The sequence below is a fragment of the Aricia agestis genome, chromosome 15 (genome assembly GCF_905147365.1).
Source record: "Aricia agestis chromosome 15, ilAriAges1.1, whole genome shotgun sequence".
NCBI lineage: Eukaryota > Metazoa > Arthropoda > Insecta > Lepidoptera > Lycaenidae > Aricia > Aricia agestis.
Window position 1 is genome coordinate 11,164,160 of NC_056420.1, and position 144,179 is coordinate 11,308,338.

At 36.8% G+C, this 144,179-nt stretch overlaps 7 protein-coding genes, 24 non-coding genes and 2 pseudogenes across 33 annotated transcripts in view; 24 read left to right on the forward strand and 9 right to left on the reverse strand.

The window, feature by feature from the left end:
* Positions 1-1,621: 1,621 nt before the first annotated feature.
* On the reverse strand, positions 1,622-2,820 carry LOC121734400 (ubiquitin-conjugating enzyme E2 J2). Its single transcript, XM_042125010.1, has one exon. The coding sequence runs from the start codon at positions 2,682-2,684 to the stop codon at positions 2,001-2,003; it is 684 nt and encodes a 227-aa protein (XP_041980944.1). The 5' UTR covers positions 2,685-2,820; the 3' UTR covers positions 1,622-2,000.
* Positions 2,821-5,035: 2,215 nt separating this feature from the next.
* Positions 5,036-43,864, reverse strand: LOC121734399 (centrosomal protein of 120 kDa-like). The gene is made up of 20 exons (XM_042125009.1): positions 43,747-43,864; positions 43,386-43,533; positions 42,906-43,038; positions 42,392-42,502; positions 42,064-42,154; positions 40,895-41,043; positions 35,824-35,906; positions 35,051-35,190; positions 33,456-33,658; positions 32,891-33,042; positions 31,918-32,064; positions 29,866-29,930; positions 24,454-24,563; positions 16,405-16,587; positions 15,662-15,838; positions 14,723-14,809; positions 9,165-9,313; positions 7,226-7,356; positions 6,269-6,320; positions 5,036-5,222 (listed from the first exon to the last, which is right to left on the reverse strand). Exons 1-20 carry the CDS (start codon positions 43,796-43,798, stop codon positions 5,084-5,086), a joined length of 2,502 nt encoding a protein of 833 aa, XP_041980943.1. The 5' UTR covers positions 43,799-43,864; the 3' UTR covers positions 5,036-5,083.
* LOC121734557 lies at positions 6,801-6,962 on the reverse strand. Its single transcript, XR_006036751.1, has one exon. It is a non-coding gene; the product is annotated as a U1 spliceosomal RNA (small nuclear RNA).
* Positions 7,433-7,551, reverse strand: LOC121734550. Its single transcript, XR_006036747.1, has one exon. It is a non-coding gene; the product is annotated as a 5S ribosomal RNA (ribosomal RNA).
* Positions 7,623-7,744, reverse strand: LOC121734556 (annotated as a pseudogene).
* Positions 30,047-30,165, reverse strand: LOC121734545. Its single transcript, XR_006036742.1, has one exon. It is a non-coding gene; the product is annotated as a 5S ribosomal RNA (ribosomal RNA).
* LOC121734520 lies at positions 30,237-30,355 on the reverse strand. Its single transcript, XR_006036720.1, has one exon. It is a non-coding gene; the product is annotated as a 5S ribosomal RNA (ribosomal RNA).
* A 2,216-nt stretch (positions 43,865-46,080) lies between the features above and the next one.
* LOC121734510 lies at positions 46,081-90,998 on the forward strand. 2 transcript variants are annotated; one of them, XM_042125134.1, is made up of 15 exons: positions 46,081-46,198; positions 67,388-68,072; positions 68,387-68,568; positions 70,365-70,482; positions 72,104-72,341; positions 74,778-75,002; positions 76,919-77,112; positions 80,337-81,066; positions 81,930-82,047; positions 83,603-83,803; positions 84,883-84,995; positions 86,912-87,005; positions 88,384-88,861; positions 89,821-90,314; positions 90,793-90,998. In XM_042125134.1, the coding sequence occupies exons 2-15, from the start codon at positions 67,440-67,442 to the stop codon at positions 90,923-90,925; spliced, it is 3,951 nt and encodes a 1,316-aa protein (XP_041981068.1). In that variant the 5' UTR covers positions 46,081-46,198; positions 67,388-67,439; the 3' UTR covers positions 90,926-90,998. The 2 variants fall into 2 exon arrangements, with proteins under 2 accessions (XP_041981068.1, XP_041981067.1); XM_042125133.1 differs by lacking the exon at positions 46,081-46,198 and adding an exon at positions 46,217-46,727.
* On the forward strand, positions 51,736-51,853 carry LOC121734553 (annotated as a pseudogene).
* LOC121734519 lies at positions 56,027-56,145 on the forward strand. Its single transcript, XR_006036719.1, has one exon. It is a non-coding gene; the product is annotated as a 5S ribosomal RNA (ribosomal RNA).
* On the forward strand, positions 56,437-56,555 carry LOC121734522. The gene has a single exon (XR_006036721.1). It is a non-coding gene; the product is annotated as a 5S ribosomal RNA (ribosomal RNA).
* Positions 56,636-56,754, forward strand: LOC121734531. The gene has a single exon (XR_006036730.1). It is a non-coding gene; the product is annotated as a 5S ribosomal RNA (ribosomal RNA).
* LOC121734558 lies at positions 75,404-75,565 on the forward strand. Its single transcript, XR_006036752.1, has one exon. It is a non-coding gene; the product is annotated as a U1 spliceosomal RNA (small nuclear RNA).
* Positions 76,436-76,551, forward strand: LOC121734561. Its single transcript, XR_006036754.1, has one exon. It is a non-coding gene; the product is annotated as a U5 spliceosomal RNA (small nuclear RNA).
* LOC121734523 lies at positions 78,578-78,696 on the forward strand. Its single transcript, XR_006036722.1, has one exon. It is a non-coding gene; the product is annotated as a 5S ribosomal RNA (ribosomal RNA).
* Positions 78,985-79,103, forward strand: LOC121734524. Its single transcript, XR_006036723.1, has one exon. It is a non-coding gene; the product is annotated as a 5S ribosomal RNA (ribosomal RNA).
* Positions 79,181-79,299, forward strand: LOC121734525. Its single transcript, XR_006036724.1, has one exon. It is a non-coding gene; the product is annotated as a 5S ribosomal RNA (ribosomal RNA).
* LOC121734526 lies at positions 79,374-79,492 on the forward strand. Its single transcript, XR_006036725.1, has one exon. It is a non-coding gene; the product is annotated as a 5S ribosomal RNA (ribosomal RNA).
* Positions 79,781-79,899, forward strand: LOC121734547. Its single transcript, XR_006036744.1, has one exon. It is a non-coding gene; the product is annotated as a 5S ribosomal RNA (ribosomal RNA).
* Positions 79,977-80,095, forward strand: LOC121734527. Its single transcript, XR_006036726.1, has one exon. It is a non-coding gene; the product is annotated as a 5S ribosomal RNA (ribosomal RNA).
* LOC121734543 lies at positions 80,170-80,288 on the forward strand. Its single transcript, XR_006036740.1, has one exon. It is a non-coding gene; the product is annotated as a 5S ribosomal RNA (ribosomal RNA).
* Positions 81,726-81,844, forward strand: LOC121734549. Its single transcript, XR_006036746.1, has one exon. It is a non-coding gene; the product is annotated as a 5S ribosomal RNA (ribosomal RNA).
* On the forward strand, positions 84,493-84,611 carry LOC121734528. The gene has a single exon (XR_006036727.1). It is a non-coding gene; the product is annotated as a 5S ribosomal RNA (ribosomal RNA).
* On the forward strand, positions 87,054-87,172 carry LOC121734529. Its single transcript, XR_006036728.1, has one exon. It is a non-coding gene; the product is annotated as a 5S ribosomal RNA (ribosomal RNA).
* On the forward strand, positions 87,247-87,365 carry LOC121734530. Its single transcript, XR_006036729.1, has one exon. It is a non-coding gene; the product is annotated as a 5S ribosomal RNA (ribosomal RNA).
* LOC121734532 lies at positions 87,440-87,558 on the forward strand. The gene has a single exon (XR_006036731.1). It is a non-coding gene; the product is annotated as a 5S ribosomal RNA (ribosomal RNA).
* On the forward strand, positions 87,987-88,105 carry LOC121734533. Its single transcript, XR_006036732.1, has one exon. It is a non-coding gene; the product is annotated as a 5S ribosomal RNA (ribosomal RNA).
* Positions 88,180-88,298, forward strand: LOC121734534. Its single transcript, XR_006036733.1, has one exon. It is a non-coding gene; the product is annotated as a 5S ribosomal RNA (ribosomal RNA).
* Positions 89,473-89,634, forward strand: LOC121734559. The gene has a single exon (XR_006036753.1). It is a non-coding gene; the product is annotated as a U1 spliceosomal RNA (small nuclear RNA).
* Positions 90,999-95,091: 4,093 nt separating the features above from the next.
* LOC121734511 (aldehyde dehydrogenase, mitochondrial) lies at positions 95,092-110,448 on the reverse strand. The gene is made up of 11 exons (XM_042125135.1): positions 110,298-110,448; positions 109,268-109,416; positions 107,533-107,629; positions 105,460-105,628; positions 105,024-105,172; positions 103,937-104,039; positions 101,496-101,672; positions 100,502-100,620; positions 99,486-99,650; positions 96,301-96,435; positions 95,092-95,376 (listed from the first exon to the last, which is right to left on the reverse strand). Exons 1-11 carry the CDS (start codon positions 110,394-110,396, stop codon positions 95,206-95,208), a joined length of 1,533 nt encoding a protein of 510 aa, XP_041981069.1. The 5' UTR covers positions 110,397-110,448; the 3' UTR covers positions 95,092-95,205.
* Positions 110,449-115,188: 4,740 nt separating this feature from the next.
* Positions 115,189-121,965, forward strand: LOC121734512 (dolichol kinase). 2 transcript variants are annotated; one of them, XM_042125137.1, is made up of 10 exons: positions 115,189-115,358; positions 115,498-115,748; positions 115,941-116,158; positions 117,993-118,181; positions 118,614-118,823; positions 118,914-118,988; positions 120,063-120,237; positions 120,865-120,942; positions 121,217-121,375; positions 121,724-121,965. In XM_042125137.1, the coding sequence occupies exons 1-9, from the start codon at positions 115,264-115,266 to the stop codon at positions 121,363-121,365; spliced, it is 1,440 nt and encodes a 479-aa protein (XP_041981071.1). In that variant the 5' UTR covers positions 115,189-115,263; the 3' UTR covers positions 121,366-121,375; positions 121,724-121,965. The 2 variants fall into 2 exon arrangements, with proteins under 2 accessions (XP_041981071.1, XP_041981070.1); XM_042125136.1 differs by having other exon boundaries at positions 121,217-121,965.
* Positions 121,966-123,549: 1,584 nt separating this feature from the next.
* On the reverse strand, positions 123,550-126,427 carry LOC121734139 (NAD-dependent protein deacetylase Sirt6). Its single transcript, XM_042124564.1, has 6 exons — positions 126,133-126,427; positions 125,909-126,036; positions 125,357-125,599; positions 124,777-124,950; positions 124,178-124,301; positions 123,550-123,925 (listed from the first exon to the last, which is right to left on the reverse strand). Exons 1-6 carry the CDS (start codon positions 126,196-126,198, stop codon positions 123,596-123,598), a joined length of 1,065 nt encoding a protein of 354 aa, XP_041980498.1. The 5' UTR covers positions 126,199-126,427; the 3' UTR covers positions 123,550-123,595.
* A 1,540-nt stretch (positions 126,428-127,967) lies between these two features.
* Positions 127,968-144,179, forward strand: part of LOC121734159 (nuclear cap-binding protein subunit 1) — a 25,089-nt gene continuing 8,877 nt past the window's right edge. The window contains exons 1-6 of the mRNA XM_042124596.1: positions 127,968-128,104; positions 128,186-128,967; positions 129,131-129,549; positions 130,321-130,458; positions 130,634-130,737; positions 142,559-142,803. Of these exons, the coding sequence (XP_041980530.1) occupies positions 128,065-128,104; positions 128,186-128,967; positions 129,131-129,549; positions 130,321-130,458; positions 130,634-130,737; positions 142,559-142,803 (1,728 nt within the window). The 5' untranslated portion in view covers positions 127,968-128,064. The remainder of the gene's footprint in view (positions 128,105-128,185; positions 128,968-129,130; positions 129,550-130,320; positions 130,459-130,633; positions 130,738-142,558; positions 142,804-144,179) is intronic.

Sequence of the window (144,179 nt, forward strand, 5' to 3'; positions counted from 1 at the left end):
TACAGAAACCAAATAGCCTAAGAATTAAGATACATAAATTGCATTGTATGAACCTATTATAAATTATTGTTATAATTTTTTAACTTTCATTAATTAGTTAAATAATACATAATAGTAACAAGTTAAAATAATTTTAATTAACACAACTTATCCCTTTAGCTTTGTTGGTGATAGAATAATAAATATATTAAATTAGTACCTACAAGAGATTGTCTATAGGCAATGATGTTCTACTTATACAGATCTGTTACGTCCATAGGTACTATTTTCCGGCTTAAATCTCTTCCGAACAATTTTCAAATTCAAAATTGCAAACATAGACAAATTTCTGTCTCTTTCTTCGCCTGAGCTATGACGAAAATTTGATTTTTTCCAGATTGTTCGAAAAAAAATATTGAAAATGTAAATAATCGAGGTATTTATTGCAATCAAGACATGTGGTAAGAGATTCCATGTGTTTTGTTTTTTTTTGAGTCATAATTGGTACATTTTCGAAACGCGCACGACGTCATTTTAAATTTATGTAGGTAAGACAAGACGCGGCACGTTCGTGACTGCGCTCGATGCAGACTAAACAACAGACGGCCCAATTGGGCCGTATTTGAATCTTCACAACGCGTGCGGTAGTAACATATCTGCTTTGAGTATTTCATCATTGTCTATAGGTAACTATAAAATACCCACTTTGTAAAGGCGTAGACAGTATTAGAACCAATAGGAAATGAAACCAAGTAAGCTATTCATATTTGGAATTTAAAATGATACCTAACCAAGCAAAAAATCAATAAGTATTTAATAATATTAATAAATGTAATTGATTGTACTGTCGGTACTTGGTGGAAATTAATTTTACACACAAATATTACGTGCACTCTTTCCACTATTATATTCATTAATTATTACACGTAATATTGTGTTTTATTTGTGTTCAATAACAAATGCTGGTACGGTTTGCCAAATTATAATTTTAATATTTAGACTGTGACTTGCTAGTTACAATAAAAATCACATAGAATTTTAAATACAAAATCTAAGCACTTTCTATTTGCAATCTAATTTTTTAAAAATCTTTATAGCTGTTGCCTAGTTAGTAAACTCAATATGTAGTTCCTATTTTACCATGCTCATTCATAAGCTAAGTAATATAAGGATAACAATAGATTTCCACGAATCCACAGTTGAGGGATTATTAGCAAGGCAGTGAGTTTAATAGTGGTATATAGTTCTTGCAATCTACGAGTGCGCGGCGCCCTAAGTTGTGTGAGTGACTATATCTATACACGCGTACATGGCTCGTTCGCTACTGACTGCTCCGTCAGGTACGCACAGTAAGGAAAATGTCTATTCACAATTACAACTACAAATAAAGACTACAAGGCGTAGATTGCAAGAACTGTACCAGATCTATCTAAAACTTTATAATAACTTATGCCAGCAAAAACTTAAAAGAAAAAAAAGCATGAAGATTGTTAATTGAATATAAATTTCACTAATAGGTCTTACACAAAGATTTACAAGAGTGTATTTAATAGAAATCGCTATGAAAAAGCTTTGAGTTATAGATACTGGCAAAACATTACGGACTCTAAACAAGGGGCCAAGTCTGATTTAAATAAGGCAATAAAATGCAAATTATTTTTTTATTAAGCTTTTGTGAAAGTTAAACAACTTGGTCCCGTAATAATCTTATAGTTTGTAGACTGTAGCAATGAAGAACTACAATAATTCTTGCTAATATTTCAATGCAAAACTTATTAGTATTTTTACCAATATGCACAATGTAAGTCTTACATCACAACTGACCTCAACACAAATTGACTTCATTATTTATACAATAATAAAATATTTTGTTTAAATATCAAGTTTTGCACACTGTCAATAATACACAACAAAACACTCTAGCTAGCTCTAATGCTTTCAAATAAAATTAATAAACTAAGTGTATTTACATAGTAAATTACAAAATATATACATATCGTAGTGTACAATTTTTTATTATCTTAGTCATTAGATATTGACGCTAAAACATACTTCACCATGTAAGCAAGAAATACAAAGCCAACAACTAGTAACAAGTTAGTCAACACAGTGTACAAGTTGGACTGTTCGGTAACTTCAGCATCACTGGGGTTACTGGGATTATCCGACTGCAGCAGAGCCTCCTGTCGCTCCTTTAGCTGCTTCTCAATTTCCTCCACATACTCCGGAAACAGCTCACAAAACATCTTGTTTTTTAGGTTTATTTCGAGTGACTCAGCTGCAAAACATCTTTTTTGGTAGTCCGAGGTTTGTATTGATCCAAATGTCGGTGTTTTTTCCAGCATGAAACTGAGTAGTCCAGTTAAAATGGTGGATATAGACCACGCCGGATTCCATGTGTCCGGATGAAAGTCTGTAATACTGAGGCACAGTCTAGTGTTCGTTCTGAATCGGCCATTCGGCGTGATCATGAATATCGACGGAGGTTTGAAGGGGAACTCCCTCGGGAAAATGATCTTGCCGTGGTAGTATCCTCCCTCGTAGGGACTCTTCTCTGGACCTTTGACCACATAATGCCACTCCAATATGTTCGAAGGCACTGGTTCTGCGGTCACATAGGGAACGGGGTCTTTTTTCAGCCTCAAGTAATCCTGCTTCAACCTACTTGTGGCTCCTGTTACTTTTGTCTTAGCCATTGTTTTCATGGAGTAGAAACATCAATATGTAACTTTCTGTGTGTGTTGATTCTTTGAGTTTTTCAGAATATCTTTATAATTATTTAATTATAACAATAACTACGAGAAAAACAATAAAAAGCAATTATTTTTCTAGTGATTGATTGATGACACGAACAGAAAATGCAATTTCAATTGTCAATGTCAAATTGTCAGCAGTCAGGTGTCATTTTCCTGTCATTGCAATAATTTTTTCTATTTATAACAATGCTTCAAACATAAAGTAATAGGACGATAATCTTATAGGCTATAGCGTTTTCACCATCTTGAACTGCCCCGGGGCAGGCCGCAGGGCAGGCAGGGTGCGGCGGGCCGCACACGGCCGCGGGCTACGGGTTGGAGATAGGCGATAGCGGCCCTAGACGGTCAATAGTATTACGCAATACGTGATCGGTGATATTGACAATCAAATTGTTCGTCTAGGGGCCAGCTTAAAGTACGCTATATCAGCTGCATGAGCCCGGCTAATAGAAACATTGGGGTCAGACACAGAAATGGATTTTTCATACGTGGGAGAGCCATGCTTCGGCACGAATGGGCCGGCTCGACCGGATAAATACCACGTTCTCACAGAAAACCGGCGTGAAACAGCGCTTGCGCTATGTTTCGCCTAGTGAGTGAGTTTACCGGAGGCCCAATCCCCTAACCCCTACCCTATTCCCTTCCCTACCCTCAACTATTCCCTTCCCTTCCCTACCCTCCCTATTACCCTATTCCCTCTTAAAAGGCCGGCAACGCACTTGCAGCTCCTCTGATGCTGCGAGTGTCCATGGGCGACGGAAGTTGCTTTCCATCAGGTGACCCGTTTGCTCGTTTGCCCCCTTATTTAATAAAAAAAAAAAAAAAAGACCACGGAGCTAATACTAAGGGATATTAGATTATCATATATATTGGATCCGAGATCATTGAGTCAATGATATTATAATAATAATAATAATAATAAAAATTTTATTCAAACATAAATACAATACACTGCACACACTAAAGCAAAAAAAAAAAGCAAACAATAACCCAAAAGAAAAAATAAAACAAACAACAACTACAAAAAAAAATATATGGCATCATTAAGCAGTGCATTGTATAATGCCGAAAAGGATACCCACTCAGGTGTATTACCACGGCGCAGAACACTGCACCGCGGTACCTGATCTTCCGTGGTTCCTATACATATTACGCCTGACGCACGACAGATTCAACATAAAGATTAGATAATGTAATATAGACATATGACTCATTTCTTCCTTGATCATAGATTTTTGACATTTGCTGAGAGATTGGATCCAATACGGTCATAGAAATAGGTGTTGCTAGTTATTTAATATAAAAAAGAGTTTTTAATTTCTTGTTCGTTAATATGTTTCAAATAATGTAATGTAATTATTTTTCTAATTATATACTTGGATAATCTTGCTGAAATAACAAAAAACAAGCCATATTAAAAATGACAAATCTAGTAGCCCTGACGTCAATACCTGTCAGCGTTAGCGCTCTCCATTGGCTATTGAAACCACATATGATGTTAAATAGGATCAATGAAATATGATAATGTAATATGCAGATATGATCAAATGATCATATATATTGGATCCTATATATGATCATAGAAATGATAATATATAAATGATAATGTAATACCCCCCTAAGTTAATACATTTGATAATTGTGCATTCTGAATTTAACACGTATATTTCTTTTAAATCTCTCTTATATAAAAAACAGTCAACGGCAACGTTGCCTGTTCATGGTCCGCAGTCGGGTTTTCAATATTGACGTCAAAGAGAATATAATCACTAGTAACCAAACAAAGCTAAGCAAACCTTGTACTTATTCGCTGTGTTAAGTTAATTTTTTATTATTAATTCCATGTATAGGTCTACCAGAATCTGATGGCAAAAAGTGAGAAAATAAATTGACTCTAGCAATACCCGGGACGACGATCTCCGCTTAGTTGCAGGCCCATGTTGGATGCGAGTAGCAGGAGATCGGTAAATATTATAATAAAGTACTCTGTGATCGGTAATCTGGGCATTCATTGGTTCATAGAGAGAGGCCTATGTCCAGCAGTGGACGACTATAGCACAGAGTACTTTATTATATATAGAAATATAAGGACTATAGGCTGATAATATGATGATGATGATGATGAATACCCGGGTAATTGGAATAAAACATTTTGATCCTTTTTTTTCCTATAGCGGCTGATAATGTGTGTTAAACATGCAAATATAAAAATTTATCCAATGATCAAGGATATTTTTTGAAAATCTGCTGTCAAAAATTGCCATCAGATTGTTATTAGGCTCTAATTAACACGCAATACGTAATTTCAAAATCTTTATTATACAGCTAGCAGAACTTTTAGGCTGATATCAAGTGCCATAGCTCATCAGTATACTCCTGATGTCATGGTTCAGCTGTTTAATGGTGGCTTCATCGGGACTGTCGTCTTGCACCAACTTATCTCTCTCTGCTATAAGTTCTTCCAGTCTGCTCTTACTAGTTGTAAGTCTGCAACAATCCAAAAATAATAAATTGCAAGTCCCAAAGGAAGAGTCCTAAATCTCAAAATACTTTTAGAGATTTAGGATTCTTCCTTTTGACTGCATTCAAAAATAACACTCTTTATCTTTATAAAGAGTGTTATAAATTGAGTGTTACTTTTTTGAATGCAGCCAAAAATTCTTAATGACAGTTTGTGAAAACTTTAGGTCCTCCCACGCCAAAAAATCATACCTTCCCTTTCATATACATACATAAAACAGGAGAGATAGTCGTGGTCTTAACGTAGAAATAACTTCAATTAAAGTAATGCTAAGCGTTGGGCTTATTGTTAAATGTGTTTTATGTTAATAACGATTTTTAGGGTTCCGTAGTCAACAAGGAACCAACCGTAGTTAAAAAGATACCGTCTGTCCGTCCGTCCGTCTGTCTGTCCGCGGTTTTGCTCAGAGACTATAGAACCTACAAAGCTGTAATTTGGCATGAATGCACATGTTAATGATGCCGACAAAATGGTACATGAAATCTTAAAAAAATAACTATTTTTTTTATGGTACCTTCACTACACATCAAGCGGGGATGAAATTTTTTTTCGCGACCACCCCATCATGTGGGGTGTCGTTAGATAGGTTTTTAAAATATTAATATGAGTATTTATAGATCATTTTTCGATTTAGGGATCCGTTTGTGAAATATTAAGTTTTAAAGTGGAAAAAATCATTAGAGTCCAGTGTCCTTCCTTCCTTCTACCAACTAAGCCTTCTGGAAATGTGAAAAAATTGAGTAATAGTCGATCAACTAAAAAAAATGTATTCGGCGAAACTTTTCGTTCAGAAAATTCCTTTGAAAGTAACCGAGATGATGTTGTTAATAGTGTAAAACACGTTATAAATGTACATTCATTGACCATACATTTTTTTTTAACTAGCGGTACTACGGAACCCTATATTGCGCGTGGCCCGACACGCACTTGGCCGGTTTTTTAGTTTAGATTTGGCTTTTAACTAGTAAAACATTCGTTGAACATACATAAATTTAAAAAGATAGCAACTTACTTGGTGTCATACGTTTCCAGATTATCATCAATGTCAATAGGATAAGCTGCTCCTGGAATTAAAAACGATCCCTCAATAATTAAGCATTAAAAGTTCGTATTCATGTAAATGTAGCGCTGCCTAGTGCCTACTATAGGTCTACGGTCTACCAGAATCTGATGGCAAAAAGTGTTAAATTATTTGACTGTAGGCAATGTCGAGGTAATTGGAATAAAACATTTTGATCCGTTTATTATAGCGGCTTATTCTGTGTGTGAAACATGCAAATATAATGGATCAAGGATATCTTTTGAAAATTTGCCATCAGATCCTGGTAGACTTATAATACTTTATACTGTTTGTTTGTACCATCGAGGAAATTGATTCCCACGCAGTCGACAGACCAACGTCATTTGGTCGGATCATGTCAATTTAAATAATTGTGATCTGTCGGCACTCGGCTGGCTAATGGGTTCGACGAAACGTAACCAAACTAGAAGGTCGGCTATCTGCCTAGAAATTAACTTCTCGGATAGTACATAGTGATTACTGAAGGGGACGGCGCGTACGCAGTCCCCACTACCAAAAATTACGCGTCCGAGTTATCCGCATTAGGGATAATCGCAGAGGTCAACCCAACCGCAGTGCAATGGAAGAGCCTCGCTCTGGGGGAACCGCCTTCTTGATCACGGTATCCCCTACGCCAGGTAAGTATGATTTCACTAGCGCGGCCCGCGGTAGTCATTCTACGCGTCGCGTTTTCGATAGCGCGATGTAGAAATGCGCCGTAATCTAAGAGCGACATCTATGTGGAACGCGACGATATAAAAAAACTTGCATGTAACATAATATGCCACACGTATTATAACATGTATGATGCATGAATTATGTGTTAGGCCAATTGGGTTCTTTCTTTCTTTTTGTATTTTTGTATGTTTGTAGTCTGTACATACGGACAATTTTTATATTGAAACTTACCGGTCACAGAGTGTGCGTCTATTTCTGAAGTTTTTGTCATGATGTCTAAATACGATTCGTCGTTTATTCTCAGTGCAGAACTCAAATTTTTGTTCATTAGGTTTTCATCTTGATCTTTAGTAATATTTAATCTGAAAAATATAATTTTGAATTAGGTATAAATATGTATTTATTTTTTTGTAAATTTTATGAATTATGGAGTCAAAAAGCCAACATCACGCAGTATTCCCAGGCGGTCACCCATCCAAGTACTAACCGCGCTCGACGTTGCTTAACTTCGGTGATCGGACGAGAACCGGTGTATTCAACGTGGTATGGACGTTGGCGAACGCTGAGCGCAAACGACTCTACTGATGTCGATGTTATGCATTGAGCAACATAAAATATACCAACAAAAAGCCAACATCACGCGGTATTCCCAGGCGGTCACCCATCCAAGTACTAACCGCGCCCGACGTTGCTTAACTTCGGTGATTGGACGAGATTGAGAGATGTATTCAACGTGGTATGGACGTTGACGAACACTGAGCGCAAACGACTCTACTAATATCGATGTTATGCTAGCAACATAAAATATACCAACAAAAAGCCAACATCAATCAACCAGATGACTACCACATATACATTGCCTAGAGTTCGACAAGGCTGTTTATGAACGTGGCGGGAAAAGGAACTGACGCTTCTATCATACAAAAACGTCATTTTCGACAGTTCTCCTTTACCAGCAGCGCACATTGACTGACATTGCCACATTCAATTAAAGCCTTGTCGACCTGTACTAATGTTATATATGGACTCTGTTAAAACATTTGTGTATTATCATTATCCCACAAAAAATTACTTACCGGTTTTACCACAGAAAACCTAAACATCTATAATCAAACAGTTGTTTTAAGACCATTATGTACTGATTTTTTTCCTAATCAACTGTTCAACAGGTGTTTAAATCTTTTGTAGTAAGACCGAATGTGTTGAGTGAGAAGTTACCCTGTACTGTACCATCGAGGAAATTGATTCATAGGCAGTTGACGGACCTACGTCAATTGGTCAGATGATGTCAATTCAATGTTATTTTGCTTGTTTGCTATTCTGTCAGCTGGGTTTGACGTATCGCGACCAAATTAGGTATTTGGTCGTGATACGTCATTTTGGTCATTATTAGGTAGGTCTACCATCTATGAATTAACTTCCCTGATAGTACGAATTTCGCTATTTGTTCTTTCTGCGATTGCCACAACACGTCGTGCGCGTTTTCATAAGAGCCGTAACACGATTTTCGCGTTGTGAATTTTTTGCTGTGAATACTGTGATCACAACGCGTTGTGAGCTATTTTTCCGCTCACTGAGAGTTTTCGATCTTTGAGCGTAACATGACGTATAACGGTCAAATTAACTTGACGCATCTACGCAGTTACGGCGTAACGGTTACGCTAATGCTCCTGCTCCACCTGCGTTAGCGTTAATGCCAAACTGCACATCGCTTAATGCATTAACATTGCGCGTTGGCTACAATTAGGCATTAACGCTACAAAATTTTAAGCATTAACGTTCCAAACGCATGGTTCAAATTGAAGCAATTCTAAAAATTTCAACGCTTTTTTTTTGGATCACTCCGTTGTCGTATTATTTTGCATCAAAAGAAAGCAAACACGTCGTTCCTCTACGCAATCGTCGTGCGGAACGAGCCGGCGTAAATGTAGCCAATATCCTCTACTCTCTAGCGCTTCCCTTTAATGTGTTCAAAAAAACCGACACCCGAGCTATCGCTTAACGTCTAACGTCATTAGTAATGCCGCTAGTAAGTTAACACGTTAAAACGTTGGCTACATTTGCGTACCGTCCCGATTAACGCGCTAATTAACGCGCAAACACGCAGATGGAGCAGGGACATAACGCAGGTGGAGCAGGAGCATTATAAAGAATTTAAATCAGCTCCTACCCGCTAGCGCGACTCGCTCGTAGCTCCCGCAGTAACCGCGCTCGCGTGTCCAGCTTCACCAGGTGCAGCTCCCGCACCGCCCGCCCCCACTGCTCCTTGAAGAACGCCTTCGATTGGATAGCACTCTCCAGCTTCTCTTCCATGCAACGCTAAAAATAATTCAAGACGTGAGTGGATGAATAGGGTAAGTAACATGAAAAAACTTCCCGTTTTTTTGTTTTAATGGAGGCTTTAGGGCCGGAAAAAATATTTGAAATAGAAAAAGTATGGATTATATGTGTAGCCAGATATATTAGCTTGGTTATGAAGTAGATGAGTCACAAGTTTTATTAAAATAATTAGGGAAAAAATGAGTTATTTTCCGTATGTTACGAAATGTTACTTGTTCGATCATCTTCCACTCACGTCTTCAATAATTGTTATTGACAGAGTGAACACAGACAATATACTACACCTCGCGGCTCGGTGGATGAGCCGTGAGGTGAGCGCGTTGGTAGCTCAAGCCGATTAAACGATAATGATGATTAAACTACAATTTAATAACGAGTTTGATAGATGACGTATGGGACTCATGTCAAAATCTTCACTTATTTACAGTTAAGTTATACGGCTGCCTTCACATTAAGTCGCGAGTAGTGCGGCAACCGCGCAGCTTAATGTGAAGGCAGCCTTAATATCCGTCCCTAGGGGCGGCGGTTAAAGGTCACAGCACTGAGCACACATATAAACTCGGATAGGGATCGGCACCGTATCGCCTCGAGCCGTTCAATATTGTTTGTATGAAACTCCCTACTGCAACGCACACTAAGCGGAACCGTAACGTAATCGCCTCACCTCGGAAGGGGACAGCGGTCGGCGAGCCGTAAGCGAGGCGTCGCCTAGCCGTAGCCGAGTTGACGTTCAGGCCCTACTGATACGCTTTGTTAATACGTGCATACGTTAGGTTGACGCCTGGTTGACGGCGCACAGTGGATCGAATCGACAATTTCGGGGACATAGGGACCAATTTTTGTTTTTCAATTTTTTTTTGTGCCAATGGATAGAGCTAATTAATCTTAACAAATGTTATTCTTTGCAATTTTTTCTTAGGGTTATTATTTAAGTAGAAAAAAACATATTTTTAAATTTCTTGTATGGAAAAAAATATATAATCCCAAATTTTTGTCAAGTCCTGATAGATCCCGCGCTCAAACCTTTTTTTTTATATATTTTGGCTACATTGCTAGTATTATGTACCATAAATGTGTGCCTAAAGTTGCCACTCTGCCAGAAATAGCCGAAGAAAATTACAAAAGATTTAATTAGTAACTAATGACTTCTTAAAATTCCTTAAACTATTCTAGGCATATTTCATGCAAAATAATTATTATGCTAGTAAAACAATACTTATAATTACTTAAAATTAGAAAAAAAAACTAGAAATATCGATTCCCCATATGACCCTCAATTCTTTCGACCTGAAGAATCTACATAACCTGGAAGAACAATTAATTCTACAGAACCCTGTCCAACTAAATCAAATATCTTCTTCACTGTACCATACAACGTTGCCCCTATACACGTTAGTATTTGGTATAGTTACAATTTCCCTTATTCTTATCATCCGACGTCGCCGCTTGCGTCGACAAAAGGACAGTGGTCTAAACGAGGGTGTCACTCCAACCAGCCAAGCTGATCAACCAGTCTACGCAGTTCCTGTAAAGAATCAAGAATCTCTGCCAGCAACTTTCTCGCTCAAAGTCCTCAAATAGTTGCTTCTCTGGGGGTGGAGGAATTACGCACGGACCCCTAAAGGAGAATGCTGATGCAGCCGCACGTGCCCGGTCAACGCCATCGCCTTCGAGGTAACACATCAGCAGTTTCAGCATAACCGCGTTTTCGTAATTATTCATGTTCTATCAAAAATTGTCATTCCATTCCGGTCTAGGATCGATCGCGGAACAATTATTGTAAATGAAATATAAGTTAGTTTAATAAATTTCTTAGATAATTTCTGGTTTTTTTTGGAAGCCCGGGCTGCCGAATTCGTAATTAATTTGAATTGTGTATTTTCTAACAATCGCTTACCTAATGATAATGAATCGAACAACATTCAAAATAAAGAGCTTAAGTAATTGCATAAGGGCTTATACCCTCATTAGCCAATCATTAATAGTTATAATTATCTTTGTTAGGTGTGGAAAATTATAAAAGGATCGTAATTGATATTTCAAAATTAGTTATTGTTTAAACGTGCTACTACATACATCGTATTTTCACAGTGTTTAATTTTCTTTATTTTGGTATAATGGACGGTTTTGTGAATAATATAGATTTATTTATGGTATTAAGAGACCAATTGAAAAGTTTGTCAGATAGTAAAAAACTATTTGATTTTCTACAATCGAAAATAAATGTCACTGAAGAGAATAGTGCCGTGCTTAGAAAGTTCTGTACGCGTTTTTGTTCTAATATATGTGCCAGATGGGAAAAATGCAACCGAACATTAGCTAAATTTATTAAAAAAAATGGCGATTGGTTAGAATCGTCAATAAATTGGCCCCAAGAAATCAATTTTGATGTTATCAATACTGAACCAATAGAACTCGAGGTTTATGATAATACTGAGAATCTACCACCAGCACTTTCTACTTCAGACGCTTCCACATCTACGTTTACTCCGAGGAAACCTTTTGAAGATTTATGTGATCGACAAAAACGGAGACGTTTAGATGAAATAAATAAAAATCTTTCATTTTCTCCGGAAGAAATGTCTGCCATATCAACAAGGAGTTTAAAAAATAGTGGAAACGAAGATATTTCAAAAATAATGAACCATTTACTCAATCATCCAGAAGATTTAAATAAAGTCAAGGCATGCTTAAACAACGATAAGGTTAAGAGTGATACGTATTCACCTGATAAGGCACTAGCTTTATTAGTTTCGCTAAAGTTATCAAAGTGGCAATATATAAACTTAAGAGAGTCTGCGAGTGAAAATGGTTCAGAGTTATATCCATCGTACTACAAATTGCAACAAGCTAAATTGAATTGTTATCCAGATAAAAAAGATTTATGTATTACTGAGGACGGGGCTTCAATGAAACTGCAAGCTTTACTCAACTTGACTGTATCAAGACTTTTGGATGCAATATCCATGGATTTGGACGCAACAATAAATTTAGAGCTTGTAAGTAAATGGGGTTTTGACGGAGCTTCTGGTCAAAGTGTGTACAAGCAAAAAGTAAACAAAGAATTTGAAGACTCCAGTATTTTTATGGCCAGTCTAGTACCAGTTAGGCTACAACAATCCGATGGAACTATTGTTTGGGAAAACGAAAGACCATCGTCCACGTTTTACTGTCGTCCATTAATGTTTCAATTTACGAAAGAAACCCAGTCCATTGTTATGTCAATTAAAAACAGAATAACAGAAGAAATAAAAGCGCTTCAGCCATCAAAACTGAATCAAATTGAAGTGTCTCACCAGTTACTTTTGACGATGATTGACGGAAAGATAACGTCATATTTATCAGAGACGTCGACAGCCGTTTGCGATATTTGCAAAGCAAAGCCATCGGAAATGAACAATATTGAACTGCTTGACCAAAAACACAAGAATGAAGAAATTCACCAGTACGGACTATCATCTTTACACTGCTGGATAAGGTGTATGGAGTGCCTTCTTCACATAGGTAACAATAATTATTCTTATTTATCATACCTTAGCTATTAATTACTTTACAGCCGCAAGTCATTGTTCTTTTACAAAATATTCATTTTCAATATTAGTAATGTCCCATTTTTCTTATGCAGCCTATCGTATGGATTTTAAAAAATGGAGTGGCAGGGGCGAAGATCAACAAAAAATTAAGCTTAGAAAGTTCGAAATTCAGCGAGCATTTAGAGAAGATTGCGGATTACTAATAGACCAGGTGAAACAAGGAGAGGGAACAACTAATGATGGCAATACTGCCCGAAGATTTTTCAGGGACGCAAACACTGCAGCCCGTATTACTGGTATAAGCAAGGAATTAATAGAAAGGTTACATGTAATACTCCAGACTGTAGCATCTGGAGAGTGCGTCAACCTTTCTAAATTCTCCTTATTCTGTAGAGAGACTGCAGAACTCTACATAAATTTATATCCCTGGTATTATATGCCTTCTAGTTTACATAAGCTGCTTATACATGGCGCTGATATTATCCAGCATTTTGCTACCATACCTATCGGCAATCTGTCAGAAGAAGCAGCAGAAGCTCGTAACAAAGATTTCCGGAAATTCAGAGAGAGTTATTCCAGAAAATTAAGTAGAAAAGCCACAAATGAGGATATTTTACATAATCTTTTAATATCATCAGATCCAAATATCACAAGTTTTAGACCAAGACTATCAAAGCATAACAAAATAGCTCTCTCTTCACGGGCTAAAGAGCTTCTGTTAAATTTGCCGACAGAATCTGAGATAGAGTTCATTGACGTTAATGAATTACAGGATAATCATTCTGATAGTGAGTAAGCTTTTTGAGTTTTGTAAATTAAATGCAATATTTATTTAGAATAATTTTATTACTTTTATTATAGTATGTATGGTATCGTAATTTTTATGTATACTCACTATTTTTTATTTTTCAATTTTATTATTAATAGGGAATATGTATGTAACGCTTAAATGGAGAAAATATTATTATTTGTAATCTTTATTGTTAAAAAACCATATTAATGCTATTTTTTTATGTTTTTTTCGATACTTAATAATAAAATTTAAGTATTAAAAATTGTTTTTTTTTTAAATTCCTTCGCAAATTTTTAAAACACTACGCTATTAGCAAAACAAAACGAGATAGTATTATATTCCATGCCACACTAATAATAGCTAATGAGGGTATAATTAAAAGCCCTTATGCAAGGCTACTTAAGCTATTTATTTTGAATATTGTTCTGTTCATTGTCATTAAGCGATTGTTAGAAAATACACAATACAAAAGATTATTTACTATTGTCAAACGGATTAGTTACTTGAAGTTAATGACCGATCACAATATTTACATGGAATCGATTTTTCTTTTTTTTTTCTAATTTTAAGTAATTATAAGTATTGTTTTACTAGCATAATAATTATTTTGCATGAAATATGCCTAGAATAGTTTAAGGAATTTTAAGAAGTCATTAGTTACTAATTAAATCTTTTGTAATTTTCTTCGGCTATTTCTGGCAGAGTGGCAACTTTAGGCACACATTTATGGTACATAATACTAGCAATGTAGCCAAAATATATAAAAAAAAAGGTTTGAGCGCGGGATCTATCAGGACTTGACAAAAATTTGGGATTATATATTTTTTTCCATACAAGAAATTTAAAAATATGTTTTTTTCTACTTAAATAATAACCCTAAGAAAAAATTGCAAAGAATAACATTTGTTAAGATTAATTAGCTCTATCCATTGGCACAAAAAAAAATTGGTCCCTATGTCCCCGAAATTGTCGATTCGATCCACTGTGCGGCGTGGCGAAGGCGATTCGGTGACGATCCCTTTCCGAGTTGATGTGTGCTGTGACCATAAAGTCTTAACATACCAATTCCTGCACCAAACTCGCCGTTTGCTCTTTACTCAATCCCGAAACACGTCTCTCTGCATCCTTCTCTGCCTCCTTTAAGCTGCTCTGAAAATTATTTATTTTTGATTAATTGATAATATTATATATGATAATTACGATAATTACTACAGACAAAATTATAAAATAAATAAGAGAAGATATTATAAACAACATAATTATTTTTGTTTTTACGTTCTTAAATAATCTTATGGGGACCGCCTTTTTGTTTTTTGTTGTTGTTTTTTTGGCTTGTTTGTTGTTGAATTGGAAGGGTTGGCTTTTTGTTGTTATATTTTATCTACGAATAATAAAAACTATAGTTTGTGCGTTTTAAGATGATATGGGTGACAGTTTTCATATTCCTTGCTACGGGTTTTTTTACAAGAAAACAAAAAAAAATCAAAATGTAATAAATTATATTCCATCTACAAAAACAAATGTTTCCTATAATTGTAAATGAATAAAAATTAAAAGTTGCTAAATGCTAACTTATTAATATAAAATTATAAATATTAACTGCGAAATAGGAGTATAAAATTATTGTTACGAAAACATTTGAAAAAAGTGAGATGCATGAAACGGAACTTATGTCAATAGAGATTGACTTATGCCATCTTAAATCGCCGGCACCCAACCGGCACCACTGAAATGTCAGTACGAAATTGATAATTTCGATTGCAATTCCTTTACGAAGTGATTCGATATTTTAAATTATCGATTAATTTTTGTTACGTAACTTCCCTACTATTGTCAATTATAATGTGTCACGCATATCATCATAAAAATCACAAACTATAAGGAAGAGTAAAGTGTTTCGCAAGTCGGTTGAAGTTTGCGAGTTACGTTTCCTTAGTTTTTATTATTCGTAGTATTTTATAAGATTCATATTATAGACCTCGACAATTTCCTTATTCATACCTGTAACCCATCAATCTGCTTCTCCAACTGTTGCACTCTCATCTGCAACTCCTCTATAGTCATGTCCTTGAGTCTAAGGCGGTGGTTCATATCGTCCTGCATTTTCAGCGAGGCTTCGCGAAGCTCCTGGTATTTCGCCGTGAAGTGAGCTTCTAAGGTCTTCTTCGCTTCTAGTAGCTACGGTATAAAATTAGGGTATTAAATTGTATAATGTCATAGAGTAATAAATATACTGGTCTCTGGTAATGTGATAAAAGGGAACCATTGAAATCATGCCGCTAACAGATTAGGTATCACTTTCCATCTTACTGAGTTAAAAAAGTATACCTTTCTGTCAGTGTATTTATAATAAATATAGAATTATTATGTGTAGTTTATGGGTTGCTACTTGTTAGATAGACAGGCAGACTGAGAAGAGGGACAAACAGCGCAAACTAAGCCAATACTAATCATTATTTATGTCGATACTGACAATCCCTTATTTTATGTGTTGCAAAGTTAGTTTTTAACACAGTTCCTAGAGTTCCTGCACAATCTCTTAGTATAGGTCGACTCCAACTAGTATCACCGGTGACCGAGACACAATAGAAAATCTGTTGTGTCTCGTTTTTTCACGAACGGGTTAAACCAAAACTAAAATTTAATATTGACTAGACAAGTGTTGCCATCTATTGTTCCTTTTTGATCCCTTTAATACTTTTGATGCCTTTGCATATTGCTTATTATTTAAAAATTCAACAAACCTTCTTCTCCCTCTCCGCGTTCTTATGTCCCTTCTGTCGGAAGTCCTCAGTTGCTTCACTCAGCTCGGCAGCGAGGTCCTGACACCGCTCTACGCTGGTTCGCAGCTGTCTTTCTAGTTCCACACGACGTTTGTTCCACTCCAATGACAGTAGTTCTAAATGGTAGTCCTCTTTGCGTTTCAGCTGAAACAGTATTAGGATGACATAACCATAAGTTATTATGAAAAAGCTACTTCAGGATCTTACACACTCTACGGCAACGCAATGAGTAGAGTGACTGCAGCGCAGTTACTGCATAATACAACCACAATGCTACAGCGTTTCTCGGTTCCCGACCCAAAATTATAAAGTTGGAAAACTTATTGGAATGGGTACTTAGAATATTCTAAATAAAGTTTTGAACACCGTTATTCCTAAAATGTGTATTTCTCCTAAAATATTACTGATCTTTATACACATATAATGTATATGCAGTGGCCGGTGACGGATTAACCCTCAATCAAATTAAGCAATTGCCTAGGGCATCACGTCTGAGGGGGCACCAAGTACCTACAAAAAAACCGTCCTTAGGGCATCACGTCTCACTACTCCACTTCTTAAGTACTATACATGTCACCATCTAATTTTACAAAAAAAAAAAATGTGCCTGAAGTTCCGAACGTTCAAGTGAACGAATTAGCTACAAAACAAAAACAAATTATCTTGAGTATCAAAATATAATATGTATCATAGTGAGATAAGGGGACACTTTTAGAGGGTGCAAATGTTATTTCTAATTGAAAAAATAGTCACCCCTAAAACCCACCCTTATAATTCCAAGTCGATTTTCTTCCACCCCACAGTGATTGAAAATTGTAAAAAAATTCATGCTAGTACACTTATAGATCCTACATACGATGGTAATATTTTTAACTTGCGGACTCACCCCTAAAACCCACCCTTAAAATTCAAAGTCGATTTTCTCCCACACCACAGTGATTGAAAATTCTAAAAAAATTCATGCTACTATACTTATAGATCCTACATACGATGGTAATATTTTAAACTTGCGGACTCACCCCCAAAACTTACCCTTAAAATTCAAAGTCGATTTTCTCCCACACCACAGTGATTGAAAATTCTAAAAAAATACATGCTAGTATACTTATAGATCCTACATACGATGGTAATATTTTTAACTTGCGGACTCACCCCTAAAAGCCACCCTTAAAATTCAAAGTCGATTTTCTCCCACACCACAGTGATTGAAAATTCTAAAAAAATTCATGCTACTATACTTATAGATCCTACATACGATGGTAATATTTTAAACTTGCGGACTCACCCCCAAAACTTACCCTTAAAATTCAAAGTCGATTTTCTCCCACACCACAGTGATTGAAAATTCTTAAAAAATACATGCTAGTATACTTATAGATCCTACATACGATGGTAATATTTTTAACTTGCGGACTCACCCCTAAAAGCCACCCTTAAAATTCAAAGTCGATTTTCTCCCACACCACAGTGATTGAAAATTCTAAAAAAATTCATGCTACTATACTTATAGATCCTACATACGATGGTAATATTTTAAACTTGCGGACTCACCCCCAAAACTTACCCTTAAAATTCAAAGTCGATTTTCTCCCACACCACAGTGATTGAAAATTCTTAAAAAATTCATGCTAGTATACTTATAGATCCTACATACGATGGTAATATTTTCAACTTGCGGACTCACCCCTAAAATTTACCCTTAAAATTCAAAGTCGATTTTCTCCCACACCACAGTGATTGAAAATTCTGAAAAAAATCATGCTAGTATACTTATAGATCCTACATACGATGGTAATATTTTCAACTTGCGGACTCACCCCTAAAATTTACCCTTAAAATTCAAAGTCGATTTTCTCCCACACCACAGTGATTGAAAATTCTGAAAAAAATCATGCTAGTATACTTATAGATCCTACATACGATGGTAATATTTTCAACTTGCGGACTCACCCCTAAAATTTACCCTTAAAATTCAAAGTCGATTTTCTCCCACACCACAGTGATTGAAAATTCTGAAAAAAATCATGCTAGTATACTTATAGATCCTACATAAGATGGTAATATTTTCAACTTGCGGACTCACCCCTAAAACTTACCCTTAAAATTCAAAGTCGATTTTCTCCCATACCACAGTGATTGAAAATTCTAAAAAATTCATGCTAGTATACTTATAGATCCTACATACGATGGTAATATTTTCAACTTGCGGACTCACCCCTAAAACTTACCCTTAAAATTCAAAGTCGATTTTCTCCCACACCACAGTGATTGATAATTCTAAAAAAAATTCATGCTAGTATATTTTAAGATCCTACACACGATGGTAATATTTTAAACTTGCGGACTCACCCCTAAAACCCACCCTTAAAATTCAAAGTCGATTTTCTCCCACACCACAGTGATTGAAAATTCCAAAAAAAAATCATGCTAGTATACTTATAGATCCTACATACGATGGTAATATTTTCAACTTGCGGACTCACCCCTAAAATTTACCCTTAAAATTCAAAGTCGATTTTCTCCCACACCACAGTGATTGAAAATTCTGAAAAAAATCATGCTAGTATACTTATAGATCCTACATACGATGGTAATATTTTCAACTTGCGGACTCACCCCTAAAATTTACCCTTAAAATTCAAAGTCGATTTTCTCCCACACCACAGTGATTGAAAATTCTGAAAAAAATCATGCTAGTATACTTATAGATCCTACATACGATGGTAATATTTTCAACTTGCGGACTCACCCCTAAAACCCACCCTTAAAATTCAAAGTCGATTTTCTCCTACACCACAGTGATTGAAAATTCTAAAAAAATTCATGCTACTATACTTATAGATCCTACATACGATGGTAATATTTTCAACTTGCGGACTCACCCCTAAAACTTACCCTTAAAATTCAAAGTCGATTTTCTCCCACACCACAGTGATTGAAAATTCTAAAAAAATTCATGCTAGTACACTTATAGATTCTACATACGATGGTAATATTTTCAACTTGCGGACTCACCCCTAAAACTTACCCTTAAAATTCAAAGTCGATTTTCTCCCACACCACAGTGATTGATAATTCTAAAAAAAATCATGCTAGTATATTTTAAGATCCTACACACGATGGTAATATTTTAAACTTGCGGACTCACCCCTAAAACCCACCCTTAAAATTCAAAGTCGATTTTCTCCCACACCACAGTGATTGAAAATTCTAAAAAAATTCATGCTAGTATATTTTAAGATCCTACACACGATGGTAATATTTTAAACTTGCGGACTCACCCCTAAAACCCACCCTTAAAATTCAAAGTCGATTTTCTCCAACAACACAGTGATTGAAAATTCTGAAAAAAATCATGCTAGTATACTTATAGATCCTACATACGATGGTAATATTTTCAACTTGCGGACTCACCCCTAAAATTTACCCTTAAAATTCAAAGTCGATTTTCTCCCACACCACAGTGATTGAAAATTCTGAAAAAAATCATGCTAGTATACTTATAGATCCTACATACGATGGTAATATTTTCAACTTGCGGACTCACCCCTAAAATTTACCCTTAAAATTCAAAGTCGATTTTCTTCCACACCACAGTGATTGAAAATTCTGAAAAAAATCATGCTAGTATACTTATAGATCCTACATAAGATGGTAATATTTTCAACTTGCGGACTCACCCCTAAAACTTACCCTTAAAATTCAAAGTCGATTTTCTCCCATACCACAGTGATTGAAAATTCTAAAAAATTCATGCTAGTATACTTATAGATCCTACATACGATGGTAATATTTTCAACTTGCGGACTCACCCCTAAAACTTACCCTTAAAATTCAAAGTCGATTTTCTCCCACACCACAGTGATTGATAATTCTAAAAAAATTCATGCTAGTATATTTTAAGATCCTACACACGATGGTAATATTTTAAACTTGCGGACTCACCCCTAAAACCCACCCTTAAAATTCAAAGTCGATTTTCTCCCACACCACAGTGATTGAAAATTCTAAAAAAATTCATGCTAGTATACTTATAGATCCTACATACGATGGTAATATTTTCAACTTGCGGACTCACCCCTAAAATTTACCCTTAAAATTCAAAGTCGATTTTCTCCCACACCACAGTGATTGAAAATTCTGAAAAAAATCATGCTAGTATACTTATAGATCCTACATACGATGGTAATATTTTCAACTTGCGGACTCACCCCTAAAATTTACCCTTAAAATTCAAAGTCGATTTTCTCCCACACCACAGTGATTGAAAATTCTGAAAAAAATCATGCTAGTATACTTATAGATCCTACATACGATGGTAATATTTTCAACTTGCGGACTCACCCCTAAAACCCAGCCTTAAAATTCAAAGTCGATTTTCTCCTACACCACAGTGATTGAAAATTCTAAAAAAATTCATGCTACTATACTTATAGATCCTACATACGATGGTAATATTTTCAACTTGCGGACTCACCCCTAAAACTTACCCTTAAAATTCAAAGTCGATTTTCTCCCACACCACAGTGATTGAAAATTCTAAAAAAATTCATGCTAGTACACTTATATATTCTACATACGATGGTAATATTTTCAACTTGCGGACTCACCCCTAAAACTTACCCTTAAAATTCAAAGTCGATTTTCTCCCACACCACAGTGATTGATAATTCTAAAAAAATTCATGCTAGTATATTTTAAGATCCTACACACGATGGTAATATTTTAAACTTGCGGACTCACCCCTAAAACCCACCCTTAAAATTCAAAGTCGATTTTCTCCCACACCACAGTGATTGAAAATTCTAAAAAAAATCATGCTAGTATATTTTAAGATCCTACACACGATGGTAATATTTTAAACTTGCGGACTCACCCCTAAAACCCACCCTTAAAATTCAAAGTCGATTTTCTCCAACAACACAGTGATTGGAAATTCTAAAAAAATTCATGCTAGTATACGTCTTGTAGATTCTACATAGGATGGTAACATGTGCAATGCATTAATGAATTAGCTGCAGACAAAGTCGTGGGTAACAGCTATCTGTAATTTTATACGTGGGAGAGCCATGCTTCGGCACGGATGAGCCGGCTCGACCGGAGAAATACCACGTTCTCATAGAAAACCGGCGTGAAACAGCGCTTGTGCTGTGTTTCGCCGAGTGAGTAAGTTTACCGGAGGCCCAATCCCCTACCCTATTCCCTTCCCTACCCTCCCCTATTCCCTTCCCTCCCTTAAAAACCGGTAACGCACTTGCAGCTCTTCTGATGCTGCGAGTGTCCATGGGCGACGGAAGTTGCTTTCCATCAGGTGACCCGTTTGCTCGTTTCCCCCTTATTTTAAAAAAATATATATACTTTTTGTTATTATATATATAAATGCGAAATTTACTTTGTCTATCTGTCTGTTTGTCTCGCTTTCACGTCAAAACTTATGAACCGATTGTATTGAAATTTTTTACACAGAATGTCTAAAGCAGTGGTTCTTAACCTTTTAGCCATTTCACCAAATAGCAAAAATAGGCTGTGGCGCTTCCCACAATTCGCCTAACAATCCTACATCGCGCTATTGAAGTTTCGGAGAACGACAACTGGCAAGATATATTATACAACGTCTGAAATGACGTCAGTGGGCTTCGGACTGACCGAGCATACCACCTAGCTCGGTCGGAAGATCTTCCTTTGTGGCCTCCACGTCCAACAAGGCCAAAAATTGTGTTTTTTGTATGGGAGCCCCCCCATAAATTTTAATTTTATTCTAATATTATTATTATTAATTACTGAAGTAGACATACAATCAAGGCCTTTGTGAAAATATAATGTGCCTACCTGTTGCCATTACTGATATAAGGCAAAAAAGGCCGAATAAATCACGTTTGTTGTATGGGGGCAACCCTTAAATATTAAGGTTATTTTATTTTTAGTATTTGTTGTTATAGCGGCAATCGAATTAAGTACATAATCTGTGAACATTTTAGAAGTCTACCTATAGCGGTTCTTAAGTTACAGCCTGGAGACAGACAGACGGACGGACGGAAGAACAGACAGACAGACATCGAAGTCTTAGTAATAGGTTCCGTTTTTACACTTTGGGTACGGAACCCTAAAAATGTCAAAAACATCACAATATGATTGAAGGACGGCCGACGGCCGTCGGCCCCTTGTACCTATATTATGAAAACTATTAGGAAGTGCCATCGAACTAACACGCTGTGCCGCTTGGTTCGGGCCGTTTTCGAATTTTTGAATTTCGAATTTATGATTTGAATTCAAAATTTATGGAACTTTCCACGACTACATTCAAGCTCGACCATCTGTGACGTAACGCTTTGAGATATTTCGAGACATTGTGGTGTTTTACTTGGTTTAATTTATTAAAAATGGATAAACCAACAGCAAAAAAAAATGTCTCTCGCAGAAGTAATAGCTACACTAGTTACCGTACCGTATGTAGGGTCTATAAGTATACTAGCATGAATTTTTATAGAATTTTTAACCACTGTGTTGTGGGAGAAAATCGACTTTGAATTTTAAGGGTGGGTTTTAGGGGTGAGTCCGCAAGTTTAAAATATTACCATCGTGTGTAGGATCTTAAAATATACTAGCATGAATTTTTTTAGAATTATCAATCACTGTGGTGTGGGAGAAAATTGACTTTGAATTTTAAGGGTAAGTTTTAGGGGTGAGTCTGCAAGTTGAAAATATTACCATCGTATGTAGAATCTATAAGTGTACTAGCATGAATTTTTTTAGAATTTTCAATCACTGTGGTGTGGGAGAAAATCGACTTTGAATTTTAAGGGTAAGTTTTAGGGGTGAGTCCGCAAGTTGAAAATATTACCATCATATGTAGGATCTATAAGTATAGTAGCATGAATTTTTTTAGAATTTTCAATCACTGTGGTGTAGGAGAAAATCGACTTTGAATTTTAAGGGTGGGTTTTAGGGGTGAGTCCGCAAGTTGAAAATATTACCATCGTATGTAGGATCTATAAGTATAGTAGCATGAATTTTTTTAGAATTTTCAATCACTGTGGTGTGGGAGAAAATCGACTTTGAATTTTAAGGGTGGGTTTTAGGGGTGAGTCCGCAAGTTAAAAATATTACCATCGTATGTAGGATCTATAAGTGTACTAGCATGAATTTTTTTACAATTTTCAATCACTGTGGGGTGGAAGAAAATCGACTTGGAATTATAAGGGTGGGTTTTAGGGGTGACTATTTTTTGAATTAGAAATAACATTTGCACCCTCTAAAAGTGTCCCCTTATCTCACTATGATACATATTATATTTTGATACTCAAGATAATTTGTTTTTGTTTTGTAGCTAATTCGTTCACTTGAACGTTCGGAACTTCAGGCACATAAAAAAAACTAATGTTTTTAGGCGATAAAGGTTGAAAGACCGATTCTAGTTTATTTATGGATAGGGCCCACAGGCATGGATTGCTTAGGGCATTAAGTAGTCTTAATCCGTCACTGTGTATATGAATAAAAATAACAAACAAATTATAAAAACAACAAAGTATGATGCCAGCGCCAGACATAGCTTCACTTGTTTGAACACTTATTTGATTGCTATGTGTGGCACGAGACTTTGAATATGTGTTCAAAATTTGAACAAAGATTTGCACTTTGCCATGCGGTGTCGGTTTTTTAGCGCAAAGCATGTCTGGCAGGTATGAACTATGAACAATATGTGTCCAAATGTGCAGGGCCCCCGCTACCATATGTGCAATGTGCGCAATACACACGGGCGCCATCCTGTAGGGGCGCCAAATTGCCATCTTTAGGGGCGCCAAAATCAAGGTCCCAAAAATTTGCTTAAAGGGGCGCCAAAATCCTTTTTTTGCACACAGGCGCCAGTAGCCCTTACGGGGGCCCTGCAAATGTGTTTTCAAAGTTTTGCAAAATCTTCAAATAAGTGTTCAAACAAGTGAAGCTATGTCTGGCGCCGGCATGAAAATATGTAGGGTAAAAGACTCTACATTATCTGACTATTTTGGATACCTGACACTTGAACAGTTCCTGTTGTTTCTCTTTCCAATCTTCCAGTTCTGCGACGTATTTTTGCATCAACGCAACGCGTTCCTCTTGAGGTAAAGTAGTTTTTACTTCCACTGCAAATAAATAGAACATAATTATAGACGTTTTAGATTAGAAATACAATTAGTAGAGGAGGGGAGGGTGCTATTATTGTAGTCACTCGAGCGTCATGGATACCTAGTAGGTTTTGTACATTAGGTAAAGCTGATAAAAAAATAAGGAGAGCGTTTTTTATTTTTAGCGGTGGGTTCAGAAACTGCAGCCATTTTAACGTTTTGAAAAAGAAAATATATTCTGAAAATTGTTTATTTACGTAAATTATAAATATATTTTAGACAACAAGGACTAAATCATTTAGTTTAGACACAAAATATATATTAGTAGTACCAACAGAATTCCCACTCATGAAACCCGTTTAAAAAAATAACAACTCATGATATGATACTATAAAGTTCAAATTCCAACCGCGCAGTGCTAGGTGCCTACAATGGGGAAGTTCACTAGAAACTTTTCCGCCAGGCGGCGCTGTGTGTTTGTTACATTGGTGCCAAACGTCAAAAAAGCACTCGACGAGATTATCGTGTTTTTATAGCGGTTATACTGTCAAGACACTTTTTTGTCGTAAATACAAGTTATTCAATATGTATTCTACCTGGAGAATAGCAGAATTGAAAAGAGAACTGAAAAATAGGGGTGCCTCGCAACAAGGAAAGAAAGCCGAGCTGGTTGCAAGGTAAGTTCAATTATTTGTTTGTTACCGTTCCCCAGCCTTGAACAAACTTGCTGTGTTACGCTAGTTTTTATTACACACCTAAACTTTATAAAGAAAGCCAGCAGAATACGTTTAAAGTATTTAAAACTTATAATAATAATATAACCTCACATTTATGAATGAAGGACTAAACATTTATTCTTTATTGCAGATTAGAGGCATACGATCGTAATTTTAATTTTGAGAACATAGCTAGTAGACAAAACAGCCCAGAGCCACAGATGGAGTTACCACATGAAGGAGAATATCGAGATGTGAATAGTAACACATTACTGCCTTCTCTGACCAGACAACATATACATTTATATTTTTCAAGGTAAGATAGAATATTATGTACTTAGTCAAAATATAGGTAATACGAAAAGAAGATTATTTTTACTTGTTTCTGAACTGAGCAATAGTAGCTTCACTCAGGCTTAATGTCGTATATTTCTAGCTTTATATTACTACTTGATTCTAAATTTGCCAAAGATATAGATGACTGACTGACTTATTGAATATTATGTATTTCAGATTTAATAAGAAGACTGATGATGGATTTAGCATGTATGAAAATAGATATCTTTTGGTCTTACGATCATGTATTGTTGGAGAATGGACTTATGTTAAAGGTTTGTGTAAAGCATCCATGAAGAAACTTCAATATGAAGTCAACATAAAACTTCAACATAATGGCACAATAGAAGAGTGTGCATGTGAATGTGCCGTAGGAAGTGGCAAGGAAGCCCACTGCAAACATGTAGCTGTGGTTATGTTTGCTGTAGAGCACATGTACAGAGAAAAAATTGTGTTGTTGGATGTAGTATGCACTCAAAAGTTGCAGACATTCCATCAACCAAGGAAACTATTTACTGCATCTCCATTGAAAGCAGACAGATTGCCATCAAAGCGAAGGCTATCAAATATTATTTTTCACCCTTATGAAATGGATATTTGTAAAGAAGAATACAATGCTAAAGTGAGAAATATATGTATTGCAGATACTAGTAGTTCAATGCCACTTAAACAAAGGTATGGGCCTGCAAATCCTTTCGCTATTATTAATGACCACATTTATGTTAAAGACCCAAGGGAGACATTGTTGGAAAGTCTCCTATTGAAAAATGTCAGTTGTGAAAAAATAAAACAGATAGAATTAATGACAAGAGGACAGTCCACTAATAAAATGTGGCATGAAAAAAGACAAGACCGAATTACTGCCAGCAATTTCCACACGGTGTGCCATCTTACTGCCCACAGGCAAAGATCTTTCGCAGAACAAATGTTGACACCAAAAACACATTTTACATCACGTGCTACAAATCATGGCATAATAAATGAGCCTGTTGCTTTAAATATGTATATGGAGCTATATGGACTTGAAGTTCAAAACTGTGGCTTATTTTTGTCTGAAAAATATCCATTTTTGGGAGCTTCTCCAGATGGCCTATTAGGAGATGAAACTATCATTGAAGTCAAATGTCCCTATGCAAGCAGGAACCAAGAAATAAATGATAGAACAGTGCCTTATTTATGTAATTTAAATGGAGAATTAGGTCTTAAGAAGACATGTATATATTATTACCAAATTCAGGGACAATTATTAGTCACTAATAAAAAATTTTGTAATTTGATTATATATACATTTAAAGATATAAAGGTTATTTTTATAAGTAGAGATGAAGAATTCATAAAAAATATGCTCAAAGTGTTGATAAATTTCTATGACAATTACTTCAAAGATGCAGTATTTAATAAGTATATTTATAGAAATTATAAATAAAACATTATGTAAATCAACATTTTTTGTTTATTTACAATACCTTCCCTAAAGTTACATAGCATTATACACACAAAGAAAATTCTAGAAAGTAGTGGTACATAATAAGGATTTAAATCCGATTTTAATATCCTAAAAGTCTTACTTAGACCTATTAACCGTTCAATATGAACTCGTTGACTAGCTAAAAGTCTATCCCGTTTTACTGTTATGCCTCGTAATTGAGACTTCCCTTTTAAAAATGTGGGAATGTTTATACCAATATCTTTTGCTGCAAATATATCTTGCACATTGAATCCACGATCTGCCATAATACTGTCATTGGGTTCACATTTTTCAAGTAAATCACTTCTTTCAATCATTTGTCTGTCTGAAGTTGAGCCACCATAACCCTCAGAGCAGTAGCTAAACAAGCCCCCAGGAGTAGCACCTACCAGAAATTTTATAGTATTTTTGTTTTTATATGAACTAAATGTAGCTTGCTGAGATGTTGGGTTCTTCGGTTTTGTAATTGGTATTTCAGTTCCATCTATTATCAATCTTGTATTTGCGTAGCATTTCTTAAACTGTTGGGGCATATAATAGTCAACTAACTTTCTTTCAGGCCAAATATCAATAAGTGACCACATGTCATAATATGTAAAATTAAGCCAGGTTACAAATATATTTGACACTAATGTTTTACTTATACCAAAAAATTTTGATAGTTCGTAATCACATTTATTTCTTCTTAATTTAATTAGCATTAATAAGAATTGATCTTCTACTGATATATTAATGACTTGACTTCCCTTGTACTTCAAATTGTATGCCATAGGGCACAATGTACTTAATACTAATCTAAATTTTTTTTCGTTTTCTAAACCAGTATAAAAATGGATTGCCTGATTGTCAATCAGCAAGTCCTCAAGTACAAATATCCTGCAGAAAGTTGATGTTTGTGTTGATTGATGTTCTGTATTTTTAATAGATTCTACAGAAGGATTAATGTCTTCACCGTCTTCATCACGCATACATGAAATTACAACCTCATGAGCATAATCTTGGTCCGTTGAAATTTCAGTACAAGCATTGTCTAATAAGGGCTCATCTATTGTAGTTGATACGACAGTACTGGGTATTAAGCAACGCTTAGTATTTCTTCTTTTCAAACGTTCAGCTCGCAAAGAAGAACCGCCGGGGTCTGACGAAGTGTTCCAAGAAAATATCGTGGGTATGGCAGATTTCTTCAGAAATTTACGTTGAAGTGGAAAACCTACAAAAAAAAGCCAAATACTTACAAAATGTAAAATGGTTATGATCACTTACAATGCAATATTTAAAGAATAATAATATTATCCACATGACGACCACGAAACAAGACATTTGATACTGTATACCTATTTTATTATGTACACACCTGTTTCTTTAGAAATCGTTTCAAAATCAGTATCTTTGAAATGCTTACTGCATAACCTAGAATAATCGGATACCTTGAAGTTTACTCTTCTCAAAGCTCTTTCCCATTTTCTTCTTAGGGTGGGATTAGAAGGAAATTTGTGCGAACCTATTTCATTACATTGAAAAGCCACACACCGACCCATTATTAAAATAAAATAAAATTTCTTCGAAATATGACAGTTTTGAACGGAGTTTGACGTTTACCCTGTAACAAACTATTGGCGCCCTCTACAATGAACTATTTGACAGTTTTCTTCCCCATTATATTTGCCTACATGTACGCTCTCTTTCTATCGCGTAAGAGGCACCCTTTCTGACGAAATCAAGATTGTCACCTTTTAGAAAATAAAATAATCTTCTTTTAATTACTATATAGCTACTAATAGCATACTTTTTATACTATTAATCAAATTTTAGTAACCCAACGTACATTTTATAATAGTTTTATTTACGATTATAGTGTAGGAGCTGGTCAGGATTTTTTTACAACTTAAACATAGTAACTTGTATTTATTTAAGTGTAGTATGCGGTTTGTTTGTAACAAATTGGTTTATTTGCTATGTTTGTGTATTTTTTTTATCTTTTTTTGTATTTTAAAGTCTTAAATTACTTTATTGAAATATTTCTTTGACTTTTTTTAATTGTTTATATTTATCAGATTAATAACGCTTACGTCGCAGCGGTTAAATCAGTACGTACTACGTAGATATATGCGACAAAAAAATCTTGCGCGCGCGTCACCGCTCGCTTGTGAGTCCCTTGTGATCTGCCCCTTTAAAGGGGTACTTACAGTTCGATACCTAAACGCGCGAGTGGGACAGGCCTGGTTTAAAGCAAAATAAAATATCTGCGAAACTTAGTTATGAAAATATGAAGCTTTATTTTTTTATATTTTAAAATGTCCCTACAGGCTTATCTAACCTTTGAATCGTCAGTGCTTTATATGGAAGCTTCTTTGGGGTATACTAAACATCCCCTTTCCTAATCTGACAGATCCGACGACATTTCAATATTTAAAAAAAATAAGTACCCACCACGTGAGAAATCTGATTTCTATGCCATGATAACTAGACACATATCGGAAGCCTAGGCAAGCTTAATCTGACACGCTCGAGCTACTCCCAAAATCCCCTCTTCCCCTCCCCAACTAAATATGATGTCGCAAAATTAATGACATTCAACAGTTTTTTTTATTGGTTTATGTTTTGGAATTAGCATTTCAAAAGCATAAATAAACTCTAACAAATAAACCTCCAAAATTTTACAGTGGGCTATTATTATCAGCAGTAGGATTGAATAAACAAGAAAATACATAATAGCATAATATGTTTATCATACTGCAGTTTGGGATAGCGCGCATCACAAACTTTTTGTAAATATTTAAAAATTGACGGATATACTGACCGCTTTCATCATTTCCAACACACTTTGTTGAGTTGGTTGTGCTTCTCGTCAATTTGACCGGTTCTCTAAAACAAGATAAAATTTATCGAATAAGCATAGAGATTTTTTTTTACAAAAACTTTACGATGTGTCGTAATCGTCATCTCGTATCTACATCAAAATACCGCGATACAAAGCAAAAAGCCAACATCACGCGGTATTCCCAGGCGGTCACCCATCCAAGTACTAACCGCGCCCGACGTTGCTTAACTTCGGTGACCGGACGAGAACCGGTGTATTCAACGTGGTATGGACGTTGGCGAACGCTGAGCGCAAACGACTCTACTGATGTCGATGTTATACACTAAGCAACATAAAATATACCAACAAAAAGCCAACATCACGCGGTATTCCCAGGCGGTCACCCATCCAAGTACTAACCGCGCCCGACGTTGCTTAACTTCGGTGATCGGACGAGAACCGGTGTATTCAACGTGGTATGGACGTTGGCGAACACTGAGCGCAAACGACTCTACTAAATATGTCGATGTTATACATAGAGTATAACATCGACATATTTAGTAGAGTAACTGCAAAACTCTGGAATGAACTGTCACCAGCAGTTTTTCCGGACCGATACGACCTGCAAACCTTCAAGGAAAGAGCGTATACCCTCTTAAAAGGCCGGCAACGCACCTGCAGGTCTTCTGATGTTGCGAGTGTCCATGGGCGACGGTAGTTGCTTACCATCAGGTGACCCGTTTGCTCGTTTGCCCCCTTATTTAATAAAGAAAAAACAAAAAAACATAAAATACACCAAAAAAAAGCCAACAATGATAAAATTGCAACGGGCACATTAAAAAAAATATAAAATTTATCTGTTTGCTATGTGGTATTTAGGTGGACCTATCACACAGAGAGCGGTCACGCGCTTAAAGCTAAGTACTCACATGCAGTTTTGCTCGATAGTTTTACTCCAAATCGAGCAATAATTACTGTAACCGCAAAACTCACAGCTCGAAGGCTCGCATCGAACCGGCTCGATGGAAATAAATAAATCGATTTAGAACAAAACTATCGAGCAATACTGAATGTGTGGACGAAATCCCAAGCCGCAGGTTTTGCTCGATGTTATTGCTCGATCGAGCAAAACCGTAAGTGAGTACTTGACATAAGCGTTCAAGCGGTGAGTTTTGCGTTCTTTGTGTTGCGTTATATCGAAATACTCATACAGGGGGCGTCTGACCGCGTTAGAATGCCTTCTGTGTAACAACATAAAGAACGCAGAAACCACTTGAACTTTAACCGCGTGAACTCTTTCTGTCTGATAGGTCCCTTAGGCTGCGTTTCCACTGAAGCGGAGCGGAACTTAGCGGTGCCGAATTGACCAATCACCATGCTCGAAATCTTCGCTGTCATTCCGCTGAATTCTATGAGATTAAATTGTCAACGTGCGGCACGTGCCGACTGGACGTCAAAAAAGAGTGCTGCTGTCATGAATCACACGTCTCTTTTTACCACGCAGTGTTACTGATAGTGACATCTCTCTTGCTCAGGCCTTTGTTTCTCTATTCCGCTAGGTATATTAACTTTATATATCAGACTGAGAGTGTTGTAAGTTACAGCAATATTATATTTAAAAAAAATAACTATCTCGAAACTGTCAACATGCATTAGGCTTATATTATCTGGGCAGTTTCGTCTATTACGGCCGTTCCCAATATTTGATATATCTCTGGTTTTGCCCTACTAGAGATAGGAATAGCTCACATGAGACATCAGAGACATATATTTTATGTCAATTCAATGTTAGCTGCGATCGGTTGTTTGTCAAACCAGAGATAGATTGAATATTGGGAACAGCCGTTAGACGGTTTTGTTTCGGATATTTGTATTGCAATACTCCGTCACTTGAGACACGAGAGTGACAGACAAAGACAAAACAGACTACATCTACACAAATCAAATGAAGATGTACATAGTACAAAACATAGCACACATGCAAATAAATATTTGCTAGTTAGTATAACTACTTTTTGTTATAGGTTAGCAGTATGCCTTATTGCCACTTACTCAACAACTACAGGTTCAACTTGTATCTCCACATTTACTGGTCTGGGGACTTCTAACTTCCTGCTTGTAGTAAACGACTCGTACATCTTGCGTATCATGTCGGCTATCTCGCTCGTTTGTATCGCGTCGCCCGCAGCGTTCGTATATCTGTAATTGTGATTTTAACAGAAATTATTATTTCTTTGCAAATTTTTTTTTACGAAATAATTAAATTCGGGGCAAACGAGCAAACGGGTCACCTGATGGAAAGCAACTTCCGTCGCCCATGGACACTCGCAGCATCAGAAGAGCTGCAGGTGCGTTGCCGGCCTTTTAAGAGGGAATAGGGTAGGGATGGGAAGGGAATAGGGGAGGGTAGGGAAAGGAATAGGATAGGGGATTGGGCCTCCGGTAAACTCACTCAGCGAAACACAGCGCAAGCGCTGTTTCACACCGGTTTTCTGTGAGAACATGGTATTTCTCCGGTCTAGCCGACCCATTCGTGCCGAAGCATAGCTCTCTCACGTCTAACTAATTAAATGTAATATTATGTACACAGTACTTCCTCTTTACTAAACTTATTATTATTTACACAGTTTGTCTTCTTTACTACAAGATTCACGAAAGAAAAGGCATTGATCATACTGAATAAAAAAGCTATGATACGACATTAACCAATAGCAACGCCGCCCTGACGCAAAGGCGCAATGTCGATTCAGGCGACTTCGCAAGGTGGCATCAGGCATGCTAATAGCATATAACTCTGTAAATACCTCGATCGTGGGAATCGCAGACACAATAGCTTTTCAATTGTTATGCGGCACCCGGGTGCCGCTTAGGGATTGATGGGTTAATAATTATTGTTAGTTTTTAAGTTAAGTAGGTCTATAAGGCACTATCATAACTGCAAAAAATATAGATCTATCATAACTTAAAAGTACCCATCATTATTGGCTAGTATACTCGTGTAGACGGTCATGTTATCGCAACAAACCTGTTAGTGTTAGTATCAGATAATATATTCGTGTTGGCAGTCATGTTGTCGGCGGCTGGCAGGTGCGTGTGGCTGCCGCTTGTCCGCACGTCCGCAGCGCCGCGGTCGCTCCGCAGCTGCGTCGCACTCCGAGCTGACTTCACTGTACACTTCTGAAAAGTTTTCCAAGTTACTTTTATAATCCTTCTCGTTTATTGTACTGAACGAGAAATGTATCTTTTGCTACATGAGAATGAAAACATACTCTCATTATAAGTGAATTTTTAACTTTTTTATTCAATAGGGACCGTGCAGGAACGTGTCAAATAAATAATCAACTTTTCAGTTTCGAATTAGCGAAAGTAGTTCGCAGCATAATCGTTGCGCATAACTATTCTTTAGAGTATTCTATTATATTCGGTTTGGATTCGGTTTAACATTAAATGTAATTATTACAAAAATGTCACATAGCACCATAAGCAAAATAACTATCTAATATATTTTATTTATCTATCTTTTCAACTTCGCGTTTTTTCACGGTTCACAAAAACAATTATATAACTATGTATACAAAATTACAACATACCTGTGCAACCGCTTTCCCGGCCATATACTGTAAACTCAAGTCCACATCTATATACGGCCGGCGACTGCTCTCCGAGCCGCTGTGGACGCGCATTAGAAAACATCTCTCGTGTATCGTCAACGTCTTGTCTCGGTCACAGAACTTTGTGAAGTCGGTGACGTCATCGCTCGGTATTAGCTTACGGAGGTCCAAGCTGCAGATTCCTGAAAAATATAAATAAGGGTTGTTCAAATTACTTTTCATTGAATGACACCCTTTAATTGAATAACTAAAGGACAACTCGTCAATACGTTGCAATCGAATGGAAGATTAAACCAGATGACTGCGACATATATAAAACGATGGGCTCAAAGAAGCAACACGTATGACGTCATACGTGTACAGTCTCATAAAGGCTCCTACATCCTACAATCTTACAAAACTTCCACCGTTTGAACCGATGGTTGGTGTGCTTCTTCCCAAGACATTGCCTTGGCTCATAAGCTTGACAATAGTCTTACAGAAAATAGAAGCGCCATTTGCCTGTCATGCGTGTTGTCATCCGCATGCGGGTCTAAATATATTCCTTGTAATACTGTTGTTTCCTAATAATGTTTTTATATTCTGTTATAATATTATATTTATTTTTCAACACTTTTAATTATTTTAATAATATTTAGTTTAATTCATGGATGTATCATCTTATTATACATAATCAAAGTTCAATGTTTGTAATATTATTGTTGTTTTAACTTATAGAACTGTCATATTATGTCACTGTCAAAATATTTTGAAGTCTTGTCGTTATCTACTTCGTCTACTTTTTGTTTTGTGTATACTATGCAGTTTTATATATATATATATATTTTTTTTTACTTTTTTTTTTATGTACTTAATTAAAATTTTATTTTCTGTAAATATAATGCAATAGGTTTTATTCACAATTATAATAATATTAGAAATTGGAATAGATATTTATAATGTCCTGGATTAATAAATTTTAATTAATGTAATAATAATTGTTAGTAAGATTGAAATGAATTTAATTGTTTTTTTTTTTTTTATTTAATTATTACTTCTTAGTTATATTTTATGATTGGTGAAATATGTTTACTTAAAGTTGATTGTATATTATTGTTTTTAAATAGTGATTTGAGTTATTCATAATATTATTTAAGACTTGTGTCACTAAAAGGTTGGAACGGCTGTGAGGTCATGGAATGGGTCAAGCGGAAGTCCGGCGTTGGTTACCTGCTGGGTGTGCCAACACTGCCGAGCTTGGTCCAATTTGCGGCTAATAATTCAACGATTTTATATATATATAATGATATTTTTATGATAATAATTCAACGATTTTATATTTTTTATTCTTATTTCTTTAATTTATAATTTATGTATTTCTATAGTTTTAGCTGCAAATAAACGTTTATTCTATTCTATTCTAAATACGGGTGACAACATATCTATGAAATTATAGGATGTTGGCAACTTTCATGCGAACCGTATCCGCGCGCGGGCGATGACACGCATGATAGGAAACAGGTTCTTTCTAAATTCTTGTCACATGCTTATAATATACTACTAGAGCCTAAACTCTAAAGTCTAAACCAACACACCTATATCACTGTCCTGTGTCCGTACTGTAACGACCAAGTGCGGGCAGTCGGCTAAGTACCGCGCGAGATGCGGCAGCGACGACCGCAGCCGCAGCGACGTGCGGACATTCACCGCAGCGGCTGATCGCTTCACGGATACGCTGAAACACATAGATATATTATTAGTTATTACGGAACGAAAAGTTTTGCAGTTCCAGTATTTAAATAGAGCTTATTTCCAGTCAGGAGAAGAATAAATAATTATCCACAGAGACCTATACCCTGACCTTACTATAGTTGTAGTATATCATAAGATGATAGTAGAACGAGGGCCTGTTTCACCACTTTCTAATAAAGTGCCTAATAGGCTATTCACAACTTTTTTGACAGATTCTCCATACTTGATCTGTCAAGTTAATTGGTGGATAGACTTATCAGGAAGTGGTGAAACAGGCCCTGAATGATGTAATTTATCATCCTCTTTAGGGCTGCCATACATAACAGCGAATCGTAATGTCATTTTTATTATGAGTTTTGTCGCAGATATTTGCAATGCGATGCGAATTCGCAGTTATGTATGGGAGCCCGTAGACAGATCACAGCTTGGTCAATTTTAACATTACACAGATGTTTAGACATAGTGCAAATAATCCTTAAAATTATATTTTACTTTAAATTCTGTTTTATCTCTTGAATAAAGTATGGCTACATGTATATTAGTGATCGAAGGCTACATGTTATATATTTTTATTCCTATTAATTACTATCAGAGCAGTTAAATCTAAAAGATATACCTGTCAGTTGTGATATTGTGTGTAAAAACTGTATAAGACACTGCAACTTGAGTATCACTCTGTCTTTCACTTGATGGCAGCAACTAGAAAATAGAAATGTCATATTATAGATTATTACAATTAAGAATATTATAAAAGTGCGGTTGTTTTTTATCTTGACCCAATTCAAGTATTTTTATAGATGGAGTAACATCTCTCATTGCGACTTATCTAAATATATTGCGTTCACGTTTACACATAAGACAGAAGCAGGAAGCTTGATTGTAATATTACTAAATGAGCAAAATAGCAATATATTTTTTTTATTTTTTTTTTTAATTTTTTATTCCATTATTTTGCAACATTATGTCCTTATCCTAAAAACCGCCAAACTATTATTATATTTGACCGACTCGATATTTGATGAAAATGACATTTTCAAAAAATCATTCCTAGCTAGATCGATCGCCCCCGAAACCCCCTATATACTAAATTTCATAAAAATCGTTGGAGCCGAGATTCCGAGATTCCAATGGGGAAGGCCGGTCGAAACTTTTAGTAGATGCCGCCACCATAACTTTTACCTGTCAATGATCGTGTCAAGCAACAACAACAATTTAATTTAGTAGTTTTGCATAATTTCTGTATTAAATAAATTAAAATCATTATGTATTCGTCTTGGCGTGTAAGTGAACTAAAAGCTGAGCTAACGAAAAGAGGCGCATCGCTTAGAGGAAGAAAGGCAGAATTAGTCGAAAGGTATAACCTCAAAATATTTGATTTGCATTTTTTTTCAATAAAATTAGGTACTTATAGCCAAAAAATGAAAAAAATGTGTAGCTTTTTACAAATATTTTTAAGTTACGTAACAATATTAAGTAAATATTTAATTTGGAGCTTAAATTGTAACTTCTGTTGTTGTTATTTATTCTTATCTATTTCACCTTGTAGATTGGAACTTTACGACCGGAACTTTAATTTTGGAAGTGCAGAGAATCAGTCCGATGACGATGCAATGGAAGTTCCTGATGTTAGGACATATCGGGACATAAATGCGACTTCATTGTTACCTCATTTAACCCAAACTCACATACGACAGTATTTTTGCTTGTAAGTACGCATAACCCATGTACATAAGTACTTACAAATGTTTTTTATTACAATTCAATCAAATATTATACTTAATATACTTACTTTATACAATTTTTTAGTGATGACAAGAAAATTAAAGAAGCTAAGGCATTGTATGAGTCCCGATACCTTGTTTTGGCAAGAGTGTCAAATGTGGGGGAAAATACCTTCATCAAAGGATATTGCAAGAAAACTATGAAGCAGCTGCAGTATGAAGTGAATTTAAAGCTTCACAAAAGTGGAATACCACAGGAATCGAACTGTGAGTGCCCGGCGGGAAGTGGGACAGAAGCAAAATGCAAGCATGTTGCTGTACTGCTTCATGGAGTGGAACATATGGTGCATAATAAAATATTACTTTTACACCAAGTCTGCACCCAAAAACTTCAAGACTTTCACATGCCCAAAACACGTTTTACTTCTTCTCCCATAGCAGCTCACCAATTACCTAGAAATAAGGCAAAAAAAAGATTTTGTCCTTTCCCCATACAAAAAGTAGATAAAAATAGTTACAATAACAAAATAAGAAATCTGGTTTTAAATTTTCAAAATTCAAAAATGCCTATTAAACAGTTATATGAACCAGCGAACCCTTATGCAGTTATATCTGACCATAGATATACTGAATTTGATCCTGAAGAAGAACTATTAAAAAAACTTAATTTAAATGATATTAATGATGAAACCATAGTTGAAATTGAAGAAACAACAAGGGGACAAAAAAATTGTCCTAAATGGCTTACTGAAAGAAAGTATCGAATTACAGCAAGTAATTTTCACACAGTGTGTCATTTAAAAGATACTTCAAAAAAAAGTTACTGCCACCAAATATTAAATCAACAATTATTTACGTCTAGGGCCACGACACATGGCATTTTAAATGAAGCCATTGCACTTAATCAATATATGGCTGTTTATGATTTAAATGTAATTCCTTGTGGACTTTTCATTAGTAAAGACAAGCCATATTTAGGTGCTAGCCCCGACGGACTGTTAGGAGAAGAGACAATTATAGAGGTAAAATGCCCATTTTCCTCAAGGAATGAATTCATTACACCTGTTACTGTACCATATCTTGTAAAGGACCCTCAAAGTCAAATGCTCACATTAAAGCAGTCTAGCCCATATTACTACCAAATACAAGGCCAGCTTTATTGTACAGGTAGATTGTATTGTAATTTAATTGTTTATACTTATAAATCTTTAGAAGTAATTCATATTTCAAGAAATGACGAGTTCATTAACTCTATGTTAACAAAAGTCGATGATTTTTATAATAACTATTTTAAGGCTGCGATTTTTAATCAATTTTTATATAATGATTATGATTTAATAAAAAAACGTATTTAATTATCTTGATTATTCGAATCATAATATTCGTGACGTGGGTGGATTTTTTTTATTATTTAAAATCATTTTCCAGGTTAAAGCCATAATTTATGCAAAAAACAAACATTTCTTAATTTGTTTACCCACTACATCTTCAGTCAGTGAACCATCTACCTCATTGTGTTCGAACTGAAAACAAGTTTTGTTTCTACTAACTATACACATTTACTAGTTTAGTTATTAGTTTAGTCACAAATTGCCAAGTTTAGTTATTAGAAACAAAAACTTATTATTTAGCTATATCTATAATATATTATGTTAATTATAAAGCATCAATGTGATGAAAATGGACTAAAGCATTCTGTTATAACATAATAATAATAATATATAGCCTTTATTTCAGAATTACAGCAATGTTTATAAATACTTTGTTAGTTTTGGTAGTAGTTATCTGTTATAACATAAGATCACATAAATAAAAAAATACATTGATTTTTTACTTTTTATTATCAACAATACATTCCCTAAAATTACATAACATAAAACAAATAAAAAATATTTCTGATGCTAAAGGCACATAAAAAGAGTTTAATGATGTTTGTAAAATTTTGTATGTTTTTGTTAATCCTATCAATCTCTCAATGTGCACACGTTGCCTTGCAAGCTTCTGGTCACGTTTTAGCAAAACCCCTGGTATTTGTGATTTGCCTTTTAAAAAAGTAGGTATGTTAATAGAAATGTTTTTTATTGCAAATAGGTCTTGAACATTAAAACCCCTGTCTGCCATAATACAGTCTCCTTCTTGACACTTATCTATTAAAGGACTTCTCTCTATCATTTGACGGTCACTTGTTGCTCCACCATACCCTTGAGAACAATAGCAAAACAAACCACCTGGGGTTGAGCCTACTAAAAATTTAATAGTATTTTTGTTTTTGTATGAGCTGTAGGTAGCTCTTTGAGACAGGTGATTGCTTGGTTTGTTGATAGGTATTTCAGTAGCATCAATAATTATTCTTGTGCTACTATTTTCTTTTTTAAATAATTTTGGCATATAATAGTTCACTAAATCCCTTTCTGGCCAAATATCAATTAGGGACCACATATCATGCACAAAATGTATCCACGTTACAATTATATTAGAGACTTCTGTTTTGCTTATGTTGAACATAGTCCCTATTTCTATGTCTGGTTTATTTCTCCTTAATTTTATAAGTAACATTAAAAATTGATCTTCAATGGACACACCCACTACCTGACTCCATCTATATTTCAAATTATTAGCCATAGGCAATAGCGTGTTTAAGACCAAAATAAATTTTGAATAGTTCTCTAGACCAGTGTAAAACATAACTAATGAATCATCACTTTCTAATAAATCAGTACAAAATATTCTTAAGCTTACACTTGTTTGTGTGCCAAGAGACCTATAGGTACTACTATGAGTAGTACCGCTTTCAATTTCTGAAAAGTTGTTTGTTGCTTCTATTTCTTCTGTTGCTTCAACTTCTATACATATATCATCACACTCAGAATGAAGACTTTCAATTATATTATATTCTTGACCAGATAAACCCGAACTACACTCAGTGGAATCTGTTGTAACAGCAGTTTGATGCACTTCAAACAAGTTTTTTCTAATATTTCTATTAATAAGGCGTTGATCTCGTTGTTGAGCTTCTGCTGAGAGTGTTTTATTACTCCACGGAAAGATCGATGGTATAGCCGTCTTCTTCAGGTATCTGTGTTGATTTTTGAGACCTAAAATTATAATTTTATGTTATAAAAACATGTAAGTACATAATATATTGACTGGTGACAGCGAGTTACCCAATTTTTGTAGAATCATCCATATCTAAACAAACTAGGTACGTCTACTTATATATATATGATTTACATACAAAATATAGTTATAATAATAACATACCTGTATAAATACTTATGTTTTGGAAGTCGGAATCATGGAAATGTTTACGACATAATTTTGAATTTCTTTGGGGCTTAAAGTTTTTCCTTCTTATAGCTTTCAGCCACACCTTAGCCATACTAGGATCTTTTGGGAAATTGTGGGCACCTATTTCTTTACAAAACGGGACTTCACACATCTTAGGCATGTTATTTATTTAAAATAATTGAAAATTCCTTGAAATTTCCATACAATAAAACAAAAACAAGGTAAAAGCTATTACAGCGCCACTTTGACAGTTGCCAACCCCATTATAATTATATATATATATATATATATATATATATATATATATATATATATATATATATATATATATATATATATATATATATATATATAGACAAGAATTGCTCGTTTAAAGATATAATAAGATAAGATAATAAACTTTTTAATTATCTAGTAATTACAGTAACATATTTTTATTCTATATTATTAGATTAATTATTGTATAATAATAAAAATTGAAATTATTATTATTTAGTGAAGTAATATATATATATATATATATATATATATATATATATATATATATATATATATATATATATATATATATATATATATATATATATATATATATATATATATATATATATATATATAAAAATTGAAATTATTATTATTTAGTGAAGTTTATATATTTTATAAGTCAAGAATACATACCAAATCTATATTTTCAACTGATCCTATAACAATGCCAAGAATAAAATAATCATTTCCATCTCCAATTTGAATTAGACCTTCATCACATATGAGTTTTGGTTGGAGTTCTGGTGTTGACACTGTTCTTTTGCTCTCTCCTATGTATTCCTCTGTATTATAAGAAAACAGTCAAGTTCTATCATGGAAAATGGTGACAAACAGAAATAAAATCATAAATCATATAAGCCGACTGTGGCTGTCTTTATAAGTACTAACACATACTTGGAAGAGCCATGCTTCGGCAGGAATGGGCCGGCTCGACCGGAGAAATACCACGTTCTCACAGAAAACCGGCATGAAACAGCACTTGTGCTGTGTTTCGCCGAGTGATTACCCTATTCCCTCTTAAAAGGCCGGCAACGCACCTGCAGCTCTTCTGATGCTGCGAGTGTCCATGGGCGACGGAAGTTGCTTTCCATCAGGTGACCCGTTTGCTCGTTTGCCCCTGTTTTTCATTAAAAAAAATACTTATAAAGATCCATAATAATAATAATACTTCCCACACCAGTTTCATTGACGGTGGCCAGTTTCATTGAAACCAGACCTATAGTTACGCAGGTGTAGTTTTATAGAGCCAAAGTGTGTGCGCATTACACAAGAGCACTCTCTCTTCCTTTCACTCTCATAACCCAGTGTGACAGAAGACCGACACGACTGGCGAGAGATCAGGCGCAGGACCGATTTTTTACATGCCCATCCAACGCATGGATCATCTTACTTGTCAGACAATCAACAACCAGGTGATCAGCCTGCATTGTCCTACCCAAACTTGGAAATAACATGTTTCCAACGCGGGATTCGAACCCACAACCTCCAGAGTTGAGAGCCACGCTCTAACCACTAAACCACGGAGGCGTTAATAAAGATCCATACTAATACATAATATTTTAAATGTGATAGTAGGTCTCTGGTCTATCTGTCTGTTAAGTGTTATCTCATCACGCCGCTGAACCGAATTTGCTGAAATTTCGTATAGAGATACTTTGAATCCTGGGAAAGGACATAGTATACTTTATATCCCGGAAAATGTACGGTTCCCGCGCGATACACGAATTTTAGCGCAACGGAGTTGCGGGTGTCATGTAGGATTTTATACAATTCTTCTTTACTGTGGTAATAAAAAGTCTTACCATATGTTAGCAGCATAGGCCTCGATGATACATGATCATGTACAGATGGATATGCTGTCTCATTACAATGAAACAAACGGAGATCATTACGCTGAAAGTTAAAGAAATGCAAATTATTTTTATGTGTTATGCTTATATGGTTTATTGTTTATCCTAAATGGATATTCAAAACTTCAAAGCTGGCTATGTGGTTGCATTGAATAATTCTAAATTATCACATATGAATTGGAATAATCACTGAACTTTTCTTAATAACAAAAGTATAGAAAACTGCATAAGTATACTAGTGGTCAAACTTGTTGGTTTATTTTTTAATTTTTAAACTTACTGGTGTAGGGGTGTTTATTCTGTCCTCTACAGACAAACTCATGAGAAGCTGAGGATGACAACATTTACCCTCTGATTTGACTCCAAGCAGCCTGTGCCATGTGTGCTTTATCTGTAATTCATGTTTTTTTTTATATTTTACCCTTATAGTTTATACAATAAAACTCATTTACTACTATAGCTACTTAATAGAGATTTTAGACATAAAGTTCACATCATTATATTTTATTTGCCAAAAACTTAAGAAGCTTCTTGACTATGCACTGGTGGCCATTTACAACTTTAAAGTCTTGGTATCATTTAAAAGACTTTACTGTAGGTTATCCCAGGCATGTAGAGGTAATACAACTTATGACTGAAGTAACATAGTGGGCGTCTATGTTACTTTCTGTCATACAATAAATAGATATTTATGGTATCTGGCTGACACAATATGGAATATGATACAAGCATAGTTCAATGGAGAAATTTCTCTTCATCCTGTAACAGCTCTTTAAATAGTCATCTTTACTCACATCTACATTCCTTGAAGCTGGACATGGCTGGGCTCCTAACAAACTCAGTAACAAATATCCCACTTTCTCCTTCTTGCCTTCAGTGTGGTGAGTGAAGACCTCCACTTTTACTGGCACATTTTGAACTCTTAAACTGAAATTAATAATTATAAAATGAACAGGGCATACAGAAAATTTATTGCAGTGTCACAGTAGAGTCTAAAGAGAGCCTATAGTGGTTTGTCTCTTGCACACGAAAATTGTTTCTACGCCAACATTAAGCAAGAGAATAGCAGCTATAGGTCAGAGCCTGAATGAGTATGTATCCAATATAAACAAACTATACAAAAAATATTTGTAGAAGTTTAATCGTACTACTCGACCAAGCCAACTAGACGAATGTCAAAGCTTGCTCTCTCGCACTTATGCACGTCGCTAGCAATGCCTAAGTGCGAGATAGCATGATTTGACAGTCGTTTAGTTGGCTTGGTCGAGTAGTACCTTCGAAATCTACGTTTGTCTGCTTCCCACACAAGTTCTGCATCAAATACCGGCGCATGTCCAGGCACTACAGGATCAGTTTCTAGAATATATCCGTTCAGAGAGCCACTCACGACGAAGGGCGATTTCAAGAACCCGAAACCAAGTCCTAGAAAAATAAGAGATATATATTATAATCGATATAAATAAAAATGTATTTTCAATTGTGTTATATAACTCGATAATGCTGAACCGATTCTGATAATTTTAGTTTTAAAATAATCCTTGAAGTCCAGGGAAGGTTTTTAAGTGACACAAAGTTCACCGGGACAGCTAGTATCACTATAAAAGTGATCTAACATTTTTTTTATTAAGAGCTTACCTTCTTTAACATTTAAAACTATTTGGATTGTTGGACCTTTTAGTTCGTCCATAAGTATATCATTATATTAAACAATATACATGTAAAGCAAATAAAATAAAATGGTAAACACAATACAAACAAATTCAAAATTTCAAACCAGTCCAATTTCAAACAAAATTTCAAAACAAAGTTGACAGTTCACAATTGACATTTGACATTAGATTTTGACAGTTGACTGATTTCACACCATTTTCGCACAATGACGGTTGAAAAAAAAAAAAGAATACGTCACATCCGCCTTATATTGCCATAAGTTTTAAAGGTTTTTGGCCATAAATTATGACTGAATCGCAAATGGTCATATTTTGCGATTGGATAATATGAAATATGAATACGAATATGCCATATTACTAATTGGCCTCATTAGGCTGAGGCTTGAAATGAACGCGGCGCTGCCATTATACAGGGTGTAACAAAAATAAGTGATAATATTTTAGGGTATGTACGTGTTCCTTGTAGAGAGTTCACTGTGAAAGTAGCAGCGCTGAAAGACCAAAATTTTTTTTCACTTTTGTATGGGAAAACTCGTGACGCTCGGGCTTTTGCCCATACAAAAGATAATTTTTTTTTTCATCTTTCAGCGCTGCCACTTTCACAGTGAACTCTCTACAAGTAACAGGTACACACCCTAAAGTATTATCACTCATTTTTGTTATACCCTGTATAAAACCGAAATGGTCCCAATTTTTAGGGTTCCGTACCCAAAGGGTAAAAACGGGACTCGTACTAAGACTTCATTTTCTGTCCGTCTGTCTAGCTGCCTGTCTGTCTGTCTGTCTGTCAGTCGCCATCTCATGAACCGCTACAAGCCTACAGCTAGACTTCTGAAATTTTCACACATTGTGTATAATTACTGTTGCCGCTATAACAAAAAAAAATATATATATTAATATTAAAGAGGGGCTCCCATACAATAAACGTGATTTTTTTTGGCCTTTTTTGCTCGATATCAATAATGGCAACAGGTAGGCACTTGAAATTTTTACAAAAGCCTTAAATATACTTATGTGTACTTTCATAATTATTAATATTATTTACATAAAATGAAAATTTATTTTTGGCCTATTTTTGCTCTATAACGGTACGGAACCCTTCATGCGCGAGTCCGAATCGCACTTGGCAGATTATTCAGGATTTTAACGGCACAAATTTTTCGGCCCATATTATTTTATTTTTATAATAATTTATGTTACGATGTTATGATGCAGCTTGCAGCGTTTTTGAAAATATGCTGGACTGGAAGTTGGAACCGAAAAAAATTATAACAGAGCCAAAGAAAATGTAAACTTCGTAACAAACAGACCGAGAAAATATTTAGGTATTAGCTGTAGAGGAAGGTATTTTAGTTTTTACCCTGTGTTTTAAGTCCGTACTCCGCCGTGTATTTCACATTGTATATTACTCACTATTTAGTATTTATTACTAAATAACTAGCTAAAAGCCGAGCTTTGTGACTTTTCACGTCGTCACACCTCGTCTGACTGATGGTAACACATCTATACATTTATAAATTATAATAATATATGTACTTAAATATAAAATTACTATGTTAAAGCACAAACCAATAGGCGTGATAGTTTCACCGTAAAATGTACCACAAAATGTAAAATATGTACTTTGTGAGCATTAAAGTGTTTTATTATTATTATTACAGGTTGTGGGATACACTAGAGCAGAGGGCTAACTTCGCTGGCCATGACTGGATAAGAGCCGAGCTTTGTGTGGGCTCGCGTCGTCATACCTTGGTCCTTGACTAACTGATGATAAGTAATACAATCTACAATCTACATAATATACATAAATAAAAATTACTATATTTATTTATTTAATATTAGAAAAAAAAACTTATAAAAAATCCAGAAATATATCGATGCAATAAAAAAAATAGATCATATTAGAAAACCAACAGCTTAGAATTTTACTTAAATAGGTAGCTAAAGAATAGAAAAAAGAAAAAGCCAATGACAGGTTCTCACCATTAAATCAGCATTAAAAGGAAGTGACTAACAAGCAAACGTGATTTTTTAACACTTACAAACAAAAATCTGTGTAATTTTAAATCATAAATAAATAAAAAATAGTTTTTCCGTAAAGTGTACCACAAAATGATGTTGTGGCCTGTGGGATATACTATCTGATAAATATCTGCACATTTGTGTGCAAAAATGCAGATATTTTCATATTATTTGTAATTATGGCAATATTAAACTGACGTCACGGTCCTACTTCCGGGAAGACTTGTCGACTGTCTTTTTCTCTCTCATAAAAAATGTAAACAAACAAAAAGTTTAAGTCAAAATACTACAAAATTAAAATAATTTACAAATAATCTAGTGAAGAAGTTCTTAAAAGAATATAAGTTGAGAAGAATCAACAAAGATACTGATGAGAAAACGTCTAATATAAAACGGTAGAGGGTAGTTATTTTTTAATCACATTATTCAAATCAGATTTTCGTTCTGCCCTTTTACATTTGTTCGTTAACTTTTTGCCAAACAATTTGCGAATTATGTGTGCTCAGTTAGTTTGTGCGCGGTAGAAACTCCAATCTCTTTACTCTTTATAATCAGTTCGCATTGCACATTGCTGTGAATCAGACAACACGAGAAAGAAACGCGACTCGCGGCTCGACCGGCGCGGCGCGGCGCGTCGCAGGCGGCTGAAGTGGATCATCGGAGCGCGACGAAAAGTAATTTGTACAAAAAACTAAATTCAACTCGCTATTGCTGTGTTCGTGATGTTTTGTCTGACCGCACAATATATCGGCGGTCATTGTTGCTAGACTTTTTTTTATTCCGATTAGCAATGTGCCGGTAACGTTCAGTGTTCGAAAAACTTCGATTTAGAAGTTTGTAGAAAAGTGATTTTATAGAATTGCAGTGAAAACAAACTCTAAAAGTGGATATTCCTGAAATGGGAGTTTTTAAATGGCTGCGCCGGTAAGTACTTACCTACGTTTTCGCATTTGATACAAATTACGAATTACTTTTTAAAACTTGTTACAAAGTTACTTTTACCTACCTTCCTGCTTTTGTTCTATCTAGTATTTGAAAGTTTATAGAGACTTGTGAATTTTTATCGAAAGTAGGAACCTACTGTGCAGTGGCATAGCCAGCGTCGGTTAGGGGCACACCGTGTGCCCCTATCAAAACTTTTTTCATTAGTAAGTTAAGTTTTTTTATTTACTTTTGAGACCATGTAGTCCGCTGTCTCTATCAAAAGCTAACTAGACAGCTATGAGCTAGGTACCTTGTTTTAACTTCTACATAATAAATTAATGAACCTTTTTAGAAATACGAGCCATCAGAGCCAAGTTCATTTCTTTGCGTGTGTTTATTACAGTAAAATTTTCGTCAATCTTAATTCGTAATGTACCTACTTTTTTTGTACCAACTAAAGAAACAGTTCACAGTCGCATGATCTAGACAAGCAGGTCAATCGTCATTCATCAATCGTTAGAAGGGTCAAAAGTTGATGAGCATTATCGATAGTCGATACCATTTTTGCCGAAATCGAGCGATTCACGACGCCTCGGTAAGACGCCTTTCGCGAGCGGGACACCTTGAAACTCGAAGCAGGCGCGGCATGCACCGCCGCGGGCTGTCGGGAATGCGCAACGCATTTGACACCGGAAAAAAAAACAGCCTCCAGGGTTAGGTTAGGTTATGCTAGCCTCCTAACCTAATCTAACCCAGAAGCGATCTGTCCGCCGCGCCACTGCTGAGTACGGAACGGCATCAGTGCAGCGCGTACTGGTTTTAACAATTATGAAATGATATAAATAAGCTCCCCTGATTCCTTTTAGCTATAACTTTTCTCAACTTTAAATGGTGATATGAGGCTTTACTGGCCCCCATAATAACAAATGACATCCAAGAAAAGAGCTTTCATGAGATACCTCTGACAGTAATAATTATAGGTGGTTTGTACACTTCCTAATTCCTATACATTTTAGACGCCTCCGTGGTCTAGTGGTATAGAGCGCGGCTCTTGACTCGGAGGTCGTGGGTTGGATTCCCGCGTTGGAAACATGTTATTTCCAAGTTTGGTTAGGACAATGCAGGCTGATCACCTGATTGTCTGACAAGTAAGATGATCCATGCGTCGCATGGGCATGTAAAAAGTCGGTCCTGCGCCCGATCTCTCGCCGGTCGTATCGGTCTTCCGTCCCAGAGTGCTCTTGTGTACTGCGCACACACTTGGGCACTATAAAATTACTCCTGCGTATCTGACCTGGTTTCAATGAAACCACCGTCACCGAAACCGGTGTGGGAGCTATTATTATTATTATACATTTTTGCCCATCCTCATCCATCCATCGTTATATATTTTAGGCAAATTTTAAAAAAAGATACACAATTTCACAAAACAAGCAACATTGGGCAGCTATTTTTAGATGTAAGTAATTGCTATGACAAGAAGGCCTGAAAGTGGTACACCAGGTTTGTCGGCGACTGGGCGCATAAACATTATGATTGTTTCCTTAATTATTTGTCGATTAAGTTCTATTTCGTGTAATCAGCTTCGTGACGAATTTTAATTATTACGACGTGTGCAGTTATCCCATCGTCAACCGTGAAAACGCGTCTTTTCGTCTTCGAGATCAAGATTATTCAAATTCTGTCCTAGGTTTTCGCAAGCACGGGTCTTAAAATTAAAAACTAGATCAAAATCGGTCCACCCGTTTGGATGCTACGATGCCAAGGACAGATACACACAGACAAACAGACGTATACAGACAGAGAGACAGACACGTCAAACTTATAACACCCCTTTTTTTTGTCGGTGGTTAAAAATATAACACTTCACAGTTCAGACTATACAAATATTTAATATTACTAACGTTATTCGTAGTTCGCTTGGTTGGGTTACAATTTCTTTAGCATTTTATTCCGTTAGGCATATATCCATTTAAAGTTGCGAAAACATTATAAAATACCGTAAGTTTTTGCAACAATGAAATCAATACCTTTCCTACTTGGAATAGTTACGGTTATATTAAACTGAAGGATAACAGTTGCAGTATAATTAAATATGATACTGTTAAAATATACTTCCTAAACTCTCAAGGCAAATCCAAAACAATTTGTAATAAAATTTGCTTGGCCAATTTGACCATTGCCTAGAATTGGTACTTAGCTTCTCATAGTGACCTAAGTATATCTCTAATACGATTTGAACTGGATGTTAGTAAAAAGCATAGCACTTAGCATCTAGATAAAAATAAATGAAGACAATTGAAAGTCGCTGTTACCATTGTCTGAATGAATGTGAAGGTTAGCGTATCGAGCAAAACCTAATCTTAGTTCTCATAAACATTAATCGTAATACACGATTTTGTGTTGTACTGTTCTACGGTTCTACCACGCTCCATGCAGATTGCAGATAATTAAGATGTCTTGCTACTATTTCGCATGGAGCTTGAAGATTCAAAACTCAATTTCACTTAACTAGGCCACCTGTCTGGTTTCCCTTGCCATAATTATTTGCATTGGAGATAGGAATAAGGATGTGAAAATACCTGTCAAACTTTTGGTGCGCCCCTGTACCTGACCCATTGAGCTGTCGCCATGTGACGCGTGACGCGTAGGACATGGCTGGTGTCACATCGGTTCCAGTCTGTGACGTTGAGGCTTCCACATGTGATTATTATAATGGTAGTTAGTACTTAATTTGTGATGTTTATGTGCGGCTGTAGTTTATATGCTGTTATAACTTATACCATAGCTTATACCGTGGAGTGTGGTACAGCAATATTGTAACATAATCGTATTACGATTTACGATTAAAGTGCTAATGAGAACACTCGAGAGCTACAGTCAGTCTATACCTCTCAAGCACCACTTTAAATTCGCCTTCTTTCGCCATTCGACATCTAGTCTTGACTGTAAGCGCCAAGGCAAAAATCAAATCAAGGTAAAAATCAAATCAAGGCAAAATCCCAGTAAACCAAATAGGCGTGAGGGAATATTTCGGAACTAAAACCGTTAAATGACTTATTATCATAGCATAGCACTATACATTTTTTCCCATGGCTTTTTTTGCCATGTCTGCTTACTGCTATAACAATTTCGTCAGAAGCAGAACTCAGAAGTCATTATTTAAATGAATAATTGATACATTATTGCGTTTCGAACGTCTATTTACATTGGTATGAGAGGCGATGAAAATCGTTGATTGATGACTAGTGACTACGTTAATAACTTCATTCGGTTCAATGAAGAATACGATGATGTATTGTCTAAATCTGTATTGAAACTTTCACTGTTTGCGATACCATCGCATTTTTATTGTAATCTGTAAAGGCCCATCCAGATCTCTGAGAAGCGCCGAAGTCTCACCAATCTTAATTGCCTTCTCATTTTACGTCGAGACAGAACAGAGTCGCAAAACTTTTTTTTAATCTAAAATCTGCACGTTTAGAATGACTGCCAATTGGCATAGAAGGGTTTCTTTCTAGGGTAAAAATGATAAACTGAGGGTTTTAGGAAATCGTTCAGCGTGTGACGTGTACTCTATAAGTCCCTACAATGTTTCGATGTTTCTTTTTCGTTTCTACGTAACAATTTCGCGGGTGATCTGTCGACCTTGCTCGCGAATCGTGTGCGTGCGCCTTAAAATGTAAGACTACACGAATTCCTATTTATGTAAGCTAATTTCGTGACAGACTTGGACTTTCTACTTGCGCAATGTGGATTAACTGTGAGCTTATCAATTTATTGGTTATCTCCGTTCACGAGATTTACATTGTGTTTTTGACGTTTTAATGGCTCCGGGTTAAAGGTTTTCCTGTTACGTCATTTCGTAATTAAAGTTTATGAAGGCACTTAAATAACAGCAATGCAATATCAATATCAAAAATGACTTAATAGCATCTAATAATGGTAACATTTCATAGACTTGCTGTAACGCTTGGCGCTCCTTTGCTCGTAAAATATTTTGTATCTTCGCGTTAACAGACACACAAGGTCGGAAGCAAGAAATACAAAATATTTTATATGAACTTTAACCTTTATATTTCTTTTAGTTTAATAAAAATTTGAAACAGTTAACAATTTACAGCTTTCCTTGAGGTTTCAGTTTCATCGTTCTAAGGCTCCGTGTTCATAGAAGTTACAGTTTATTTATGATTATGAGCATTGAGCGCTTTAGTCCCGGGAGTCCCCGGGCTAAGGTCCAAGTATAAATACACCGTGAGTAGGTACGAGCTAGCGACGCAGGAGTCCCCGACAATGGTCCCGGACTTGGGGGCCCCTGGTTCCTTAACACCCCCACGGGTGGGGCCCCTTTAGAAACGCCACTGGTTTAGTAGAAAAATATTATATCTTTAAACGAGCAATTCTAATTGGAATCTCAGAATCGGCTCCAACGATTTTCATGAAATTTAGTATATATATAGGGGGTTTCGGGGGCGATAAATCGATCTAGGTAGGAATCATTTTTAGAAAATGTCATTTTATTCGTGTTTTATCGAATACCGAGCAAAGCTCGGTCAAACAGCTAGTACTTATTAATTGATCGAAGCTTTTAATAAAAATGTGGGTTTCTTTTATTTATTTTTTATAATACTATCACGAGTTAACGAAGCAAACTCGACCGTGAAAAAGAGTATGACCTTATGACCGTTTTTACGGTTAAGAAGCTATTTTCTGAAACAGATTCTCGTGCTAACCAACCGCAAAGTAGGTTAATGTTAAAAGTTGTGTACCAATTTAGATTTAGGGAGTTTAGAAGTTTAACAAAAATAACTCCTTCAACTTTCAAGGTTCGCCAATGCTCAATGCTTATTCGACGTTTGAAATATGGTTGACTGTGTATGAGTACCACCCGATGTTGACTTTTTGTTGTCCCTATAATAATATAATTATTATATTTTGTTGCTAAATCATATTAATTAAATGTAGGTATGATATGGAACTGATATTGCGTCGTTTGCGTTAATTGTTTGCCAACGTCCATACCACGTTGAATACACCGGTTCTCGTCCGATCACCGAAGTTAAGCAACGTCGGGCGCGGTTAGTACTTGGATGGGTGACCGCCTGGGAATACCGCGTGATTAGAGATGGGCGATGGGTAAATACCCAATCTACCCACCTGGGTATTTACCGGGTAGATTGGGTATTTACCGGGTAGATTGGGTAAATACCCAAAAATGGTGGGTATTTATAATTTAGCGTACGTTTTTACATATTTTTTTTTAGTAAATCCTTAGTAAAACCTCCATTAAATAATGCAAATTTGGTCACTAGTTCGTAACTGTTCGAATAAGCCCCTTTAAGTCTTAAACTAATGTATGTTTGCAATACAAAACCATGTTTTTCATGAATTTCGGCCGCATGTCAGGCTGTGTTTTTGAACTTTTTTCCTAAATTTTGGTTTTGTATGTGTGATATTAATATTCTTTAAAGTATACTGCCTTTTAATGGTGATAAAGTTTTGAGAATTGAGTAAATCGTCTTAGTGGACGCCTTCATCGTTAAGGGAAACACGCGTGCGAAATTTCAAAACATTCATCACCTTTAGGCTAAACTTTGAAAAATTCTAATATACATAGGTTCTCGTAATTCAATATTTGTTAGTAATTGTAGGCACTTAATACGAAATATTGTTGTGTAATTGTGTCTAAGAAATTATAAGGTTCCACTAACTAACCTTGAGCCTATACTATTACAACCTCAAGGTATAAAACCTCTTTTTAGGTAAGAATTTTGTGAAATATAATTATAGTGGATGCCTACTTTATTAGAGGAACACGTGTGCAAAATCTTGTCTCCTATATAACCAGTACACAATGTCACGATGACCCACTGCAGGCCACGCCATTGCCCGCCACGCCTGAAAATCGTCCGCCATCATACACCATTACTCCGTTTACACAATGGCGATGGCTAGTAGTGGGCCAGTATGGTCAATTGTGAAGAGGCACCTTTACAGTCTTGACACCTATATATTATGTACATGCAAATTAATGTATTATGTAAATGAGTACTGTTTTGTATAAACGCAACTAATGATCAAATATAAAAAGTTCTTGGCCTGTGCGTTACTTAAAAGAAAAAAAATCCCTTTGAACCGTGGGAGAGCGATTCTTCGGTACGAATGGGTCGACTCCAAAAAAACCGGCGTGAAACAGCGCTTGCACTGTGTTTCCTTCAACACGCAAAAGAGAATGCCGATCTTATGACATGTCCTCATGTCGTCCAACTCGACCCTTTATGATGAGGGCGGAAACCGCCAACCGGTATGGTTGGTTATGGTAACGAAGTATGAGCGTCATGTCGGATATTCGGTTTTATCAGCGCTCAGTGCAAGTAGCTCCAGTGAGTTGGCTCCGGTCTTTACGCGTCTTTTTTGGCTCAACTATCCTACTCACATAGTTTCGGCTTCTTGAAAGACAGCTTTTTGAGAACCCGATACTTAAAAAATGTGACCGTTCCAATTCTTCCAACAGCAGATCAATCGCTATAACCTTCTCGAAGATGATGGAGTCCATCATCAATAGCCAGCCCCTTCGACACTTGGACGCTCAGGGATTACTAAGGCTCGGCTCGGCTCTCTTGGCGTACCTAACTCATCGTTGGCTCAGGCGATTGAAACTATAGGTATTAGCTGTCAGTTTGGATATATACAATTCCACTATTATCCAAGATTCCATACATCCTAGAAATAATGCAAGAGGGTCACAAGTTTCTTAGCAGTCGTAGTTGATGGTGAATGCTCTGATACTCTATCTGTTGACGCTGGTATCCCTCAGGGCTGTGTGCTATCGCCTACCCTATTCATACAGCATATCAATGACATGTTACAGACCAACGGCATTCATTGCTATGCAGATGATAGTACAGATAATGTGACTTCTCGCATATTTCTCGGGGTGGAATGGGGTAGACGTAACTCAGTCTAATTTAACCGCACCAAAACACAAGTCAGCGCGTTCACCACAAAAAGTCACCAATGGTATATCCTTGTTTAAGGGAACCACTTTAACAATCTTCCCCAGCATGAAAATTGGCGTAAACATTTCACCAAAAATACTAAAAGAGCTACCAGAAAGTAGAATCAAATATCTCACACAAATCCGCGTGTATTTAAAAAAAAATTGTCCCCCCGCAATGTAAAGTAGAGATTATAATATTAATCCCCAAACCCGGAAAAGATTCATAGGATGAAAAATCTCACCGGCCTATAAGTCTTCTGCCAGTGCCCTCCAAGGTCTTAGAAATACTCTTCCTGAAACGCATGATGCCAGAAATCACAGCGAATAAACTGTTATCCGATCACCAATTCGGGCAAGCCAAGCGCATGGGACCGTGGAGCAGGTACACAGACTGGTAGAAGAAATTCAAAAAGCTTTTGAAAGCAAATCTTACTATTTTTCTGGACATATCACAGGCCTTTGATCGATTATGGCATCTTGGACTGTTGTATAAAGTTCGTAAAAAGCCACCCTTAAACTTCTACCTCTTTATAAACGCATACCTCAGCAATAGATATTTCTATGTTGAGTACGGAGATAGTGGCACATGTGTCCATGAAATCGAAGCAGGAGTGCCGCAAGGCAGTATATTTGGCCCTTATCTCTATCTTCTGAACACATTAGACCTTCCAAGTACTGATGAAGCTCTGACATAATATACATACGCAGATGACACAGCAATCCTTGCAGTAGACCAAACAGCCCATGGAGCATCGGCAAAATTGCAAAGAACCTTAAACGAAATATCATAGTGGTTAAAAGATTGGAGGATAAAAGCCAACGAGAATAAATCTGTCCATATAACTTTCACATTAAGACACGAAACATGTCCAGAAGTAGAACTTAATCGGATAAAAATACCACAGTCAAACGATGTTAGATACCTAGGACTTTATCTCGACAGGCGATTAACATGGAGAACACATATATGGAACAAAAGAAAGGCTTTAGACAAGCAGCTACGAAAGCTTTACTGGCTGATAAAATAAACTTATTTTGTATAAAAGCATACTCAAACCCATCTGGACCTATGGGATGCAGTTGTGGGGCACAACCTCCACATCAAACATAGAAATTCTACAACGATTCCAATCTAAAACCCTGCGTTCAATAACTGGAGCCCCATATTATGTTACGAATAGCCAAACCTACAATGATCTAAAAATCAAGTATGTAAAAGAGAAAATTAAAAACTCCCTTCAAAACTATTGTAAAAGGATAAAATGACATCCCAATATATTGGCAAAAAAATTGATAAAAACTCTACCAAACCAAACATTCAAAAGATTAAAAAGACGAGCCCCACAAAATCTTCTGTAAATAAAGATAAATAGTAAATATATAGACGCATCAATGGATGCGTGCCATACAAAGAAGAAATTCAAAACGACTAGTTCAATGTCTAGAAGTCAGATCGCTAGCAGAATGAGAAGTTAAAAAATCAGAAGCAAATCAAAGCAAATCAGATTTTATATAAGATAGGACGTGTTATATTTATAAATAATATAAAATTATACCTACATATTTTTTTAAATAATTTCTTTAACCAGGTACTTATACATTGTCTATTTTAAAAGTAATTTTCAAGGGTCCTCTAATATTTTTTCTAATATTTTTTTTAAATATTTTAAAGGTTTTTCAAATATTTTAAATTATTAATAAAATAATAGAATGTAAATAAAAAAAATCGGCCAAGTACGAGTCGGAATCGCGCACGAAGGGTTCCGTACCATAATAGAGAAAAATTAGGACAAAATTTGTGTTTTTTGTATGGCAGCCCCTCTTAATTTTTTTATTTTATATTGATGTTATTATTAAATATTAAAGTTAACATCCATCTAAACACTGTGTAAAAATTCAAGTACCTACATTTTGCTATTATTGATAAGATAGCAGAAAAGGCAAAAAAAAAACACGTTTGTTGTATGGGAGCCCCCCTTAAATATTAATTTTATTTTGCTTTTAGTATTTGTTTTTATAGTGGCAACGGATATACACAATCTGTGAAAATTTCAACTCTCTAGCTATTACCGTTCTTGAGGTGGTTGTGACTTAAGTATTGAATTTTATCTACCCGCCCTTTTGGGTAGATACGGGTATTTACCGGGTACGTGAGGGTAAATACCGGGTAGATGGGTAAATACCCAGGTACGTGCCCATCTCTACGCGTGATGTTGGCTTTTTGTTGCCGGTATATTTTATGTTGCTTTATGTATAACATCGACATCAGCTGCTGTAGAGTCGTTTGCGCATAGTTTTCGCCAACGTCCATACCACGTTGAATACACCGGTTCTCGTCCGATCACCGAAGTTAAGCAACGTTGGGCGCGGTTAGTACTTGGATGGGTGACCGCCTGGGAATACCGCGTGATGTTGGCTTTTTGTTATACCCACGTCAGATAAAAATAGCTTATTTTCGTAGCTCTCCCCAATATTGCCCGATTAGAATGTCACACGTGTGACTTTAGGGGAGGGGGCCAGGCCCCCCTCATTGTTTATTTCCAAACCAACTAGCAACATACTAGCTGTTATAGCCACGATTAAACTACCATGGTCTTAACCAGACCAGTAGCTTAGACCCTTTCGAAAAAAGGCTTTTTGTTGCCGGTATATTTTATGTTGCTTTATGTATAACATCGACATCAGAAGAGTCGCTTGCGCTCAGTGGTCGCCAACGTCCATACCACGTTGAATACACCGGTTCTCGTCCGATCACCGAAGTTAAGCAACGTCGGGCGCGGTTAGTACTTGGATGGGTGACCGCCTGGGAATACCGCGTGATGTTGGCTTTTTGTCTTCTTGTTGAATATATATTTTGTTGCTTTATGTATAATATCGACATCGGTAGAGTTGTTTGCGCTCAGTGTTCGCCAACGTCCATACCACGTTGAATACACCGGTTCTCGTCCGATCACCGAAGTTAAGCAACGTTGGGCGCGGTTAGTACTTGGATGGGTGACCGCCTGGGAATACCGCGTGATGTTGGCTTTTTGTCTTATTTTAATTTTTAAATCGCTTCATGGACTGAATTTTGGCGTCTACATACTCGTCAGCAGTATATAATAATATGCTGACGAGTTACGAGAATATTTAACAAAAACCGATTAGAATTAAAATTGCATCATTGGTATTTAGTGTTAAAGAACAATGGAAAACCATAACATTAAAGATTTAAATGGTGTTGGAGTTTTCCCACGATTTCGGTTAATTTGTTCAGTGCGCGTGCACAAAAAATAGAACAACTGTTATCCGTTATATTTTAGCGTAAAATGTAAATACTTACATAATATAATATTAATTTTAATTTCATACTCATAATTTATAAATAAAAACCAGTTTAAGCAATCATTATAACTTATTTATTTTATCTACTTCCTTTTGAACGTGTTTTGAACCAAAATATAATATAAGATCTTTGACATGCAATTTTATGCACTTTAGATCCCAACTTTAAATTCATATTAACTACATTTTACTATGTATATTATGTTACCGTTAATATGCGTAAACCAGTTAGACTGTAGATTAACAAGGTATTCTGCAGATTATCTGGGTGAGTCAGATAAAGTGAAAAAGTTTATTCTATTCTCATTTTTTTATGAAATAAGGAGGCAAACGAGCAAACGGGTCACCTGATGGAAAGCAATTTCCGTCGCCCATGGACACTCGCAAATCGCAATATCAGAAGAGCTGCAGGTGCGTTGCCGGCCTTTTAAGAACAGGGTAATAGGGGAGGGTTGGGATGGGAAGGGAAAGGAATAGGAATAGGGGAGGGTAGGAAAGGGAATAGGGTAGGGGATTGGGCCTCCGGTAAACTCACTCACTCGGCGAAACACAGCGCAAGCGCTGTTTCACGCCGGTTTTCTGTGAGAACGTGGTATTTCTTTCTTGGTATTTCTCCGGTCGAGCCAGCCTATTCGTGCCGAAGCATGGCTCTCCCACGTCAATAGGTTCTTGTTTGAATTAAACAAGTAATTTATTTGTAGAGAATTATATACTTAATAAAATTTTTTGGATATAAGGGTGCTTTCACAAAAATAGGGCAACTTTTGAAGGTATTTCGTCTTCATCATTTTTATTTTGTTATTAAATTCCCTGTTAGTGTACATGATAGGTGATCAAGAAAATTATAAATTTATTCCTTTGTTTATAAACAAAGGAATAAATTTTTAATTTTCTGCAAAATTTTACTCCACTAATAAAAATATAGTACCTGGATGACCGAGCTTTGCTCGGTATAGCAAACACTCATTGACTTCGTGTTACTTAATAACGCCACCTGCTGGTCGTTAAAACAATTAGTTGATCACATAATAGTATTATTATCCACCAATTATTAGATGTCAGGAAGAGTCATATTTTTCAATTTATCGATTATCGATAAAACACGAATAAAAAGACACTTTCTGAAAATGATTCCTCCTAAGTGTAAAGTGATATTTTAGTCCATAATTGTTGTCACAGTGTGTCGAGGGACCGCCAACAGTGTCTTTTGCATTTTGTATCGCCATGTCACTGATTGTCTCGATTTGGTTCGCTGAAAACTGACCCTTAAACTTTAATGTTATGTGAAATCAAACATCTACATTAGCGGTCCCCCGACACACCTTGACAACAATTATTATGGACTAAAATATCACTTTACACTTAGGAATTATTTAAACTTAAAGTCAGTAAAATATATTATCTCATTACTTTTTAAAGTTGTTTGGCGGGGTTTTTTTTAAATTTCTTAATTTAATTTTATTTCATGCTTTTTAAACTTGTGTTTGTTATAGTGCAGAATAATTTCTATCATGTTACATCCCAATGAATACAATCTAGGAATGTCCTTTTGAATGAGGCCGTCAATATGAGTCCGAACATGAAACCTCCACTTTGGGTTCATATGGAGCTCGGCTCCTATCTAAGAATCCAGGTGATGCTGCAGCAGCAGCATGCAAAAATTTACTGGTTATTTACGTCTTACTAGTTGTCGCAATTAAAATGAGCCCAAACACGAAACCATTGCTCTAAGTTGGTGAGGAGTTGGGTATCCTATTGATTACCAGGTGATGCTGCAGTACCAGGTCAACTTTCCACAATTAATGTGTAAATATTAATTTTTTTTATTGCATTCTAGTTCGTGACATTTATATTAATAAATGTCACGAACTAGAATGCAATAAAGCCTACCAAACGCCTGCAAATTGCTAATCGGCCCTTCACGAACCAGATGAACCGCGATTTTTCAGCACGGAGCAGGCTGATGGTAATGAACTATAGCTAAGAACACTCTCAATTAAGTCAGCTTTTAAACAAAAAAAAAACTAGATCAAAATCGGTCCAGACGTTTGGATGCTACGATGCCACAGACAGACAGACAGACAGACAGACCGACAGACAGACACGTCAAACTTATAACACCCCTCTTTTTTGTCGGGGGTTAAAAATACCTTAAACCATAAACATTTTAATAAAACGTAATACTTTGACTGTAATTAATTTACAAACTCACCACCGACAAAAATCCATTTCATCGAAATATAAGTATTAACTAGGAAAATTAATAATTATACATTTTATCTGAATAAATTGTTAGTAAATCTATATTAAAATCTTCTGACCCCGAACAATTTTGTTTCTTAATATTTATTTCCAAAGATATTTAAAAAAACATGAAAAATAGAGAAGATGCGCCCCTAGTAACTACAGTTTTATGCTAAGCTAAAATGAATCTTATTGCGATGCGTATACGCTTGGTCTTTGGTTGTGTGCAAGGTTATAGTTTTGGATTGAGATTTTATCCCCGCCTTAACTGCTGCTGGTTATGATTTAGTCAACTCTGACAATTTTGAATTCCGTATTTCCGGTGACCGTACGTTGTTATCTCCCGATAGCTGATGCAGCGACATGCGATGTCGAAACTGTGACGTCACAATGTCGTGTTCCACTCCACACGATTGTACATTGTTCATTGTATGAATGAGGTGTGCCAATTGCCAAATGTCGGGTCGGGTAAAATGTGACAAACGGCCTGATGATGATGAATGATGGCAAAAAGATATGGAATGTATGCTGAAATGGACTAAAGGGCCTAGGTAGGGCCTAAAGTCTAGACTCTAGACTATTGCCAGATATAACATACAAGAAACAATATATCCCACTAAAACATAAATGTATTTAATGGAGGGCCAAGTTCAATAGAGTTCGACAAGGCTGTTTATGAACGTGGCGAGAAAAGGAACTAACGCTTCTATCATACAAAAACGTCATTTTTGACAGTTCTCCTTTACCAGCAGCGCACATTGACTGACATTGACACATTCAATTAAAGCCTTGTCGAACTGTACAAACATTATTCTTGTCTATGGACTTCGCCGTAAAAAGGATGGAGATTTATATGAGTGCCAAGTTCCATAGAAAATTGAAATATTATGTAGGTATATGTATAATATTGTATAGGAACCATTTTTTTGGTTTTGGTGGGATATCATTACTTTTTGTAAAGAAAACTTTCCGAGCAAGGGTAGACACCTTAATCTTCTTAGTTAAAACATACATAATATTCGACTATATTGAATCGCAACCTTAAGAGGAGTCCACACCGCCCTTTTTTCCATACAAACAAACGTTGTCCCCTGTTTCCTCCCTGGATAATGCTAGTAGAGTTATAATTTTTTTCCTGAATATCTAAGACCACTAATACAATGTCCCTATGTTTTCTTTTTTTTCATAATTTAATTATTAAATAAGATATGAACGTTCAAAAACCCAAAAAAAATGGCCAGATTTTCCGCTGTGTTCAAACGTCCAGAAAACAGATTTGGCTAGATTATACAAAAAAAGCAAAACATAGGAACACAGCTCAAGCCTTTTTTTAATCTTTAATGAAAAAAGTACTTAGATCGGTTAAGTTTTGGAGAAGAATCAGGGGACAACGAATCGTTGATTTTCTGGATTTTCTGCAGTTGTCTCTATCGCGTTCTGCGGTAGAGGCTCGAGGTAAGGGAGACAGCTATAGATATTACACGTACTTTTTTTTCATTTCTCTAGGCCCTGGTGTATCCTCTTAAGGGGCTTTTTCACTCCTTCCCGACAAGTGTCGGATATGCTTATCTCTTATCTCTCAAACTTATCTCTCAAATACTTCATCTGTCAGATACTTATCTGAAACTTACCAGGAATTGGGGAAACAGGCAGGTAAGGCAACAAGCAAATAAAACAAAGAAAATCCAAGCGAATGGAAAAGCAGCTACCATTGAAATAGTACCAGGAGGCATTGAAATAATACGGTATAATTACTAATGAACAACCATTTTTTTTGTCAGAGCGGGACATCTGCGGATTTTTTTTTTTTCATTTCATTCAAAATTTTATTTTTATATTATTACTAGCTGTTGCCCGCGACTTCGTCCGCGTGGACTTCAGTTTATAGCGCGCGGTGTCAACAAAATTGTTGTTAAATTTAAAAGCTTTTTAAAACCCTAGTACCCCTTAAATCAAAATACCCAAAAACAGCACATAATATTTCATTATTTTAATTTAAACTTTATTTATGCCAAATTTTAAAGCTTATTTAGCCCCCCATTACACAACTTTACCCATAAACAGCTATAATTTATCATTCATAGCAGCATAGATAAAGTACTGAGTAGTGACTAATTAAAAATCGTATAAAACAATCTAAAGAATCGAAAAATATAATTTGAAATGGTACCACATCTTATAGAAACTTTTAAAAACAAGCGATAGCGCGATGTAAATGACTCTTAGGTCCATCTGTTTTGAATTTTTGGAAGTAACTTAATTTGAACAAATTTACGCATTTTCACCCCCTTACAACCCCTTTTTCCAGTTAAAAAGTAGCCTATGTCCTTTCTCAGGCTTCAGACTATATGTGTACAAAATTTCATTACAATCGGTTCAGTAGTTTTGGCGTGAAAGCGAGACAGACAGAGATACTTTCGCATTTATAATATTAGTATAGATTAGTATAGATTAATTATGAAAGGTAAATACAATTGATTGAGTATTTTATTTATGTGTTTCCAACCATTGACTATATTATGATGCAACTTACTGTGCGGAGGTTAAGTTACTTAAATATAATAGCTGTCTAACAGACAAACAGAAAGACGGACGTCCTCACGGACGGACGCGCGGACGGACAGACGGACCGACGCGCGACGGACCGACGGCCAGATGGACAGACGGACAGATACAGATACAATAAACGTTATTTTTTGGCTTTCATAATTTATAATAAAAGTAAAATAAAATAAATATTTAAGTGGGGTCTCCATATAAAAAACAATTTTTGCCTAGTTTCGCTCTGTCCGACTCGCACTTGACCGATTTTTTTGTTTTTGGATTTTTCCCTACGCTTGTACACACAATTACCGAGCTGGGTTCCAAATTTTAGCCTTCTAGGTCATCTGGGTTAGAATTTTGGTCTATATGTCAGTCAGTTAGTAAAAAATAAGTAGATTTTCGGACGTTAATATCTTAATAACCGTTTGAGCTGTGTTTATGAAATTTAGATCATATATTTATCACGCAAGTTTCATTATATCAGCCAAATTTGAAACGTTTATGTGAAATAGTTTCTGAATTATGAGGGGGTCAAGAGTAGCTGCAAATGGTTCGTGTACACGCACAGTGTGTATATTACACAGCACCGTGTGTAATATACACACGGTGCTGCTCGCCAGTTCTGTTATGCTGGAACTTGGCTAGACACGCGGAAGTGTAGAAAGTATTGGCTAAAATTTAAAAATCTAAATTATTTTTTACTCCCTGGAAGATTTCTTCTCAAAAGATAAAAATTAATTAGTTGTTGAAAGATAACAAAGTTCATAAAATATATTACTACCCATATATTATATAGATAAACATACTAGTATAGTTATATAATAAGAAATATTGTTAATAAAATAAAATAAAATTAAGATACTCATAAGTTATAATTATAACATTTCGCATTGTTAACATATTGTAAAAATCTATACTAATATTATAAATGCGAAAGTATCTCTGTCTGTCTGTCTGTCTGTCTGTCTGTCTGTCTGTCTCGCTTTCACGCCAAAACTACTGAACCGATTGCAATGAAATTTTGTACACAGTTATTCTAGAGTCTGAGAAAGGACATAGGCTACATTTTGATGTGGGAAAATATCTTATTTCCATGAAAATATCGATGAAAATGAATTCGCATTGCGCGTGGCCAGCGCTCATCCCGGGGGTCCTGGGTTCGAGTCCCGCAGGCGGAACAAAAAGTTTTCAATGTTCCTGGGTCTTGGATGTGTATTAAAATAATATTTCAAAAATCTTAAATATATTTTATGTATAATATTATAAAAAATCCAGAAATATATCGACGCGATGTAATGAACATTTTAGTTCTAATATGATTCAACAGATGGCGCTTTTTTTTTACTTCGTTGGAACATAAAACTAATCATACTTATTAGTTATTATGTTTTTTTTTATAGTTTTTAATACGTTAGAATATTATGTTTAATAATATTATCACTTGCTATAATAATAATCAATCTATCTTATCTTATAGAACTCCTACTGCATTTCTAAGGAGTTCGAGTGTGTTGTGTTGGCCTATATTCCATCCAGAAAATATATCAATGCAATCAACATTTTAATTCTAATATATGAAAACAGATGGCGCTTTATTTTTTACTTCATTATTATAACAGAACTAATCATACGGTACCTACTTTATTATATATTATTGTTTTTATTCATAACTAGCTGTTGCCCGCGACTTCATCCGCGTGGACTTTAGTTTATAGCGCGCGGTGTCAACAAAATTTGTGTCAAATTTAAAAACTTTTTAAAACCCTGGTAAGTGGTACCCCTCTTAGGGCCGCGCTACACTGGAATGGCAGCGCTGAAAGTGCTTGCCTCGCCGCTGCCATTCCGGTGTAGCGCGGCCCTTAATTAATCAAAATACCCAAAAACAGCTGTGCAGTGTGCACATAATCTGTACTAATATTATGAATGCGAAAGTATCTCTGTCTGTCTGTCTGTCTGTCAGTCTCGCTTTCACGCCAAACGCCAAAACTACCGAACCGATTGTAATGAAATTTTGTATACTGATAGTCTAAAGCCTGAGAAAGGACATAGGCTACTTTTTTACTGGAAAAAAGGGTTGTAAGGGTCGTAAATTTGTTTAAAAAATTCATAATAGATGGCGCCGTGCGTCTTCTACATCGCGCTGACGCTTGCTCAAAAGTCTTTCTATAAGAGGTGGTATCATCCTACATTTAAGTCTCGATTTTTTTCGATTGTTATATCTATTCTACGGTATTAAATAACTCAGTACTTTATCTGTGCAGGCAGTGACGTAACCTTAAGAACAAATTTCACTAACGACTGTTAAAGTTAATGCTCGAATTAGTATCACGTTAGCTGTTTTGTTTTTCATATGAATGAAAGAGAAGACAGGATATTTTAACAAGCTGTTAACACTAACAGACGTTGGTGAAATTGGGGCTAAACCTATCAATGATAAATAGTTTATGGGTAAAGTTGTGTAATTGGGGGGCTAAATAAGCTTTAAAATTTGGCATAATATATAAAGTTTAACATACAAAAATGAAGTACTTATTGTTTGCACACTGCACAGCTGTATTGATTTAAGGGGTACCAGGGTTTTTTATAAAAGCTTTTGACACCAATTTTGTTGACATCGCGCGCTATAAACTGAAGTCCACGCGGACGAAGTCGCGGGCAACAGCTAGTATATTATAAAGTATTTTGTTCACAATTTTTAAGCAAACGCCTGCACAAGGTACTAAGTCTTTACTTACAATGTTTGTATATTAATTACTTAGTTTGCAAATAAAATCTTTGAATCTTTGAGTCGTGTGTCTGTCAGTTAGTTATAAAGACGAAGGGTCATCGGTGACCCAGGCCCGGCGCCAATGAAACATATCTCAGATATTTTTTGTTATTTAACGGACATCAATCACCATGTTTTATTTTTTAGTTTTAGTGGCTAACAGTAAAATTGCCTTCGTAAGGTAAGATACTTTTTTTCTATAAAATGTGATAAGTAAGTACTTATAATTTTTTCTGAGTATTTATAATGTTTCGATAAAGATATATTACGTATCTCTCTTGCACTTACTATTAAAAACGAGAATATAGTTCATACCTATATTTTTTACATGCAACAATAATTAGTGGCTCGTTGGCTATTATAGCTTACGCTGCTTGTTTGACCATGACATGCTATAAAATGTGATTACATAATATATATTTTAAGTATATATAAGTATATATATATATATATATATATATATTTTTTTTTTTTTTTTTTTAAATACCTACCTCCTTTACATACCAGTCTCCCTCATTTAAGCAGTTAGGTAGATTATTTTTAACTAGCCATTACTAATTATATTTCGTTTAATACAAGAAGAGTCATTCATGTAATGAAGTTAAAAATTTACGGTGTGTAACATAAATAAGTGATAATACTTTAGGGTGTGTACCATTTGACAGACACTGTGAAAATTGCAGCGCTGAAAGCTTCTTTTTGTGATTTGTATGGGCAAGGGCCCGAGCATCACAGGTTTCCCCGTACAAAAGTGAATAATAAATGTTGGTCTTTTAGCGCTGCTACTTTCACAGTGAACTCTCTACAAGGAACACGTACATACTCTAAAGTATTATCACTTATTTTTGTTACACCCTGTATAATCATCGTATACAGTACTTCTAAGTAAAACAAATATTTTTTGCCTTTCAGGGGCGATTTAAGTAAATCAGCAACTGAAATTAAAAATGAATATATTTGATTATTTATGTCCATAAAAAAAGAAACAAAATGAGATATGTTTCGTTTGCGCCGGGCCTGGGTTAATTTTATATGGATCGTGACCCTTCTTCTTTGTAATAATAATTATTTACCTAATAAATTAAGTTAGCACACGAAAAGGATAAAATAATTAAATTAAGAAATTAAAAAAAACCCCCGCCAAAACAACAGCTTTAAAAAGTAATGAAATAATATTTACTGCCTTTACGTTCAAATAATTCCTAACTTGTGTAAAGTAATATTTTAGTCCATAATTGTTGTCACGGTGTGTCGGGGGACCGCCAAGTAAACTACAACCTACAACCGCCAAGTCGCTGATTACCTATCTTGAATCTCGATTCAGATCGCTGTGAATTGATCCTTAAACTTGTTATGTGAAATCAAACATCTACATTAGCGGTCCCCCGACACACCTTGACAACAATTATGGACTAAATCTAAAATATTACTTTACACAAGTTAGGAATTATTTGAACTTAAAGGCAGTAAATATTATTTCATTAAGTACTTTTTAAAGTTGTTTTGACTGGGGTTTTTTTAAATTTCTTAATTTAATTTTATTTCATACTTTTTACACTTGTGTTGGTTATATAGTGCAGAATAATTCCTATCAACAGAATCATATTCTCATGATTGCCGTCTATCAATGTCCTTTTCGATGATGCCGTTAATATGAGCCTAAACATGAAACCTCCACTTTGGGTTCATACGAAGCTCGGTTCCTATAGAATCCAGGTGATGCTGCAGCAGCAGCATGTAAATATTTACTGTTTATACTTTATCTACTTCTTACTGGTTGTCGCAATTAAAATGAGCCCAAACACGAAACCTCTGCTCTATGTTAGCAAGGAATTGGATATCCTATTGATTACCAGGTGATGCTGCAGCACCAGGTCAACTTTCCATTATTATGTGTATACGTATATTGTATATTCACAAATGTCACGAACTAGAATGAAATATAAAACCCATCAAACGACTACAAGTTGCTAACGGCCTTTCATGAACCAGATAAACCCTGATTGTCCAGCACTGAGCAGGCTGATGATGATGAATTATAGCTAAGAACACTCTCGATCATGTCAGCTTTCAAACAAAAAAAACTAGATCAAAATCGGTCCACCCGTTTGGATGCTACGATGCCACGGACAGATACACCTATTCCTATACAAAAAAAAACACAATTTTTAGCCTGTTTTTACTCTGTACGAAACAGCGAAGTCGTAGGAAAAAGATTTTAACAAACAAGTACTTACTTATATTATTAATTTATTACATATTATATTATCTGACTCCCAGGGCTTAGGCCTAAGCCATTTTAATGAAACTGCCTTTTGTTTCCTACATTCTGTAACAATTATGTTGTTTCGTAACAAACATTATCACTTTATCACCATCATAATTATATCATTTTATAATTTGTTAATTATGTGATTCAAAATACAATTTTTTATTCGAGTAATAAAATGAATGATGTGTTTTTTAACTGTTTTAAATGCTGTTTTAATTTTATACTTAATTAAATTATACTTTCAAAAGAAATTAATGTAGCATGTCATGTCATGTCATGTGACATGAGAAGTGAGAACGGACATTTTTGTGGTATTTTTTAGGAAACATTAGTACTTAATTCTTATTATGTTAGTAATTTATATTGCGGCAAAAATTAAAAACACTCCCAAGATGGTTTCAAAATTTCGCGATCAAGAATTTAAATGGTTTCTCTATGTTAGATAATAATAATAATAGGTACAATTTGAGTATTTTTAGATATAGAAATGAGCTCTTATATCTTTTCAGGGAACGAGTGACAGTGACGTCAGTGACCGCCGAGGAGCCGCCCACAGTGCAAATGGGAACCATCAGGACGGAAGAATACAAGCGCGATCTAGCAGAATTCCAAGCGCGAAGGTCCTCCGTGACCAAAGAGCTCCCAGACACGCCCGTTAAGCGGAAATGCGGGCGACATTCCCTTCCGGTGTCCTGCACCGACTGCACCGGCGATCCAGACAGAACGTTCAACTACGAGAAGAAATCCGCAGCCAAGTACAAGAAGAATCACCGACGCACGCGCAGCGCGCAGGAGGACCAATACGACACCCCGAACATACAGTTCCTGTTTCAAAACCAAGTGTTCATGCCCGGGAATTTTCCAAGGGCGTACTCGGAGCCGAAAACCCGACGGAAGGTCCGCCGCTCGCCGGAGTTCCTCGCCCAAAGACACATCGAGTTTGACGATAACCAGGCGGTTTCGCCGCCGCTGTTCTACAAAAATAACTCCCTGCCTTTCGACGTCAAGGAGTTTCTGGAGAGCCACGAGGAGGTAGACGGAATGGCGTCCGGAGACAAGACAAGTCCTTGTATGAAGAACGACAGTTGCGAGGAGATGATGGAAGTTATGAGCGAACTGAAGAATTTAGATCGCTGGGCCGACGACCAGTTGGGAAACCAATCGCTTAATACGACTAAGTCTGACGATTCGAAGGTAAACTAATGCCCGTTTTCTCCAGACTCCAGCCACTGACTTGTGTTAGGAATTAGGATGCGTGTTCACTGCAGCTGCGTTGTGAGAAATGTGTTTTTGAGAACTAATAGAATTTTTTTTTTGCCTGACCAAAGTAATCGCAGTTATTCTTTTGAGTTTTAAAACAAATGTTTTGCAAGTCGCAACGCAGCTTTAGGCGTCATATCAGTGCCCAGTGGTCATAAAGGGTGTTCTCAGACCTATTCTAAAGATTTTGCCAATGGATATAATTGACACCAAAATTCTTAAGGTATTATTTTAAATACATTTTGCAGAGCTCAGCGAGCACTCTAGGTCTGCCGATCGTCAGTTCTTGCAACTTGGACATGACGGTAGAGAAGAACAATATCTGGACCAAAGGCACGTGGGGCGTCGTGCCAGTCCAGATGAAGAAATTGCCAGGAGTCACCGTGGAGCACGTGAAGAAGAAAATGTGCATGGAGATAAGTATATTGAGGTGATTATTAAGAGAGCCACGCCTTTGCTCCAGTGTATCTTATAACTTATAAGAAGCAGCTGATGTAAAGTTTACGTCTATAATCTGCTTATGACGCCGCGGCCGCACATGCGTCTATCGTACGAAGCTTCGTGCTATGACTTATGAAACGATACCATTGAACGATACACGCAGATCGTCCAATGGTATCGTTTTAAGCACGAAGCACTACGCAGGTACGGCCCGGGCATAAGAGTTATAGGATACCAATGTAAAGCAATCTGCAACTCACCATAAGCAGAGATAATATGCCTAATGAAGTCAGATCCCGAAGAATGTAAAAATTGGTAGACTCGTCGCTACTTACTGTTTCTATTTTAACCCTTTAACCGCCGAGCTTAAAATCAATTGTCGTGCCTCTAGCGCCGGCACCATAAATCGAAAAATTTATACCTACAACAAATAGTGATGTGTAATACTTATCTTTTTCGATGTCGATAATTTATTTCTTAATTTTTAATTTATATAAAGTATAAACTGATATCTAGTATTTGAATCCATAATGTTGTTAGTAAATATACAACGCTGGCAAAAACATTAGATAAAAACAGCTTGAAGAGTGAAGTGACATAATTTCCGATATTTGTTATTACATTTCAAATAATATTAATTTCATAGTTTACACGGATTAAATAATTGAGTTGTTTAAATAAAGGGCCCGAGCGTCACGAGTTTCCCCATACAAAAGTGAAAAAAAAAGTTGGTCTTTCAGCGCTGCTACTTTCACAGTGAACTCTCTACAAGGAACACGTACACACCCTAAAGTATTATCACTTATTTTTGTTACACCCTGTATAACCTACTACAAATATGGATTTTCAATAGTAGATCGATATCCCATCCCCTTTACACGCATACAATTTCATCTATATGTCGTAGCAGACAGACAGATAGGAAAGCGTTACTTTGTAATTTATTGTAATTTTATTTCTAATTTAAGTATCCAATACAATCACATATTTATCGATAACATCATCATAAGCACAACACTAGTGGAAAGTTCTGGAAGGCGGCACTCGCTTATGACGTCAGAAGCGGTCGTCTTTTTCCGACCGTGGCGCAGGGTGTGCTGACAACATTAGTTTCTAAACATGCAGTGATTGAATTGACGATTCCCATCCCTAGGATGGGAATCGTCAATTTAATCACTGAAATTTTTATACTATATTTATTATACATTAAGTAAAACAAACAAGTTTATTTGTTCAGTAACCAATGCTTTATTTGTTTTATAATAAATTAGTTAGTAAAAACAGAAATGTTTTAATTTATGTGGATTTTTGTATCAGTAAATCATTGCTTATGTCCCGTCCCTACTGTCGGATTTTTCCGACTTGGGAGTTAGACATCAATACACTTTTCTAAGAATATTTTCGGTAATTTATTTAACTTTAGACATTATTTTTAGGTCTTCTAATTAAGAAACTAAAGTGTAATCAATTGTAAATGATTACTTCGTTAACTATTTACCAAGTATAAACATTATTTTAATATAATACATTGCTATCAAACAAAAAAGGCAGATTAACCGAGTAGTGGTACTAGTCGTAAATATCCGACCTTGGCAAAATGGGCACGAAAATATTTGTCGGATTATTCCGACCTTGGCGGCTAAAGGGTTAAAGCATATTGCTGTCGTGATTTTATAGCAAACTCTGTCAACGCGATGGTAATATATTGGCGTCTACCAATTTCTACACGCTCTTGGACCGTACTTAAGATAGGGATGGGTTTTGATAAGTTGTTTCTGTTTGCAGAAAATGTCGCCATCCGAACATCATACTTCTAATGGGTCTATACCCGGACTCGCAGAACAACATACACATAATATGCGAGAGATGTGTTGATACGCTGTTCAATTTGCTGCATATTGAGGTAAAAATCTATAGTCTATTCGTGTTAGAAGGTAAGAAAAATTTCTACTAATGTTAGCAGATGTTGGATGAAGATGTTCAACTTCAAATCAACTATTATCTTCGTAACATGAATTAGCTATAAGTTATATAATGAGAAATGTACCATCAACCATGTATCCAATAAGTACCATATATAAATGATACTAGCTGTTGCCCGCGACTTCGTCCGCGTGGACTTCAGTTTATAGCGCGCGATGTCAACAAAATTGATGTCAAAAGCTTTTATAAAAAAAACCCTGGTACCCCTTAAATCAAAACAGCTTTGCAGTGTGCACATAATATTTCAAATTTTTTAATTAAACTTTGTATTTTATGCCAAATTTTTAAGGTTATTTAGCCCTCCAATTACACAACTTTACCCATAAACTATTTATCATTGATAGGTTTAAGGTCACGTCACTGCATAGAGTACTGATTTACAATTAACGTAAAAAAGAAATAACAATCGAAAAAAAAATAATACCACCTCTTATAGAAAGACTTTTGGGCAAGCGTTAGCGCGATTTAGGGGACGCACGGCGCCATCTATTTTGAATTTTTGGAACCAACTTAATTTGAACAAATTTACGCATTTTCACCCCCTTACAACGCTTTTTTCCACTAAAAAAGTAGCCTATGTCCTTTCTCAGGCTTTAGACTATCTGTATACAAAATTTCATTACAATCGGTTCAGTAGTTTTGGCGTGAAAGTGAGACAGACAGATAGAGATACTTTCGCATTTATAATATTAGCATAGATTAGGATAGTCCCTACTTCCTTTGACAAGAGATGATAAATGACATGCTTTATTGTAGAACAATATGCGGGCTTATTAAATTTGTACATAGGTACAACTTTAATAAGCCCGCATATTGTATGCAAAAATTAGCCTGGTACAAATGGTTCAATTGTGTTGGACGATGGGCAATAGACAAGTATGGCATTACGCTTTCGCCTACTTATTTTTTTTTCGACTATTGAAATATTCTTTATTGTGCACACTTATAAAGATACAAATTAAGGAGTACAAGAAAAAGGACAAAATATTCAGGTGTCACAATGGCGGCCTTATTACTAGGTAGCAATCTCTTCCAGGCAACCACCACGGGCAAAGGTGAGATTGCAGTAAAGAAGAGAAACGTGCATGTGCAAACAAAAGAATACAAAAAAAAAAACACAACATGCATAATAAAAATATACGATAATACTATACATATATATTATAAATATAATAGAATGATACTATACTTAAATTACTAATAGATAGACGACTATCTGAAGATACAAGCATTTTTGTGGAACAAATCGTTCCACACTCGTTATTTATCCGACACGTTCGATTAACGCCCACGCGTTTGGGCTGCCAGTGCTAGCGCTATGACCATCGTTTTCCTTTTTGCCTTTACGTAATTATACCCCTGTAGAACCGCCAGCCTGGTACAAATGACCAAGAATTTTTTGTCAGTATCTCCAGGCCTATTAGAGTAGAGATGAATATAAAACAGGACGTGTCGCTTCGAGTCTGCCCCAGTGTGACTTGAGCCTTAAAATGTCTATTTTGAATAAAAATTTATAAAGGACCTCGACTTTAACTTTTCAGGTCCGCATCCTAAGCGTTCAGACTTCGGTACAATACGCCCTAGACATAGCCAATGCGTTGGTGTTTCTGAGTATGCACGGCTACATACATACAGAACTCAATAGCACGTCGGTAGTGGTTACCAGTCATACAGCCAAGCTAGCTGATCTGAGCGCTTGCATGAGATTGAATAAGAAAGGTGGCAAGAACAAAACCTTTGATATGTATTCACCGGAACCACAGTATGTGAATTTAACAGGTAAGTTTTAGTGATTTTTCATTTTTGTACAAAGGTGAATGCCCAAAAATGTATGGACCAAAAACCCGTAATCGATTGAAACCATTTATATGTGGCATAGTAGACTACTTATACTGTATCCCAAATACAATGTCCTTTTTGGATTAAACAATCACCGAGTACTTTAGAAACGATCGTAACTAATTGACTTTTCTTATAGGAATCTATATGACATTCAGGACGACGCGATGCTACAACGATAGTGTGGCGATTAGTACGTAGTAAAACATTTTTAATACAGATGGACAGTGTTGTAATCATGTATTTATGAATTTAATGTTTTTATCACTTTTATATCTGACAGTATAGAATGTAAGTTTGGTATAGAAAATAATCTGTATACAATATGTACTGTTTTTTTAGGATTATTAAGTACACGATATCGGTTATATGATCGTTTTTTATATAAAATAAGGGGACAAACGAGCAAACGGGTCACCTGATGGAAAGCAACTATACTGTCGCCCATGGACTCTCGCAACATTAGAAGAGCTGCAGCCTGCAAGTACGTTGCCGGCCTTTGAAGGTTTTCAGGTCGTATTGAAAATATAGTGACAGTTTATTTCAGAGTTTTACAGTGCGCAGCAGAAAGTTACGCAAAAAACGCACGGTGGAAGACTGCCACTCATCAAAGTGATGAGGATGGTATATTTTTTTGCGTGGAGCGATGGCGAAAAGTTGCAGGTGGTATGATTCCGAACAAATTCTTAGAGCACTCCCCGTGATGCAACCGATAGAGAATGTAGAGTGAAGCCACTTGTGATTTGGTTCATTCTTAAAATATATATTTTGTCATACTTTTTTAGGGTTCCGTACCCAAAGGGTAAAAACGGGACACTATTACTGAGACTTCGATGTCTGTCCGTCTGTCTGTCTCCAGGCTCTTACTCAAGAACCGCTATAGCTAGACTTCTAAAATCTTCACAGATTGTGTATATCTGATGCCACTGTAACAACAGATACTAAAAACTAAATAAAATTAAGATTCAAGGGAGGCTCCCATACAGAAAACGTGATTTTTTGCACTTTTTGGCTCCTAATCTATAATGGCTATATTATGTGGACACATGATTTTTTTTCGAAATTCTCAATTATGTGTGTACTTTAATATTTAATAGCAAAATTAAAATAAAATAAATCATTAAGGGGGGCTCCCATACAAAAAACAAATTTTCCCTACTTTCGGTCTATAACGGTACGGAACCCTTCGTGCGCGAGTCCGACTCGCACTTGGCCGATTTTTTTTCTATTTAATTGTACATTATTGTCTATCAACATCGCTTTCACGAAAAAGATCACAAAACAAAGGAAATAACTACTTAGTTGATTCGAAGTAGATACCATACTGTGTATCTCAGATTTATTTTTTCAAATTATCGGTTTCGGTTATGGTTTAGAAAAAAATGAATTGCATATTTTCAATCTACTATTTATGCTCTTCTTTGCTGTACATGAATTATTTTAATCGACTATGGGTTTTTTTTGGGCATTGTCCTTTGCTTATGACATAATTTGTCATAATCCTAATATAAATGGTAGGTGCATGAAATTTTGCACAGTTATAGTTTATATTTCACAGTAATAACATAAATTTTTCATGCACTTTTTCCACTTTTATTAATTTATTTTATTACAATTATGTTTATGAATTAATCCTGTATATTGTAAATCTTATATCTTTAAACGAGCAATTCTTGTAGGTTGTAATGTCGGAATCGGCTCCAACGATTTTCATGAAATTTAGTAGTGCATGAAAAGTGTATGTTATTACTGTGAAACATGAATTTCCACCAAGAAGTTTCGGTACATTCAATATCATTTATATGGTGCAGGAGTGCATCGAACTAATATTATTTTGAAATTATGCTTTTATCATACATTTTTTAACAAATAAAACATTACACACACACATGAGAAATAACAGATTTTTGAGTGACAAACCTATACGTACGAATTATACTCTTATTTATGGTTGAAGTCTGTTGACAACAAGGTGACAAATTGAAAATGGATTATAGTTTTTTTATTATTGAATCTAAGATACAATACAATGCGTACACGACCAGTCTGAGATCAGCTGAGTCCCAGAGACAAGAGTTGAAAAAAATTGATCAAGTCAATATTTTTTACAAAATATAGGTAGTAGTCCTAATGTCGTTGAAACTAAGGTCGAATTTCGACCATTGGGCGATCTCTAGTAACTGGATAAAAGCATAAAGTAATGAAATTAACTTTGATATTATATTATTTTCTAAACCTGAATATGCCTTAATGGAAAAACTCAAAAACCACTAACAATTGAGTGGTAGAGAATCATCATAATATTATAGTCATTTTAGTAAACTCTTTCATTAAATTTTTATACTTAGTAATAACCAAGTACATAATTATTTTTAGAACCCCTACTAAATTCTGGTGACTGTGAGCCTCTGATATCAGCACGGTCTTCTGAAGCCTACCTCAGCAGCAGTGTAGTTAAACACTACAAGCAGTACTCCGAGTCAGAGTTGTACAAGTGGCAGGCTCCAGAGCTGTTTGTGCCCGATGATGAGGGGCTCGTCCGGCCCTGCTCCAAGACTGATGTGTACTCGCTGGCTCTGATACTATGGGAGTGTTGTAATGGTGAGTTGTGTTAGCATAAAGCTATATTATGAGGAGGATTTTTTATTTACTTGTGTAATATGCCTCTCACAACATGTGATGGTTACAAACTCCATAAACATTTGATATACTTTTGACTGCCATAAAAGTCATAAGACCTAACTATCATAACTCAACAAAGAGAATTATTGAGCGTAATATTTTACTTCTTGGATATTTATATCGGCTATTACTTGAATTTTATTATTGTTAGTTTTTAAAAGTTAAATAGCCATCTACCGAGCGGCTTAGAAGCTTTATGCACGTCCGTTCTTTTAGAATTCTTCCGTTAGATGTCGCTCTCAGATTGCGGCGCATTTCTACATCGCGCTATCGAAAACGCGGCACGTAGAATGACTACCGCGGGCCGCGCAAGTGTAATCATACTTACCTGGCGTAGGGGATACCGTGATCATGAAGGCGGTTCCCCCAGAGCGAGGCCCTTCCATTGCACTGCGGTCGGGTTGACCTCTGCGATTATCCCTAATGCGGATAACTCGGACGCGTAATTTTTGGTAGTGGGGACTGCGTACGCGCCGTCCCCTTCATTAATGTCATATTTTGTCTATAATGTCACTAAGTTTATTGGAAATTATTTAAATTACATAGTAAAATTAATATTAATTAATTATAAAGCATTTCGGTTGTATATAATATATTTGCATAATTCTGTAATAAGTAATTAAATGCGCTCATTTTGGGTAACTCTGAATTGCGGTTTAACTTTGAACAATATTACAATACTTAATGTATTGTGTTTGATAAAGAGTGGCTAACAACATCACAGGATCGTGAACTTTGGAAAGAAAGAGGGGAGGCCTTTGCCCAGCAGTGGGGACACTGTAGGCTGATAATAATAATAATAATTGTGTAAAGTTAAACCTCAATTCAAAGTTACCCAAAATGACTGTATTATTATTAAATATTTACAATTATATTATGTCATAATGACAGTTAAGAGTGATTAGAGACAATTGGTGCTAATTGTAGAATTAGAAAATTATAATTTATTAACGACTGAGGCCTAAGCATAATTTTAATAAATTATTTAAATAAGCCGCAAATCACAATGAGTAAAAGCAACGTCTTACGAGTTACGAGTCTATTTGAGCGTCATTGCTTACGAGCATGTGTTTATCTGGGCATAGACTTAATTAATATTCACTTTTAAAACACATGTAATAACTAATTATAAGTGTCCAGTGTATATTTAAAATTGAATAACTATTTTTTATGTATTATTTTTTAATTCCTTGATCATTTTAGCTTTGAATCATGTGTTTGATTCTTGTTAGAATCAAAACATCTGTTGAGTGTTTTCTTAAATACACAACAGATGGCGCTGCCACGCGTCAGATACAAACTATCGAAGTGTCGAAATCTACGGCATAATACCGCGCCCGCAATTTACAGGCCAACTCTGGTTTCCCTTCAAAACGTATAAATCTTTCGCCTTTTACTAAAGATTTCCGTGGAGGGGAACACTCAAATGAGTCTGATCTTATTTTTGATGCCTTACGCTCGTAAGGCTTATAAATTAATTATCAAATATTATCAAATATCCACAAACTGCGAAATCCGAGAATCTATTATGTCGAAACCAGAAGGTTATTAAATTCGTGATTGCGCATGATCATGTGAATAGTGAACTGTGGTACATTAAAGTTTTAACCCAAATTAAAGGCAGTCGATCATTATAATATCAAGTATGGCTGCTTTAACTCTAGCGCCAAAATTACTGCTACTAAAAATAGTTTCTAGAAGGACTCAATTAAAATAGTCTTAAATAATAAGAATAATAACTAATTAGATAATATTAATTATATTCTTTAATAATAAATAATCATTTTCTTTTGAATGTAACTTTACTTTTCTACTATTCATTCTGTCTATTCCAGCTTCAATGCCATGGAAGTCCTTGTCGTATACGGAGCTGAAACAAGAGTATACACTATACAAGACGGGTATACGGTTACCTCAGGATGGAACGTACCCTGGTAGTCTACTTGCATTGTTGCGGCAGGCTCTCGCACTTGACCGTCAGGATAGACTGGACTTGACTAAACTGCAGGAGATCCTGCATAATGTTAAGGTAATTTTTGTTTACCAATAAGGTTTAACTGCTCTGTGAATTGTCAAATAATCTGTCAAACTCTTTATTAAATTAAGGTTAAAAATTGAAGGTTAATCCTTCGATCGTGGAAAAACAGACACAATAGCTTACTTATCTAAATAATTGTTATCGTGGCCGCTTGTGGCCGCTTGGGAGTTGAAGCATTTCATAAAGCAACATAAAGTTGTATTGGTCACGACTCGTCATTAAAAATAAAAAATATGTTAGTGACTAGCGACCCGCCCCGGCTTCGCACGGGTATATAATAAATTATGGCCTAAGTCACTGAAAAAATGATTAAAATCGATTCAGTAGTTTGATTTTAAATAATTTATATTCATTACTACCCGTGGCCCGCATTGGTCGGTACTGCCGCAAAAGCTACTTACTTCCCGCAATTTTTAAATCTGTAATATCTTCGAAAATATTTATTTAAAATTAAAATCGTAATAATTATAAGAGCCATAATCAATAATATATTGAAAGTATTTAATTGAATAAGGACTATTGCCGTATTGGTTAAAATCGCTTCGAAAATTAGCCATTATTTGAAGTTAAAAGTAAATGACAAAAAATATGTTATTGTGGGATATATCCATAAGAGATATAATTATACGTGGGAGAGCCATGCTTCGGCACGAATGGGCCGGCTCGACCGGAGAAATACCACATTCTCACAGAAAACCGGCGTAAAACAGCGCTTACGCTGTGTTTCGCCGAGTGAGTTTACCGGAGGCCCAATCCCCTACTATTTTAGCCCTATTCCCTTCCCTACCCTCCCCTATTCCCTTCCCTTCCCATCCCTGCCCTCCCCTATTACCCTATTCCCTCTTAAAAGGCCGGTAACGCACCTGCAGCTCTTCTGATGCTGCGAGTGTCCATGGGCGACGGAAGTTGCTTTCCATCAGGTGACCCGTTTGCTCATTCGCCCCCTTATTTCATAAAAAAAAATATATATACCATCGCGGAGTTTTCTGTAGACCTTTTCAATGTGTACAATGCGCACCCCTGCATTGGTACTTGTACTATTATCTATTCTGTGGCATTGGTAGCGCCCACTTCGAAACTACTTGGTGATGAAATTATTTATTTTGATAAGGATTATTAGCATAATATGAGTAAAATAAATGCGTTTAAATGTAGTCCAAAAAAAATCAATGTTTTTGTGCCTCACTTGACATAGATAGGTATACTGTGTCGCGGACATTTTTGTAGATATTTATAAGATCTACATTTACTTAGAACATTGTATAGTTCTATCTTTTATAGTTTAGGCAGCGTACGCAAAATAAGTAACCGAAGTTAAGCAACGTCGGGCGCGGTTAGTACTTGGATGGGTGACCGCCTGGGAATACCGCGTGATGTTGGCTTTTTGTTGCCGGTATATTTTATGTTGCTTTATGTATACCATCGACATTGGTAGAGTCGTTTGCGCTCAGTGTTTGCCAACGTCCATACCACGTTGAATACACCGGTTCTCGTCCGATCACCGAAGTTAAGCAACGTCGGGCGCGGTTAGTACTTGGATGGGTGACCGCCTGGGAATACCGCGTGATGTTGGCTTTTTGTTATACCCACGTCAGATAAAAATAGCTTATTTTCGTAGCTCTCCCCAATATTTCCCGATTAGAATGTCACACGTGTGACTTTAGGGGAGGGGGCCAGGTCCCCCTCATTGTTTATTTCCAAACCAACTAGCAACATACTAGTTATAGCCACGATTAAACTACCATGGTCTTAACCAGACTAGTAGCTTAGACCCTTTCGAAAAAAGGCTTTTTGTTGCCGGTATATTTTATGTTGCTTTATGTATAACATCGACATCAGAAGAGTCGCTTGCGCTCAGTGGTCGCCAACGTCCATACCACGTTGAATACACCGGTTCTCGTCCGATCACCGAAGTTAAGCAACGTCGGGCGCGGTTAGTACTTGGATGGGTGACCGCCTGGGAATACCGCGTGATGTTGGCTTTTTGTCTTGTTGACTATATATTATGTTGCTTTATGTATAATATCGACATCGATAGAGTCGTTTGCGCTCAGTGTTCGCCAACGTCCATACCACGTTGAATACACCGGTTCTCGTCCGATCACCGAAGTTAAGCAACGTCGGGCGCGGTTAGTACTTGGATGGGTGACCGCCTGGGAATACCGCGTGATGTTGGCTTTTTGTTGCCGGTATATTTTATGTTGCTTTATGTATACCATCGACATTGGTAGAGTCGTTTGCGCTCAGTGTTTGCCAACGTCCATACCACGTTGAATACACCGGTTCTCGTCCGATCACCGAAGTTAAGCAACGTCGGGCGCGGTTAGTACTTGGATGGGTGACCGCCTGGGAATACCGCGTGATGTTGGCTTTTTGTTATACCCACGTCAGATAAAAATAGCTTATTTTCGTAGCTCTCCCCAATATTTCCCGATTAGAATGTCACACGTGTGACTTTAGGGGAGGGGGCCAGGCCCCCCTCATTGTTTATTTCCAAACCAACTAGCAACATACTAGTTATAGCCACGATTAAACTACCATGGTCTTAACCAGACTAGTAGCTTAGACCCTTTCGAAAAAAGGCTTTTTGTTGCCGGTATATTTTATGTTGCTTTATGTATAACATCGACATCAGAAGAGTCGCTTGCGCTCAGTGGTCGCCAACGTCCATACCACGTAGAATACACCGGTTCTCGTCCGATCACCGAAGTTAAGCAACGTCGGGCGCGGTTAGTACTTGGATGGGTGACCGCCTGGGAATACCGCGTGATGTTGGCTTTTTGTCTTGTTGACTATATATTATGTTGCTTTATGTATAATATCGACATCGATAGAGTCGTTTGCGCTCAGTGTTCGCCAACGTCCATACCACGTTGAATACACCGGTTCTCGTCCGATCACCGAAGTTAAGCAACGTCGGGCGCGGTTAGTACTTGGATGGGTGACCGCCTGGGAATACCGCGTGATGTTGGCTTTTTGTTGCCGGTATATTTTATATTGCTTTATGTATACCATCGACATTGGTAGAGTCGTTTGCGCTCAGTGTTTGCCAACGTCCATACCACGTTGAATACACCGGTTCTCGTCCGATCACCGAAGATAAGCAACGTCGGGCGCGGTTAGTACTTGGATGGGTGACCGCCTGGGAATTCCGCGTGATGTTGGCTTTTTGTTTATTTTTTATTTGTTTGTTTATTTTTTTTATCTTTTTACAGGAAAACCTTGACGATATGGAGTACATTATTTTACCCGAACGAATATCTAATAGATCACGACAATTTACAAATTCTACGTCGCCTACAGACTCGGAGTGTCAGAGTCCGAGGAATGTTCAACACGAAGCTATAGTTCACACAAATAGCGCAGAGAGCGACAAAGAGTCCGAATACCAAAACTCCGTTTACGAATTACCTAAAATTAATTCTCTGACGTATGTATCCGGAAAATGTTCTACGGATGACGATGAAAAAACTTACGTGGATAAGAACTATTCAGCATGTTCTACACCCGTCGGTAACATGAGGACGAAAATTAAGTATTTAGAGACTCCTTGCTCTATGACTAAAAGCGACTCCACGGAGTACTGTAGCATACTCAGTCCCGACGTGCGAACGAATCTAGCCCTTGCTGACGAGAGCTTTAAGGACCAAAATGACAGATCGGCGAAACTCAGCAGAAGTTTCACGCCGAAATCTTACAAACCGCTCCATATTAAAGTCCCTGAGTTTAATCTAGACTCAATCAAAGGTATTCTGAAGGATCAGACGACTAATGAAAAGTCTTCGTACAATTTTGATATCAAGAACTACAGTTTGCCAACTACGCCTATAGCCAGAAGTAACAAGTTGAGGAAAAACGCTTGGTTATCGGGCGATATCACAGCAAAAATGGAAGCAAAGCCAAAGTTACCTGTGTTGAATACCACGGTCGTTAAAAGCCCTAAAGGTATTTTTATTATTATATTATAATTTTGCCTGGTCAGGCAAAATTATAATATAATATATTAATTACCAGTAATTAATCATTTCCCATTTAGTCTTTAGGTTTGTTAATCAGTTATTATAATAAATAATCGGCCAAGTGGGAGTCGGACTCGCGCACGAAGGGTTCCGTACCGCTATAGAGCGAAAGTAGGCAAAACTTGTGTATGGGGTTGTGTAAAAAAAATATATAAGAGGGGTTTCCATATATATTTATTTTTATTTTAGTACTTATTAATTATTAAAGTAAAAATAAAATTAAGGATTTAGTGAAACTTTCAAGTGCTTACGGTGCCTTTATTGATTACGAGTTAGATGCTACGAGCTAAGAAGGCTAAAAAAATACGTTTGTTGTATGGGAGCCCCTTAAATATAAACTTTATTTTTGTATTTGTTGTTATAGCGGCAACAGAAATACACAATCTGTGAAAATTTCACAAGTCTAGCTATAGCGGTTTGTGAGATACAGCCTGAAGACAGACGGACATACAGACAGATGGACATACGTCGAAGTCTCAGTTATTACTGGGTCCCGTTTTTACCCTTTGAGTACGGAACCCTAAAAACAAAATAATGGAGGGTAATATTACACGTCATAAAAAGCAAATTTTGCGCTCGATGATCGCCAACGTCCATACCACGTTGAATACACCGGTTCTCGTCCGATCACCGAATTTAAGCAACGTCGGGCGCGGTTAGTACTTGGATGGGTGACCGCCTGGGAATACCGCGTGATGTTGGCTTTTTTTTTTATAAATAAAATGTACAGTATATTTTTAGCATTAGACTTTTATCTTTTATTTGCCAAATTAATTTTTGTTCATCCAGAGGAGGTCCAACCATTACCTGAAGCGAGCACAACTAAACCACTGCAGAGCGGTCGCGACCAGAGCCGATCCACAGAGAGCTTGGACACGGGGCGGGACAGCTACACCGGATTGAGGCGGTGAGTGCCACAGACATAATATAAAATGTTGCTAACTACTGCTAATTAACATTCTATTCCTATGTGAATGACAGACTATGTATGAGGATTGAGGCCTTTGATGCGAATGGGCGTTTTCACATGCGACGATAACGACACGACACGACACGATAGACGATACCACAGAATAGATAAGGGCCACCGCACATATACAATTTCAAGTTGGCCGACTATCGTACAAACTAAATTGCGTAGTGTCACAATTTAATTGGACAACTTCATCGTGTACGCTGCCAGCCGCAGACTTTTAGATTTAGTTGGTAACGGTGTTGCTATCCTAGCGACGTGCGTGTTAAAATGCGTAAAAAGCACGCTTTTATTGTGGCACTAATAAAACGAAGGCGAAAAGAAAGGAGAATATTTTGGGTGCATTCAATACTAAGTGACAGATTAGAATTAGGAAAACATCATTGATCATACCTTGCATTTTAAACTTCGATATTATCCAGATAAATTTTAATGGACAAATCCAGATAAAAAGGTGATAATAATCCATATCCATTATCCATACTTCCACACTAATATTTTTTTATTATTATCTATGTAATTCGGGGCCGTCTATGTGTAAAAATATGTGTACGTACACACTTACTCAAGCATGATTGAACATAAATTCTAAGAGATTAAATTGTCAACGTACCGATACGTGCCGACTGGACGTCAAAAAAAGAGTTCTGCTGTCATGTATCACAATTCACACGTCTCTTTTTACCACGCAGTGTTACTGATAGTGACATCTCGCTTGCTCTTGCACAACTTGAAATTGTATATGTGCGGTGGCCCTTATCTATTCTGTGGTATCGTCTATCGTGTCGTGTCGTTATCGTCGCAGTGTGAAAATGCCCAATCTTGGCGGATACAATAATTATTTCTATGGCAACAAAATGCATACCTTAAACGAATTATCAACGTTTTACGCAATTAAACAGCGTGGCAACGACTTTTAATATGGTATATTGTATTTACTTTATGATAAAAATAATCGTTGTTACGTCCCACATATTTTATTACTCTATGGTACTATCATAGAATTAGATTCATAGGCAGTTGGCGGATCTACGTAATTACTAATTTGGTCGCGTTACTTCAAATCCATCCGACGACCGACCGATCACTGACATTAAATTAACATAAGCCGTTAGCCGACCAATTAGCTTTGTCCACACTGTGCCTTTTTCGGGCATGCGTTATAGCGCAGTCAACAGCGAACGTGAGGCATGCCCGCGACGCATGCCCTCTGACCGTATCCAAAAAACTAAAATGACAATGTTGGCGTTGCGTTCGTTGACGCATTCAATTATCGAATTCGCCAAAACGAAAGTTGAATGAAAGAAGATGACGAAAATTGAAGACGAAAGCGCATAGTGTGGATATAGCTAATGAGTAGTGACGTAGGTCCGCCAACTGCCTATAAATCAATTTCTTCGATGGTATATTATAGTTACATATTATATACCTTGGTAGTAAGAGTAACTAGTATTTGACCCATATTTTATGCATGGCTAAATTTTTTCAGTATCAACGATCCTCCCCCGGACTTTTCGCCCGATCCCGAACCGCTGGAGCGCACACGTTCTCTCACGTGCCTCAAGACGCCGTACGTCGAGGACGTGCTCGCCAACGTCAACGTCAAACCGCTAGTCGCGATCCACGAGCGGTGGATATACGAGGCGAATAAGCGGACTGGGAGGTCAGTGCCGTCGTTGGAGCAGCACAGGTTAGTATTGTTGTTTTAGGGCAGTGTTCCAATATGTGGTCCGAGTATAGTATGGGGGTCCGCGGTGTCATCTCTGGACCATACATAATCCGATTTTTTTTTCTTTTTATTTTATTAATGGGGTCCTTGAGAACTGTGACTGATTTCCTAGGGGTCCGTGGCTGAAAAAAGTTGGGAAACACTGTTTTAGGTGGACGAATTCTTAAAGTTACTAAGAATTATGTAAAGATATTGTTTTGGCGCGTGGCCGAAATAAGAAAGTCATTTTGTAGAGCGTGAGTACCTTTGTATTCAACCAAAGATATGAGATTGACGCGTGGCTTTAATTATACTTAGTACCTAAGGTTCACTCGGCGTAACTGGGCGGTAGCGGTCATTGACTCCCTGTCAAAAACTTGTCATTTTCTATATAAATTATAAACCGCGATTGACAATAAGGTGTCAGATGTTGTCAATCGCGGCTTTGTATAGAAAATGAAAGTTTTTGACAGGGAGTCAACGACCGCTACCGCCAAGTTACGCCGAGTGAACTTTAGTAACGCTGTCATTTAACTGAAATCGTTAAATAGCTTTCAACCCACGCAAATAGCCATTAGCCATACATGTATTAACGCTGCCAGTATCATTTCGGCCTTCGGGTGAATGACGTCAACTTCTCGGTAAAGTTCAAAATGTTGTACTCGTCTGTCGCCAACGTCCATACCACGTTGAATACACCGGTTCTCGTCCGATCACCGAAGTTAAGCAACGTCGGGCGCGGTTAGTACTTGGATGGGTGACCGCCTGGGAATACCGCGTGATGTTGGCTTTTTGTTGGTATATTTTATGTTGCTTTATGTATAACATCGACATCGGTATAATCGTTTGCACTCAGTGTTCGCCAACGTCCATACCACGTTGAATACACCGGTTCTCGTCCGATCACGTCAGGCGCGGTTAGTGCTTGGATGGGAGACCGCCTGGGAATACAGCGTCATTTTGGCTTTTTGCTGTTGTCATTATATTATTAAGTATTGGCCCCGTAGAAAATAGACTATCATCTTCGAACTATCATGCCAATATCACCTTTTGTATTCCAGGCCCCAAACACGCGCTGTGAAGCCGGCTTCGCACTGCGTGGATACTCTACCTAAGTCAGTACCTTTGGTGCGACGATCCAGCTTCAAATGTCTCCGCCCGTCTCCTGCCAACGGTCAGTGTTTCGCTTGGTGTGGGTACAAATGGTGGAAGCATGACTAATAACTATTTTTACTCCCTTACTAATAAAATAGTAACAATTTTTACGGTGTACAAGATTTTGTTCTTGTGTATCGAGGACATTTTTCCAATGTCACAGATAAGGACAAAACTGCATAGCTTATGCATTGTTTAGGTAATTTTTTTATTAGTTAAGGGACTAACCACATATTATAATTGGCTATTGAATATTGATACAGCAACATGGATGTCTTGACCACACTATACAGTATACATAACGTGTTACGTGACCATACGTCCCGCTCTCAGGCAGGTCCCGCTGTCCCCCGCGAGGCCGCAATTGTCCCGCTTTTGCAAACAGACCAAACGACAATAATTTAAAAGTATTTTTAAGTTTTATGTTTGAAATGCCTGTGCACTGCCTGGAAGTAACACATACATACAACAAAGCTGATTATTGCTCGATATCAATAAGTAGATGTTCCGCGCGGCTTCGCCCGCGTAAATTAGGAATTTCACAGACAAATTAGCTCACAAATAATAGTCTATACAATCCTTCACGTGGTTTACATTTTATCTATGCCAAATAACATAGAAATTGCTCCAGTGACTCGTGAAAACTAAGATAAGCCCATTCAAATAATTGTTTTCCATTTTGTTCACATTTTTCTCAGTTTCTTCGCTCCTTTTCGTCGTCCTTTTCCTGAGATTAGCGCGTTCAAACAAACAAATTCTTCCGCTCTAAAATTTTAGTAAAGCTTTAATAATAATTACTGTCAGGCACTTTCAAAATTCAAATACAAATTAAAAAATTGTTTGGGAAAGGTATTTGTCCCGCTCTGACATGAAAAAAAAATGGTCACGTTAAGTTAATTTTAAACATAAGTACCTACAATATACCGGTTATCACTCGCTCACTAATAATGAGCTAGCTATCTTTATATATCGTGTCACTTCTCAAAACACTACCACGGGTATTATAAATTATAATCGTAGATACCAACTTTTATTTTAGAATAAGTAACAACTAAGTATTATTTTCATTTATCTTTATTCTTATTGTGTGTTTGTGTGACGGTTTTAAGGCGTTTACATTTTTTTATAAGCAATATTTAATTTTAAGGCTTTTCAATTTATAAATTGAATAGGTTTAAACTTTAAATAAGATAAAATATGGTGATGGGTATTTCTTTCTCTTCTAGCTAATACGGTCCAAGCTTGATCCTGGGGTATGCACGCTCAGTTGTTTAACCTCATATTTTGAGGCTTGGGTATGCACAATATTATGTTGATTGTTGATCGATCTATGTTTGGAATGTTACTTTATTTTAAGAGTTTTTCTAATTTGTTTAAAATAATATTTTCATTTGTTTGTGAGTAACTAATAAATATTTTTAATAATTAGTAGAGCGCTTTTTATTTTTGATTGGATTATCTATAATAATAATTAATAACTAACTTACAAAGTAATGACAATGAAATAGTAAGTACTTAAATTGTTTGTATTTAAAAGTAGCACATACATTTTTACATCAAGTTATATTTTATTACTTTTATTTGAGTTCATAAATTTGTAATCATCTTTTATTCTTTCACATTATAGTGTATTTTAGAAATGAAATAAACGATTGTAGAAGGCTATCGATTGCACATTTTGATTGTACTGCACATGGGCGTACTCACGTACAGTTACCTACTTTACCTACTCTGAAGTGTTGGACGCCCATGGTACTGTACATAATATAAGTTTTTAAAGAGATTGTATCCTAAAGTTTGATTTGAGTTGCCTAGGTGCTTTCAATGTGTTTAAATGGTTTATTTTTGAGCTTTTATATAATTATAGCAATAACATAATTTTTAAATTTTAAGCCAATTTGTGAGTAATTACAGAAAGTAATTTTTGTTTTTCAGTTAACACCTGGGACCAATATAACATAGCGCGAGAAGCAATAGCAAAGGGTTTAAGTTTTCAAACTAGTGAAGCAATGAGGAAATTAGAGAAAAGGTAATAATATAAAATTTAATTCTGTTTCATATTTTGCGTTCTTTGTTCGCCAACGTCCATACCACGTTGAATACACCGGTTCTCGTCCGATCACCGAAGTTAAGCAACGTCGGGCGCGGTTAGTACTTGGATGGGTGACCGCCTGGGAATACCGCGTGATGTTGGCTTTTTGTTGCCGGTATATTTTATGTTGCTTTATGTGTAACATCGACGTCAGAAGAGTCGCTTGCGCTCAGTGGTCGCCAACGTCCATACCACGTTGAATACACCGGTTCTCGTCCGATCACCGAAGTTAAGCAACGTCGGGCGCGGTTAGTACTTGGATGGGTGACCGCCTGGGAATACCGCGTGATGTTGGCTTTTTGTTGCCGGTATATTTTATGTTGCTTTATGTGTAACATCGACGTCAGAAGAGTCGCTTGCGCTCAGTGGTCGCCAACGTCCATACCACGTTGAATACACCGGTTCTCGTCCGATCACCGAAGTTAAGCAACGTCGGGCGCGGTTAGTACTTGGATGGGTGACCGCCTGGGAATACCGCGTGATGTTGGCTTTTTGTTTTAAGCAATAACATTAATAACTTGAGCTCATCTACCGCGATAACTCGTACGCAGCTAGTTTGTGCTACCGCGCGCGAGCAGCCTCACTCGTCTGAGAGTGAGTAAGGGGTCGGACCCCTTAAGAACAGGGGGGACCCGTGTCCCCACGTCAGATAAAAATAGCTTATTTTCGTAGCTCTCCCCAATATTGCCCGTCTAGAATGTCACACGTGTGACTTTAGGGGAGGGGGCCAGGCCCCCCTCATTGTTTATTTCCAAACCAACTAGCAACAGACTAGTTATAGCCACGATTAAACTACCATGGTCTTAACCAGACCAGTAGCTTAGACCCTTTCGAAAAAAAGGCTTTTTGTTGCCGGTATATTTTATGTTGCTTTATGTGTAACATCGACATCAGAAGAGTCGCTTGCGCTCAGTGGTCGCCAACGTCCATACCACGTTGAATACACCGGTTCTCGTCCGATCACCGAAGTTAAGCAACGTCGGGCGCGGTTAGTACTTGGATGGGTGACCGCCTGGGAATACCGCGTGATGTTGGCTTTTTGTTGCCGGTATATTTTATGTTGCTTTATGTGTAACATCGACATCAGAAGAGTCGCTTGCGCTCAGTGGTCGCCAACGTCCATACCACGTTGAATACACCGGTTCTCGTCCGATCACCGAAGTTAAGCAACGTCGGGCGCGGTTAGTACTTGGATGGGTGACCGCCTGGGAATACCGCGTGATGTTGGCTTTTTGTTTTCTCTTTTCTAACAGTACTTACGTAAATATTTTTAATCCATAAAACGTTTTTAAATAAAGTTTTTTTTCAATTTCAGTACAATAACTGACACCCAACCAAATGAACAACCAAAGATTGATCGTGCCACAGATACACAGGGTATAGAGGACTTTATCAAAGGTCTCATACGAAAAGAGGTGCAACACTTGCTAAATGATATGTCGGACAACATATCAGAAAGCAATAGTCAGAGAGACGACGAACTATTAAACAAACGGGTGCATAATATAGTTGACTCCTTAAAAAATGGTGAAGATGTAGATATAGGAAGGAAAGATATTCCAAAATCCTTCTCGCGGATCAAAATTAATGGAAACAACAAGCCGCTAGTTCAGATAACTTTCAACAGGAACGGGGAGAACAGTCTACAAGTGTTGGATAACTGTGTGAATGTTACCGTGTCTGAAAACAGTTGCAGTCGAGACAAGTTGAATATATCCTTGGAAGATACTCTCACGGGGGAAGATATACACATCAACGGGCTAAAGAGATGCCAGGCTTTCAGTGCAATTCAGGTATGTATAACATTTTGATGCTCCTTAGTAAGGAGCATCAATATGTAATCCTTACGTACAAATTGAAATTGACATGACAAAGCGCGACTTTTTTTGAGCATTAATTTGTCATCATTATTTTAAGGGGACTCGTTATTGTAAAAAAAAATTCAAATGAAAGAGTAGATATTCTCATAACACCATAACACCTATAGATAATTCAAAACTAAAATACGTCGTTATCTTGCGATTACGGCAAATTTAAAAGTATACAATAATACTATAAATATAAACATGTCTGCTTGTATATAGTACTGTCTATTTAGTTATTTACTTTAGAGTTTAGACTCTTGAATTTATTTTAATTTTTCTTGGTTTTTGTTGGTATTGGCTATTTAGATATTATCATAATATTATGCATGTTGTAATTTTATAATATTTTCAACACGACCCCACAGAAAATATGCAATAGCCATCTGTTATGCTAACGGTTAAACACGACGATACGAAATTTGTGTAATAGTTTTGGCGTTTGGCGCCAGATGTCGCTCTCAAATTGCGGCACATTTCTACATCGCGCTATCGAAAACGCGGCGCGTAGAATGACTACCGCGGGCCGCGCTAATGAAATCATACTTACCTGGCGTAGGGGATACCGTGATCAAAAAGGCGGTTCCCCCAGAGCGAGGCCCTTCCATTGCACTGCGGTTGGGTTGACCTCTGCGATTATCCCTAATGCGGATAACTCGGACGCGTAATTTTTGGTAGTGGGGACTGCGTACGCGCCGTCCCCTTTATTATCTCTTTGAAATAACATTAGGTGACAAGGCCATTCCATTATGTATCGCTAAAAACGTTGTCAAATTAGTATAATGCATTCTCTTTTATAAACCCTCGAAACGAGAGAAAAAATTCTATTTCAAAATCTATAAACAAGTCCAGCACTAAATTACAACTTGTTTCATTATCTATTCTTTCAGGAAGCCCGCAGCACGGAAGATCTTTACATCGACGATGACTTATCCACCCAAATGCAGGAAAACTTCGGTGGCAAGGTGAAATTGATACCCCTGCACGGTTCTCTCCACGAAATCCTCTGCGAGAAGGAGGACGACTGCTGTCTCGTTAAAGTCAAGCAGGAGAACGGTTGTGACACAATATACTTCCGATGTGACAACTCCGATACGGAATCCCGAGACGCGACAGACGGGAATGACACTGTGGTCTACAAACGTAGTATTTCACTCATCGAGGAGAGAATACAACGGGTTATACCGAAAGACAAGCGGTCTTTGCGAAGGTTGTCGCTAGATAGACTCAGGAGTAGACCAAAGTCGGAAGTCCTAGTGAAGAATTTGGGAGAGTCTCGTGCACGCAGTAACAGTAGCCCGTCTCTATTCAAGCCTGACGAAGTGGAGTTGAATATTGAGAACGTGATGAGCTATCAGGATTCCTCGTCGGACGAGTGCCTCAGGTAAATTTAAATCAAACTATTTAAGTATTTAAATAATTGGCCAAGTGCTAGTCGGACTCGCGCACGTCAGATATACACAATCTGTGAAAATTTTAGAATTCTAGCTACAGCGGTTCTTGAGTTACAGCCTGGAGACAGACGGACAGACATCGAAGTCCCGTTTTTACCCTTTGGGTACGGAACCCTAAAAATAATATTTGGATTTTGACACAAACGGCGACTATTGTACGTGTATTTGTTGCCGTGGAAAATGACTATTTTGAATTTCCTTGTTCCCAAACAACGGAAAGTGGCAGACAATATTGATTTTGCCGGGGTCAGTCTATGGTAGTATCATAAATGCAGCAAATTGCTAGTTTTTAACTACAAAAAAACCTCATTTTTGGGGTTCTGTAGCCAAATAGCAATAGAAGAAACACATAGATTCGTCATGTATGTGTATCCATCTGTGTGTCACAGCCACTTTTTTATGTCACAGATGTCAGGCCGATGACGACTTTGAGGTTCTGGAGCGAGAGATAGAGGAGGACCTCGCTAACTCCTCACTCACTTGCGGCTGCCTCGAAAAAATATCTGAAGAAAATCTCTCTGTTATTAACGAAGATTACTGATTCCTATAATACAAGACTCAGGCCTAGTTTCACCACTTCCTGATACGTGCCGGATACTTATCTGACAGATACTCTCATATTATATCTGTCAGATAAGTTGTGGATAGCCTATCCGGTACTTATCAGGAAGTATTGAAACAGGCCCTAAGTTAAGTCAGATTGTATTCGATATTTTCGACAGCCTAGTTAGAAATCAAATGGTATATAACAGGGGTCACCAATTAATTTCGCTCGGGGTCTATCTTGAGAAATAAAATTATCTTCGCAGTCCGCACATTATATAAAAAACTATTTATAATACTCGTAATTACGGAAATATTTAACTTTAATTTTCGCCTTCTTTCGACCCGCCCCTTTTCAAATTGTAAATTACGTCCTCTGTAGTGCAAGTTGGTGTGTTCCGTGGTCCGCACACAATGGGTCGGCGGTCCGGATGCGGACCGCGGTTCGCCATTTGGTGACCCTTGGTATATAATATGGTGTTAGATGTAATGCAGCGCTAGAAGTTACCCCCATACATGTTTTTATAACTTCGCTGTTGGAACTATTGAATGCAATTTGCCTTAAGCTTTTGATTGACCAACGCTAAGAAAATTCTTCCTGTTGAACAAGACGTAGAATTTATTGACTTTTTACTCACTCTATAGGTATATTTACTATATTTGTATGTTAAAAAATAAAAATAGACAATGTTGAGTCAATATAAGAAATTCAAAGTGCAATGAGAGTTTAGAAAGTCAAATTATGCTGTTGTTTTTTTTGCGGCTTATTTTAATGTAACCATTAAGTGTCTGCAATGTTGCCTTAAAATAGCCCGTAATAAAATTTAAGTTTAAAAATATTGCTGATTTGCTATAACTAAGGTGCTATGACCGTTTTTAGTCGGACCAACGTCGAGATTAGTAAGAAGTCACCTGGTGTGAATTATTATAATAATCGTTCTATTTTGATGTTGATTCGCTTTAAAAAGGTCTAATTCCGATGCTACATAATATTGTTTGTTACTTAAATCTGATTTATTGATTGCTACTCATATCTATAGCCCAGTCATCGAACACATGGAAATCTGCCATTTGCCTACCGCTATTTGTTTCTTTCACATCCGCACGAATATATTTACAATCTCGTTTTCACGTGGAAGCGATAGAGCGAGATGCGAATGAAAGATACGTCATGTAGTGATGATTTAATGTCGGATTTCTATGTGTTCTGTGACCCGACTATAGTTGTTTAATCGATCTTATTAAAACTGCCACTATCGTTTTTTTTTGTTAACATAATATTTTATTTTTATAATATCCTATGGCTAGTCCGTCCACATTTCTAAGTACAACTTAATTCTTCTATTTATTTCTGTATGGCATTAAGTATTAGTACAAACTTTTTTAATGCCAATGTACGATCATCCAAAGATCTGTTCAAGATTGTTGTAACGACAAAGGCTATGTGATTTTTAGATTAAGTAGCACAATACATTCTACTGTTGTAATTTTTTAGATTAGTGTTCACTTTATTTATATAATATATCATATTACTTTTAGTGATTTACCTTTTTCTTTGAGTTTTATACTGATTCGAATTTAGTTTTAATCTTATCTATTTACGTTAGTTGTCATTTTTAAATATTATAAAAAGGTTGTCATTTTGCATTTTAACTAATCCTTTATAAGTGTTTCAATAAAACGTTTTTAATTTGTAATAACAATTTTGTTTAAATTTTAAAATTAGTACCTTAAGACCCAATTTCACCAACCTCTGTTTGTTAAATCCTAACAAGGCATTACTTAACGGAACTTGGAAAATTAAACAAACTGTTAAAATACTTATGTCCCACAGTAAAAATTTAACAGCGGATTAGTAAATGCAATGTTAAGTGTACAACGAGTGAACAACTATCAATTCGTTCATTCTTGTTATAACGCGACGAAATTGCAATGTACAAGATTAATACGACATGTTTGCTGCAATGTGTCACTTTCTTCCATAGTAGTATAATAGTATATAATGCGACCAAATTAAAATATCGCTGATCGCATACATTTGTTACACTACAATAGTTCTTCTTAATTTACCAGGTTAATAATTATTATCTGTCAAAGCTGAAAACATGAATCATAATACAAACTTTTATTTACATATTTCGGTTTGGTAATTTTGATACAAGTTAGTATATTTGCAATATCAAGGAAAATCCGATGGCTGAATTTTTGGCAAAGTGAAAATAAATAATTATTCATAACTATGAAAATAATTAATTAAGGACGTAGCGAAAATATGGCGGAAAGACTAAAAAGTCAAAACAGATTCTTTTATTGATATTGCATATTATTGTCTTTGAAAGTTGTTCTTTTGACTCATATAACAGCCTGTTAAATATTTAACGGACCTCCATAGCAGGAATTAAATTTAACACCATGTTAGGTGATTTAACATGACATTAGGGCATGGTGGAACGCTCGATAGCTCTAACAGGCCATTATCTGATTTAACAAGCCATTATTTATTTAACATTGCTTGACGAAACTGGGTCTAACTGTTTTAAAGTGGTATTTATAAAATATGTATGATAAAACAATATTATATTCACTTACAACGATTTATTAACAAAATATATAAAAATATGTTTCACTAGAGTATACATTTTAATGTTATGTGTTGTTAACAACATAAATGCATTTGAAATGCTCTATGGCCATAGAAGAATTAACACTTTAACGAATCAACATTTAACATCGTTCAATATTAGTAGACATGTCGAAGAGTATTTTTACAAATAATAATTTCAAACACACATATCTTAACCAAATAGTTGTTTAGGTTGACGCGATCAAAAGGGTAAACTACCAATTATAAAATATTGACCATCTCTTTCTTGCCAAATGATTTGTGATATTGATAGATAAATGTATGGCGAATATTGTTATTTGAATATAATTGAAGACGTGAGTGGAAGAACCAGGTTAGTAACAATCTCAGAACAGGAATCTATAATCTGTGGTAACAATTAAAAAATTGACATTTTTTGTGCATAAATGGATGCGCCGGAAAATGTTTAAAAAAAAATTGATACATTAGCCAGATGATGAAGTAGATAAGATACCTAGGTTTGTTCAAATTATAAGGGAAAAAAAAGAAAAAGAAGGAAGATAATTGTCCTTATGAAGAAAAATGGGTTATTATAATAATAATAATTAATGTTAGTTATGTGGTTCTTTCCGGTAGTAGGCATCTTAGTCATAGTAAAAGGAGGGGAAGAAAGTTATCTTCATACAAAGGCACCGCGCGCGGCTTGTATGTGTGCGCCATAGTATCAATGCGTCGCCACGTACGGCACACAACAAAATCTCGGCTAGTTTAGCTTCGTGGGTTCCGCCGAGATTTTGTTGTGTGCCGTACGTGGCGACGTATTGATACTATGGCGCACACATACAAGCCGCGCGCAGTGCCTTTGTATGAAGATAACTTACTTCCCCTCCTTTTACTATGTCTTAGTTTCTACGTTCTTTCTATGACGTTCAAAAGGTGTATTCAAGATATCTATTTTGAATAAAAATATATTTTATTTATTCATTTACTTTCACTCACGTCTTCAATTTTGAACTACCTAAGCGTCAACCTAAGTGCTTCACTCATATTTGTGCGTCTTCAACAAGTGAGCATCATTATAGTTACAATGGTATTGGTATAGTGAGTGTGGCAAAGCGCGCCACCCCGGCAAGTGCGACATATAGCTATAATTCTGCTGATTGGAAATTAGTACGGAATTGTAGCTATACTAGCTTTTGCTCGCGACTTCGCTCGCGTTAAGAAGTATTATTATTAATTAGGTATCAAGGTCTCAGCCCGATCGGTTTTTATATTTACAAAGTTTCATACAAACTTTCATCCCCTATTTTATCCCCTTGGAGTTTTTTTTTTAATCAAATCACCTTAAACTATTTATACTGTAAATTATTATAGTTGAGTAATAGGTAGGTACAAAATACAAAATTAACAATAATATAAACAGGTAAATATGATAAGATTGTAACAATTAAAAAGGGTAGATAGTAGAATTGATCAAAATCCTTTCTTAGGGGATGCCATAGAGAAAAATATACCGGGGGGATGCCTACGTCATAACATCTACCTGCATGCCAAACAGCCCAATCTGTCCAGTGGTTTGGACTGTGCATTGATCACTATGTCAGTCAGTCAGAGTCACCTTTGAGTTTTAAATTTAGATGGCGCACTTCCGGGGCGGCGCTTTGCCACACTACAAAGCGTTTATTTCCGATATCTTATGAGTTCTTCTCCAGCACTTTGGTGATGACAGCCTTAACTTCGGTGTAGTTCCGGATGCCGTAGGGGCCGTTCTCGCGGCCGATACCGGACTCCTTGTATCCGCCGAACGGCACCTGGTTGCCGAATACGTTGTAGTCGTTAACCCAGACTGTACCGGCGCGGAGCCCCTGGAAAATATTAAAGGGGTTAAAGGATAATATAGCAGGGGTATGTTGTTAAAACATACATAAGGGGACGAAGAGCGTAGAATTTCATACATTGAAGTGTAGTCAGGGCCCCCGCTACCATATGTACAATGTGTGCAATGCACACGGGCGCCATCCTCTAGGAGCGCTAAATCGCCATCTTTAGGGGCTCCAATATCCTTTTTTTGCACACAGGCGCCAGTAGCCCTTACGGGGGCCCTGAGTGTTGTTACTTACTTGCAGTGGCGTAACTATACCATTTGGGGTTCGTGGCAAATTGATGGGGATCCCGTTAGTAAAAATTGTCACGTTAATAAAACGGGTACAATCAATGTATAAATGCCAACCCTGCCACCCTATTGTTACGCCACTGACATAATATATTCTGCATGAAAATATTGCTATGATAATATATTTTATGCTCGAGTAAAAGATACGCTTGATAATAATAAGAAATGGTAGTAAAATAAATATTGATAAAGGAACGCATAGTAAATGTGGAAACTAGATAGGAACTATGTTCCAAAAGCTACAAGTGTGAGAGACATTTATAGAATTCCTACACTGCACCTTGCCATCTGTCTATACAAGTAGTTTTGTCCTTGTCTATGGCGGTAAATAAGACATTTGATAGAAAGAAACAAAACATTTTTATAACGTTTTAAATACTAGCTGACAGCTATTATTATTAGTGAGGGAATCAATGTTTTGATCACTATATTATAAAATTCATCCCTTTCCTTATTAAGCTTTGGTAACCCGCACAAAACTGCGAATCGCATCGTAATGTTACTTTTATTATGAATTTTGTCGCAGATATTTGCGATGCGTTGCGAATTCGCAGTTCTGTGTGGGAGCCCTAAGTGATCTCTATTGAAATCTCTCGATTTTCTCCTTTTAACCCACCTGCACCATATGATTGGCCTTATCCAAGTCTTTAGTGAAGACGGCAGCGGCGAGGCCGTACTCGGAGCTGTTGGCCCGCTCCAGAACTTCGTCCATGCTGGAGAACTTCATTATCTGCTGGACGGGGCCGAAGATCTGAAACGATGAGGTGGGAGTTATATGTAGTTTTGTCTATGTGATGTATTTTAAAATAATTGTTATTTGCAGTTGTTTCAGTATGTATATGTGTGTATATTTCTAGAGAAGTGTTTCCCAACCTTTTTCAGCCACGGACGTAGGAACTCAAGCATACGGACCCCCTTAATATGTTAAAATAAAAACGTATTATGTATGGTACAGAGGTGATACCGCGGATCCCCAAACATATGCTCGCGAGCCCAAATAGTCCGCTGACCACAGGTTGGGAAATACTGTTCTAGAGTATACATTAGGTTGCATGTTGATCGTCTTATTACTTCTGTCTTAAACTATCCCATCACCCTCATGATATGAGTGGAAGACGTAGGATGTAAAAAAAATTAAAGATCTAAAGTTTATACTACATTCATTATTAAATATTTATTTGATACTAGCTGTTGCCCGCGACTTCGTCCGCGTGGACTTCAGTTTATAGCGCGTGGTGTCAATAAAATTGGTGTCAAAAGCTTTTTAAAACCCTGGTACCCCTTAAATCAAAACAGCCGTGTAGTGTGCACATAATATGATTTTTTAAATTAAACTTTTTTATACCTTTTAAAGCTTATTTATCGTTACACAACTTAGCTGCATAATGCATTACACAACTTTAGCTTTGCCCAATAGCCAATACCAATAGGCCATAAACTATTTAGTGTTAATTATAGGTACGTGAGTTATTTAATAACATGTATAACAATCGGAAGAATCGAAATATTAACTTAACCTCTTATAGAAATACATATGAGCAAGCGATAGCGCGATCTAGGCGACTCTTGGCGCCATCTGTTCCACTTTTTGGAACTAACTTAATTTGAACAAATTTACTCATAAACACCCCCTTACAACCCCTTTTTCCAGTAAGAAGTAGCCTATGTCCTTTCTCAGGCTTTAGACTATCTGTGTACAAAATTTCATTACAATCGGTTCAGTAGTTTTGGCGCTGTTGTTTTTGAATTTGATATCTAATGTATGTTGGTAGGTGAGTTCTTAGTTAATACTTAATAACGTGTATAACAATCGAAAGAATCGAAAACCCTAGCTTAACATGGTACCACCTCTTATAGAAATACGCATGAGCAAGCAATAGCGCGATCTAGGGGACTCTTGGTGCCATCTATTTTGAGTTTTTGGAACTAACTTAATTTGACCAAATTTACGCATTTTCACCCCCTTACAACCCCCTTTTCCAGTTAAAAAGTAGCCTATGTCCTTTCTCAGGCTTTAGACTATCTGTGTACAAAATTTCATCACAATCGGTTCAGTAGTTTTGGCGTGAAAGCGAGACAGACAGACAGACAGAGATACTTTCACATTTATAACATTAGTATAGAACGTGTATAACAATCGAAAGAATCGAAAAACTTAACTTTACATGGTACCACGTCTTATAGAAATTCGCATGAGCAAGCAATAGCGCGATCTAGGGGACTCTTGGCGCCATCTATTTTGAGTTTTTGGAACTAACTTAATTTGACCAAAATTACGCATTTTCACCCCCTTACAACCCCTTTTCCAGTTAAAAAGTAGCCTATGACCTTTCTCAGGCTTTAGACTATCTGTGTACAAAATTTCATTACAATCGGTTCAGTAGTTTTGGCGTGAAAGCGAGACAGACAGACAGACAGACAGACAGAGATACTTTCGCATTTATAATATTAGTATAGATTGATAAATGTAACAAAAAATAGCTATTATGTATCATATAAATTACAGTGACCAATACTTAGGTTAAAGATCAAGGAAACGAGCTTGGCATGATAAGTGATAATTCATAATATTATACAATGATAATAGTTTTAACAGTCGTGTAACAATAGACATGAAATTCATTATACTACTAATTGCATTTACAATAGTTGAAGGAAGAATTAAAATCGATGTTGACGTGAATAAAGACAAGGAAGTGATAATTAACTATAGTGGTTATGAGAAGAATATCATAACAGATAAATATGTAGATGCATTTGGAATAGACGACGAAAATCTTAAGAAAGCAGTGACTAACCATTACCACGAGCGACCAAAGGATGTGTACTTGAAAAGCCCAACGCCCTGGGGCGATTTGTACAAGAAATATAATTGGGAGCAAGTCTGTACGATACTGCAAGTAAAATCCGCCAAAGTTAGAAGCAACAGTGTCAAAAGTCTTGAAGTTCTGTCACAGGACTTCGATAACCCTTCGAACAAAACCATAAAAGTAACGGCAGGTGTTACCCAAACGGTAGAAAATAGTGTATCAAACGCCTGGTCCAAAACAGAAGAGAAAACATTGTCACAAGAAATAACATACGAATTGAATGTTAATATTGCCAAAGCGTCTGGAACTACTGGCATATCTGTTAGTAGAACTTTTGGCACTAGTGGAGAGAAAGCAGAAACTGTGACTATTGGTACAACAAGTGGTGTAGAAATCGAACTAAAGCCTGGACAGTCAGCTAGAGCAGTACTAACAGCAACGAGACAAACTCTAGAAGTAGACATCGAGTATGCTATTACACTAAGAGGAAATGTCGCAGTGAATTTCAGGAAGAAATACAATAATCATCATTTTTACGGTCCGTCTATTGATGCTGTATTGAAAGCTGGAGATTTAAATACGGAGTTGATCAAAACAGAGACGATTAAAGTTGGTGTGTATGTGGATGCGAGTATGAAAGTGTACGACAAGGAAACTGGAGTAACATTTTAATTTAAAAAATTGTTTTTGGGTAGTAAATTTTTATTTTTTCGGAACCATCCTTAATGCCTGGATGCATTTTAAATTAAATTGTCATTATAATTGTTAATAACCCATCACAAGTAGTGATGGGTTGATGCATCCAGGCATTAACGTCTTTTTTAGGGCGTATATAAGGGGAGGGGGGGGGGGGGGCTGGGAGTTAAGCGCGCCACAGTCCCTGCTATTGCGTCACATCGCCACTGCAGCGACGCCGCATAGCTTTATATAAAATATCAAGTACAACATTCTGTGCCTTGTTAGTTGGATTATACCTTAGATAACTACTAACCTCGATCTTGGCGATGTCCATGTCGTCTTTAACATCAGCGAAGACAGTGGGCTGGACGTAGTAGCCGCGGTCGCCGAGAGTACCGCCGCCCGCCGCCAGCCGCGCGCCCTGCTTCTTGCCCGACTCTATGAGTGACAGAATCTTCTGTTGTTGCTCGCCGTCGATCTAGAAACACATTTTTATTTCTTGAGCAATATGGCCAATAACAAGGCTGTGTTAGTGCGTAGGTATAGGCTGTTTTGGCGCGTGACAAATCGAAACTAATACATATTAGCCAGTATTTTGTAATATGACACTAAGACTCATCTGTACGTCGGTACCAGCCAACTTAAATATGAGCAAATATTCAATATTAAGGATTTTAGCAATTTTTGGGGCTGGCATCGACTTCGAAAGTGTAAATAAATCGTTGAATCGTCCCATCAAGTCTTTGCTTTCACCACAAAATCACTTTTGAAACAGTTTCTGTAGGGTTAAAGAGTCTATAATCTCATTGATTTGGAGGAGAAAGAAAAAACTCGATGGAACCAAAAAGACATGAGTAAGTATTGGAATTGTTATTCCTGTGCAAATACTTCACACATTTCTAATATCTAACATAATAAACAGCATTTTTTTCACGCTATGCTAATCACCAGCCAAATAAACACATGGAATTTATGTACAAAAAACATAAATTCCATGGTTGGCTGTCAAAATTTGGACCAATCACAAAGCCAAACCGCGTCTTGAGACCGGGTCGCATCTTAAGTACTGACTATTTATACCGGCCTAAGTGATAATACTTTAGGGTGTGTATGGGTTTAGTATAATATAGAGTTCGCTGTGAAAGTAACAGCGCTGAAAGAATAACTGTTTTTCACAAAAACAATTTTTACTCTTTCAGTGCTGCAATTTTCACAGTAAAATCTATATTATAAGGAACACATACTCACCCTAAAATATTATCATTTAGTTTTGTTACACCATGTAGAAATGTCAATCTGCAATACCGAGTGGTACGCATGTGCGTTTACCTGCGGTCCCTGTTCGGTTTCGGCTTTGAAGGGGTCGCCGACGATGCGTTTCTTCGCCTTTTCCGCGGACATCTCAACGAATTTGTCGTAGATCTTGTCTTCTACGTATATCCTGGATCCTGAAAAACATTATTTCGGTTAGTTTTAAATCTTATATCTTTAGATAGATATAAGATTTAAAACTAACCGAATTAATGGTAACTCGGAATCGGCTCCAACGATTCTCATGAAATTTAGTATATAGGGGGTCTCGGGGGCGACAAATCGATCTAGCTAGGAATAATTTTTAGAAAATGTAATTTTATTCGTGTTTTATCGAATACCGAGCAAAGCTCGGTCAAATAACTAGTAATTTATTCTGCGAAAACATACAGTGTTCCCGCAACTTTGTTGCGCCGAAATCTTTCGCGCGGGATCCGTGCATTTTTGGTATTTAAAACTACTCTATATCCTTTCCCGGGACCTTATCCAAATCGGTTTACAGCCACAGAAGATAGCTAGACCTACATTTACGTTTTTGTATTCCATACTTGTTTCATTCACACAGCAAATAATTCAAGGACTGCATGTATTTGTCCGGCATATTGTTAAAATCACATCACAAAGTCAGCGGATTTTAAATAGATCTACGTTGTGCAACTATTTTTTAATAAGTGTTTGTATATTAATAATTACTTAGTTTGCAAACAAAATCTTTGAATCTAAGAACATTAATTCATCAAGCCCCATACGATCACCGGTGACCGAGTCACAATAGAAATTCTATTGTGTCTCGTTTTTCCACGATCGACGAGTTAATGGTATTATAGCAACCATGCTTACCAATCATATTTACCAAAAAATCAAAATCAAAATTGTTTTTATTTCTGAATAAATTGAAAATAAATATTTTCAGAATGTCCTACATGATGCTTACCACCGGTTCGTATAATATTATGTAAAGCTATGCATCATAATATTATTCAAACTACATCTCTCTCCCGGTATAGCATACCTGCACAGCAGCACTGTCCCATGTTGAAGAACAAGCCGAAGTGGGCTTTGTCGACCGCGTATTGCAAGTCGGCGTCAGCGAATACAATGTTGGGCGACTTCCCGCCCAACTCCAGCGTCACCCGCTTGACAGTTCCAGCGGCGTTGCGCTGAATCAGTTTACCCACTTCCGTGGAACCTGTAAAAGTAATTGGAGGGTTAGAAAAAAGTATAAGGATATTTAAATATATCTGTATATAATAAATAAATATATAGATAATATATATAATAGATAATAAATAGTTCTGAGTATTTTTATTTTATTGCTAACCGCTAACGCAAATATACGCTTAGTGACAAAATCCATACTTAATATTATAACACGAAAGTGTGTCTTTCTGTCTGTTACACCTTCACGCCCAAACCACTGAACTGATTTGGCTAAAATTTGATATGGAGATACCTTGAATCCCGGGAAAGCACATAGGATACTTTTCGTCCCGGAAAAATGTTCGGTTCCCGCGCGATAAACCAATTTTGGCGCAACGGAGTTGCGGGCATCATCTAGTCTAGTCTATACTAATATTATAAATGCGAAAGTATCTCTGTCTGTCTGTCTCGCTTTCACGCCAGAACTACTGAACCGATTGTAATGAAATTTTGTACACAGATAGTCTAAAGCCTGAGAAAGGACATAGGCTACTTTTTAATTGGAAAAAGGGGTTGTAAGGGGGTGAAAATGAGTAAATTTGTTCAAATTAAGTTAGTTCCAAAAACTCATAACAGATGGCGCCTAGAGTCGCCTAGATCACGCTATCGCTTGCTCATAATTATGTATTTCTATAAGAGGTGGTGGTACCATGATGAGTTTGGTGTTCGATTCTTTCGATTGTTATACACGTGATTTATTAATAACTCACCTACCAACATAGATATCAGTAGCAGCAGTTGTTATCAGTAGCAGCAGATAACAACAGCGCCAAAACTACTGAACCGATTGTAATGAAATTTTGTCTAAAGCCTGGGAAAGGACATAGGCTACTTTTTACTGGAAAAAGGCGCCAAGAGTCACCTAGAGCGCGCTATCGCTTGCTCATACGTATTTCTATAAGAGGTGGTATCATGTTGAGTTAAATTTTTCGTTTCTTTCGATTGTTATACACGAACTCACCTACCAACATAGATATCAGAAACAACAGCCTACCAATAATAATGATAATATAATAATATCTATGGACGCATCACACCACGTCAGTCTGGCCCCGTGTTAAGTACCTGAAGGACTTGTGTTACAGGTACCAGACAACGGATATATATTTAATACTTTTTTTATACTATACTTAAATTTAAGATTTTTATTATATGATACACATATTTAATACACATCCATGACCCAGGAACTTTGAAAAACTTTTTGTTCCGTCGGCGGGATTCGAACCCGCGACCCCCGGCTTGAGCTACCAACGCGCTCACCACTGAGCCACAGAGGTCGTCATTTAATAATAAATACTAAATAGTTTATGGGTAAGGCTAAAGTTGTGTAATGCAGCTAAGTTGTGTAAAGCTAAATATTAAATAAGCTTTAAAATTTGGTATAAAAAGTTTAATTAAAAAAAAAATATATTATGTGCACACTGCACAGCTGTTTTGGGTATTTTGGTTTAAGGGGTACCAGGGTTTTAAAAAGCATTTGACAGCAAGTTTGTTGACACCGCGCGCTATAAACTGAAGTCCACGCGGACGAAGTCGCGGGCAACAGTTAGTTGATTATAAAGCATAGGCTGCGCATACACTGACCTCCATTATACAAGTAAGCTGGACTTACGATACCCTTTGAAATTACTGCTGGTTTTTGTGCCTATTTGAAGCAGAAACTAAATTTGACGTAAAAATGACGTTTAAAAGTCGCCATATTGGCGCTGATAGCAGTAGTGGCAGTACTTGGAACTAATACTAGTTTCTAAAACCAATAGCGATTAAGCAGCCAGTTACGTCAGATTTAGTTCTCTTCCCCCACATTGGGGGCGCTGATTCCGCTTCAAATAGGCACAAAAAGCAGGTGGGTATCATAAATCCAGCGTACTTGTATAATGGAGGTCAGTGTGCGCATATCAGTGAAACTGGAGGAGGCAATAGGCATATCTATCGACCATTAACATGTTACAGTCTTGGCGATTTACGTATGCGTTATTACGATCTAACAATAACGACCTGTTGGACCCCCGATCTACCAATTATCTCTCGTCTCCTGCCCTCACTTTGTCCCACCAAAAGAACCTTAAAATTGTGCATTTCCCTTAAATTTTCGTCAAGCGATCATAAAGTTAGGCTCAGCCCAGTGGCGGCGCTAGGGAGTAGCGAAAGAGCAATCGCCTGAGGCCTCGCGTTTGCAGGGGCCTCGCAAGGTGTTTTTTGGAAGACAAAGGGCCTCGCAATGGGTAAGGCCGCTGGCTCAGGATATACCTGTGAAGGCGATTTTGTCGACATCCTTATGGTCAACGAGCGCCGCGCCCGCGTCTCCGTACCCGGGGACCATGTTCACCACGCCAGCGGGGAAACCAGCTTCCTGAAACCAGAACAGGTTTGATTAAATTAGCTACAGACAGTTTGTATTTGAGAACTGTTTTGTCCTTGTTTAATTTATGATAAGTCAACCAAGTCACGAACCACGTAGTAACCGCACAATGAAGAAATACAATGACAAATCAGATCTTAACAATACACTACACCATAGTGTATTGTTTACATTAAGATCCAAATTCCAAAGCATGCATAAGTAGGTACATGATTAATATATAGTACATACATCTGATTCGTATCCACACATTAGTGCGATTTTGTTACTACGTAACAATAATTCTACTAGTCAGCTAGTCCACAGTTAGAGCTTGGAATTCCCATTCTAGTATCTCGAATACTTGATATTGAATATGTCAAATATCTCGTACCACGAGATTTAAAGCCTTGGCTTTTTTCTCGTCCCTATACCAGCCATACCATATACGTGGGAGAGCCATGCTTCGGCAGGAATGGGCCGGCTCGACCGGAGAAATACCACGTTCTCACAGAAAACCGGCGTTAAACAGCGCTTGCGCTGTGTTTCGCCGAGTGAGTGAGTTTACCGGAGGCCCAATCCCCTACCCTATTCCCTTCCCTACCCTCCCCTTTTCCCTTCCCTTCCCTACCCTCCCCTATTACCCTATTCCCTCTTAAAAGGCCGGCAGAAAGTCCATGGGCGACGGAAGTTGCTTTCCATCAGGTGACCCGTTTGCTCGTTTGCCCCCTTATTTCATAAAAAAAAGCCAACTGCGTCAAGTATACCGCAGTCAGTGGAGTCAGGGCCTGTACCACGAAACAGTTTTGAGACTCAAACAATCGTACGACAATGTTGCGTCCTACTCTAAAAAACGTGAAATGACGTTGTTAGAGCAGGACGCGCCATTCTCGTCCGATTGTTCGAGTCTCAAAACGGTTTTATAGTAGGCCTACTGTTTCGCTGGCTTCTTCTGCACTTTCGCCCCTATACAGCCCTAACTAAGGCTCAATTCACCTTAACAAGCTGCGCCAAGTACAGCGCAGTCAGTGGAGTCTGTTCCGCTGGCTTCATGACCACCGTATTGCCCGTCGCCAGCGCCGGGCCCAGCTTCCAAGACGCCATTAGCAACGGGAAGTTCCATGGGATGATCTGACCGCACACACCTGGTGAATGAGAAACAGGAGTTTGTATGTGTTTTAAAAGCCCTCGGGGCTGGATAACAGTACCAAAAAACAGTTCATTAGCTTGGAATTTTATTAAACTTTTTCACCAACTACTTATCCTAACTTTAAAAGTCATCTAGCGCTCATTAAGAGCACCTTTTTCTGAGGGTAAGTTTTCACCTACAACTGCTACCTAAAACTTAATGGTGCTTAATTGTTTGGCGTTTTCACCAACTGCCGCCCCATTTGGTAAAAACGGGCATAGCCCCAGTAGCACTTTAACTCACCAACAGGCTCGTGTCTGGTATACGCGAAGTAATTGCCGTCAGTGGGCAGCACCATGCCGTGGTTCTTGTCCGCCCAGCCGGCGTAATACCGCAGGTTGTTGATCACGCTGCCCACGTCCACGTGGTATGCGATCTGGTACGGTTTCCCGTTGTCCAGGGTCTCCAGACTCTGAAGAAAGAACAGTTGGATATACCTAAATGAAAGAATGGAAAGAGGTGAAATATTAATTATCGGAAATAAGTGAAAGAACATTTGGAAAGAGGTGAAAGACTATTTGGAAAGATGTGAAAGAACATATTTTAGAAAGATGTGAAAGACCATTTGGAAAGAAGTGAAAGACTATTTAGAAAGAGGTGAAAGAACATTTGGAAAGAAGTGAAAGAACATTTGGAAAGAGGTGAAAGAACATTTGGAAAGATGTGAAAGACTATTTGGAAAGACGTGAAAGACCATTTGGAAAGAGGTGAGAGAACAATTGGAAAGGGGAAACAATAGTTAGTTGGAATAGGGTAATAAGGGAGGGTAGGAATAGGAAGGGAAGGGAATAGGGGAGGATAGGAAAGGGAATTGGGCCTCCGGTAAACTCACTCACTCGGCGAAACACAGCGCAAGCGCTGTTTCATGCCGGTTTTCTGTGGGAACGTGGTATTTCTCCGGTCAAGCCGGCCCATTCGTGCCGAAGCATGGCTCTTCCACGTATAATTTCTAACTAGTTTTTATAACTCGTAGTTTTTAACTAAATATTAATAATATTATGTAAGTATGTAAATTAAGTACACATAAAGTTCATCATTAAGATATAAAACCAATAATGAAAATATTTTAATGGTTTTATGTTTTTGTTTTATGTATTTATATTATTTAATTTTCTGCTTATAAATTTTAGTTTGTTTGAAATTAACAAAGCATTAAACAAATAACATTAATATGAAAATAATGTAATGTTTTGTAAATGTTAGATAATATAATGTGGTTGGACATTATAATAAATATGTTAATGGAGTGGTATGCAGAACTAATGGGTAAATACTAAATAGGTATTTATTCATACTAATCGGTACTTCGTCCATTCCGTTGTAAATTGTAATACCTACTATGATGCGAAAGTGTATATTATAATATGTCTGTTACTTCTTTACGTTTAAACAGCTAAGCTGATTTGGATTAAATTTGGTATGTAGATACATTGAATTCCGGGAACAGACATAGGATAGTCCTTATTGTGAAAAAATATTGTATAGTTACCGCGAAATAAATGAATTTCCTTGCAATTTAAGTTGCTAGTTAAAATCCTTTATTTTTAATTTGTCTGTCTGTTAAGTTTTAATGCATAAATCAATAAATTATACTATTTCAAAGTCTGAATTTCTTAGTTCTTCTAGTTGTACTATGAATTATGATATGCACACAGCACATTCACAAAACAGTTTTCAGCATGTAGCTGGCCTAGTCAACGAACCAAGCTGTTATATTTAGACAAAGCCAGTAAGTGCAATGCAAATGCAATGCAATCACAGAATTGCTGAGTTAGGTCCAAAAGAAGGATATAGGTAATGATTATATATTTTGTATGTTTATATAATAAATATTCTGTAGGCCTACTACGAAACAATTTTGAGACTCAAACAATCGGACGAGAATGCCGCGTCCTACTCTAACAACGTAATTTCACGTTTGTTAGAGTAGGACGCGGCATTTTCGTACGATTGTTTTCGTCTCAAAACGGTTTCGTGGTACGGCCCCTGTTCCGTCGTTGAGTTCTACTAGTAATTGAATTACTAATAAGTAATAACGATCCGGGTAACATAACATAGTTATAAAGTATTATGTGATAAATAGAGATTTCTAGACTGTATATTTTAAATCAGAGTGTTTTGTTCAAACCTACGCGACCAAGCTACTGCGAAGCGGGAGCGTCAAGTTGTCAAATGGTTTTAAAAAACGCAACTTGACGCTCCCGCTTCGCAGTCGCTTGACCAAGCGACTTCAAACCTACGCGACCGCGTAGGTTTGAACAAGGCATTAAGGTTGCTCCTTCAATACTTTAAAATCTTTTAGATCTTAGTTCTTACCGCTAAGTACGCCCTGTCTCTCTCAATGAGGTCAGCCAGCTTGTTGAGAAGGCGTCCCCGCTGCGAGGCATCCATTCTTCGCCATGGTGATCCGAATCTGAAAAAAAAAACTTTATGAGACTTCCTGACGAAGAAGCATGGTTTTTACCCGAACACGACGAAATAGTTCCTAACAAATTCTGATTCATGTAAAACAACAGTCAAAAATCACCCTTATAACTCGATCTTTGCCAGAGACACGATTTTTGTTAATTCAAAAGAAATACTTACGCTGCCTATCTAACTATAGCTTGGTACTACTAATTTCAGGGCCCCCGTAAGGCTGCGTCTCCATCAGACACGGCACGGCGTCGCCACCGTGTTACGGCACGACGCCGCCACCGTGATACGGTACGGCGCCGCACCGTGTACGGTGCACCGCGCGCCCCTATTCTGGTGAAACTTCCGAACAAAATTTGTGTCCAAACTTAAACGAGGCATAATATGAAAATACATATCAAAGTCGCGTAATGCAAATATTGTCATGTATACCGAGGAAATTTTATCTATAATAAATAATAGATAAAATTTCCTCGGTTTCTTTTTAACCGCCTTCAAAAAATATTTAATGATTTTTTTTCAATCTTCGTCTTAGTAACAACAAGAGAATAATTTTTTCGCGATCCATATCCATTATCCAGACAAGCACTCTCGTTCGAGCGCAAATATCGACTGAATAGCGACGCACCGTACGCGGCACCGTGACACGGTGCCGCGTACGGTGACGATAGCGCCCGTGTGCATTGCACGCATTGCACATATGGTGGCGGGGGCCCTGACTAATTATTCTGTGCTATAATAGCATAGACCGAATCATATTTTAACTTTAACATAACATACAAAATAATTCTGGGAAGTATAATTAATAATTATAAGTTATGACTTTAAGATAATATTAAGTATACAGAAATTTTGCAATTTATTATATTTTTTATTAAACGTTGTTATGATTGATATTAATTATTAATTGAGATCGCATTCGGCACACTTTTGTGTGATCGAGTCTGCGGCGCACATACAGTCGGTATGGCCGCGCCATGCCGACTGTATGTGCGCCGCACTTCCTATTAATAGGCATTGTGCTAAGTACGCTAAGTGCTAAGATACGTGTGCAAAATTTGATATTTTGTTTACTAACATAGGCAATGAGTCTGAAAAAATTCTCGTGTGCAAAATCGCACGATCATCTTTATCATGATGTCAAGAGTTTTACACAGCAAAATGTTATCTGAAGGAAAATAAATAACAATTACAATATACTTAAGCAAAATTAATAACAGTTACCAACAACACAATAATCATAATCATAGGATTAATATTTTGACTTCCATCGGCACACGTCGGAAAACACGATGCGATAAAATAAGAGTCCATCATTGCACTGGTGATAAGATTTTCGAATTGCAAGCCATAGCGCCAAAAGGCACGCATGATACTGATATTTTAATGCAGCTAACCAACAAAGTAACTTGATAATGACAATGATAAATTACTATAAGTAATATAAACCTTAATCTTTAGGATTTGTGACACTACAAATAAAAGTTTTTTATTTGTAGTGTCAAGTAAAATTATTATATATTTTGTCTTAGGAGATACATGACCCAAAAATACTTCTAGGGGACACTTAGTGTTACGGAGCGGTTGGTGAAAACTGAGACCAAAATTCAAGTCAATAATTAAAACCGATACTTACTTGAATGCTTCCTTGGCGGCTTGGACGGCTCTATCAATGTCTGCCTTGCCAGACTGCTGGACTTCAGTTATGACTTCGCCGGTGGCCGGGTTTTCCGTGGGGAAGGTCTTCCCATCAGCTGACTTCACCCACTCGTTGTTTATGAATAGCTGGAAAATAACATATTACTTGTAAATTGATGACCGGCGATTTCATAATAAGCATGGTATGGTGGTTTACGCACCATGTAGAGTTTTTGTAATTTACTTACTTACTAATATTATTTAAAATGCGAAAGTGTGTCTGTCTGTTACTCTTCACGCCCATACCGCTGAGCCGATTTTGCTGAAATTTGATATGGAGATGCTTTGAGTCCCGGGAAAGGACACAGGATACTTTTTATCCTGGAAAAATGTACGGTTTCCGCGCGATAAACGAGTTTTGGCGCAACGGAGTTGCAGGCGTCATATAGTTGAATTTAAAACTCTAAGGGCCTGTTTCACCACTTCCTGATAAGTGCTGGATAGGCTATCCACTACTTAACTTGACAGAAATATAGTGTATGGAGAATCTGTCAAAAAAGTTGTGGATAAGCCTATCTGGCACTTCATCAGGAAGTGGTGAAACAGCATCTAATCCCTATAATTTTTTATATAATATCGTGTCGCTCTTGCCAAGTCGTAGTTACGTTCCAATAATGTTTGTGAAAAGAAAATGGATCTCTACGTAAACGTTTGCTGTTATAAACTTGGCAAATACGACGGCTATGCTGATTGATGAAGGTGCCTATTAGCGACGCATAATATCTAACAATGCAATAAATACAAACATAATAACGGAATATTTCATATTTGAAGATCAAAATATACGTTGCGATAAAGGGGAACAAGATTAAGTAAGTATAGGAGTCAGTAAAATTTAACATTGGTAGATACGCATACATAATTTATGCTGTGCGAAGATAGATAAGCTCTATTTACAATTTCTTTGGCAGATACCGGTAGCCGATAACCTGTAGTTATTTTTACCTAAAGCATTATGAATGGCTTACCCCTGTATACAGAATTTCAGGATTCGTTTTGGGAGCCGGTGCAGCTGAAGCGAAGTTAGCTTTTTGTAAGTGAACAATTTTATTTATATTACGAAACATTTTTATATTATATTTTGATAAAAACTGCGAAACCGACGGCAATCAATGTTCCACACCAACTGTGAACTGTCAACACTCAACAGTCAACTGATAAATCATAAAAATTATGTCATTTTTTAACACCTTCTACTGATTATAAACGTCAACGTCAATTTTGTCAGATTGTTAGGGTTCCGTAGCCAAATGGCAAAAAACGGAACCCTTATAGATTCGGCAATGTCTGTCTGTCTGTCCGTCCGTATGTCACAGCCATTTTTCTCCGAAACTATAAGAGCTATACTATTGAAACTTAGTAAGTAGATGTAAACTGTAAACCGCATTAAGATTTTGATACAAAAGTGGAAAATTATTAAAAACTTTAGGGGTAGGTAGGTACAACAGAAGCAAAAATTTTTTTTTTCATCTAACCTATGCGTGTACGGTATCTATGGATAGGTCTTCAAAAAATATCATATGGAGGTTCGTAATATTATTATTTTTTAACCTGAATAGTTTGCGAGAGAGAGCTGAGAGACTCTTCCAAAGTAGTAAAATGTGTGTCCCTCTAACTTCTAAAGTGATAAGTCTAAAAAAAATTTATGATGTACATTACTACAAAAACTACCAACGAAAATTGGTTCGAACGAGATCTAGCCAGTAGTTTTTTTTAAACGTCATGAATGGTAAACCTTAATTAATTTAACTTTCATTAAATCAACTGAAATATGAAAATAAATCAAAAACCTCTTAATTTCATAAAAATAAACCTTATTGCTTCTGCGGAACCCTTCATGGGCGAGTCCAACTCGCACTTGGCTGGTTTTTATTGACAACTTTACTGATTATAAACGTCAACGTCAATTTTGTCAGTTTTTTTTTTTCAATTTGAGTATAAATACAATCAACAAAAGCCGTAATTTTATTTTCAAAAAACAAAATACAAATAATTATATTATTTACATTTTTTTTTCTATTGGAATCATAGACTTAATATATACTGTCGTAAAGACCACCTGACAACCCAAAAATGCGAGACCATTTTCGATCTGTCAATGTGTGCGTGTGCTAGTGATGTATATTTTACTATCGATAGTATAGGTAGTAATTTGCTATCGATAGTTTAGTCCGTTCGAGTTATTTTACCTGAGTTTCTATAAGAAATAAATAATATGCAACTTTGACAGATTTGTATTTCAAATTAGGTATCATAAATTTTAATTGGCAAAAAAAGGTGACGATTGAAAAGTAGATACACATTTTCTTTTGGAATGATTTTTCAATCGTCGGATATGTTATGACATGACTCATGAGGTTCTTATAGGGGTAAATAATATACACATAACACATTATAAAGTTACTTATTTATTACTCAGGTAAAATCTATCTGGTAAATATCCTTACATTGAAACTAAACAACACACATAGTATATTATATTTTATTCTTAAATTAAATACATATCATAAAATATCATAATATTTTTTATTATAATTATTTTTAACCGACTTCCAAACAGGAGGAGTCTAGACGTTCGGCTGTGGATATATTTTTTATGTATGTTCAACGCTTACTCCGCCGTTTATGAACTGATTTTCAAATTTTTTTCTTTTGTTGTACATTGTATTATTCCGAGTAGGTATCATGTTCACAAAAGTGGTGGTCTGGTGATGGAAACCATGAGAAATCGAGGTGACTCCTTGATATTCAAATGGGAACATATGGTCCCAGAAAACGTTCAAAATCTTTCGATTAATAAATTTAAAAAAGTAGTCAAAGAACGTTTTGTGCCAAAGCCTAATAAAAGGTCAATGATTTCATAAACGATGGCACATCTTGGGAATGCCGAATTACTGCTTGCAAGACTACTTCTACATGACTTACAATTATTATGTATCTATCTATGTTTACATTGTATAATTTTTAGTTACAGCATTGTAAATTTTATTATAAAAGATTAGGTATTTTTTTTCTCGCTTTTTTTGGTAAAAAGTGGGCTCCGTGCGAGTTTCTTACGGTTCTTCTCGTCGGCTTAGTTCCCGAACCGTTAGTAGGCACCATGTATTCTGAAAATATATTTTATTTTAGATTTGTTCAGAAATAAAGCAATTTTGATTTTGATATTTTAAAACACCAACTCTAGGTATTGAAAACCTTAAGGACAGCTAAAAAGAGTAAAATTATCATTTTTTAAACAAAAAATTTAAACCGACTTCCAAGGTAATGACAATTCTTATTCTGTACTCAGTATTAATTCTGTTCTCAATCTTCATTATTTTGCAATCGGTACCAGCTAACCTAATCGCCAGTTTTCTGATAGAATCGGTATAACTACAACTTATATACTTAGGACTGGTACAGAATAAGGATTATTTAATACTTTTTAGTTCATTTAGGTATAATCTTAAATGAACTAAAAAGCAATAATTGCTTATAATTGCTTATTTTTAATAATTGCTTCAGTAACAAGTGCAACAGTATGTCAAACTTACTGGCACAAATAAAGTTGGGATAGCTCCTTTAACCAAAATAGTATTTATTCTACTTTTTCTTTAAAAATTTTCAATGAAATGTTTGCTACATATTGTTGATTTTTTCTTGGGATTCCAACCAACACGCCCAATTAATTTCAGCCATTTTCCTCTTATTAGAGGATCTTGAGGGAATCTGTAAAACAAATTATTATGATATATAAATATAAACCTTCCTCTAGTTTTAAAGTCACTCTATATTATAGTAGTTATATTATATTAGCTATAATATAATATACTATTAGTTAAAATAAGATAATATGTCCTTTTTAGTCCGGCCGCACATTATCCGAATTTCTAATCACAAAAATTCGGACGCCGCGCCCCGCTCATGCAAATTCTTTTAGTATTATGGGTCTACAACAAAATGTATGAACAGAGTGCGTTCCGCCGGGTGTCCGAATTTTTCTGATCAGAAATTTCGGATAGTGTGCGACCGGGCTTAATTAAGGTGATAAATGTAAAGGTAAATTATTTTTATTTTAGTTTTATGCTATTGTAAAATATCGATAAGCATATCGATAAATTTGATTCAAGCACTAGCGTATATGTAAAAAATTTTGATGAAAAATTATTCTTCAAAATTTGTGTAATATAAGAACAATAGTACCTTTAGTTACGCAAAATATGAAAGTAAAAGGGAGGATTCACAATATTTTATTTGAAATAGAGAACTAAAGACAGAATATAGCAAAAATAAACACATCGTAGCAATTAGGACATGAAGATTAATTACGGGTGAAATGTATATTTTTCAGGATTATTCCTATGATTTACACTGCAATCACTCATAGCACAAGTTATTATTGTTATATATAATAGTATTTGTTGAAAATAACATACGATTTAAATAATAAATTGCAAATACCGAAAGGGCATAAAAACGATTGACGACTTTTGACGACCTGTCAAATAAAAGTTGTTACAATTTTCATTAGACTGCCTCTCTCTTTTCATCTTGTTATAATTCCATAAAGGATTTTCTTCTCTCTCGCACTCTTTGTTGGTCTTGTATATATTAAGTCTATGATTGGAATTGTAAATTTTGTGTTCTGAATAGTGTACCTAATTATCTTAATATTAATTTTTTGATGTCTGACTTTGATTATTATGGACTAAGAGCCCGCGAGGGCCAGACCTCCCTTCGTTTCATAAAGCTGAAAGTTTACCTGTTTGTGACCTTTACGTAGGTAAGAACCACTAGCAACTATGTAGTTTCGGTCGCGGCTTAGAACTGGATACCTCCTAAAGTAGGAGGTATCCAGTTCTAAAGGTTTAAGTACCTGAGAAGTAGTAAAGCTCAATTTCATAGCTTAATATTATTATATTCTTCGTGGTAAGTGGAGGAATCTCGTTTGCCAGTGCCGGACATTTTTGACAGTTGCTTCCCACCCTTAGATTGGATTGCACCAACTAACTTTAACTTTGACTACAGTGCAAAATGTCAAATCTTTGGGTAAAGTTAAAAATGGACGCCATCAAGACGCCATATTTAACTATAACCATAGAGCTCGACAAGGTTTTAAATGCATGTGGCGAAAAAAGGAACTAACGCTGTCATCATACAAAAACTGCCATTGTTGACAGTTCTCCTTTACCAGCAGCGCTCCCGCCCACGCGCGAATTGACGGATGACAGCTGATCCAACAAGGTTATAAATACCTTGTAGGATCAGCTGTCATCCACGCCTCTGGTGCAACCTAGTCTTAAACTTTCTTAAAAAGTCAAAGCAACTGATTTGAAGCAACTGTCAAAAATGTCCGGCACTGGAAAACGAGATTCCTCCACTTACCGCGAAGAATATAAGCTATAAATTGAAGCTTTACTCTTTCTCGGAGGTCAGGTAGACGGTAGACCTTCAGAACTGGATAGTGGATACTATGGAGTTTCACTCGCGGTTACTTTAGGAAAGTAACCGCGAGTGAAACTCCATAGTTGCTAGACGTTCTTACCTCTGTAATGGTCACAAACAGGTATATCAACTATCAGCTTTACAAAACGAAGGAAGGTCTGGCCCTCACGGGCTCTTACTTAAAGCCACCATATCGACTGATTGAAAAGTGCATGTTTCTATTTTCTACTTGCTTTGACAATAAAAATATTACTGTCATAATCCTCGACTGTCACTTGTCAGCCTTTGCCTGTCCCGACCGGGACGAATTAAAAAATAAGTCACTTGACAGATGTCTGATGTCAGTGTCAATTTGGTGTTGGCTGTATGGGCAACGCTCCCTTTGCCTGTCCCGACCGGGACGAATTAACAAAAAAAAGTCAATTTGGTGTCAATACAAAATTTTTTAGGTTACATTTTTGTTATGAATTTTCATTATTTTTATTATAAAAATTAAAATAAACTTTGAAAATGGGAGAAATCATTTCATCATTTATTTCTAGTTGTAATAATACTTTAAATAAGCAAATAACAACCAGTTTAACGCAAGCAAATATTGAAACAAGGTTTGTTTTTAACAACTATTGTAAAATCCAAAGTTCAAAAAGATAATGACTCAATGTGATGTGATATTATGTGTATAATATTTTAATAGCTCATATTTTTTTACGAGATCGATTATACATAAGTAAGGTTTTGTTTCAGACCTGCCAAAAGCCATGGCATCACATGCCTCATATTATTGCCTGCTATTCTGGTTTTGTACTCATGCTTGGACGATGTGTCTCTGGTTTACAAAAAAGCAACATGTATCTCACTGGGGTTACTTCTATATTCCCTTCTATTTATTCTACAACTATCAGTGTCAGATGCGGTATTGAAAAAAACCTCCCATAGTGGTGTCATTGTATCAAGTATGTTGCCCAGCGCTCTCTTGTCTATTTGGTTGCAGCAAGGTAAGTACCTACCCGCAATTAATCTAGACATTGTTGAGTAAAATGTAACAATTCATCAATTAAATCTAAGATGATCTTACTGTATGGCCTTAAATTTTTACTTATTTAAAATATTACTTTTCAATTAAATTCTTTTTCATACAATTTCAAATTATTACTAAGTAATACTGATTTTATATACAACTATTGTAGATTTCAGATTCTGTGTTTGTGTGTCTCTTCTATCAACATTGATCTTCAGTTTGTTGCTAAAGGTATCACTTGTGAAGTTCCAGAAAACATTTACAATTGGAGAGGCTATTGTAGTTAATCAAGCTATAACTCTGTTTTCTGTCGTATCTATCATCAAATGCACATTTAACATAAATAAAGATGATGGAGAAATGGAATTTATTAATACTGTTATTTATGTAAGTTTTTAAAGTTTCCTATTGCTTTCTAGTAAAACTTTTTATGACACTTGTTAATTGAGTTATTAGAAGCTTTCTGTCTGTTTTATTGTCAAACTTCAATAAATTGATAGAGTTCTGTCTGTTATTAACTATAAACTTGATTTATGAAAGACAAATTCATTCCCTTGTATGACCATAAAGTTAATATACCTAGTGGAATAGAGCAACAATCTCGAGCTGTCAAACAACACCGAAATTGGTTTCATCTGTGTGTAAAAATATGTGTATGTATACACTTACACAAGCATGATTGAACACAATTTCTTGAGATTAAATTGTCAACGTGTGGCACGTGCTGACTGGACGTCAAAAAAGAGTGCTGCTGTCATGTATCACAATTCACACGTCTCTTTTTACCACGCAGTGTTACTGATAGTGACATCTCTCTTGCTCAGGCCTTTGTTTCTCTATTCCGCTAGGCATATTAACTTTATGTGTATGACATAGTTAATATGTTTTATGATTCAATTTAACGACTTCATTACAGCATTATTGCATACCAGCGGAGTCTTAAGATATTTCCACCGGGTTGTATATTATGTCCTTTGATAAATACTATGGATTATTTTTCCGACCCAAATATCGACCAATAAAATTGCACCATTCGACGTCACGTGGTACAACCTACATGGTATGATACTGATAATTTTTTGAAAATTTTCTCTGGTAGTTGCTATATATAAAAGACAAATTCTAATTCTATTGGCCGACATTTGGGACGGAAAAATAATCCCCCGAATACCACACGAGCTTCAAAATTATCTGGCATTTCCCTCAAGGTTCCCTGCAAACAAATAAAGTCGTCAAGTTTTTCAGGAAAAATCATCATATGCCACGATCATCATCAAGGATCATCAAGGAACATAAGCCACGTAAACAGGGATCTTAACTACATACATAATAAATAATATTTTTTGTGCGAGTGCGAGTTTACCACCTACGCCAGTTCTTCTCGCCGGGTTAGTTACCGAACTGGTGGTAGGTTATGAAGACGTTCTAAAAGAGTTAACTTTGTTATAACCTATTTCGAAACTAAATATTTTCATTTTCATTTGCAAAAGTTCGTCTATATACAACTAGATAACTCTCGCAACTCTGTTGCGCCAAATTTTCGCACTGGAACCGTACATTTTTCCGGGACGACAACTATGCTGATATGCCCTTTCTCGGGACTCAAAGTATCTAGATGCCAAATTTCAGCAAAATCGGTACAACGGTTCGAGCGTGAAGAGGTAACAGACAAACAGAAATACAGACAGACACACATTCGCATTTATAATATTAATTAGTACAATATCATTGCCAGCCTTCTGAAATAATATCTTTTTTTCCATTTTTAGGGTTGCGAACCCAAAGGGTAAAACGGAACCCTATTACTGAGACCTAGAAGCCTGTCCGTCTGTACGTCTGTCTCCAGGCTGTAACTCAAGAGCCGCTATAGCTAGACATCTGAAATTTTCACAGATTATGTATATCTATTGCTGCTATAGCAAAAAGTACTAAAAACAAAATAATATAAATATTTAAGGGGGGCTCCCATACAACAAACGTGATTTTTTTTGGCTTTTTTTCTCTATATCAATAATGGCAACAGGTAGGTACTTGATTTTTTCTCATAGTCCTTAGTTATATACATATATTCTTTAATATTTAATAATAATATTTAAATAAAATAAAAAATTAACGGGGCCTCCCTGTTAATTTTGAAGCTCTTGTGGTATTATAAGTGAATATCCAACAAGTGTTGTTAATAAAAAACAATTATTATTTACATTTTCTAAATATTTTTTAGATAGTTCTCACCACAGTTTGTGTTATGATGATGCTACTGTATTTTCTTCCCGAAAAGAAGAGGAATGTATTAAGCTTTGTGTACATTGTTATGTTCAGTGCCACATTTGCACTCACTTTGCTACATTGGTTTCTTGGACCATATTGCCTGATAAATTTATTAAAATACATACTCATTGAAAATTATAGGGTAAGTAATTTAATACTTTTATAAATGTTTAAATAGTTATTATAAAATTTTATTTATTTTAATGAAAAAAAAATCCCTTAAAACTTGAAGGGCTTGTACCACTATCACCTAATCAGAGTGCTGACATTGAACACATTATTTAAGTTACTCTGAACTTTATAGTAGGGCCATATTTTAGGCACAAAATATGGGCTGGCTCATGACTGGCACAGAAAAACGGCATGGATAAATGCTAATTTTGTGTTTCGCCAAGCGAAGGATTTTAAGGAATGAAACCTAGTGGAGAATTTACATTAAATATGTTACTCTCCAGCTTGCCATCATCTGATCCCAATGATCCTTTCCTGCTATATTTAAAAAATACTGTAGAATAGGCCTTACACCTGTATTCCTCTTAACATAGCATTTAACTTGTATTTTGTTGCATTTCAGTGGAAGATCTTGTCATTCTGGTTGACAATAGTCACATGTACAGTACTAGCACTTGTGGTTCGGACAAAGATGGGTGCCAAAGCTGACACAGTGACAAGAAAAACGTTTCATATATTGACGTCACTGATATTCGTGTCGGGAATACTGTTTGATTACAATTTGATGCTGCTGGCTGCTGGAGTAGGCCTTGGTGCTATTGTGTTGATAGAGGTGTGTAGTACATTGAAGCCCGGTCGCACATAGGGTGTTTTCATAGGAACATAATTTCACATTTTATTTTGACTTTAATTTTATTTGCAGGCATTACGAAAAGCAAGAATAGAACCTTTCTCATCAGTCTTGCAGTCGGCGTTTATTGTTTACAGCGATGAAAAGGTTTGTATATTTTATTAATTCTAACCACCTTCTAAGGGCGTTGGCTGCGTTAAGCGTGCTCCCGGCGCGTCCACCCGCGAGGCGTGCTTGTTTCATGTCATCCCATAGGCAGGTATTACATTACACGTGTAATAGGCCGAATCGCAGTATCACAGTACACTTGTGAATCGCGAGATACTAGAATCATGATATTATTGATGCGTGTAATACGGAATACCTGCCATAGAGCAGCGCTGCGTTAAGCAGGTCAGCCGTCGCACGATTACTATGGCGAGCGCACGGCGCGGGCGCAGTGCCGTAAATAGCCTTTTTTGCGCCCTGTGCGAGCTTATAATTGCACCCTTGTTTTTTAACTGGCTTCCAAAATGCAGAAGGTTATAATATGTTCAGCTGTAGATATTTTTTTACTACATTGGGAAACATCTCTGGGGCGCAGCGGAAAGTATTTAAGGGAGCAATTCGAAAGAATAAGAGTCTGCCTGGTCTGGCCATTCTTGCGCCCCCCCCAGAGTCTACGCCCTGTGCCTGGGCACCGGTGGCACCGCCCTATTTACGGCACTGCGCGGGCGCACGCGCCGGGCACACGCTCAACGCAGCGAACGTCCTAAAATTATTCCACGATTACGCGGTAGAAACGTACTAACAATAATTTGTGCAAGAGGCAAGAGTATGACTGGTGGCAAAAGGTTATTCAGAGTCAGTCACTCATCAATCTGTCAGTCACTCATCATTCAGTATCAATATAATCATTTCTACTTGCATTTAGACAATGGTACTCAACCATTTTTTATACGGGCTACAGACACGTTTTGGTCTTGGTGTCGCGGGCCACAACCAAAATTTTAGGGTTAAAAAAGTAAAGTTCTTTATAATTAGCGATTTAAAAGTGGAAAAACTTGCACTACTATCACGACGACATTTCCGGTGTGCGTAAATTTTAAAATGGTTTAACTTCACACGGGCCACTGATATACTCCCGGCGGGCCGCAGGTTGAGTATAGCTGATTTAGATAAAAAAAAATATTTAACTAAAAAAGACAATATGCACCGGATAATACTTTATATCACCTCCAGGACTGCGGGTGCTTCGCCATGACCCCCATCTACCTGTACTGCGGGCTGGGCGCTCCGCTGGCGCTGCTGCAGCAGTATCGTCCGCTGGAGGCGCTGGCCGGTGTGCTGTCGGCCGGCGTGGGTGACACTGCGGCGAGCTGGGCGGGCTCGCGGTACGGGAGACATCACTGGTCAGGTGAGAGAGCCAATGCATGATCGGATATCACGGCCTAAAGGTAACATTCCGATATCAAACTCGGCTAACCGCGACCGACAAAAATTCAAATAAAATGCCACTTTATGCAACAGCCAATAGGTTTAATTTTGCTCTACGCTACTAGCTTTTACGCCACAAGCGGCGGCAGCATGGGTCGCTACACAAATGTCAGTAGAAAATGATATCTCTTATAGACTATAGTCTATGTCATAAAATGACATTTTATTTAAATTTTTGTCGGTCGCAGCTAGCCGCGAAAGGATCTGAAAGTCACCTTATGCAGGCTCCACAGTCCACAATTGCGGCGCGAAAGCCCGCGAAGGCCGCGAGCCGCGAGTGTGGAGGGTTTCGCGGCTTCGCGTTCGCGCTTCGCGGCTTTCCCCGTCCGGTGTCGGTTTTTTGGCCCGCGACATTTTGATAAGCACACTATGTAAGAGCAGCAGCAACAATGACTTCAAGGTCAATTTTTGGGCACACAGGTTGCGTCCAGAGAGTTGCACAAAAAACCGTTAACTATTCAAAATAGTTACCGTATTTATACATGGTGTATTTATAAAGGAATACGTGCTGATATTATGTTGAAAATTTAAGCTTGTTATTTTTCAGACAGTAAAAAAACGTTAGAAGGAACAGTTGCCAACATTCTGTCGCAAGTTGCAGTGGTGTACATTTTGCAAGTACTAGGTAAGTGTTTCATAATTTTTACCACGAACCGATTTTTTTCTGTGATTAAAAAAATTTCCTTTAGTTACTACTCACTTCCGTAACTATAAGGACGCCTTCCGCGACTCTCTTTAGTATAGAAGTCGCGCGGCACTACTGGCGACTTAATGTGAAGGCGTCCTAAACATACTAAATTACAAATAAATCGTTTTAACAGAATGTGAAATCCCTTACAGACGTACTGACCTTTTTTTTAACAAATTGGCATAATATGTTTGTATTACTTTGTTTGCAGGTATGTTGACCACACAGTATGCTCTTGCACGGACGTTGGTGGCAGCCACAGTATCAGCACTTGTAGAGGCAAGGACGGATCAAGTGGACAACCTTATACTACCGCTGGTTACACTGATAGCGCTACAGTGCACAAGGTTCATCTGTTAGAATGTTCTAGAATAGTGTTTCCCAAACTTTTCGGGACCGCGACCCATCTACAAGAAAGTTTAAAGTTCGCGGCCCACCTTATGTCAAAAAGACAAAAAAGCAGCGGTATGTTGCTGCCGCAACATTTGCCCGTTAATTCTTATCTTAGTTCTCCACCGTATCATCATCGTCAGCCTTACTTACAATCACGTTTGCGTTCGAATGCCCCGCCCCGTCCCGCACGCACCCGCGACGATAAACGAACGAGTAAAATGACATTTGAACGAGTACAATCGTCCTATAGTTTCAGGGCCCACCCAAAATATGCTCGCGACACACCAGTGGGTCGCGACCCACACTTTGGGAAATACTGTTCTATAAGCTTTTCCATACGTAATGGCTAATGACAATTGACATTATTGTGATACATTTACATTCCATATTAGGGTTAAATGTTATATTCAGAGTCCCACCTCTTATATTAAAAATATTTAAGTAGTATCTAAGTATATAATAGCAAAGAGTAAAGTTAAGTTATGTTTTTAAAGGTGTTAGGTCAGCTATCCCCAACGCGCAGCCGCCGCGCGCCGGGACTTTATTTGTGGCCCGCGTGATGTTAAACCATTTTTAAATTTACGCCTACCGGCAAAATAATGTAAAGTCGTCGTGAAAGTCGTAAATTTTTTTCCACTTTTAAGTCGTTAATTTGAAGAAACGTTATTTTTTGACCCAAAAATTTTTGTTGCGGCCCGCGCGACGTAAAGACCAAAACCTGTGGCCCGCATGAAAAAAAGTTTGGGGACCCCCCCTGTGTTAGTGTTAGTTTTCTTCAAACAAATTGATAACATTTGTTTATATTTGTGCAAATAAAATATAAGGTATAAACTTTAATTATTATTGTTATTCTGTTCCGGGTTTTTAAAGATAATAAGTTATTGGGACCAAAAATATTGTTAAGTTATACTAGTCAAGTAATTTTTTTACATTTTCATGTATTGTAACTTTGCACTAGTCACTAGTGTAAATACTATAACTTAGTTCAATAAAATATTTTTTATGTTTTTCAGCATGTTTTTATTAACCTTTAGCCATAAGGCTTGGCTATAGCAATTAAAAAAAATCATTAAAATTAAATACATTTTAGTGCTTATCCTAATTTATTTCAATGTTGTTTATGTAATTAACTTACATCCTCATAGAGGATATCTTAAAAATATAATCAGGGTAAATTCAGGCACAGGATAATTCTGGATTATATGATTATACTTAATCAGAGAGTGTACTTAATCAGCTCAGCCACAGAATACAAAGGTGCCAGCCTATTGAGACTAGCCCGGTAACCGGACGCTTGCGTTTAACATACCTAAACTTGGGAGTGAAACTTCTGTACCATAAGGTACTAATTATGTACTCTGTGGTATTAGTCAGACCTTGAATACAATAATTTATATCAAGTATGTACAAATTATTATTTAAGAATGTCTTAATAACATAGGATTATATTTAAAACAGATTCTATTAGATATTATGCTATGAATAATAAAAACTATAGTTTGTGCGTTTTAAGATGATATGGGTGACAGTTTTCATATTCCTTGCTACGGGTTTTTTATACAAGAAAACAAAAAAAAAATCAAAATGTAATAAATTATATTCCATCTACAAAAACAAATGTTTGCTATAATTGTAAATGAATAAAAATGAAAAGTTGCTAAATGCTAACTTATTAATATAAAATTATAAATATTAACTGTGAAATAGGACTATAAAATTATTGTTACGAAAACATTTGCAAAATGGCAGATGCATGAAACGGAACTTATGTCAATAGAGATTGACTCTTTTATATCGAAATCAAATCAATAAAAAAGGGCGACCATCTTAAATCGCCGGCACCTATGAAATGTCAGTACGAAATCGATAATTTCGATTGCAATTCCTGTGTGATTCAATATTTTTAAAACTATCGATTAATTTTTGTTAGGTAACTTCCCTACTATTGTCAATTATAATGTGTCACGCATATCATCATAAAAGTAACTCCGTCAAAAAACATGCTCCACAATACTTGTCAAAAAAGTGTACCTTAGGTACACATTTCAATACATTTGCAATATTTAGGTGACCTGGAGCAGTACTAGGCTGACGTTACATGACAGATTAAAAGGAACTAAATTTAAAACGGTAATAGTATGGGAGTTACGATTCCTTAGTTTTTATTATTCGTAGATATTATGTTAATTTATACATACTATGTATTTACAGCAATCTCTTCTTTGATTTCCAATTTAACAATCTTTGTTTTATCATCATCCAATACATTTTCAGAGACATCCTCACTTTTTCTTTTACTTTTGACCAAAATTCTTTTTTTCTTTACACCTTTGCACTTACTTTTAAAAACTTTTTCCAAAGCAAGCACATCCTTCCTATTTATAGTCCAGTCAATTATACTATTTTCTGCTAATTTTGTGAAGTTTTCTTCCTCATTGTATGTTGGTATCTCTAAGTTTAAAATATTCATTACCTTTTCTAAAATATCATCAACATAATAATTGATAAGTAAATCAGCTTTGTTGTCCTGGAAAAAGGTAACATTTAATTAAATAATATTTCTCATAATATTTTAAAGATTAAATCAAGTACTATTGTGATTAAGATTAAGACCTCATACTGAAATGGTTTAATTAATTATGGTTTTTCAGAATGGAGTAATATTAAAAATATACAATGGATATGCTGAAAAATTTTCCTAGTCATACACTGGAAAATAAAAACAAAGAAATAAGTAATAACATTGCATACTTTTCATAGTGCAATGTAATTGACTTACATGTTTAGTGGGTTGTAAGTTGCATATCACCAGTTTTCCACCATATTTCACTGTTTCCACAGGCAAATTACCACTTGGCACAATTTGCAGTGTTGTTCCTAGGCATATACTCAAATCTGCTATACTGAAAAAGATATAATACCATATTTTTTTTAGGAAACAGCATACAAATAATAACATAATATCTTAGCATAATATTTAATACTGTGTCAGTCATATGCCTCACGAAATATGGCATCTAAATTCTAAAGAAATGAAGAAGTTAAAAAGAAGTAAGTAACAGTGAAATACTGAAACACATAATAAACATTCTGAGTTCAGAATCAGTCTATAATAAAAAAATAAATGATGCATAAAAAGTTTGTTATAAGACTCTTTCATGCTAAGTAGTATTTTAGGCCCGTATAAATAGTCAGTACTTAAGATGCGACCCGGTCTCAAGACGCGTTTGGTTTTGTGATTGGTCCAAATTTTGACAGCCAACCAAGCACAGAGTCTGAACCGAGTCTTGAGACCGAGATGCATTTTGAGTACTGACTATTTATTAGTATAGTATTAGCCTTAGTTACATTAATTATACAATCTTTAAATTCCATTACCCAGAATGCCACTCTGACATAAGAAGATCATTCTCAGGTAGGCTGTGTTCCCAGTCTAAGACTCCATCATACAACCGTCCTCGACACGGTCTCCCACCATTGTAGCCCGCTGCGCATTGGACACCACTGCATTTCTTTCCCACTGTCTCAACAGGAGAACTCCTTACAAACTGCCTGAAAATGGAGAAACACAAATATTATAAACATGATTGTATTGATGATGTACAGATAGATATATTATGAATTCATGCATTGTATCCATGGCTACAAACAAATTTTGAGGGTATTTATATTTTCAGGTATAAGGTAAAACATGGTTATCCTGAGTATTAAGACACAATACCAAGTTAATAATTTTTTGGGTAATATAAAAAATATCACATAATTTAGCAGTATGATTTAATTAACATAAACATCATTATTAACCTCAAAAGCCCCAAGCATTGCGTGTGTGATGCGACCGTGATAACAATAGAATAACAATAGATTTCCAAGAATTTGCGATCGAGGGATTAAAATAAACAAAAAGACCACCAGAGAATGATATAGGCTAGAAGTGCAACATACAGCAATTAATTACCTTTTACACAGATTACATTCATCCACAAACATGTTCCCATGGAGTTCAGCCAGGTATTTCCTCGGCAGACCTGACTTGAGGTGCAAGCCATCAATGTTCTGACTCACTACATACTGGACTTTATTCTCTTCTACCAGTTTCTTTATGATCATGTGTGTCTTTGTAGGCTTTGCATCAGTAAAAGAAATGTTGACTGAAGGCTTTTTACCCTTTTTCTCCAAAGTCCACACTCCATTTGGCCCTCTGAAATTGAAAAAGGTATGTAAACAAAACTTTATGTATAATTGGCTTCCAATATACATCTTTTTGGCCTTCCTCTTGACTGAAGTTTACTAGGAATAGAAGCATCTGATTGTGTAACATCAAAATATGAACCAATCTCCAATGATGTTGAATAGATCAACTCCTCTAAAAATGCCAGAAACCTGACATGATTCTCTTCACTAGATATAATATACATGTTGTTTGTTTCAGAGGATATTTAACAGTTCTTAGCAATTATGGCCATAATAAGCTTATGTAAAAAAAATATTTTTAAGTGATGTTTCTTACCTGAAATCTGGAATACCAGCAGAAGTGCTTATGCCTGCACCAGTATGCACTACTGTGTGTTTACTGTTTTTGATCAGATCTGCTAGAATCCTGCATTTCTCGTTCAATTTGTCAATGGTTTCAAATTTCTGGAAGATGTTTTAGTGGACATTAAAATATATATGAAAAAAGTTATGTCTACTGTAAAGTACTCAAAAGTAAAATATGAAGTTACTGAAAGTTACCTCTGGGGCACCAAGTATGCCTTTATGCTCGTATGGAGACAGGCCTTCTGCATAATTACAAGACATTATTGTAAAATCGTGGTAATTTTCTTTGTATTAAAATTGGTGTTGGGCATATTAAGTACAGGCGGTTTTAGTTTTGCTTCTGTGGTTTTGCTTATAACCATCTTATAACATAATTTGTGAGAGATATTGTTACAAAGTATTAAATGATTTATTGGAAAACTGGTAAACAGCACGATTTACATTTGAGAGTTTAAAATAAAAAATAATAAAAACTAATTCGGCATTCATAATTCGGTACTTCGGTCACAGATTACTAGTATATATTTGCATAGATAATACAGATATATATATATATATATATATATATATATATATATAGAGATATATTTGTAGAACTTCGGTACGGTCGGTACGGACTACGGTACGACCAACGAATACTATACTCACGGTACCTACGACAGTTTATTATAAGTTTATGCGGTAGGTACACAAATCCTTAATAAATTTTACAGCTTCGGCTTCTTTTTTTTTTTCTTCTTCTTCTTATAATGGCACTTCGGCTATAACCATGGCCAGTGTCGAGTATAATATTATGGCGGGAAAACAATATTCTCTAATACAACTTTTTTTATATTACCTATCGTCAGGTCAGTCAGGTCTAAAGTCTAGTCAAAATCTAAGTACAAAGTCAATTCAGTCAAGAAGTCAAGTCAGTTGATTCAGTAAAGTGGTAGACGCTTTACTGAAACTTTCGATGGAGTTTTGGAGGGAACACAAAAGAGCACGTTTCTGGTTATTACATCACTTTTCCACACTTGTGCACGATAACGAATATCTAATGGTTAATATCCTACCAATATTACACATTAAAAACCCAGATAACACAATTTTAGAAAAATAATATAAAAACACAACATCACTCTTTCACATTCTCCACAAAAACCTTCTGCTTCTTTTATATTTTTCAATCTTACTGTCTTTTTGCCATTTTGCCAATGTAGGTTTTATAGTCTGTCAAGAAAGTCATGACAGGCGGGAAAATTTTATAAATAATAATTTCATGCTTGTAAGGAATGTTTTTCTAACCCTTTTAAGTTTGTGTTTGTTTTAGATTATATCAACAGATAATCTACTAAATTAGATTCCGTTTATACCTTGTTGTTTCACCAGACCAGACAGATAATAGAGCAAAGTCAACTCAGCCACTCCGACATTACAATTTGACATTGTAAATAGCAGTAGGTATCTTTGATCCAAAATGCCCATAGGCTAATAACGTACCGCGTTAGAATTATTATAAATAATTATACCTCTTGGAAGGCCAGTGAGGCCGCCATAAATAAAGAAGAAGAAGAAGGAATGTAAGCCGTAAAAAGGCCCATTCACGAATCACGGCAGGACTGCACGGCAGTCCTGCAGAGAATGGGCCTCACTGATTGGTTCACACTCGGTGTTTCCAGCCGGCAACTCCGAGTGTGAACCAATCAGCCCTTTAAGGTGTAATTTTTTCTTTGTATTTTCACAGAGAACGCTTATTACGTATTTTTAAATATTGTCACCATGAATATTTTTATCTCGAATTATTAAAGTTCTCATATTTTTTATTTCATTTAAAAAATTTCCTGCCGATGCGTAGTCGATACTCGATACTCGATACGATAGTATCCGATAGTCGATACTCCATTGTTTTTCTTTTTTAAGAATATTTTTTGCTGTTCAGCCATTACGTTGGTATTTGACCGCTCATGTAAAAAATAACAAATGTCATTTGGCGTTGCGTCAAGCTGACATTGTCAATTGTCAAATAAGTTGTCAAACGTAAGCTAAAAGTTTAGCTGTTTTAGTTTTTGATTTTGGTGTAAATTAATTACTTCGTAGCAAAAGTTTTATAGGTTTTTCGTGTCTCAAAATATAAAAAATTCAGTTATGAATCGTAGACGAGCTCATGAAGAGGAAGATGGCTACGGTTCGTATTCAAAACTCGTCTTTTAGGTTATGATTGCTTGGCTTTACTATCGGATCACCGATACATATTTTTTGTTTTCAGAACGGCTACATAGAAAAAGACGTCGTGTATCTGAAAATCAAGAGATCGAGGACAGATTGGAGTCGCTTATTCTGAGAGTGGGTGAGAAGAGTAGCTCCAGCTTAGAAAGTAACTTAGAGGGTCTAGCCAGCGTCCTAGAAGCTGATTTGAGTACGTTTCGTGGCAAGATACTTCGTATTTTAACCGACTGTGCTATTCGGATGCCCGAAAAGTGTACCATCTATGCCACGCTAGTTGGTCTGCTCAACGCGAAGAATTACAATTTCGGCGGCGAATTTGTCGACTACATAGTGAAGACGTTCAAAGAAAATCTCAAATCCAGCAAGTGGAACGCCGCAAGATATTGCTTGAGGTTCATTTCAGATTTGGTAAACTGTCATGTGCTAGCAGCTTCGTCTCTTTTGACCTTGTTGGAGACTCTAGTCGATTGTGCAAACGAGGACAGCGTGCCACAAGTGCGTAGGGATTGGTTCGTATTCGCAGTTCTATCCACTCTTCCTTGGGTGGGGAGAGAATTGTATGAAAAGAAGGAATCTCAATTGGACCACTTGCTTGTTACTATTGAAGTTTTCTTGAACAAGCGCAGCAAAAAGCACTGGCCAGCACTTAAAGTGTGGTCCACGGATTCTCCCCATCTTCAGGAGGAATATTTAGACTGCCTGTGGGCTCAAATAAAGAAGCTGAGGCAAGACAACTGGTCCGAAAAACACATCCCTCGTCCATATCTTGCTTTTGACTCAATCCTTTGTGAAGCTTTGCAACACACATTGCCAACTATTCAGGTAATTTTAAACTAGTTTTAACCCTATGTGTGTATACTTTGAAATATGAAATTTAAAAGTTGAAAAAAATATAAAGTTTTTACGTACATTTGTTTTGTAATCTAATTTTAAAAATTTCTGCTCACATTTATTGGTAGCTTTATTTTATGTCTTACTGTTTTAGCCTCCCCCTCACAATGATGGAGATGTATACCCAATGCCGAGAGTGGTATTCCGGATGTTTGACTACACCGACTGTCCAGACGGCCCAGTTCTACCTGGTGCTCATTCAATTGAGAGATTTCTCATTGAAGAGCATCTTCATAATATAATAGAAGCCTACCACTTGGAAAGGAAAGAGTGCGCAGCCCAGCTTCTATGCTTTCCGTACAAAGCCAAGATACCGTTAGAATACTGTATTGTGGAGGTAATTTTTGCGGAGCTGTTCAATTTGCCACGGCCAAGATATCTTGAGATCTGTTATGGCTCAATACTCATTGAGCTGTGTAAGCTGCAACCATCCAGCATGCCGCAGGTGTTGGCTCAAGCTACTGAAATCTTGTTCATGAGAATTGATTCCATGAATGTAGCTTGCTTTGATAGGTAAGTTCCTTAGAAAGTTTGTTAGCTTATAATTAGACATCGGATTATATGCATTTGCATACTTGCATATGCAAATGCATATAATGGTACTCTTTAGGCGATAGTTCATATTTTGGCAATTTTTTGTTGATAGTGCATATTTCGGTAGTTTTATGCCCTCGTAGTCTTCAAACTAGCTATCATGACACACACTAAGGCCTCAAAACAGAGGCACGATAGATCAAAGCATTGAAAATATATGGCTCCATCCCCATTTAAAGAATGCAATACACCCGATAGGTACAATATCTTTCTAGAAACAAAATTTTTCTTTGTAGTTGGCAACATTAGTAAAAAATTTGAATAAAGTAGTTACCGATTTATTAAACTAACTAAAACTGCCATGGGCATTAAGATTGCAATCGGAAATTGTTATTGGTGCTGTATAAAAAACGAAAAATCCTGGATTTATGAAATTATAAAAAAAATTACACTTTTATTAACGGCACCACCGGAAAGCTCTTAAAAAAATAATAAATTTTAATAACTTTTGATTGTGCATATTTTGGCCATTTATCGTGCATACTTGCATGCATATTTTAGCACTTTGATTGTGCATATAATCCGATGTCTACTTATAATATACTCAAAACCATTGCTTTTGTATGGAAATGTAAGTTACTTTAGTAAACATCAATTGTAAAAATGTAGATTACTGTAACATTCAATATTTTAGCTTCTTCATAATATAATATCGTAATTCTATATTATTGTTATTGTTTCATATTTCAGGTTTGTGAATTGGTTTGCATACCACCTGAGTAACTTCCAGTACCGCTGGTCATGGGAAGACTGGGAGGGGTGCGCTCAGCTGGACCCCGATCATCCGAAACCTAGATTCATTAAGGAGGTCCTCGGAAAGTGTCTGAGGTGAGCTTTCATAGTATAAACCACTACAAATGCACATACATTATGAATAATAAAATTTAGCTTGAACAAAATTAATCAAAATAATATGCAAAAGAAATATACTCCAAAAACATCAGTCTGGCACAAAGTAGAAATAAAATATGTACAATGTTGTGTAAAATATTTTTGTTTTTAGGTTGTCCTACCACCAACGCATAAAGGACATGATTCCTGAATCCCTGGCTGCTTTTGTACCACCAAAACCTGAACCTATTTACAAGTACTCAATGGAGGGTGCAGGTAAGAAAATAACACTTATAATAAATACCTTTATTGTATAAAACTATTGACTTATTCTAAACTTAAAAAATATTTACATAAAGTACAAGAAAAATTTCAAAACTTAATGGCAAAGCAAAGCATTATATTGTAAAGTTTTTAAGCAGCCATACCACTCGTTAGAGCATTTTGCGTCTTTTAGGTGACTAATAATTACTTAAAAATATAGATTGTGAGTATTTCTTGCTGCCATTAAATTAGGTTGTCCATATTATGTAAAAGAGTATTTGTTTCATTTGACTCTGAGGCATTCCCAATGTAAATTTTGGGCTTAGGAAATGTGTAATGTAATAAAATTATCAAATATTACAAATATTTTAAATGCCACTTTGATCTATTTATTTCTATTTTATACTAGTAGGTCTAAGAAGCTAAAAGGTTTTTCAGATTTTGACTTACTCTGTCTGGGAGGAGTACTAGTGTTTTCTTCGGCGTCGTAACTATCATCATCGTCTTCATCATCCTCGATGTCTCTATCTTCTACGTCCTCAAACTCTTTATCATCGTCACCGTAATGATCATCGAAGGTAGCTTCCGGTCCGGAGAAAGTTTCTTCCGGTTTGTCATTCAATATATCAAAAAAGTCTTTTAAATCATCATCCATTTTCTGGTAACTCCCGTGGTTGATGCTCGCCTGACCCACCAAATCGGATCTGGCTTTTGTATCATTGCCAATATCGTTGTCGAAGTTGAATTTTAAAATTTCAGATAGTATATCGTCGGTGCCCGTTTCAGATGTGGTAGGTGGTGCTGTCGTTGCTACGTCATTGCTTTCATTTTCTGGATTACTTTTCTTTTTCTTACATTTTTTCGGTGGTTGCGACGCTGTGTTTGCGTTAGTAGTTTCTTCACTCTCACTTGTCACTTCGTTGGTTTTGTCACTCGCCCACGTGGTCGTTTCACCGTAATATTCATTATCTTCCGATTCGTCGGAGCTGGTGGATGATTCGTCCTCCTCAAAATCGTTTTCTGCCTCCGATCGTTCCAGCGGTATGACGCTGTTGCTTTCGTACGCGTCGTAATTTGTACTCGTTTCTGCTGCATTTGTTTGCGTGCTGGGCGCCTCTTTCTCCACATTGCGGGGTGTCGTCGACGAGTAGCCCTGGAAGTTAGACCCCTTTCTTCTATGAGACACCGAGGCCGCAGACGGTGTAGCCGGTGTCGTGTTGTTCTTTTGGATGCCGATCACGCTCCATCTGTCGTGTTTGACCGATGTCCCTTTAATTAGTAGGGTCGACTGACGGAATCTATTTCTATTTCTAGGGAGCGTTGTCGTCGACGACGACTTCCTTTCCTTTGTTGTTACTGGTCTAGCAGTTGTTGAGGGTTTGGTCGTTGTGGTTGTTGTTGTGGGAGCCTTTGTTGTCGTCGTCGTTGAGGTTGTGGAGGTGCTGGTTGTACTCGTGGTCGTCGAGGTTGTTTTGTTTCTTTGTCCCGTTGGAGCTGAACTCGCCTGTGGCGTTAAATCAGTTTTTCTGACGGGGCTCTCTGTCGATCTGTTAGTTATCCTTGGTGTTGCCGTTGTGGTCGTTGAAGAGGTTGTGATTCTTTTGTGTTTCCTTACTTTTTCCGGTTTGGTGAACGTAGGTGGAGGACGCGTACGCTTTCTGGGTTTAGGTGAAGTGGGTGCGGAGGTTGTTTCTGGTTGTACTGATGGCGTAGTCGTAATTTTGTCGATTACTTCCAGGGACGACTCCGAAAGCGATGAGGTTTCTTCCGTGCTACTGTGTCCTACTGTGCTAATTACGATATCCTTTTCTAATTGTGATGACATTGGTGTTGTTTTTGTAAAGGAATTCAGTACGTTAGTCCAATAGATAGCATCCATATCTTCCTCGGGTACAGCCTGTGCCGTTATTATATCTGGCGCGACGGTGGATGAAACTCGCTTTGAAGAGCTATGCTTTTTCGACGGCTTCTTTCCCTGTGTTGGTTTTCTGTGCTTCTGTTCTGGTTTTTTGTTTATTTGTATTTCGTCCGAGAAACTGCTACTCGCGTTATGTGCAATGTTTATGGGCCTAAATGCGCTGTCAGTAAAGGAGTCTTCGTCGATAATCATGTGATCGTGTAATTGAGGGCTAGGTCTGAAATCAATCGGTCTGTTTTTGTGGCCTTTCGTGTGAACTAGTTTCAGCGGGGGCAACGGCTTAAACGGTTTCTTGTCCATCGTAACGAACACGCCCGGCGGGGCATTGTATACCGGAGGTCTCACATGATCGGTAAAGTAACTCACTTTAGTCGACGTCGGCTTGAATCTGTTGCTGCTATGTGATGTAAAATCGGACAAGTTTGTCACGTTTTCTAGACTCTCGTATGATGCGGCACTCGTTGTTTCACTCGAAAGAGGTGGCAGAGGAGTAGGGAGTACCGCCGGTCGCGTGGCTTTAACCGTCGAATACGGCTCGACTCTTCGATCATGAGTACTGTGATAGTTGTGGCCGTTGTATGTAGCCGGGGGAGTCACATCGAAGTGTTGATATGGTTGCTGGGGCTGCGGCGATGGATACTGTTGCTGAGGAGGCTGGTACTGGTGCTGGGGCTGATGATACTGTTGGTGGTGTTGTTGCTGCTGAATGGTACTCGGTGGACCGTAAGGAGGTCGGCCGAAATTGGACTGTGGTGGTCTGTAACGGTGGGGGGGATTAACCTGCTGATGTTGATCAGATGATGCGCCAACGTATCCAACTTTTGCGTGCTGGCCATAAGGGTGTGGTTTGTATTTAGGTGCAGGTTGTTCGTAAGACCTTTCATCGTCATCCGAAAACAGCGACGAGAATATTCTGTCCAATGCACCGAAGTGTTGCCTTTTGGTTTGCTGTTGTTGCGGAAGTATGTTCTTGTGGAACCAAATCGCTCGGGCAGGTCTCGGCGTGTGCTGCGGTGCTGGTGATCTGTTAATATCGTATGCTCTGTTTGAACCAACAAACGGACTGGGGCTCTCCCTTACCGTGAACGTCCTCACTGGAGTTTCGTAGGGTTTCCTTTTTTTGAGGGGTGGCTGCGATATAACAGAGAAAGTTAGCTCGTAGTGATATTTACCCGGGGATATTTCCTGGTCCCTCTGTCTCACTCGTTTTACAGACCATATAGCTTTTACGCCTTGCATACAGTTATCCTGATTGCATTTATCCTGTGATTTGTCGTCCTCAGCGAAACGGAAGCCGTCCTTTTCTTCCAGCAGCCTTCCTTTCGCCATGACGGTTACGTCTCCAACCACGGTGGGTTCCTCCGCCTTGATCCTATCGAATGGGGCGGTTTTGATCTTCTCCCAGAGGTTGTGGTCGTCGACCTCCTTGGAGACGGGTTTGAAGTTTTCGGTGGAGGAGACATCCCCTTTTGCGATGAGCTGGTCGATCTTGTCTCGGACCAGGGTGAGGTAGACGCTGTGTCGAAGGGCGTCCTCCCAGTAGTGGGCGGGGACTGCTGCTACTGTGGGCGGGGTTTCGGTCCGGAAGGTTTCGTGGAGTGTGGTCGCTCGTCCTTGTCGTCGGTCGTGCCAGTCAGTGAGTGGAATCGGTGTAGGCCTGAAGTCATACTGCGCACCGCTTCCTTTGTGTATCTGAAATGTGTAAAGATTCCGGTTAGCTTTGCTACGCTCTACAAAATGTTCTTAACCAAATATTTAAAATATTCTAATTTAATTCCTTACGTTATCATTAATCATAGGGATTAGGGACTTATGTTCGTGTCACAAACCTAAAACTAAAGGACCGCTCGGGGATAATTAGCGTTAAGGGAGCTAATTATCCCCGAGCGGTCCTTTAGTAACAAGTATTTCCTAAGATAGTTTAAATTTTTAGGTAAGGCAATACGCGTTATACCATGGTTCTCAGTTTCTAATTTAAGTAGGCAGCAAATAGTCACTGCATGTAGATTGCGATCCGGGCACATCCCTTGTAACAGTTTTGGATTTTTAATGAAGAAAGTGGAGTCGCCCAACTGTGAGGAATGTGGTGTGCGGGATGATATCTACCACCGCTTGATGGAGTGTTCCCGGAACGCAAACTTAAGGGAAAAGCTGATTCTTGATTTTAAATTAATCAAATGTAATATTGGCATATTCCATAGCATTTTAGCAGAGCCTTCTTCTGATGCTGCTAGAATGCTATATAATTTTAGCTATAATTCGGCATAATATTTATAAATTGTTATATTTAGTATAAGGTACGATGGGATTGACATCGTCTTTCTGTACAAAAATCCCTTTAAAAAAAATAAAGATTAAAAAAAAAGGGCCCATCTAAATCTTAGGGCGGTTTTTTACTGGCTTCAAAAAATTGCAAATTTTTTAAACAACTTGGGCAGACGATCTGAATAAGTCGTTCTATCACTGGCTATCATTCGAGACCGATTATAGAATTTGCATGTCCGACCAATTATAACAATGTTAATCATAATTTGGTCGTTATTAATGCGCTCGAAAGTAAAATAGCGTATATCGGGAAAGTGCGCCAGTCGCGTGCACACCTCGCGTGCCGCTCCTCTGTATGAGTTTCCACATGACTAATACAAATATAGTTTTAAATCTCTCTCGTTAATATGTTGTTGGAATATCTTAGGTAAATAATTGTCAGCACTTATAGGTAATGTGGATGAAATATGACGGAAAGTGTTATGTATACTTTCAATTGTTTTCTTCTCTCGGTAGAGTCCATGTCTATAAGTTGTAATGGTGTTTCAATTGTTTAATTTATTCATGAATTAATTTATATATTGCAGTAATGTATTACAGTTTACATTATTTAAAAATCAAGCCATTCGATTTTTTTGGCTTCAATTTTATCTTTACCTTTACTTTAATTTTTCAAGTCCTTTCCTAATTAAATTCTAATATTCTATTCTAATTAGCCGTTTGTGTCCCACTGCTGGGCAAAGGCCTCCCCTCTTTCCTTCCACACGTCTCTATCCTTTGCTGTGTTTGGCCACTCATTATCAACAGCGTCTAGTTCGTCGCGCCACCTTTTCTTGGGTCTGCCCCTGTTTCGCCGACCTTTCGGTAGCCAGTCCGTAACTAAATATCTTTTAGAATTTTAATAGTTAAGATTACATACTTTTTTTCTCGATTTCAACCCAATACTCTCAATTATAGTTGTAACCACTGAACCATCAGCTGTAAGTTGTAACATTTTGTTAACATCAAATTTGGCCTTACGCGTTGTTTTACAAGGTGTTTGATTTGGCTATGTTACGATATCGCCACGGTGCGTTCACAAGTAGTGTAGATCGTATCTCTCATTGACAATTAGATTCTTTTTATCGTTGCACATTTACGATTTACATAATTAATTGATCTATAATTATTATGTATTTTAATATTATTGTTATTGTTTTTGAACATGTTTTATGGGTAATCGTCAATGTTAATTAATGTTAAAGGTAAATTTCTGTGTTGATTTTAGAGAAAATATCAAATCTTAAAGGGGTTTTCTTTTTTCGGTTTTAGATTTTCTTATTCGTTCCTTTTTGATAAAAAGATTCAAAATTTCAAAATGTTTTCAAGAAGAATCTGATTGACAATCTTCAACCGATGATAGTAAGTATACTTTCTCCTCTCAAACTAGGAGGATTTTATTTAAACTTAGTTGGTATAAGAAATTCTTAACATTTTGATGATACATTGACTGAGTCTCTAAAGAAATCGATTCATTCAAAACATCTTTAATGAAAATTGCCTTACAAAAAAAAACAAAATAACTATAAAAAATGGCAGTATTTTACATTGCCCGAGGTCTAAAATATGAATTTGATTAATTAGGTGCGCCTAGAGTTTCTCAAAGCACTTAAAGCTTATAACAATGATATTTAATTGTCAGCAATATGACGATGTTGTTACCGATTGCTCCACATAGTTGGGAAAATCTCATCCCACAATGGTAACAGCGAGGTCAATGTTCTGGCGGTTTTTTTTAGTCAATGATGTGTGACTAAAGCAATAACGCGCGTTATTCCTTGTGTGGGTACGTGAATGCTTCGCGCTGAAATTCAGATTTCGAACGCGAGACGCATGCAGGAATGCGTTTGCGTTTGGAATAGAATTGTTGTTTTTTTTTATTTTTGTTTGTTTAAAGATTTAATGTTTTGCCAAAGTCATTTAAATATATATTTTTGTAAGTTTTGTTAATGCCATTCAAATTAATATTACAGTAGATACGAAAATTACTGAAAGATGCGGACAATTTTTTAAGAAACAGGAGAAAATATAAAGGCTCATATTAATAATTATATGACGTGAATTTTTGTTCTTGAGAATTTTAGTAATATTTCGCACTGTTCTCGCATTTTTAATATTTTTAAGTTTTATTGATATAGATTGGGGAATAGGGTCCTGCTGTTTAGGACACTATAATTTTCCCATCTAAAAGTATTTATAAAACCACGTAAAACACATAGCAATACTCACAACTAGTATAAAAAAACTGCATAAAACTAGCGCGGGTCTCATCTTAGCACACAGTTCCACTCCGTTCGATTCGAAAGACGCGTGCGGCGCGGACGCAACCGCCGATACGTACTAAAGTAACCGCAACCGATCGCCGCAACCCGCAACACAACCCCACGCAACCACGCGGAAAACTTTTCAGTATAATCGACTATTGTTTATGTAAATAATGTTTTCACTATTACACATTTTTCTTAATTTTTTTTCTATCGCTTTTTTGCACGATCATACTCGGTTGGGACATTTTATGTTCTCGTTAGTAATGTTAATGCGTTTTTTGTCAAGGATTACTTCATAGTTGTATGCATAATTGGCAAAGTTCGCATGCACTGTCAATGTTAATGATTTAACTTGTCGGCTCGAGTTCGAAATTCGAAATGTAAAGTCACAGAGCGCAGCAAAGCAAACAGGGGTCAGAGCTGTATTCTTTTCGCTATTTGATAATAAACAGATCAATTCCTGCACATCATCATCAGGGCAAGCGAAGCGAGCCCTATTATATCCCACAACCTGAGCACTTTTGTGGTACACTTTATGGAAAAACTATCACGCCTATTGATTTGTGCTTTAACATAGTAAATTTTATTTATATGTAGATGTGTTATCATCGGTCAGTCAAGGTTTGGTTACTATTAAAATAAAATAAAAAACTGCCTTAGAGATTGAATAAAATGAATTGATAAAAATATTGTAAGTTTTAAAGTTGTTGGTTTGGACATTTTAGGGCCAGAGCTAGAGATAGAGTTCTAAGGAATTATAAGAACTAGCTTAGATGGCGCCCGAAACATTGTTGCGCCCACATAAGGTTGCGCCGATTGTTCTAGGATTAAAACTATGTGCCACTTATTGTGCTAGTAACTAGATAGAAATGACTCGGGAGTTTGGACAAAGTATTTTCATACCAATTTTTATCAAAAGCGGTTCAGTGGTTTAGGCGTGAAGAAGTAACAGATAGATACACTTTGGCATTTCTTTTACTGGGCGAGGACTGCGGAAAATGAAAATTTATTCTCCGACTATTGTCAGGCTATTCGTCATCGCTAGCTCTTCAGCCCCTTATTCTTTGAAACTTGCTAAGTACCTACCTATACAGGGTCTTACAAAACTAGGTGATAATACTTTAGGGTGTGTATGGGGCCCCTATATTATAGAGTATGCTGTGAAAGTAGCAGCGCTGAAAGAGTCAATTTTTTTACTTTTGTATGCGAAAATTTATGACGCTCGGGCGCTCGCCCATACAAATTGAAAAGAAAATTTTGCTCTTCCAGCGCTGTTACTTTTACATTGAAATTCAAAGGACACATACACATCCTAAAGTATCATCACTTAGTTTTGTTACACCCTGTAGAACACGTCGCGGACGTCATATTGGCCAAGTGCAATTTGTCGATGTTATCACAGTATAGTATAGACGGTGTGTGATGGTGTGTGGCGTGTGGCAAGAGGATGTTACGACGCCTCACAAATTACTTACACCATTGTTCCTTTAACTTTATATAATGATGTTATCTAAGATTATCAAGATTCGCCGGTTATGACAATGCTAGGAATGGATGTTTCCGTTAGTAATGATAGTTGCTTAGATGCAGGTGCGGTAGTAAGTGTACGAAATTGCTATGGACAATGCATGTAGGTGATGTAGGGCCTTTTAAATAAAAGACACAACAGTAAGGCCCGTATTTTTGGTCAGTACTTAAGATGCGAACCGGTCTCAAGACGCGGTTCGGCTCTGTGATTGGTCCAAATTTTGACAGCCAACCAATCACAGAGCCTGAACTGTGTCTTGAGACCGAGATTCATCTTGAGTACTGACCAAAAATACGGGCCTATAATTGATAACATGCGGGATGCATGCGCTGCGCATGTTGAAATGGTTTTAGAACATAAAAGCATACAAACTCCAATGTTTTTCTTAAGAAGCCATACGAAACCATTAGCTATTTCTTACAAAATTCAAGAGTTCAAGCTTCTTTATTTTACTTTTCTCTTTTCCCCTGTTTTACCCCCAACCTTATGATCAACTTTTGATCTTCCGAAATCTAATAAGACTCTTCCGGCAATTTTCTTTGCTTTACCTTTGCTCTGGCATCTGTATTCCGACAGATTTTTCCGAAACTTTGCCCTCACTCACCACTCACTTTATGAAAACGCTAAAACGCTTCTGGTTGGTGGTCTCATCTTTCCCTGTTTTACCTAAAATATTATCACATTGTACATGAAAACGCTTGAAATCTTCTGATTGGCGTTCTCATTTTACCTCTGATTTTTTCTAAAATATTATCACATTGTACTATTGAGGAAATCGATTCCTAGGCAGATAGCTGTAAATTCAATGTAAGTCGTGAATATCGCCTGAGTTTAACATGACGCCACTGTATGAATCAATTTCCATGATAGTACATGAAAATGCTGAAACGCTTCCTGGGTGGTGAACCTATTCTCCCCTGCTTTACCTAAAATATCACCACATTGTGCATGAAAACGCTGAAACGCTTCTGGGTGAAACGTGTTCGTGTAGACCGCCGCACCGCCGCACTTTCCATCTCGTGGCCGGCGGGCTGTTTTTCACGCGCCGACAACTAATGCGGAACGGTGTATTTGTGCATGCCATTCGGTGGTACTGGCAACTGGTATTGATAGTGGTAAAAACTTGGGTAGGTGACCGAAGATGGGTAGGAAATAGTGGCGTTGAGCATGGAAGATTGGTCTTTGTCTAGCAATAGGACAGCGGTTTTTTTTTTAATGAAATAAGGGGGCAAACGAGCAAACGGGTCACCTGATGGAAAGCAACTTCCGTCGCCCATGGACACTCGCAGCATCAGAAGAGCTGCAGGTGCGTTGCCGGCCTTTTAAGAAGGAATAGGGTAATAGGGGAGGGTAGGGAAGGGAATAGGGTAGGGGATTGGGCCTCCGGTAAACTCACAGCGCAAGCGCTGTTTCACGCCGGTTTTCAGTGAGAACGTGGTATTTCTCCGGTCGAGCCGGCCCATTCGTGCCGAAGCATGGCTCTCCCACGTATAAAGGAGAGAAGAAGGAGAATTTAGGAGAGAAAATTCCAATAAGCGTATAAACTAATTTGCTGCTGTTATACTAATATGTAATAACTATCAGAATGGCATTGATTAGTGCTTAAAAGTTGGGGAGGTGACCGAAGATGGTTTGGAAATGGTGGCGTCTAAATATGGAACACCTTTGCTCTTAGTAGAGAAAACCACATTAAGTACATACGCAAATCTACTTGTATTTGAAGCCGTCAAAACGAAGATCGAAATCTGATACACAAAAAATCGATCATGTTATAAGTTTAAACTTTAACCATTAACGTGTGTCCGTGGTGTCGTAGCCCCAATTGGGAGGAATCGATTTTGATATTCTTCTTTTGGATTTGCACTAAGAAATTAATTTCGCTTCACTAGTTTCTGTTACAAGATAACTGTATCAACGACTTACCAGCATGTTCTAGCTGTGTCAGCATATTTCAATTAAGGGTCAATTTATATACTAGCACAAAGTCGAAGCGCGTCGAAGCGAATTATTAAAACTGAATATAACAAATTCAACCTTAACTCCAAAGCGTTAACGCACTTTATTACTTCTGAGAATTTAAAAAGGCGAGCGCATCCTCGTGAATTCGCGTGAATGCGCCCGACCAACGCTGATTGGCCTCGTAGAAGTAATATATGCGTTACGCTCTGGAGTTAAGGTTGAATTTTTTGTGTTCAGTTGTTGGGAATTCGCTTCGACTCTGCGCTAGTATAAATTGACCCTAAGCCTCCAATATCTATGTAAATCAGAAATTAAATGAAATTAACATTTTCTATTTCCTTATTATTTACTAAATTCGGAAAGTCCTACTTGGTGCCATCAATTCGGGATTTAACCCGCCTAGAAGAGCTGTAAGAAACTTGCACACACAGAACTTATGCCCAGGCACTCGAGAGTGAATCTCCATGTGATAATATACGTGAGATAACGACGCCTTGCATCGCCAGTTTCATGATTTACCCGCCTTTCTCGGAGGCTACTGTCGGTAATGTTGAGTCAAACTACCGCTGATCACGATTTCAATATGCAAATAATATAATTAATTCTATTCTAATATTATAATTCTGCAGAGTTTGTTTGTTTGTTTGTTTGAACGCGCTAATCTCAGGAACTACTGGTCCGATTTGAAAAATTCTTTTACTGTTGGATAGCCCATTGATTTTATCACGCTAAGACTAATAGTAGCGAATAAATAGAAGAAAATGTGGAAAAATGAGGGAAATTATATGTAAGGGCTTATTTGAACGCGCAAATCTCAGGAACTACTGGTCCGATTGAAAAACACTTTCAGTGTTAGATAGCCCATTTATCGAAAAAGGCTATATTTTATCTCGCTAAGACTAATAGGAGCTAAGAAATAGAGGACAATGTGGAAAAAACGTGGGAAATTATATGAAAGGGCTTATTTGAACGCACTAATCTCAGAAAGTACTGGTCCGATTTGAAATTTTTTTTCAGTGTTAGATAGCCCATTTATCGAGAAAGGCTATAGGCTATATTTTATCACGCTAAGGAGCAAAGAAATAGAGGAAAATGTGGAAAAAACGGAGGAAAATTATTTGAAATTGCTTATTATCTTAAGAACTACTGGGGCAATTTTTATGTTATTTGGCAAACATGAAGAATAGACCACGTGAAGGAACAAAGGCAATTTTTGCGGAAAAATGTACGGTTGCGTGAAATTCCTAAATTACGCAAGCAAAGTCGCGCGGAGCATCTATTATATATAAAATCGTAGGAAAGTCAATTATGTATAACATTGAATATTTTTGTACAGTAAATAATACTTGGGATGTGATCTACTATGTTAACGCGGACGAAGTCGCGGGCAACAGCTAGTCATTCATATTTTTTATCACTCCCAGTGCAGTCTGCAGCGCTATACTTGTATGGACTTGTATGGAAAAGACAGTCTTTAAAACACTAAAACATTGTGTACAACATCTATAGGACTATGCAAAGCTTTAATTCTAAAGCAGAAAATCTTTTGATTCTATAATAACTTCCTTCTCATGATGTTTTTAATTCTTCGACTTTATTACTTAACAATTTTTATCTTTATTTAACCCATCAATCCCCAAGCGACAGCCGGCTGCCGCATAACAATTGAAAATCTATTGTGTCTGCGATACCCACGATGGAGGTGCTACATGAAATCAAATTGTTATGACTTATGTATACCTATAAATCCTACAGTAGGTACACATATTTTTATAAAATTACTTCTACTCGATGCGACATTCACACTTAAAAAAATTACAATTTGGTATACTTACTAAACAACATTCTCCCTTCCAGCTGCGCTCCCCGGCACGGAAGCTGCTCACAAGCTCGTCGTCTGCGTCCGCAACAAGTGCTCCCCTGAGGAGGCCCTTAACGTCCTCCGAGACCTCCCCAACCCCCTGCGCGAGGGGGACGCGGCTGCCCACGCCGCATACAACCCCCTGAAGATTGACGTCTTCGTCCAGACACTACTGAACCTGGGCAGCAAGAGCATATCACACAGCTTCGCAGCTATATCCAAGTTTCATTATGTTTTCAAGGTTAGTTACCTACGAATAATAAAAACTATGGAAGAGTAACTCCGTCAAAAAAAGTGCACCAAAAGGCTACAAAATGTGACCCGAGTACATGCATATTTATGCATGTGTTCGGTACACATTTTTCGTGTATATATACTCGAGTGACATTCAACCAGGTTGACATGACAATTTTGTCAAACTCATTTTACAATTTGTTTATATAGGTTTGTTTACTTACTTTTTACGTCGCTTTTTACTATATTTTTGTTGTTAAAATGCCTAAATTGCCTGTGAAATGGTGTAGAAGACATACAGATACGGCTTTTAATACAGGAATAACCTTTCATCTGTAAGTAAATTGTTTAAAATTATGCTTAAATTTCTTGTATTTTTGTCGACCCAAAAAAGATGGTTTATTTAAGTTGGATGCTAGGGTATTTACATTTACACAAAATTAAGCTGGTCTCTTTGTGTTTGTCTTATTAAATTTACATGTTATTCTACAAATGCAATAATAAAAAATAATATAATTACAAAATTTTTACAAAGTCGCCATGGACAGTCTTATGCAAGATGTGCAAGATGTAACAATTTAATCATAAACGAAATTTTAGGGTCTGGCTGACATTATACTAAATGCGTTATAAGATGATATGGGTATTCTCATATTTCTTGCTACGGATTTTTTTACAACAAAACAAAAAAACATAATGTTCAATCGACAAAAACAAATCTGGGTGCACGGGAGTGCCCCCGCCAACATGAGCCAAGCGAAGCGCGCATGGGCACTATCTACCTTTTCTCGAAACGTTTCGTCGTATTTTTGAACCCTCTTAACTTTGGTTTGGATAATGCCAGATAGTTGAATTTTTCAAGATATATTGGCATGAGTAAAATAATTAAATGCGCAAAGTTTGAATATTGTTACTATTATACTTTAGATTTTATAGGTGTCCAAAAACCCAAATTTCTGGCACTGACTCACCGATCATCAAAATTGTTAGGGTACTTCCTGAAGTCTGAGAAAGCTGAAATTTGGTATGTAACCTACTATTAGTACAGAAACAAAAAAAAAATTATCAAACCCAACCTAACCTATCTCATCCCCTTGATATAGAGGGGGGATGTTAGTATGAGATAATATAAGTTAGTATGTTTCTTGTGCTAAATACAAAATTAAAAATAGAGTATAAAATACTTCTTGTGTCAAATAAAAAAATACGTGTTAGCCATGTGAGACCACAGACTCACAGAAAACCGACGTCAAACAGCGCTCTCACAGAAAACCGGTGTAAAACAGCGCTTGCGCTGTGTTTCTTCTAGCGAGTTAAGCGAAGACCGGAAGCCCAACTGAACTATACCTTATTTCCAACTATATCAAAATACTATGCTTATTC

Excerpts from the sequence above, each read along its gene's own strand:
- LOC121734400 (XM_042125010.1), bottom strand. The coding sequence starts at position 2,684 with ATGAAAACAATGGCTAAGACAAAAGTAACAGGAGCCACAAGTAGGTTG.
- LOC121734399 (XM_042125009.1), bottom strand. The coding sequence starts at position 43,798 with ATGGACGAACTAAAAGGTCCAACAATCCAAATAGTTTTAAATGTTAAA. Across the intron at positions 35,191-35,823 it reads CACAATATCACAACTGACAG|CGTATCCGTGAAGCGATCAG; the intron begins GTATATCTTTTA and ends TATGTGTTTCAG. Across the intron at positions 24,564-29,865 it reads TGTTGGAAATGATGAAAGCG|TGGAAGTAAAAACTACTTTA; the intron begins GTCAGTATATCC and ends ATTTATTTGCAG.
- LOC121734510 (XM_042125133.1), top strand. The coding sequence starts at position 46,702 with ATGGGAGTTTTTAAATGGCTGCGCCG. Across the intron at positions 68,073-68,386 it reads CTAAGTCTGACGATTCGAAG|AGCTCAGCGAGCACTCTAGG; the intron begins GTAAACTAATGC and ends TACATTTTGCAG. Across the intron at positions 88,862-89,820 it reads AGGCTTTCAGTGCAATTCAG|GAAGCCCGCAGCACGGAAGA; the intron begins GTATGTATAACA and ends CTATTCTTTCAG.
- LOC121734511 (XM_042125135.1), bottom strand. The coding sequence starts at position 110,396 with ATGTTTCGTAATATAAATAAAATTGTTCACTTACAAAAAGCTAACTTC. Across the intron at positions 105,173-105,459 it reads TACCAGACACGAGCCTGTTG|GTGTGTGCGGTCAGATCATC; the intron begins GTGAGTTAAAGT and ends CTCATTCACCAG. Across the intron at positions 104,040-105,023 it reads ACTTGGCGCAGCTTGTTAAG|GAAGCTGGTTTCCCCGCTGG; the intron begins GTGAATTGAGCC and ends TTCTGGTTTCAG.
- LOC121734512 (XM_042125136.1), top strand. The coding sequence starts at position 115,264 with ATGGGAGAAATCATTTCATCATTTATTTCTAGTTGTAATAATACTTTA. Across the intron at positions 115,359-115,497 it reads CAAGCAAATATTGAAACAAG|ACCTGCCAAAAGCCATGGCA; the intron begins GTTTGTTTTTAA and ends GTTTTGTTTCAG. Across the intron at positions 116,159-117,992 it reads TTATTAATACTGTTATTTAT|ATAGTTCTCACCACAGTTTG; the intron begins GTAAGTTTTTAA and ends AATATTTTTTAG.
- LOC121734139 (XM_042124564.1), bottom strand. The coding sequence starts at position 126,198 with ATGTCTTGTAATTATGCAGAAGGCCTGTCTCCATACGAGCATAAAGGC. Across the intron at positions 126,037-126,132 it reads GCATACTTGGTGCCCCAGAG|AAATTTGAAACCATTGACAA; the intron begins GTAACTTTCAGT and ends AACATCTTCCAG. Across the intron at positions 124,951-125,356 it reads GAATGTAATCTGTGTAAAAG|GCAGTTTGTAAGGAGTTCTC; the intron begins GTAATTAATTGC and ends CTCCATTTTCAG.